General features: G+C 45.1%; 1 long non-coding RNA gene across 1 annotated transcript; it reads right to left on the reverse strand.

The window, feature by feature from the left end:
* Nucleotides 1–643: 643 nt before the first annotated feature.
* On the reverse strand, nucleotides 644–96,290 carry LOC141742116 (uncharacterized). Its single transcript, XR_012586594.1, has 3 exons — nucleotides 96,238–96,290; nucleotides 29,653–29,812; nucleotides 644–769 (listed from the first exon to the last, which is right to left on the reverse strand). It is a non-coding gene; the product is annotated as an uncharacterized LOC141742116 (long non-coding RNA).
* Between the last annotated feature and the right edge of the window lie 22,071 nt (nucleotides 96,291–118,361).

Below are 118,361 nucleotides of genomic sequence, written 5' to 3' on the forward strand. Positions count from 1 at the left end.
TCACCAATTTTTTTTTTTTTTCAGAGAGTTGAGGCTTTCCAGGAGCATCGCTTTTTGTCTTTATTACTGTCTGGCAACATGCGTAGTTGCAACGATCCCAAAGCTGCAGAAGGGATGAGCTCCAGACAACGTCACCAGCAGCATCTGTCATCTTTTAGTCACTCTGGCTGAACACACCGGGAGCCTTCCATGTAATCCAGACTGACAGTCCAAAACCATCTTTTGAAATGGGGTCTGTATTATTTGTTCATGCATTTTTGCTCTGGATTTTCTCAAATTCCCATTAGCAAACACTCGAGCCCTTAAGTTTGCTTGACTAAATAAACGTTTGGCTCTGCAAAGCCCCTGGCGCACATTACAAGGCTATTTTACCTTCCTATACACCCTGCTCATTAATACGTTTAGCCGCAAGGTTCCCAGGAAAGGGCTGGTACCTGGGTAGTTTCAGAAAGAACAGAGGCTGTAAAACCGTTCCCATTTCCCATTGTAGAGCTAGTTGCAAAAAGATGGATGTTTTCCTTTTTATTTAATTTCTTTTACCTCTTACAGCTGCAGCAGAGAAAAGTACCTAAGCTGGCTTAATAGACGGCTTTCTAAATGCTAACTCGATAACAAATTTGACCTCACCTCTGAATGCAGGAAACAACGGGGTCCTTGGCATCAGGCGGTTTTTCCGTTATTATTGAGAGGATCTGGCTGTGAGCGGGTACACACGGTAAGCGCCGCGAATACACCGGGTCAGGAGATGGTCTTTGCTGCACGAAAATCCCTGTTTAAATAAAACAGAGAAGTAGTGGGTGCAAAGACCACCAGCCAAGCACGGGGGAGACTGGGCATGGTGTTCAAGGTACAGCCTGGTGCTCAGTCACTTGGGCCACCAACTTCCCTGAGAATAAGCCCAGGGACAGTCAAATTGCGCTGGCTTTAACTCTCCTGCCAGCTGATGTGGATGGCGGGGATCATTTTGCGCTATTTCTCATGCTTGAGCTTCAGGGACCAAAGTCCTGCGTACAGAAGACTTGCAAAACTGCGGTCCCGGGAAAGTTTTCGTGATCCTAATTGGTTTTTCTAAGATCCCCAAGTACAGAGTATTAGGTATGTGCAAAATTAACAGAAACGTCACGCGCTTCAATTAATTCAAACTTACATGAGCAATAAATGCATCATTTGCATTATTACTAACACATACAATTTAGAGGCATGTTTGGATATGAATCTAACATGATAGCTTTAGTAAGTTAATTAGATAATTGCTAAACATACTAATTGATTTTTAATTACAGAGAGTGAAGCTCGCAGCGGAGCCAAGACTGGCAGACTTCTCTGTCATTAGAGAACAAAAGCAACACTTCAGCATCCCCAGACTCAGACGTGTCCTCTTTTCTGTACCTTCTTCTCCAAGCCTTTTACAAACCCACCGAGATTTCCCCATCCTCTGATGTGACCTCGCCTCAAGCCGGGAACCCAAGGTGTTGCCGCCATGGAGGGGGGGGCGACTCCTCTAGTCCCACCAAGGAGGGCTGACTTTGGGCGTTCGGCCGCACCAGGGGAGCAGGGCATTGCCTCACCTCCCACTGCCGCGGCCTCACCCCCCGAGGGAGGTGGGCACCCCCAGGGAGGATGCACAGCTCTCCTCGAACCTGCCTGCGGTGCCAAGGGTACCTGTTTAGAAAGGATCAAAATCACCATAGAAACAAAGCAGCTGCTGTCTGTTGGTAGTAGTCTATATTATTTATAAAGTCCTTTCTTTTATTTGCCACCAATGTCCTGAAGGTCTGCAAGCCCGTCTTTGCGCCACCTTTGCTTTGGCAGTCACCCCAATGAGATTTTTTCCAGGGACTGAGAGCAAGGCGCTCGATTTACGCTCCTCACGCATGAAATTCTCCCCCGGCTGCGCTGTTATCTATGCAAGAAACACACTTATTTAAAAACAGCTCAAAGGCTCTGCCTTTTGCATTGCTCTGTGTGCATTTGACTGTGAGATGTCACATTATTTTCACCTGTACTTGTTCAACAGAACCCTGAAATCACGGCACAAGAGCAGTTTTAGAAACAAAGGGAGCTTTTGATCTTGACAGGGTTTGTAGCAAGAGGGACCTGAAGAAGAACATCTGTTCCACCACCTTCCTCTGCAACCCCTGCCTGACCAAAACTCTGCAGCACATCAGAGTCAGCTTACTCGTTCCACAGCAGAAAGAAACAGTCACCCATTTCCTTCTTATGAACCGAAGAGCATGGTCTGAGGCCAAGACAGCCCAAGGGCTGGCCGAAGAGAAAGACCTCTTCAGTCCAAAGTGCCTGGGACTGGCCAGCGGGCAGGAGAGCTCCGGTAGCCAGGCTGTGTGGGCAGGATCATGGCTTGAAGGGCTTTCAAGCTTGACTCATCCCTGGTGAGCAGATGAGTCTGGCTCTGGTTCACCCATGAGAGGTGGAGTGCATCAGACAGAAGCTGATAACGGCATCCTGTATTTCTGGCTAACAAAAGCCAGTTGCTGATAGTCCCTATCTGCCACAGAGGCGACAGGAGATGCACACACAGGAAAAGCACGAGGCACAGAGAGAGTGTGGACAGAGGAAAGGGGAGAAAATTTGCTTGGGCTTGTGCAGTTTCAGGGCAAAAAATAACTAAGGAATCTAATGCTAAATATTGAGACTGCTGCAAAGTTCTCCAAAGCGCCAAGAATCTGTGTGGAGGAACATCTCTAAATAAAAATGTCATTCTCTTCAAGACATAAACCAAATCTCTGGCGGGAGCATCTCTGGACCAGCAGAGCGCCCTCCAGAGGGGGCAGAAGCCCCCACCCCAAATGGAGCCTAATTCCCAGTGTCCTTAACACTCCTTAAGATTGCTCCAGGCTATATCCTCCCTCCATCCTACTTAGCCTGTGAACGAGATTCAGGAGGCGAAACCAGGGCTCTTCTCCTTCCTCAGCTCCCCAACGCATAGCAGAAGTAGAGCTGTTGGCTGTCATGGTGTCCAAGCCAATGCAGGGAACGGGGCGTCTTGAGGTGTGTATTTGCTCCAAGCGAACAGGTGAGATTGGACGGTTCTGGAAAAGGAATCCTTCTGGCACGTACTGGGATGGCGTAAAGCCTTGGCGTCTGAATTTCACAGATGCGTTCAGGGCAGCTCTCGCACAGCACGGGAAACCACCTGAGAACACACCTACTTCTCCTTTACAAATGTGGCATTTCCGGGCTCGTTTGTGCTAGACCAAGAGAGATGATGAAACTACTGAGAAGCTACATAAAAGATTTGGGGAGGCCTGATTACTGCACACATCTGAGACTTGAAATACATCTTAAAACATATTACTCCAATACTGCAGCCACATCCAAGAAGGCAAATTTCTAACAGTATATTGGCAGGCTATTTCTTTTACTTCATACTTCAAAAAATTATGTTTCCAGAGAAAGCTCTCAAGTGCAAGAATCCAATATTCATGTCCCAGGAACATTTTTCTCAGTCTCATGTAAAAAGATTTCTTTCCAGTAAGATTTCTCCCAGCTAAGTGTCTTGGAGGAATATCCAGTGGAAATGCCAGGCATCGGTTCTCAAACTACACGTAGCCTTTCCTTTGGCTCCCAGTTCCCCCCATGACCACCCCAAATCCCCATCCGTGCATACTCCAGACCAGTCAGCACCAGTTCAGCCACACGGATGAGCTGGTGCGCGTGTCTTGAGGTTAGATCTTTCTGGTCAGCCACCAAAACTACCCTCCGATAAAACGATTCATCCCATGCACCATCTCGTCAAGTAAAAAGAGATGAATGTGACTTTGACAGGGAATTTAAAGGCTCGGTGCTGCCCTCATTTCGCCACCCCGGGCTGCAGGATCCCTCCTCTTGGAAAGCTTGCTTATGCTATAGCCTGCAAGGGTATGCCATGGCATAGCCTCAAGTAATTCATATCAACCCAGACTTCAGTGGCCGGAAAGGAAACTCAGCCAAGATGTTTGTCTGTAGCTAAAACGGTTACTGAAAGTGCAAAAAATAAAAGGTTCAGGTAACATCCCAGGCCCTACCGAGACTGGTGCTTTAATTCTTTTATTCTGTATCACTCCAGCATCCATCCACGTCAATATTTTCCCTGGCATTCACTACACCATACTGCCACTGTCCAGGCACTTCCCTCTTCCTGTTTCACCCTGCCTGGGTCGTGACTGAACATTTGTATTTACGTAAATATAACACCCTTATGAAAACAAATCCTTACTTGTGAACAAAGCAAACTAAATCAGCCGAGGCTCAAATGCTGCGTTTTACCTCGAGCTATGGGATCGATCAACAGAAAGCAGGATGGAAAATGATGCTCCAGACTGTTCCTCGGTGCTGTTTGAACCCTTGAGACTCATTGCACAGCTGTGTAGCAAAAACACACACCCATATTTCATCCTCCCCCTTCCACCTCTGTAGTAAACACCATTTACCAAAAGCTTGTTTTTAGCTCCCTTTCTTCCAAACCCTGCGTGCAGCATGTATGATAACTTGCTCTCTTCTTCATCTTTTTGGCCACACGTCTTTCCCGAGCCTCTCTAAGCTCAGCCCGCTAGAGCTCGACACCGAGGTCCGATCACATCCACATTTCACACTACAGCATCCTGCGACGCGTGGGTGCAGTGGCTGGTGACAGGGTGTCCTGCCCAGCCACCACACGAGGGATGCTCTGCGTTGGGGGAGTGGGTTTGCAGACAATCACATGTAAAAACAGCAAAGCAGTTAGGAACAGAGAAAGCAGATTCCTGTGATTCGACATGAAAACGACTGATTTATGCTAGTTGAGGGGTAATAGTTTTTAACTGGAAGAGGGGAGATTGAGATGAGATCTGAGGAAGAAATTCTTGGCTGTAAGGGCAGTGAGCCTCTGGCCCAGGTTGCCCAGAGTAGCTGTGGCTGCCCCATCCCTGGAGGTGTTCAAGGCCAGGTTGGATGGGGCTTGGAGCAACCTGGTCTGGTGGGAGGTGTCCCTTCCCAGGGCAGGGGATGAGACTAAATATCCTTTTAATATCCCTTCCAATCCAAACTATTCTATGATTTGCTGGCACTATGTGCAAGCAACACATTTCCTGACAATTCCCCCTTCCACGGGAAAACGCCGGGTCTGGCACAGCAGAAACCCCAGCCACACAGGGTGGCTTGGCACGGCTCTTTGTCACTCTGCGAGCAGGGGCGAGTGCAGCTGGATAGAGTTTTTTTAAAGCTATAGTTGAATACAAATAAGCATTCATACCTCGGGAAGCCCAGGGACATGGGGGCTGATGGAAGGACGAGGCGCAGCAGCGAGTTAACGCAGCGGGATCTGCTGCAGCTCTGCTGCGGGAAACGAGAGGAACATCCACAGCAAAAGCACACGGTCACTGTCCCCAGCCCATGCACTGCCACAGTGAGGGGACGCAGAGCCCCTCCTACCCCTTTAATTCCCTTTCTGGTCTTAAAAAAGACAAGTTAAAGTGACAATCAAATGGACCGCCTGTGGTTTACCTATTCCCTAAGCACTTTTAGATGAGGTGGCCACACGAGTGATGCTCTGCCGGTGGGAGGGGGGATGAGATGGAAAATTAAGACTTGGGTGGGGGTAAGGGGGGCAATGCCAAAAGGGCTCCACCATGCCGCTGAAATCACAAGACAGTCAAAGCTTATTACAGCAAAAATAAGGGCTGTTTCAGAAGTCTTCAGCAAAAATATTATTTCCACCTCAAGGGAAATCCTTTTGCTTTCTTTTACAGAAGACAGTTCCCTAAGACCTGGCTTTATATATAGGAATGATGTCTTAGCAGTCTTTCTTCTCTGTTTTAGTTTTGTTTGCCTTGTTCACATTTTTTATTCTTTCTTTTCCTTCAGAACAACCCACTGCTTTTTGGAGCTTTTGCAGTGAGAGGACTGTTTGGGCAGAGACCCAGCACATACCATGCCAGAGGAGCAGTGCCCCAGGAAATGGCTGGCAACACAGAACCAAAAAATGCAGAAAAGAACAGTTTTATGTATCTTATTTGAAATTCTGTCCCACTATGGCAATGGGAGCTTTGAGCATTGGCTTCAATGAGAATGGGATTTCAACTTCAGTCTGTAAAAGCCAGCATTTGGATTATTAAAACCCTTGTGCCACTCACAGGGCTGTTATAAATTGCAAGCAAGGCTGCCTTTACTGATGAATGAACTGCAGAAGGATTTATTGAGACAAGGTCTGAAACTCTGGCCGCTTGGCTGAACCGCCTGGATCACGCTCTGCTCGTGCTCAAAGCCCTCATCGTCCCCACCAGATCCCTACCAAATGCCAAAGGTACGGGATTCATTTGACCACCCAGACTGTGCCGAGAGTGCTGTTGGGAAAGGAGATCATTCAGCGCACCCTGGGACATGCCGAGGCGTTCACACGGAGGATCACACAGGTTTTGAAGGCAGGAAAGCCCTGAAGAAAGGAAACCCACCGTGTCCTGCGACACCAGAGGTAAGCCCACCAGGTAACGTGTATGCAGGATGCCTCAGAGAATTGCCTGAGTGCGAGGGACTTCCACCTGTTCTTTTAGAAAACTGAGCCAGAAAAAAGACCTCAATATTGTAATTTTGTTTCAGCAATATCAGATGAATGGCCTCAAGTTGCGCCAGGGGAGGTTTAGACTGGATATTCGGAAAAAATTTTCCACTGAAAGAGTTATTAAGCATTGGAACAAGCTGCTCAGGGAAGGGGTTGAGGCACCATCCCTGGAGGTATTTAAAAGATGGGTAGACACAGTGCTTAGAGATACGGTTTAGTGATGGTTTTTGTCAGAGTTAGGTTGATGGTTGGACTCGATGATGTGAAAGGTCCCCTCGAACCTAGGTGATTATATGGTTCTATGCAACTTCTAGAGAGTTTACTGATGCTTCTGGATAGATGCTGGCAGATGGAACTGTTGTTTCTTTAATATTTTCCTGCAGTGTTTGCTCTCAACTACTGGCATAGCAACGCGTTAAATATCATACGGGTAGAGGAGACGGGAAATATGTAAAGAGTTTGTAACTAGAGCAGAAAGTGCGAATTGCCAACGTGGGTCACAGGAGGTTCCCCCGGCCCAGCCTTGCTGCTAGCAGCGGCTGGCTGAGGGGGTTGAGGAAGGGATGGTGCCCCATGATGGCCCTCAGCACACCCTCCCAACCTCCAGCACTCCTGTCTAACACCCTCCTCGACCGGGGGTTGTACCTGAATCTTTACTTTTAGTTAATGACAGGTTCATTAACATACCTCAAGCAGGGCATGTTGTTACTACCATTGAATAGCTGTAGAAGACCGAGGCTCACACAACCTTTCTCTTTTCCCAAATAAGCCCTCTCAAGCCTTAGTGTTAGATCACATCAGTGAAAAACACCTGAAATGATTAAGCACTGCCTAGCTTTTGGATCTCAAAAAATGTTGGCAGCGAAGTACAGAAAAGCTTTCTGGCAGCCTCAGCTAGAGACCAGCGTACACTCTATATTCATTAATGAACCGCGAGTACAACAAAATAACAGATCCACTCTTTTCTCCTCTTAAATGCTGCCAGGAAGATTGATAAAACGGATGAGAGATTTATTTAGGGCAATATAGTTCATGTAGCGATCCACGCGCGGGGAAGCTGAGCGTCTAAATACAGCTGAGTACGTGGCCAGACGTGCCCGGGGAGACGACACAGGTCACCCCTACAAGACTGAAACCTGCCCCCTGAAATCACTGACTCTCAATAAAACACGTTCCTAGCCCGCAGGAAAAATAACACGAGTTCGCAGAGTGACACCGTGGCCAACAGGCCCAACGGGACTGGAGGCGGGGGAAGGAGAGAAGCGTTCGGTGCGTCGGGCGGAGAGGCGAGGACACGGCCCTTGGCTGGGACACCTCTGCCTCGCTTTCTGCCGAGCCTCCAGGATCCGCTTTGGGCTAAAGCCAAAGAACATTAAAGAGAAGAACTGTAACCGGCTTTGCAGCTCGCGCTCTTGGCATAGAGGACACTTCTTGACAAGGCTGAAAAATTTACACTCACTGGTATTTCTTAACACATTAGGATTGCAAAGGTCACTGCCTGGAGCTGGTAGGCCTTTTGGTTTACCTCTTTAATGCTTGTTTTTCACATGTTGGTGTTTTGTGGTTTTTTTTTTTTCTCTCCAGCTATAACGAACAGTATTTCAGAGGAAAGGGTCCCGCTGGTCACCAGTCCCCATTTGTCATGGACACCCAGGAGGATGCATAGCCAACGTGAGAGCCCAGTGCTCTGCAGGCCACCAAAGAGCTCCTATGACGGGTGTGTGTGACCCCAGCAAAGGAATGAGACAGATCCAGGATGCAAACATGGAGAGATGAAAGCTTAAGGCACGGTGAATGAAACAGAGGAGACCAGAAAGACGACCCAGGGAAGTCTGTCATTTGGGCCAAGGTCATCCCTGGATGTTGCTTACACAGGTGAGGAAAAATATTATTTTCTCTTTGTATACCCGAGACTGATGTAGCTGAGAATACTGAATACACATCTTGTGCCTTCATTTCTAAAAAGGAAGTTGAAAAATTGGTGTGGAAAAGAACTACAGAAATTACTCAAGGGCTGGGAAAAATGCCACAGGCTGAGAGCTCGATAGGAGAGGAAATGTGATTACACGGGATAAGTACCTCTATGGGGAGAAAAATGCCTGGTACAGGAGGACTCCTTCCATCCTAGGGAAGGCAGAACAGAAAAATTAAAATGAGAAACTAGCCTGAACATCTTAGAAGAGGCAGGAGCTGAGCAGAAGCTTTACCAGGACTGACGGACCTTCCACCTCCTCCATGCAGGACTAGATGCCTCCTGGGTGATAACCTTTAAAGCAGAGAGCCACGAGGTCCCAGCGACCCCTGGGTGAAGCTCTGATATCCAGGGCACTGAGAGGGTGCACCAGGCAGTCTGCTTCCTTCCCAAGTCCTCAACATTTTAAATTGTTATTTACACGGGGAAAACGGTGCACTACAGCAGCTGTAAAACCAGGTAGGGCTGGCGGCTGGGAACAGCCAAGGACCACAGCGAGGAGCTGAGCTTTGCCTGGGGTGATTTATCCTGGCAAGAAGAAACTGCAGCCGCTGGTAACTGAGCTCAGTTACCTCTGTAAGGAATTGCATTTTGATCTTCATCTTCTAACCCACACCCCCAGTAAATTCAGAGCCACAAGAACCAGAGGAGTAGGGTCGAGACTGTCAGTTGCACAATGGAGGTTGTGCAGTTTCTTAGGCTGGGGGCAAAGAAATCCTCTCAGTTTACAACGCTGACCCATCCAGCCCACCAATGAGCAAGAAAAAAGCATCAGTAATTAATGTAACAGCCCAAGGAATGAGCTGAGAAAACAACCCCAACAGTAACACTGGCTCCCTCTGTTACAGAGCTGCTCAGAGTTGGTAAGACACTCATTGATGAGAGAGGAGAGGAGAGTTAAGTTTTTCTTTCTCTGGCTTTTCCTCGTGCATTATCATCCCATTACACCTGAGTGGAAAACGTCACAGCCCTGCCTGCTGCTGTACCACTGCTATTAATGATAAAACCCATCACAAATTGTAGCGACAAGTTCTTTTTTCTGTTGACCAGTTGTTTTAAGCAGCTTTTCTACCTGGTTTTTCTTCTCCACTCACCGACATTTCGGCCCCTAAAATCCCTAAGGCAAGAGCTTGTAAAATGCCGACACTCCATGGATCTCCTGAACTCTCATCCCCAGAATGGCTTTTTCAGCTCAGAGGAGAAAACTGTCATGCTCAAGGTGACTTTTATGCTGAATTTTTGGTGGCACTCAACAGTTGACTGTGTGTGGGTGGGCAAAAGCCTTTCACAAATGCGAGTTGACTGTAAATTCAACATGCACATACCTACATGCGTTCACACAGCCACAATTTTCAACGGGTGAATAACCTTGCTAGGATTTTTCCTCCTCCTCTTCCTTTATTTTCTATGGATTTATTTGGGCAATACCCCCAAAACACACTAAATTATTCATCCTGAGGAAAGACATAATGAAATAATAATAATAGAAATAATAGAAATATGAAAATCCAGCTACTGGCACATGGTGTACAAATAGAAGGCTAGGTTATTTATAGGCGTTATCCTGAACTTTTCCTTTCCTGTTTTCAAGAGCCAAAGCTACAGCAGAGCTGCAATGTTCCGTCCAGTGCAGCGGTGGGGATCTGGCACTCTCACGCTCCCGAGGAGGCTCCCGTGGTGTAAGGTGTTCAAGGTGCAAACTTAAGATTTGCCAGGTGAAACAGCATAAGATGCTAGCGTTTATAATAAAATAAAAATAATGGCACCACCGATATAAAAGGTGCTTTATACAGTACAAACGCACCCTGTTCTTGCTGTTTGGTTGTGCTCCTTGAAACATGTCGCTGACTGCTGGGATAAGAAAACTGCTTGTGAGCACAGAGAGGTGCGAGCCCCTCTGCGGCGCAGCCCGCACGCCGTGGCTGTCCGTGCCGAGCCCCCCAGGGAATTATTGCTGTAAAAAAATGGGGCTGTTGTAGTGACTGATCGGCCGCTTAGAATGGTAGATTCATACTAAGGAGTAACGCCACTAACGTAAATAATTTATCACCGAAGGATTTTATTAGAGCTATAAAATAAGCTCCATTGCAAACGTTACAGATTTGTGGAGTTTGGCGGGGCCGTAGGGCAGGCGCGCTGCCGCAGCCTGCGCACAGCCCTCCTACCTCACCAGCGAGGGGAGCGGTCCCGAGCTTGCTCCAGAGCTGGAGCGGGACCGTCGGCACAGGCTGATTTACACCAGCAAGGCTGGAAACGTCCCCTGTGTCCTCAAGGTTATTGTCACCGACAGTGATAAACACTGGACAACTAAATGCAAATTGGTGTAAGAACTCAAGAAGAACAGAGTGCTGAAACTCCTAATATTTAAGGTGTTTTGACCAAACGACCATACCCCGCTTTTGCTATGTAGAATCACAGAATCGTTTTGGTTGGAAAAGACCCTTAAGATTTTGTCCAACCGTTACCACTGCCAAAACCACCACTAAACCATGTCCCCTCAGCACAATATCTACATGTTTTTTAAATACCCCCAGGGATGGCGACTCCACCACTGCCCTGGGCAGCCTGTTCCAATGCGTGACAACCCTTTCAGTGAAGAAATTTTTCCTGATATCATTGAATCATAGAATGTGTTGGGTTGGAAGGGACCTTTAAAGGTCATCTAGTCCAACCCCCCTGCAGGAAGCAGGGACATCTTTAACTAGATCAGAGTGCTCTAATTGCTCATCCATCCTAAACCTCCTCTGGTGCACCGTGAGGCCGTTTCCGCTTGTCCCATTGCCTGTTCCTTGGGAGAAGAGCCCGACCCCCCCGGCTACCCCCTCCTTTCAGGGAGCTGTAGAGAGCGAGAAGGTCTCCCCTCAGCCTCCTCTTCTCCAGGCTGAACACCCCCAGCTCCCTCAGCCGCTCCTCACAAGACTTGTGCTCTACACTACAAGTGCAAGGCTCTTTCTCTTCCAGTTAAACATTTGGTTTCATTAACCTTAGAATTCTCTTGCTCAATTGCCTCTACAATCATCTCTCACAATAACACTAGTGTCATACTGTAAATTAGGCAATTTTTCATCCATCTGGTTCCTCTAACGCCAAATTTTTGCTACTATCTGGAATACCCTTCCGAGGGGACGCCTCTCCTATTCTTCTTTATAAAACGGATTCATTGGAAATAATTCTGGTTTGACAACTGAGTTCTGATGTCTGAGCCTTAGGGCTCATTTTTAATTGCTGCAATTTTTCCATTTGTTAGCGATACCTACTCTAAATGTTTGTAAAATCCATTAATTTGTCAAAGGAAAAATAATACCCTAATACGTCTTTCCCCACTAAATTCCTATCATGTGACTTGTGATTCTCCAGTACGGACTAAACTTTTAATAGAGAAATTGGATATAGTAGCTTCCTATATTTTGTATTTAAAAAAAAAAAATAATAAAAAATGTAATGGAAGTATTTGAATTCCCACACTAGAGTTCTGCATAATTGTCTGATTTTGGCATGAGACCTTTGGGTAAAGCTCTTAAACACAGAATCATACTCAAAATCTGTCCATCCAAACAAATTAAAAATCAGGGCTGCTGAGAAAGAAATTCTTCAGTCAACCTCAATAAAATATTTTACCATTCAGGAACAGGTTCCTTCCAATCCCAATGTTTAACAGCTATCTTATTCAATGGCACTTAGGGTTAATAAACCTTCAGAAACTAGGTTTAAATATCAACACTTCTTTTAACCCTGCTAAATTCTTAACCTCCTACATCAGCTACTCATATAATCCAAACTGGTACTCCGTGCAGTGTTGAGCAAACACCTCTGTTTCTTCATTTTTTAACCAGGTCTAATATATTTAACAGCAGGTGCTTGGGTGGGTTTTTTTCCCCTTCCACGCAAGGTTTGCGGTTCCAAGATCACTAATCTTGGATCCATAAACGACTGCTTTATGCAGATATGGAACATTCAGATGGCACCCATGACAGAGAGTATTTGCCCATTTTCTGCTTTCCCGAGAGATTTATGAAGGCAGCAGGAAGAAGAGTGCACATGATGCAGGCACAAGGTCAAATATGCTTTAAGAAGTGATGAGAGCCAGTTTATACAAGATGAGCAGTTTTACATCCTGGGGCCACAATATTTTCATTTGGTACCGACGGTCCTTAAGTCAAATATAACCATGGTCTCATTCCCTCTCTAGATTATACCAAACTTCCGTCTTGAATTACCATCTTATACCGCATGGAGCTGTGAACGCATGCCCATGCTATTGGCATTTATTTGTCTGGTCTTTTTGTCCTGGTGTACACAAGCAGGGGAAGCCAGGAATAGGAATACCTATTTATCAAAGAAAGGAACAGGAAAATAGTAAAAACAAGGGGGAATAAAAAAAAAAAAAAAAAGAGGCTATTATCTAAAGCAGAGAATTTCTGATATTCTTCCATTTTGCTTGGTCAAACTGAAACCTGCAGAATGGAGGAGGTAGCTGCATTTACATAAACTATTCCAGTAACAGAAATAATCTGGGATTAACGCAACACTGGAAGCTGCCCTGGCATCACCAGCACACTGTCCTGCGCAGGAAACTCTGTACCGTCCTCTACAGCATGAATGCTACTGCACAATAATGTCTCGTCATCAGAAAAACCATTTCAAAGAGTAGCCGGAAAAATTTTCTGCCTCATCAACAGGTTTATTAAAAAAATAATAAAATAAATCATTTCTGGAGATTTAACAAGTTCCTAAATCCATTGCTACCCCAAGGCTCTCTCAAGCGGTACCCCAAATTCCAGCACTTCATTTGTCACTGTGAAAATAATAAACTAAAAAATAGATACCTTATACATCTCTTATATCAATACTTCTTAACTTAAGCTTTGATTATTGCAGTCTGTTTAGGTGAAAAAGCACACAGGAAATCTAACAGAGGGGAGTATTTTAACTCCTGGCATTGTAGTATTTTCTTAATTATGCTGGGATTTATCATGATTTTTCAATATATTTATAGACTCTGATTAAAGAAAAATACACAGAATATCATCTGTAATTTCATTTCAGCTGAACAGTGAGAATTAATTCTGAAGGTCTATAGCAATACCTGCCTTCTAAGTAGAAGATGAGCCAGAATCCTGGTGTAAATCAGGAGCCATCCAGCTCTGGAACACACTGGGGTGCAAAGTCAGAGTTCAGTGGTTTCAAACAATGGTTGCTTTTCTTCCAATGCCGTTGCCATTTTCAATCCCTAATAGCTAAAATGGCAGTTTAGGACAGGGAAAATTTTTCATAGAATGGAAAATTACACACAGACTGCAGAATAATAATAATGGTATTTAGGGCTTACAGCACGTAATGCTTCACATTTTCAAAGCACCGTGTTTACGAGTGTCAACTCAAGACAGAAATATGATGCCTTAGGTCTGTTAAGCTCTATTTAACTCCTCCAGATACTACTAACATGTCCCATAGCTCCTGTCCAGCTCTGGCCTGGTCTGGCCCAAGCCAGCACAGAGGTGCAGAGAGAAGGTGAGTTTTGCAGCACTGGGGTCTCACCATGCCATTTCAAACGGCATCGGTATTCAGAAACGAAGAAAGGAAAGATTAATTCATGCAGAAGGAAGAGCTGCGATACCTAAAACAGTCCTTTCAACGGGAATTGTGGCACATGAACCCTCGTTCTTGATGAACTACAGAATTCATATTATCCATGGTCATCAACATGGCCCAGGAACACCAGCTCACAAACAGTTCCCCAACATGTGCTGGTTTTACAACCTGATGGAGCTGCTGATCGTGTGTAGAAAAAAATATTTGAATTATTTAATGTATTATTTGCATTATTTAATACAAGTTGCCATCTCCACTCAGGGAACAGTCAGTGACTCAAGTCACAGAAGACCGCGTGGCAGAACCAAGTCAAGTCACCGCAGAAAATCCCTTGGCCACGTGAAAATACCTACGGAGCCTCCTAACGCAGAGGAGAACCTCTCCATCTGCCCTCACACCAGGGGATCTGAGATTGGCAGGATTTACTCGTTTCTGCACTCTGTACTGGATACACAAACACCACTTTGTCCTTCAAGCTCCTTCCCCTGCCGCACACGTTGGTCTGTACGCAGCCATCATTACATACCGCCCATGGATTCAAGACAGGGCGCAACACCGGATTCCCACAGATATGTTTCTGTTAAATACTGATGAGGAGGGGCCAGCAGCCAGGTCGGGTCTGAAGGTCCTACTAATACAGATGGGCTGGAAACTGAGTGTAACTGAAGGGGTCCCAGCCCTTCACACCAACAGTCCAGCAAACTCAAAACTCTTCTCAAGCATGAACTGAATATCCAAATGCCTCCTTTCACACTGCCAGACGCAGACTACCTCGGAGGAGGAAATCCATTAATGCAATTGAGACAAGCTAGGAAGAAAAGTTTTAGAAAAAAACCACCACTGCCTACTGAAGAGTTGTTTTGCTGTTACATTAAGAGTATGCCCATAGCCCGTCTGAGCAGAACATCTCCTGAACACCATCGCATCTTTCCCCGTTGCTTCACATGATCAGAAATTGCAGTGTGGCCATGTTTACCCCACTCACACGCTGGATGAGGACGTGCCCAGGACACTAGACAGTCCCAGCAGTGCACAGCTTTCCAGGCATGCTGCCTGATGTACCAATCGTCTAAGGCTGGAATAAGTTTTTGGATGTCAAGATGTGGTGTCCCACCTAAGCCAGCATCTCTCCTGACCACGTCATCATCTATAGAAGCAGTGAACCTGGTCTTGGGTGGCTAGGGAGATGAGACGGGAGAGGCTTCGAGAGCTTTAGAAGGCTGAAAAGGAAGATGTGTACTACAAATATCAGTTTCTTCATCCTTAGAAATACAGAAGTCAGTCTGTACTCCCCTTTGATTGCAGCAGGAGAGGCCGAGGGCTGCAAACATTGCACTTCATCCTGACAGCAGCAGCCAGACAACGTTTGCACATCCGACTCCTGATGGAGGAGGGCAGGGAGCGGGCACGGGGAAGGAGTAATCACACTGCCAGCGTTTAATATTGCTTCTGCAGAGAAAGGGGAGAGGTCACTACAAGTTTAATCCCAGCACAGAGGAAGGATATTCACGTTCACGTATCAGAAAAAGCACATTAATGCTATTTACAGACCCTTGCCACTGTAAAACCGCAGATGCGACTCAGTGGACTCATGTCTTCTAATGCGCGGGCTAAATCTATGTTCACCAAAGTAATGACGGTTTCTTTCCCAGCGTGCAGCGGACTGTACGAGATCCACTATGTCTCCTTTTCTCTGCAGTGTAATATTTAAAAATGGGAACCAAGGCCTAAGCAACAAGCATCATCCTTACTCCTGGCTGCTCATTAGAAAAGGCCATTTTTATTTTTTTTTAAGTATCAGGTACTTACATAATTACATCACACAGAGCAGAAAATGAAAAATAATTCGAAATACTCTATCTACCAGGCCTACATACTTTAAGCCATCTCCATGCTTTTCCTATTTTAGTTCTCTAAAGAAGAAAAAGGAAAAGCTCAACCCAACCATCTCGCAGAAGCCATATAACACCCTTTGCATTGCATGAAGATTTGGGGGATCATTTAAGTTGATTTTGATATATAACCTCATTGCTGGGATCTGATTTATTTTGCACTGCAGAGTGGAACGAAAGTTCTTGAAGGCTGTGAATGTTCAGATAGAAAAAAACCCAAATAAATAAAAAAATGAAGCTCCAACCCCAATCTGTATCTCGAACCACTTCACTGGTGTCTGCAAATACAACAGTCGCGTAGCAGAAATATGTATAACACGAAGGCAAAATTCCCTCCTAACTTCTTCATGCTGGAAGTCAACCTCTATTAGTCAAGGTCAGCAGGCCAGATCCAGCCTTCAGGTCCTCTAAAAAAAAAAAAAAAAAAAAAAAAAAGTCTTTAATTCTGGCAAATTGGAATTAGGGCTGGAGTGTAGCAAGACCCATCAGAGCACTTTTTCCAAGCACGGATCTGCTTCCGCAGACTGTTGCCTGTGGCCTTATTTCTGTGCCCTGCTGAACTCGTGCTAAAGTACATGATTTCCAGTTAATGCGTTTTCCTTCGTGGATCCTGATGCAAAGGGTACCTGTACCTTGTAATATATGGTGGCTTGTACATGTCTGCATACGATGATATGACACTATTTTACAAGCTTTTAAAAATACCTCCAAGACTTTCACAGTTTTAACACATAGTATTTTAATATTAGATATTCACTAAAGAATTTCCGATGCCCAGGCGCTACTTCTCCCAAAAAATAAAAAGTATTTCTACTCTTCTATGAAATAACTTTTTCAAGTAAAGTAAATTTTTGATTTGTTCAAATCATTGCCCGGAAGGGGAGCTGTTTCTTCCCAGCCCAGCTCCTTTTGGCCGGATTCAGTGCACGAGCCCTTGTCCTTGATGCTCTCCTGAAAAGGACTGATCCCTTGGAAAAGCCCTCTTCTCCCGCCAGCTCGGCGGGCAGAATGCTTAACTGCCGTGCCATAGCGTGGGGCAAGGGCTAGGACGCGGCTGGAACACCGACGTAAATCTTACACCGCTTTCTAATTAAAAGCCCATAACTATTCACAAGGGTATCTAGGACCTGCCACGGTTCTGTCACACAGCAGGCAAGTTTAAGATGAATGACCTGATAACTCTTTTTCCAAGTGAGATTCATAGCGGGTCCTGCAGGCTGTCGTGTAACTTCGCCACAGTGACTGGCCAAAGAATTACTGACCAATTTTAAGCTTAGAAAAGACCATTACATCAGTCTGATCTCTTCTGCTGCACAATCCATTAAATTTCATCCCGCTACTCCCGTACAGAGCCCGTGCTTGTCTCTGCCTACGGCATACATTCATGGCATCTTTGACAAGAACTTTGTTCCTTTTGCCATACTTTATCATTATTTTTGCAGATGACCCACACTCGACCCTTTTGTTCACTAGCACATTAGACCTTGATCAGTCTTTTCAAATATATGCACTAACGTGAGCTCTACTTTACTTACTTGTTTTACTCTTTAATAAACTGTTACATCAAAAATCCCCTCAGTCTATTATTTTAGGTCACTGGGGAGCAAGCTATCCAGTCCTGTTGCTTTAAAATTATTTTTTATTTATAGGTACTATGTAGTATCCATTGCACTGCAAAGCAAAATAACTTCACGCTAAATGAGCGCATCTGCTTCTTTCCGAGCAAAACCCAGAAGCAGTTCATAAATATCAGTATTAATAACCTTTCCATTTCCATCTGGTAACAAGACAACGCCACTCTCGGGATTACTTTTTGTTTTGGTAAAGAGGAAGCAAAAAGCAGCTGGTCAAAGCCAGCAGCAGAGATGGCATTTCGCTGAAGATACTAACAGAGCTGTACCGGGGAAGATGAAAGAGCTTGAAAAGCCTAAAAGCTGTGAAAACTCATTCAGTGTTTGTATACGGACATTAGAAGATGCACTCTGGAAAGATGGCCCAGTTCACAAAAGCTGGCGATCCGAGAGTGCTACAACCATAACGTGCTGGCAAAGGGCAGCCTTTCAAACGCTGACGTGCCACCGCCTGCACCGCGCGCCCTCGCAGGGGACCGCGGTCATTCCAAGAAGGGACGAGCTGGATAGGCGTTATTGAGATAATGACAATACCCAATTAACGTTTTTCTCCCTTAGCAGCTCCAAAAATAATAAATATCTGAAATAATTCACAATAGATATCTCTCTTATAGGGACTTTATACATTTACGAAATTTAGATACAGGTTTTGTTGGGCACATTTTACTCGTGTTTTTTGTAATAAACCTTAATTTCTCAAAATTCCAGTTTCAGTAAGTATTTCTTTTTCTTCTCTCTTTACGAAATAAAAAGTTAAAAGGATTTAATAGCAAAGATTCTAATCATCAAAACCCACCCATAACTACATGTAAGACTACATATTACACTAAGCTATTTAACACGAGAATTATCAGCAAACACCCCCCCCGGCTTTGTATAAAATCCTCCTCAGTTCCTCTCTGCTCAGTGTACAGAGACATTAAAAGCGGCAAGAAGGTTTCTAAAAATCCCTCTAGCCCCACGGTGCTCTTTCCCATCTATTCCCATCCATTTGCTCAAATGGCCTCAGGGACGCAAAATTCTCTCTGTAACTCAAGAAAGCAAATGTTGATTTACTGTGAAATACCTCCTGCGGCTCACTACCCTATAGCAAAGGCACCATATTATTTATGCTGTTAAGTAAAATAAAGTTATTGTAAGGTAGCAATGGAAAATTTGCACTATTTTCTTGAGCATTGTTTTGTTATCCCTCAATGGTCTGCAGCACCTGCACTTTCTTGCTGTTTAATGCAAACGGGCATTTGCCCCTTATACTCTAACGGGCTCCACACTGGGGCCCTTCTGCCTCATTCTTTGTTGAAATTGTTACTCAGACAGTGATTTTTCACTGCCTGCAAGCATTCCTCTGAAGAAGTTATGCACAAAACTGCAACAACACCTTTTTTTTTTAAAAAAAAATACTTTCATAAGGAGTCGTGAAAATGAAAGGTAGTTCAAAATCATTAATTTTCTGAACCTTCAAAAACAGTCTGCACTATTTGCCAGACCAAGAGCATCACAGCGAATATAATACCATGCATGTGGAAACAGAGAAGGGAGGAAGGAAGAGTGCACAAGCAAGCTTAATAACCGTTAGCATCAATGCAAGGGAAGTGCAAAGTGAAATTATGCTATCAAACACGATCGCTGGAAGGTATGAACGCAAAGAGTGTTATGCTGTGGAGGCGAACAAAACAGGAGGATGCTGCCTCCGAGAGCAATAGCACAGAGAAGGGCCTGGGAGCAATGGGCGGATACATCAGCCTCAGCTCCTTCTGTGATGTTACAGAAAAACAGATGCCCTAATGTTGATGGCAGGTACCAGGCTCAGCGGTTTGAGCTCTGAAATTCTCCTGCAGCCTGCTCACTGGGCTCATAAAACACGACTGTCACACCACCGGATTATTTGAATGAATACAGCAGGAGTTGTATCTCCTCCTGTGACCTTTCTACAGCCTGTTATTGATCACCGTTAATGTTATCAAAGACAACATTTTTAATAAAGATGTATAAAATAAACTCAACGTATAAAAATAATAATGATAGCGATACTAGCTCTAGCACGGACATAAATTCATTTTTTTGAAAGGATTGTGACCCTGAAACAGGTTATTCCTTCCAAGAGGATTTGGGTAATATATTTAACCTGCTGTATTTGGAACTCTCTTTTTGCAAAGCGGATATCACAAAATCATGGAACAATCTCATTTGGAAGGGATCTCTGGGGGTCTCTAGCCCATCTGCTCAAAGAGACAGACCCATTTGTGCCAGCAGTATCTTTGTCCTATTATTTTATTTTATATCTTATTCTTGATCTCTGGTGCTAAATTGATCTCCACTGAAAATCTGCAAAGTTTCCAAAGCGCTAATTTGGAGGAACCCCTGACTTGCAAGAAATGTTCGATCTCCATCCCTGACCCTCAAGCACCCATCGCTCTGCTGGGCTTTGAGCAGGAAACTCAGCAGGCTGCATTTCTCCTTGCCATGGATAAATTGATCCCTTCTTCTTAATTGCCATTCCTTCCTGAACTTTGGTTGGCAGCGCTGACAAAGGCTTAGAAGCAGAACATGGCAAGCTGTTTGAATTACAAGGGGTTTTCTAATACTTTTTTTAACCATTTTCCTAGTAATCTTTGTAACCCCCCACTCAAATGTTGTGGCATTGCAGGTATGAGACAGCCTGACCTTTACAACTACCCATTACTGGCCAAAATCTAACATTAACATGAAACTCTGCTCTTTCATGGAGGGGAAACCTGCATAGTTAATTGTGAAGAAATTATTCTATTGGAATAACTGGCTGCAGGTGCTTGTTACAGGAAAGATATTAGAAAATACTAGTTCTTTTTCCAAAGAGTTACAGAATTATAATTTATGAAGGTAGCATTCTTTTAACTAGTTGTAATGATGAAGTATTGCGTTCACAGATCGAATGATAAGATGCCTGAAGGAGCTCTTCCAATTACGAGCAGATTATCTGTGCAGTGTTAGGGCAATGCCACTTTATCTGGAGTGATGGAAGATCAAACAAAGGCTATCACTGCCTTACAAATACAAAACACGGAGGCTTGCGGTGTCGAGGGCTGACGATTAATAAGAGGTCTAAGTTAGAATTTGTAATTACAAGTCTCTACTACAACAGTAAGAAAAATCATAAACATGGAAAGAAAACCGGGGCAACTGTCATGCTTTAGGAGTGTTAAATTGTGGCTCAAACTTTGCTGCTTTAGGAGTATTAAATCGCATCCTGCTTTGCTGCTCTCACCTCCCTGCTGACAGCCAGGGACCTTCACTCGGGGACCCAGGAGCAGAGAGAAACGTCCCCCTCGCATTCCTATGTACCTTGTCACTGTGAGGGTGACCAAGCACTGGCACAGGTTGACCAGGAAGGCTGTGAAGTCTCCATCCCTGGAGCTCCTCAAAAGCTGTCCGGACATGGTCCTGAGCAACTGGTTGCCCTGCTTGAGCAGGGGGGTTGGAGCTGATGACCTCCAGTTCCCTTACAACCTGAACCATCCTGTGATATATCATTGGATAGCTTCCATCCACCCTACTCCATCAGAGAGAACAGGATGAAAGGCATTTCTTGTGACAGCTTCTCCTCCTAAAGAACCACAGACTCGTATTTGATCATAAAGGAAAATCAATTCACTTGTGCCTTTCTGCTTCCAGCAGTACGGAAGGTCTAGAGTCCAACTTTGGATCAGTTGCTTTCCAGGAAGGTAATTTTCTTAGCATACTTGTATTTGCAAGATTGAAGTAATTTAGGAAAGGACCATATCTTTCTTAAAAGCCATAGCGTGTTTGCTATCATGACATTACATCCCAAAGGATGCAAGTTTCAGCCTGAACGTTACTATTAGCGAATAATATGGCTATGGCAGGAATGAAGAGACAGCCCCCTTACACGCAGTCTTGCCATGCTTTATCAAACAAATGCAAACTTTGAATTTTGAGACAACTTCTGGTTTGCTTGCTTCCTTCTGTAGCTTCCTTGGTGGTTGCAACTCATGGTGGGAGCTGGCGCAGGAAAACTGGCTCTCTCATCACGTTTCTTTAACCAGAGCCTATACCCCAAAGCCTGGCAGCCACCGGGGATGCAGGGGTCTGTAAGAGGGGGCTGCCCGCATGCTGATTACATGCCAATCACGGCTACCTCTGCTGCAGCACTGCTGTACGCAGGGCAACAAAACAGACGACTCCAGGGGCTTCCTAATCTGACACGGCCAGTCTCTTACCAACACCATCAGTTTGCAAAACCTAGATACAAGCTGGGAAAGAAGCAAAAACTTCAAACTCTAAACTTAATCTGTGGTCATACGGGGTCAAGCTGGTCTGGCATCGCTAAGCCTCTAAACGTGCAAATAAATCTGGGTCAGCGACAGCAGGTGAGAACTGCTGCTCCTTCCCATATAGACGGTCTCCAAGAACAGAAGTAGACGTTTCAGACCTTACAATCCCTATAATGCGGACTGTACTTTCAAACCTTGAAACTCTCTCAATAAATCCACTAAAATCCCTTTTATTCCCTTCCCCCCCTCGCCCCAGCAGCTAATAAACCAGCAAATTTTAGATGGGGGTCCTTTGAGCCCATCCCAGGTTACCCATGGAGGAGCGCTAAAATGGATAAGCCACAGGCACTTTTAACCCCCCAGTTATTTGGAATACCAAATACATCAAAGGGAATTTCTATCAATGTGTACAATTAAATACTCACAGGTGGCATACAAAACAGGTCTAGGTGCTTTGTTCAGAAAATTGAGCTGATAGAGTTTACGAGTCCCATGTAGCAACCTGCACATACTATGCGATTCATAAGCCGGGTGGGTAATTACTGGCAGTCATGGTCTGCAGTTCCTACACACACACAGCTCGCAAACCCTTCCTGTCTAAATCTGCCCTGTCCTCGTGTGCTAATTCCCTTAGGAGGTCTTGATATTTGAGCTTTGTGAATATGAAATTGGGTTCTGCACGGCGCTGTAGGAGCTCTGCACTCTGCGTGCCCTCAGCGAGGGGAGCTGCACCGCACTGCAGGTTATGAGCTCGCCTGGGTGTGAGTCCATGTATGCACGCTCAGCTGTTCCCCTGTGCTTAATGAAGGTCATAAAAGCCAGTGAGAGCTGTAATGTGTTCTTATTTGCATACCCAGGTTGAATAATCCTGTTCACTTGTGTGCCTTACCAGCTTGTTGTACCACAATTCAGGAGTACTAGAAAAGAGAGTTATTTTATATTGGTCCAAAACTTGTACAATTAGAACAAAAAAATGATCCCTCAAGGCTTGTTTGTCTGATAATTAATCTTGCTAGAAGACTACGCTGGTAAATAAATAAATAAGTCTCGCAAAACTGCTGTTCAAGGTCTTCTCTGCCAGTCATCCACTACCCAAGTCCTACTACTTCCTGAAGGTGAATACTCAAGAATATGCATAATTCACACGCTATCTTTGTTTATCAGGCTCACCGTCACCCAGCACGTTCCCTTCCTCCCCTTGAAAATCTTTTCAGACTCAAGCCTCCAAGAGCAGACGCAAAGAAAAAAGAAAAAAAAACCAGACTTACCAACACCATAAAAAACCTCAATGTCTCTGCGCCAGGTGTGAAGCGTCCATATAGAATGCTAACAGAAACAGAATAGATAGAAAATAGCAGGAGACGGAATTTGCACGTGTTTTGTTGTTCGTTGGCTTAAAGTATCTCCCCAGCACAAGCTCAGGGTTTAGCCTCAATTATAGGAGGTAGGGCAGAAACCACCTACGCTGCGCGGAGGGAAGAACACAAAATGGCCAATACCTAGAGCAGGAAGGTCAAACGCTATAGAAGGCATCCCCAAAGCATCTCTTATCACTGCAAAGAAGGTAAGGTACCGTGCTCTATTAAACTGTAAAGCTCTAAACCTGTCTTTGCAGAATCCCTTTGTCCACGTAATTATAAAACAGTCGGTGAAGACTTAAAATTTCCCATTATTTCTACAAAGCCTTACCTTAGTTGATATCAATGCGGTGAGCGCAGGCTTGGTTCTTCCCTGCCCTGCACTTCACAACCCAGATCGCTTTTTCAAACTTGCTCAGGTCAAAACCTTGCAGCCGTTTGCACTATAATTACAGACTTCACGCAATGCACAGCAGAGACTACAGCACAGCCTGCACAGGGCCTCTGGACAGGAGCATGCAGACCACCTACAGCTGAAAACAAAACCAAACAAACTCTAGATCTCTTACCGCAAGGACAACCGGACGCCAAGGGCTACACAGAGAGACTCAGCACAGGCTCTGGTCCTTACCTAAATGCATCTTAGCATCGCATAAATCACGCAAAAGGGAGTCATTTTAAATTAGTTCAGACAGTACAAAGCTCAAGGGGAACAGGATGAAGCCCAGTCTAAAAGCCCGTCTGTGCCACAGCTTCATCGCTTGGGCCAGTATCAAAAGTGAACTGAGTGTAAGGGCCAGGAAGATCCCAAACAGGTTGAAGTGAGATGAGCCATAGCTACAGCCAGAAATCCAGCCAGCAGCTGTGAGCTGGGCATTAAACCTCCTCAGACAGATAGTGGTCAGATTTATCTTGTAAACCGTAAGAAAATACTAGAGAACCTGCACTTCAACCATAAAGGAGAATTTCATGCTTGTTAAATGCTTTGTAGATCGCTTCCCATAGTAAAATGAGCAAATCGGAGAGAGACCAATTTAAAAGTCTTTCCATAAGGCATCAATATTTACTAACAACAGAAACCTGTGACTACATCCACATCTCATTTAAATTAACACGCTTCCACTGGTGAAAGGACATCACTCGAGATGAGCTCAAGACAGAAACGGCTGTGACCAATGCAGAATTAGCATCGCCTCACACAGAGAGAGCCCTGTCTTGTCCCTCCCTCCTTGTGAACCCAGTACGCCTACTGAAGTGAAGCTGATCTGGGGCCAGTGGAAGGACATTTCCCATTGACCAGGACTGAAGTTGAACCAGACCAAACAACGCACCAGTTGCCGAGTGGAGGAGGAGGATACAGCAGCGCCGCTGATACGGGCAGCTTTCCCTCTCCTGCTATGACTGACGGTGAAAAGAACGACGCTGGAGAGCAACCAGCAAAAGTCCTGGTGATGTCAGTGTGTCTCAACTACAGGACACTAAATAAATAAATTCTTTACTGAATCCTTCTTGTTTCAATATAGCTGTGGTGCTACATGACCTTATGTGTCATGGTGAGCAAGTAACATCAGCTCCCAGAATAACACAATGTCCAAGAAATGTGTGGATATACGAATAAAGGAGGGTAGAGTAGGATTAAATGGAAACGTATAACCTCTGAATACTGCACTGGAGAAATTCATGCTGAAAGATGTGTAGGGAGTTGCGTGCCGATTTATTTTTATTTTTTTTTTATGGGAGAAAATACCTTATTTGATGATATTCAAAGAATTCATTAGCTTTGTTCATCAAAAAGGAAAAACGAGAGGGAATGTTATAAACATGTAAGCACTTTCATGGGGAGAAGTGAAAACTGCTTTAATCTCATGAAGAAAGGCACGGTAAGAAGCAATGGTTGGAAATTGAAACTAAAACCAGGGAAATTAAAACTGGAAAAAAGGAATTTATTTTTTTTTTCTTTTTCAAACAAAGGATAATAATCACAGGAAGAGACTGTTAATCACTGGAACTTTGCTTTTACACACAAAGCAAGAAAGTCTAATGTCACATAGCTCGCCTCAGGGTAGGGCTCAGTCAAACAGATCTGGGGGCAGCTCGCCTCTAACAAAAATGTACAGGAAGTCTTTTCCAAGTTTGGTTCTCTTTTTAGCAAGGTGTCACCATAATTGGCTGGTCTGGATGAGTTCCACCACCAGCAGGATGGGATGTTTTATATTGAGAAGTTCAGAAGCAAGCGTGAGATGGACTCCAGAGGAGTTTGAGAGTGGCCTTTAACCAGCACTAAGGCACTGGTACAACCAGGTGGTGACTCCTGGTGGGGACGCGGGATGGGAAGGTGGCTCCTCTGCCCTGAGGCTGCTGTCTCATGGGGACCTTGCCTGCGGTGGGGCTCTGCAGCGCTTGACAAGCTGAGGCAAATCTTCCTGAAGGTGAGTGTGAACCCCCAGCGCCCTGCGATTCAAATGCTGTGCAGTCTCTCCGAAACTTCACACAAATTTATCTGAGGACTTCGTGCCAAGTTGAAAGAATCAAGTGAAAAATGGTTATGGTTTGGTCCGTGGCTGGGAATATTCATTTCCACATCAGCATTCTAGTCTCACCCCTATTTTAGGGCAAAATCATGAGATGGAAAAACAAGTGCTCAAAGGTTAAAGAACAGGCAGGTAATCCGATCGCTAAAAATAAAAAGGTTTGGAAGCACATTCATAAGAAAGCATTAGCAGTTACCATAAATGCTGTAAATTTGAAGCAGATATAGATAAGGGACAAAAAGCAAAAATAGCAAGTTTTCAAAGATAAACTGAGGTTTATCCATGTTATTTCACATAAATAAACCCCTTACTCCCTGATAAATCCACAGGGGGAAGGGATTCATTTCCAAAGCCCTGCTTGGGGATGTAGCTATGTGATTCCCATTAACACCACAGCTAAATCTCTGCGCACCACTCCAAAAGTCTCGCGCCAGGAGCATGCGGGGAGTGGCAACGCAGTTCCAAGATACAGCCAAGGGGCAGTGAAAGACGCAAGTTACCAAATGCTATCTGTAATTAAGGACTGAAAACACCTTTTCATGGAAGTGAATGGCAAAAATACAAGCAGCAAATAGGAACGGATTGTTAAATATGTTTTGATAATATCAGACTTTGTGGAAATGGTGCATTAAGGTCAGTGACAGCTCACCAGGAACACTAGGGGAAGATAATTTAGGACAGAGAATTAATTGTTTATACTGGATTTACAAAGTGTTTTTCTGTTCGTTCCTGAGAATATCAGGTAATTTTCAGCAAAGCAGAAAGAAGTCTCCTTTAAAAACAAAGAAAAATTGCTCCCCGTCTTCATTTTCTAAAATGCGTTCTCCCCTGAAACAAATGAGATTTTGTGATGTCATCTAGAATGTAATGTCACAAGGAGAACTAGCAAAGAGTGATACTGGAGGGGCGAATGTAAGAATGATGAGAGAAATTTAATTAGACTTGAAAAAGTTAATGAGAAGTTGTGTATAATACATGAAAAAAGCAGCAAAGATTTCAATAAGTAGAAGAGGCATTTCATCGAAGATTTTGCCGCTGACTAATTATAAAAGTAATTAAAACAGTGTTTGTATGAAGCCCCTATCTGGAGGGGAGAACAATAGGATATATAGAGGGATAAATGGATAAGAGTTTAAAGTAGAGGCATTAATCAGAAAGTGAGAGTAAAGGACTCCCCCCTTTCTAACGAATCTTAGTTAATTGCTGCACCATTTCAAACCAAGGTTTTGCGTTGGGAAGAAACGTTTAACTCTGCTTGCATCGTGGAGGTTAATCTCTTATAAGTTACTCTCTGAAACAGCTGCAGCTACAGGTAAAAAACAGGAAAAACAGATTGCATTAAACAGCTAAAATATATCCAGTCTCTGCCAGAAAAAAATGAAACTTTGAAGAAGAAAAAAGATAAATCTGGAAGAGTTAGTTAGACCACTGGGAGGATGTAGAGAAGGATTTCTACCTCAAATGTCTACAGGATACATGAAGGAGAAATGCTCGTGCAATGTGTTTGATAACGCCTTTATCAAACACACCATTGCCCTGTGGCCCCCCCAAAACAGGGTGAGAGCGTGGGGTCGGAGGGGAGCCAGCCTGAGCCCGGCTTTGCAAGGAGGCAGAGAGTCCCCAGGAGGGAGAGGGGCAGGAAAACTCAGGCGCATCCAGCATTTGCGGAGAGAACGTACTTCTCTCTGCCCTGCTAAGCTCCTTAAAGGTTTTCCAAAGATAAAAACACATTTAAGTGAACATAACACGTGTTTAGCATAATAGCCTTTACAGCAAGCCAAATATTCAATGTGTCACAAGAGGTGAAAACGCACATCTCTTAAAACTAAAAACTATTAATCTGATCAAAGGCACTCACTTCACAGCCCGAAGCCTGAAAAGAGAATGGTAATTAAAGTGACTTTCAATAGGTAAGACCGTTAGAAGTTCGAAATTGCTTCGGCAGAGGAAGGACAGTGAAGATGCCTCCTGCGAGGCTGCGAGCTCTGGTGTCTGCCAAGGGAGGGAATGGGGATGATCGGGTTGTGGGTGGGACGGAAAGCCCAGGACAGACCAGAGAAGACGGATCTCAAGCAATCCAACTGGTCAGGGCTGAATTCATCACGTGAACAGGCAGACCCATGTCATTTTCTAATAAAAAAAAAAAAAAAGAAAAAAAGTTTTGTGTTTATTTTAAGGAAAAAGTAATTCAAAAATCATAGAATCATTTAGGTTGGAAAAGACCCTTGGGATCATCGAGTCCAACCATCAACTCCACTCTACAAAGTTCTCCCTTACACCATATCCCTTAACACCACATCTAAACGAGTCTTAACCACATTCAGGGATGGTGACTCCACCACCTCCCTGGGCAGCCTATTCCAGTGTCTAACCACTCTTTCTGTGAAGAATTTTTTCCTAATGTCCAGCCTAAACCTACCCTGCTGCAGCTTGAACCCCTTCCCTCTTGTTCTATCACTAATTACCTGTGAGAAGAGACCAGCACCAACCTCTCTACAATGTCCTTTCAAGTAGCTGTAGAGAGTGAGGAGGTCTCTCATCACTCAAATATTATAAGTTAAAGGGAAGACCTACTGCCAGGAGACAGTAGCAGGAGAAATTAGCAGTAGATGGAACATTTATGTTGAGGTATGCTACAGAGAGCAACTTTCTGTAGCTGCGTTGTCGTATTTCAAATGTCTTAAAAACGAGCCTAGTGAATTGAGAGAAAATTGAGGACGTAAACATGGAGTTTCCCCAAGGCATTATGTGGTGTTTAAGCCTGACTCACCGGGGAGGTGAGTCACTACCCGCCCTGTGCCACAGCAAGCTGCTTATTCAGCCAAACCTGCTGCCAACACAAAATAACATGTCTTTATGGTGCCGCGATAATGTGGAGCAGTTAAAGGTTCAACCGGGACCCAGTTTTACCTGGAAAGGTTCATCTGTGCCTCCTACTTGTGAATATACTGCCATGTCGTTCTTACCAGAGCAGAAAGAGGGTAAACAACTCTCCAGCAAAAATATATGGAAGGGGAAACGAGCAAAAGAAATATCGCTTCCAGGAAAATGCTCAAAAGAATAAAAACATTTTTTCTCTGTCAAAAGCTGATAAACCTTCAGATGAAAGATTCTACTAAAACCATGTTATTTGCCTGATGATTCATTTAGGAGATCATTTAATTGACCTTCATTGCTTGTTTTGTCATTAAGAACTTGAAACACAGATTGACGAAACCCTTCAGCCTCGCCCTGCCCACCCAAACTCCATCCCTGACCCAGCCAGGTCCCTCCCCTGCCTCTCCCCACCGCCCCCACAGCAGGTACGGCTCCTCACTCGCTACCAAGCCAGGGAGGAAAACGCATTCTGCAAAGAGCCAGGCGGAAAGACGAGGGGACCACAAACCACAGATGATGCTTCCCTTGTGCTTTCTGGGCACCTTCCATGTCCCCCACAGGCACCCTCCTCCGGAGGTCCCATTAGAAGCAATGGGCTGGGTTCTCTTTGCTTTGAGCATATTAGCAGCAAACATGGGGCCAGTTAACGATGGTCTGGGAAGCGCAGGCTTTGCCTGCAAGGCTGACAACCGCAGGTCAACCCGCAGATGGAAATGTGGCTCCAAAACTCATTCCAGGTATAACAAGAGCAATCATTATCAGAATAACCCCTGGGGTTTAATTCCACCCAGCAGGTCCCTGGATCCACCTGCCTCCTCATACGCTTTTTCTGCATCCGTTGCTCTCAGCACCCACTTCTTAATGTTACCTCCTTTCACACCTCCTCCGACTGTACAGCACCTCACGCAACGGGACTCAGCCAGTCGCAAATCTATAGGCATTGCCATGATGTCATGATGAAGATACCACCAAAGATGCAAGGATGGCACATACTTGACTTGTTCCTCTGCTACCGAGCCACGCTGCCAGGAGCGCTTCCATCTTCCCAGTCTCTTCAGCATCTCCATTTTCCATCCTGTAGCTCTTCCCAGCTCGTGCTGGCGATAGATGTGCTCTCTCCGGTGTGGGATATCCAGGCCATGCTGACCTCCTTCTATATTGCAAGGGGAAAAAAAGAAAAAAAAAAAAGTATTTTTGAATCATAACTAAACTTTTTGTCTCAAACTTCTGAATTCCTGTGTGAAAACGTGGTTCTAGCTTTTATTTCCTAGCACTAGAGAATTCTGTAATACACTGCAGTCATACATAAAGTCATGAAAAAGGAAACAGCTTCCCACTGCAACTAAAATGCCTTGATGCGGCACACACTCTAAACACAGAAAAAACGACAGCGGGATTTTTTTATCTTCTAAACATCCCTGCCATCTTACAGGGATTTACTTATTAATGTCTATTATGAGTACAAAGATAATACATAAGCACAGCATTCTTCCATATTTTATAAAACAAGGAAAAAATAGTCACTGCAGATGAAGCTGCCATTAATTCTGCTTAAAGGGGAAACCAAAACGTCTGACAGCTTTAGTAAGTAAGAAAAGGACAATCTGCACGGTAGTAAAGGTATGTAGCACCTACTGCCAAATTGTCATCCTCTTTTTCAGACCAGGCATACTCTTTTTCCTGGTAAAACGATAACGAGAAAAACTTGGCTTCCTAATTTTGTTCTATCACTTTTAACACTTTTCCACTAGTTTCTAGAACTCCTCAGCTCCTGCTTTTTCCCACGTAAGCAGCCCCATTGCTTCACAGGACATGGATTTACACTGAAACCCAGCAGTCCAGCATATCGCTTTGGATCTTCTTACATTTCCACGGGCATGAAATTTGTGATGCTAAATTGAAAAAGTGGCTAGTGGTCCTTAGAGCAGAGACTGCCTCTCTCCTGTACCCCACTGGTCTCTTGCAGGAGAGAGCCCCAGCAGCCGTCCAGGCAGCGCTGCTGCCGTGGGCCTTTCCCCTCCAAGGTTTTTGCTCCAGGCAGCTCTGACCATCCAGGTGCTCCAGCTTGGATGAGGAGCAGGAGCTCTGAGCACCAGAAGAGAGGTGCTCATTCATTTCACCTACCTTCAGAAATTACGTGGTCCTTAAACATAAGTGGCCTGCTGCTGGTCTCTAAAGTATAGCTGCCTCGCAGCTACCTGAGCAGGTACACAGGTGAAGAAATCTCATGTGGAGATGCTGAAGAAGCGGATGAAAGAGAGGAAGTTGACACATATGGTGGTCTCTGTCAGAGGGGAACCTCATAGGATTTCCAAGACAGAGATGGGTAGAGGCAGCAGGCAGTGTTTGGTGCGGGAAAGATGAAGAACATGACAAGAAAACGTCAATGCTGTAACTGGGAGAGCGGTAGAAGAGGGGAGACAGAGACAATCGCTGGCAAGTGAGCTGGACTGTCTCAGGGATAAGGAGGAGCGCCCACAAGCAGAGAAATCAAGGAGCTTTATTAAAAGAGCAAGAGCAGACGATGGGCAGGAAAGAGGAAGATAGAGGGTGGCTGGAGCAGGGGAGCACAAAATGGGAAAGAAGATGCAGAGATGCTCAAAAGCAAAGGAGAAGCTGGAAGGGAAAGTGAAGAGAAACAGTACAAATAGAAGATAAGGTCACCACCACTATCACTACCCTCTAACCTGAACCAGTGAAGCCTGGAGAAACAGAAAGCTGCTGCAGATCAGCACCTGATAAAAGGCTCGTGGGACAGTTTGGACCTGCATTATTGCGCAACGTTGTGGCGGTGAGGGCAAGAGAAGAGAGGAAAGAGAGAGGGAAGAGCAGCAGGGAGAGGGGAACGATGGTAGACATGGTGGCGGGGATGAGTATGGTAGATGGAGAGAGGGCCACTAAGGTGTGTGGAGGGTGAAACCTGGATTTTCAGTGATTTGGGACAGTGGGAAAATTAGACTGAAGTAGGCAGAAGGGATGCGCAGAGCTGTTGGGCATCATGGGAAGGGAAGGACAACCATGCTGAGAAAATGCGCACCAAATGTGTGGAGAGAGGGAAGGAACCAGACAGGCTTTGGGTGAAGGAAAGAACGATGTTGACTTGGCCATACCACCCTAATGCAAAATACATCAATAACCCTACAAACATGTTCCCTTACTCTGGTTTCAGGAAGCACGTGTATCTTGGGATCAGGCAGCTGAGGTCCGTCTCTGTTGGGTTCAAGCTTGACTAGTTTATGAGACACATCTCTGATGTGGCTGCCTACAGCGGTGAGGCCGAACTTTAAGACTCAGCAAGTCTTTTTCTGATCCTATTCCCAATCCTGTTCCCTTATTTCTTTTGAACATTTCTCAGCTGTGTACTTGATTGTCACGTCGTCAGCAACACCCTTTGAACTTGCCAGGACTAGGCTGCTTCTGGGGTTTATTTTCTCGCCTTTCAGAATCATAAGCACCTTCAAACTAAATATGAAAAATTAACTGAGATGAGAAAATCATGCCAAACCTGACTTGAAAAGACCTTCATTTCATAAGAAAGCTAGAATTAAAGTTCTCTTACCATTTGTTTTTAGTAGATAGGCATTAGTACTGGGCAGAATGCCAGAATTACTGAGAAGTTTTGAAACACTAAAACCTTTCCCGTTTCATGTGAATCACATTTTTAACATCTAAATTTTATGTCTTAGAAATCACTGGCAGACGTTAAATCACTTTAGACACCATAATTAAAAACAGATTAATACTCACTCAAGATGAGTCTCCTATCAATAAGCAACAAACTAAGGGAACACCATAAGGACCAGAATAAAAATATAGTTGCAGGGCGCACACCAAAGCATTTAAATACATCTTCTTCCTAAGGGTTGGTATTTCTGTGTGCAGCCGCACAGCTCCTGGGATAGACTGGAGTATTGAAATGAGCGTATGTGGAAAACAAAATAAAGCCCAGTTGCTTAACCTTCACTCTAAGAGATTAATTTGATTAACAACCCCAATGTTCTGTTCATGCACTGCTTTTTGACTCTCATTCACAAGAATTCAAATCTTGGAATATAGAATTATCTTGTGCACTGGAGAAGGCTGGAAATAGACTTTTTTCCAAGTCAGGAAACAACATTTTACCCAGCAAAGATTTATCCCTACATATCACAAGATTTAAAAAAAAGGGGGGGGGGATATTTGTTATCCGATGTGGAAATTGCAAGATATCCCACTGAAAAAGAGTCAGCGTGTTACCGAAAGACAGGGTGAAGAACCATTGCACAGGCTGCAGGTTCTGCAGGACATCGTCTGCACGTTACTGAGAGTCACAAACTAAACGTGAATCAGAAACGTCACGTTACTGCAAAGACAAGAAACAGGCCCTGAAATGTCTCGGCTGCAGCAGAAACTTCAAAGCGGAAGAAGTAACCCCCCATGCCCCTCGGTACCGGAGTACTGCACGCAGTCTACATCCCTGTCCCTACTGACAATATGGGTATGGGGAGTGAGGCCAAAGAAAGGCAATGGGTACAATCCAAAAACAATCACAAATAAGAAAAAAACCCCACGTGTATGACCTACAAGGAAAGAACGAATAAGCTAGGACTTTTAAACAAAAAGACGACAGATGGGTATAGACAGTTTTCAAGGTCATAAAAGGCTGTTGTAGGCTCACACATAAGGGAGCCAGGGACAGAGAACTCAGACATGTATTCTGAATGCAATACTCCCCCTCTTCTTTTACTTCCTTCCCTAACGCCATCCATCTCCAGAGGTTTCCAGCAGCACTACTGTGCTGGATAACACAAAAGCGTATGACATTGCCTGCCCAGTCTGTTTAAGAGGCCTATTAATACCCCAGAGTAACAAAAGTTTCCTGTGGAGTTGGAGAAATGGTCTGATACCTAATAAAACTGTCTCAACTGGCACAGACTAAAAGAGAGCAGTCCACATTGCTTTTCCAAAGCTAAAGCACAAAATTCAAGACCGTAATTACACGAGTCGGGCAAAGATACCTGATAGTAGGGAGAGCTTTAACTCAACAATGACTTTATAGCGCAATCCAAGAGCTCGCAATTGAAATGGAAAAGGAAACACAAAACATTCAAGTGTGGAATGAGATATAAAATGACAGAAAAGGTAGTTAGCAACCTAAAGAAATGGATTTGCTCATTTTTCCAGTGCTTCAAGACCTGGAACTGAAACTGGAGGTCTGAGAGAGAGAAAGAGAGTGAAGTAGGTCTCAGCTCCAGCTGGCTCTGGGAGCTTGATGAGAGGCAGAAGGGATGACTGAGCCTCTTTGAGAAGGAGATTTTTTGGGTTGAAACTCTTCTGATGGTTCATCCCACAAGATGAAGGATAAGCCTGCTGGGAACTCATTCCCCATCTGACCTTACAGTGTTGCACACTCTGCTCTGACAGCAGATGTTGAGTGTTGGATGTTGCATTAGAAACCAGGAGGCTTAACTCCATTATCTCTTCTGCAGAAGCCCTGAGTGACCGCCAGACATCCATTTACTCACTTTGCACCTTTGTGATACACGATTAATAAAGTGAGGAATCTGGCCTGTGCTGTGACATACACGTATCAATAACAAACGCTGATAGACAACAGGCATTCTTGATTCAGTACCACAGGGGATACATAATCTTTACTACTTATAAACCACCAAAAAGCTTGCTGAAATCAACTAAGCCACATTCCTTAACACAAAATATACTTTGAATGACAGTTAGAGGTGCTCCTGCATCTGCGTTCAAGGGACAGTAACATAAAAAGGGTGTCCTAGCCATTCTCGCAGACAGCACTGGAGTTACTGCAGCATATAAATAATTTCGATCTTTCCTATGAGAATAACAACAGCAAGAGGAGTGTACAAAACAGTCTGACTTATTAATCTAATAGCTCATGCCCGCTTTTCACTTTATCAATCTTACAAATATTAGCAATTTATTCCAATAATCACCAAGAAAAGTATTTCTGCCTTCGTCCTGCTCCACCTGTAGGCTAAAGCTAATTAATGCAACATGGCAAGAAAACGTCAGGATGAATGATCAGGCTTTCACGACACCAACTATGCATTTTCCCGGCTCAGCCAGAGTTTCAAAGACTGCTTGCAAATGTCCACAGGCCAATCTGAGTCGGAGGAAAGGATGAAGCTGTCAGAGAGGTGAAAGACGAGCGATGCCTAATGCAACAGAAGTCAAAATGAGAAGAGCTGAGGAATATGCAGGCGATGGATGTCCGCAGGGAAATGGTGGCAGACTGTTCTCAGTCAAAGTACGCTGACGAGGTAAAAAAGACAATGAGCTCATTGAGTTTTTCCTGAACTGAGCCCCACCAAAAAAAAAAAGAACTCAAAAACCCCAAAAACCCCACAAACCAAAACCAAACCAAAACCAACCCAATCTGAACTTTTTGAGCCCAAGAAACCTATGATTTCTTTTGTAGATAATTCCGGGGGGGGGAAAATAAACCAAAAGCCCCAAGTATTAATGGAACAAGATGGAGCATTGAGGAACTGGTATAGGCAACTGCTCTCCTACCTGAAATACTTTCTTCCCTGTGCGTCTTTATGGATATTTCCCCACTGCAGAAACCCTACATCCATACAGACGGGGGGGTCTGTTACACTTCCAGCACATAAATCCCCATCACAGCACTGTTGCTTCCAACACCGAATGCCCTCCCTCCTTTCTAAACAGACCTTGCAAGATTCTCTGAAGGTACACCATCTGGTAAATCCCCCAAACATTATATTTGCCTTCTGTCATTTGCTTTCAAGAAAACTGCTTCAGATTTCACTTCTCCTAACCTTCCAGGTGTTCTGCAGAAGTCGTCACACCTTCCCTCCGGCTGAAGCAACACAGATCAGCCAGAACAGCATCTGCATTTTACTTTCTGTTCAAAACAAACAATTCTCAGCCAAATCAATGCAGACCTCTTACTCAGATGAACAAAATGTAATGTTTCATCTTTCGAAAGACAGCATGCTATGTAATTAATTTAATATTAATGAATTTTAATACATGCAGAGTTTTGCAGGGTTTTCTATTTGGTAACTGCATTAGGTTTATGGAACTTCCCTTAAAAATAAAACTTCCAAATTAAACAAAGCTTTAATAGAATTTACAACTGGAACTCAATTATGGCAAGCTATTTTTTATGCTTTGTAGACTAAGCTGATACTTCGCTGTCATTGGTTTATAAAAATAAATCATAAACTCTACAGAAATCATTAAAATATATGCAATTACAATCCTCAAGACAGCACTAAAGAAAAATAGAGCAGGAAACAGAATTGTAATTATGTTATTTTCTCTTCTGTCCCCAAGCCCCAGATATTGCATTGCTTCCACTTTTATCTCCAGTTTAATAGGCGATACTTGCTCATCACAGTGTAAATACACATTAGCCCTCCTAACAACCGGAAGCCTGATCCAGCAGACATTTAAGCACTAGAACAATTTAACCGTGAGCTCAGTAAATTCATCAACGCTCAGAGCTCTTAAATTCAGCTTAGACATCTTTCGTAAGAGATGCACAAAGAACAGCTTTCACGAACTGGCTGCGCTCAGGAATCAGCTCCAGTCCCCATGACACAAGAACGAGGGCCATCAGACAACCTTGGCCGACTACTTTAGCTTTCAACCCCAAGCACCACCAGGCTGGTTGGGGATGTCCCCTCTTCCCCACCCACACCTCTCCTCCAGCTACTGTGCCACTACCCATGTGTGTAAAGCTCCTCGTGCGTTTTATCACGTTTGAGAGATGGCCTAGATAACCACATACCAGTGGAGGAAATGAAAAGGAATTTTGCTGGGAATCAGCTACCCACCTTGAAAGTTTTTGGCTTTGCCTTTGCTTACAGCTACTTTCCCTGTAAGAAGGCACCATATACAGCAAACTGTCCTTCAAGGCCTATCTAAACACGCTTAGGTGGAAAAATCAACGACTGAAAAAGTCAGTTCCACTCAGGACAGCCTCATGTGAAATGAAGTTTTGGAAGAAATCTGTAGCGACCAGCTCCATCCATCTACAACCTTATCCTTGTCAAGCTACTTATACCTTCTTTCTTAATTTTAAGTTCTAAAATCCCCTAATAACTATGAGATTGTATGCGGTTCATAAAAGCTTCTTCACTTTCAGACAGATTCCATAAATCATGATACCTAATAAATATTTAATTTAATTTTATTTTTTGCCTGAGATCCTGGGGCTGTTCCTTATTTTCATATAGCTTACCGCTAATCACAATGATGGACAAATATGCATATGCACACACACAAATTCCATAGATGAATGAAGAAAATTACGTGTCTTATACTGTCCTGGTCATCCCAGCACGGTATCCAGTGATGAATTCCCAGCGTACCTGAGCCAATCTTAAAGAACACGCAAAGCATAAAAATAAATTAAAACAAAGACAATTCAAGACTTGTATTATTTGCAGTCAGACAATAGCAAGCCAAATACCCCGCTGGTTGAGCAACGTATTTAAAAGTAGCCTTTGCATCCATAAAATCCTCAAACTCCCTGCTTAATTAGACAACTGACCTGATGAGCCAGCTATGCTGCCTGCATAACCACCGTGTTTTCAGGGAGTCTGCTTTCGCTGTTGCTTTTAAACAGTGCTCAGCCAGGCTCTCAAAAACATAACTGCAAAAATAATCAGCTCCATAATTAAACAACCGTGCAGAAAGACTGCAGCAAAAGTAGAATGAGTGCCTCCAGCACACTCTGACAAAGACTGCAGGACAGCAGGAGCTTCAGCAGGAGGGACATGCTGGAGCCCAGGACTGACATACCCCCCCTCCCCAGATGCCTGCCCAAGAGTGGGAGCTCAGGTGTCCCTCCCCACATAAAAGGAGGGCACCTGCACCCACCTCCTGTGCCTAGATGATTTAGGAACCAGGTGAATCGCCTCAGTCCCCAAAGCGCGTCTACACCTACCCACGGCATGAAGGACCTGACGCCCATCAAACACGTCAATGGGTCCAACTGAGTCTTCCTCCGCAGCTGAAACCAACCCGGTGTCACAGTGTCCCTCCTCCCTGCCCCACTGTGGCCACAAAGACGGCCTGGGGACTGACAGCCCCTTCTGCTGTTAGGCACCCTTGGGAGGCTGAAGTGAGGGCAACCCCAGGTTCGGGTCTCAGGGCTATTTCCTTTTTTTTATTATTTTTTATTTTTTCCAAATCGTCTTAAAACCTCTTCCCTCAGCTCTGGCCCCACAAAGACAACTCCTCTAGCTGGGAACAGCAGATGGCTGTGACACACCAAGCTACAGCTCCTGCCAGCGCTGCTACATCTCCCTCCTCCACAGAAGCATGGTTTCCCACAGCCAGACACCAGGGGTTTTCATGTTTAAGTCAGACTGTAAATCCACAAGTAATCCCGTGGCCTTTGCATGCGGCTCTGCTGCAGCCTTAGGAGCACTGGAGATGCAAACCAAGGGCAAGGCTGCATCAGGAAAACCATGGCTCCTCACAGCTGACCGCCTTTACCCTCACTTATTGCTGTGTTGGCTCCACACCACCTCAGGCACCCGCAGCCCTTCACAATTGCCAAAAGAAAAGCTTCTGGCAGCAAAAAACCCCAAAAGCTTTCCCCTGGAGTTAATCTAATCAGAAAATCCCCCGGTATCGCTCTTTGGCAGTCTTTATAGCTTACGTCAGTACTTTTGCCTTCATGCATCGCTTATCACTAGGTTCAGTAAGGTGCTGCGGGGCAGCATCTTCCCTTCCCAGTTTTTCTCTTCCCAGAGAACTCATACACTCTTTACGGCCACCTTGCTGCTGTTCAGGTGACAGCAGAAAAGGCGCAGCAGCCAGCCTCGCCAGCTGTGCCAACAGACAAGCAAGCGCTGTGTCTGCAGGTCCGAGAGCACCCTCAACTCTGCTGCTCTTCTGTAAAGAACAGAGGCAAGAGCCTGTGAAAATTCAAGTATGGTGAACCCCTACAGATCATCACAAGCTTCTACACTGTGTCAACACTGAGAAACCAAACGTAATAGTCAACAGATCTCACAGCCAGAAAAAGATCTCCCTTAGATTACACATGCTAGCAACAGGGTAGGAGAAGATGAGAAGAGACGCTAAAGCACATACAATTGTATTATAGTCTCTGATATTTAGTAACAATGCCTTTTACTGTAAGGAAATACCCAACCATCTTACAGTGAAACTTAACCGACACACATATTCTAAGCCTCTAGCATGAGAAGGTTTTTTCTGTACATCCCACAGAATCATGAAATCCAGGTCAAAAAGGGACCTATAGAGGTCTCCGGTTCAACCCTCATCAAAGCAAGGCCGACTTTGAAGTTGGATCTAACTTGAAAATCAGGTCAGGTTGCTCAGGGCCTTGGTCCAGTTGAGTTTTGATCTCCGAGGCTGGAGATCAAACATCATCTCTGAGCCCTCGTTAAAGTCTGTCCACTGGCACGGTGGATTTTATTCTCCTGATATCTAACTTCCCTTCTTGAAACTTGTGTCCCCTGTATCCCATCCCATCACTGCAACTCCGAGAAGTTCTCCAGCAGGACCTGTAGGTCCTTCTCCGCAGAGCTGATTCCAGCCTGCATAGCACAGGGGGTTATCCCCGCCCAGGACAGGGCTTTGCATTTACCGTTATTGAAACCCCACAGCATTCCTGGCAGCCCATTTCTCCAGCACGTCCTGGCTCCTGAGAGGCAGCCCTTGATCCTCCTTTTAAGAAAGCCTTGACTTACGGTGTTTTCTACAATCATAGTCATATGAGCGTATCCTTTCTCCTTTCTTGTCATTCGCTCCATCCCTTTGTTAGTTCTTTCTCGAACTAGTTAGATGTTGTTAGTTCTGTCTAGAACTAGTTAGATATTATATCTAGAACTAGTTAGATATGAGGAAGAAATTCTTGGCTGTGAGGGCGGTGAGCCCCTGGCCCAGGTTGCCCAGAGAAGCTGTGGCTGCCCCATCCCTGGAGGTGTTCAAGGCCAGGCTGGACGGGGCTTGGAGCAACCTGGGCTGGTGGGAGGTGTCCCTGGCCAGGGCAGGGGGTGGAACTGGGTGGTATTTAAGATCCCTTCCAACTCTAACCATTTCTATGATTCTGTATTTGGATGAATAGTTCACTGTCAGAACGGCAAAACACCACCCAGCTGTCCCTGCAATGCAGAGACCCTTCCCTGAGGATCCTTCCCCATGTCCCCTTGCAGCAAGGCAGATGTTATTTCGTCAAGCTTTTGGGATGCAGCAAGTTCAAGACTGCAATCAGGTGCCTGCTGTTGGAAAGAAGTATCCACAAGCAGTGACTGTGAGGCAGCAGAGCCCTGACATCATCCCCACCCATCCCCATGAAAGGCCGTGCCATGGCGCTGGAGCACGCCCCGCCAACGGCATGGTCCATGCCTGGCACCGGAGCGAGCGTCATGGAGGGAAGCGCACCAGGAGTCCTGCGGATACACACCGCAGGAACTGCGGGCTGGCAACCGCTGCTTGTAATCACCAAACCTGCTGTTGCTAAAACATTTCTCCATCTCCCTGAAGGGTTCAAACCTAGATGATTCCCCGAGGTGTGAAAAAGCAGCAGTAACAGCTGTGTACATTAGCACACTTTTACCAGTTTTTTAATGTATTTTCTTTGGGGGGTGGGGAGGGGGTGGTGAGCAGACAGTAAGGGCAAGCAGAGGGCAGGATGGGAGGGAGGAAGGCATGGAATAATTTATGTGGCAGTGGTCAACTGCATGAGATTTGCATTCAGCTAAGCAATTACAGACAGACGATCCCTGGCAGAGAGCTTGGAGCTGAATTTCGTTTTCAAAAGCAGAGGTCACAGACAGCCGCACGCATCCTTCTGCAGTCTGGCCTTTCTCACAACAAACACCCATACGGTCCAAGCACGTGGGATCTCGGTCTACCACAACTGTGGGCGACGTGGCAGATGTCTCCCGAGTCTCTCAGTAAGGGAGCTGAAATGAGATGAGGAACAGAGAAACATGCTGAAGGGGTTTCTTCCAGCCATTTTCCCCTTTCCCCTCCTTTTCTACCATGTTGTAGGAAGGACCCACAAATTACAGTTTGCTCCTGCCAACTTGCTGTTCACATGGAAAGCTCCTCGGCCATGTTGTATGGCTGCTAATAAGGAGAAGGCCAGTCTAAACCTCATTCACTGGCTCATCAGAAATGGAATGCGTTACTTGAAATCAGCACGATGTGCACACCAGGTCTACGTCATCTGAACACGACTCCCACCTTGCAGCTATATGTGGCATACAGTGGATGAGATAAGCACGCACAGGCCAAGGAGGTAAGCCCCACACAAGCAGGAGTAAAATAAAGTAAGTTAATTTCTCCTTTCAGAAAGAGCACTGTACAAATTCCTCATTGCTCATGAAGGCGACCTGTGGGTGGTTCTCCAGACCAGCCATCAGTCTGCAACTCTGTAAAACACCCCTTATTCCTTATCAACTTCTTCCCTTAAACAGAACACGGAGTAAAATGGCTTCAGTTAAAAAGTTCCCTTTGCAGTTCTAGCAGCGTGCACTTTTCCTAAAGGCACATCATTAGATATGACTACTTCAGCCAGAGGCATTATATCCTTTGAAGAAAACTCTTCTTGGAGCAAAAATATTCATTACAGCTTTGCACAGTGTCTATCCCCATCACATCCCGGGCTTGCTGTGGAAACCTACACACTAGAGTAAAGCAAACAGGAGAGACAGAACAGCAAACACGTGACAATAATGATCCCTCCTGCAGTAAATGGCTTCCCAGAATTACTCTTGGAGGCAAAATTCATTAAATCTGAACAATCTCAGATCCTGATTCAGTTGCTCACATAAAGGCATTTAGTGCTGTCTGAGGCACCTTAGTCCACCAGAAACCACCGTGGGACATGGCCCACGACCTACAGGAGACATCTGTCCTTTCTGACATCTGCTCCTGCCACCGGGGCCGCAGGGTACCGGGGGGCAGCTCAAAGAGATGCTTGTGTTCAGGCACCCTTCCTCTCAGACGCGCTCGTTTCTTTTCAGTTCCTGAAGTGTATTCTTTTCTCAACTTTCTCTTTCTTGTGCAGCGCTGCTCTTTTTACAGTTGGACAAATGCTCAGCATGTATCTTGTTCTCATTTCATCCACATTTTTATAGTCTCCTTGTTAACTCTGTTCTGGTTTCGGTTTCCAAGGCAGAGGAGCAGCCACCCTCCCTCAGCTCCTGTCCCTGCCAGGTCACTGCCAACAGGGGTGAGAGTCAACACAGTTCTCGTACTAATCCCTACCCTTTTCTTCACTACTAAATTTTATTCCTGTAATATTTTGTTTACACTGCACCATAAACCAAATTTTAAAATGAAATCCAAATTACATGCCCAGAAGTACTTTTTTCTGTACTAAAAGGAAAAAAACGCCTCTTTATAATCTTCATGCTGTCATTCAAGTACACATTTCAGTGATGCTCAAAGGATGTTTTGAAACATCTTGTGGACCAGGAAGTCCCCTGTTTGTGATGAGTGTCTCCAAAGCCTTGCTGTGGCACAGAGGAGGGTGGAGCGACACGTCTGTGAGAGGAACGGTTGCTGGAAAGCACTAGAGCGAATCACTGAACAGGCAACAGCAATATCTAAGGGTTTAACGCGGTGATAGGACACAGGCAGCACACCTTTGCTAAAACCAGAGTCAGTCTAACTCATCTAATTCTCTTTGCTAACATTGCTCACGGCAATGGGCCTTGCGGCCAGAGCAGCAGTAGACAACACGTCGGGTTTTTTTGAGAGACTTTTGACAGTACCTCTCACGACAGCAACTACATCCTCATTCCCCAAAGTACTTTGGGAGAAAACTCCGTGAACGTTGTTAAGCTGACAGAGCAAGGGAAGAAGTATAATTTCCTGATTTTTGTGATTCCATTCACTGCTTTCCTAAATGAGCTAGAGGAAAGAATAAAAAAGGACATCTATGAAATCCATAGAAGACAAGAAAGCAGCACATCTCACAAGCGCCTTTGGAGACCGGGAACAAAAATCTCAATTGCATTGGCAGTTGAGAGAGATCACCCAAAAGGGAAAAAGCGATGGGGTGAAATTCAACAAGCACAAGTACAAAAGCTCTACCTTTGAGTAAAACTAAAATATACAGGAGAAAGAGGACTGAGAACCTTTAGCTGATCACACTGCCAGAAATTGCAGGGAGAGGATTTAAACTGAACACAAAGGAAAAGGAAATATCACGCCAAGCATTATTAATTGGACCGCTGGACAGCAAACATTGGAGGCAATTACCTGGTTCTGTGCAGCCCTGGTGAGGTCTGGAGCACACGGTCCAGCCATTAGCATTGCTCTTACAAAAAATCTATGCTAATTGGAAGGCGTCAAGTAGAGGAAAAGCGACAGATTTAGAGAATGTGACTTCTGAGGCAAGACTGGAAGAGTAACATAGGAGAACACTGAAGGGAAATAGGCTCCCAACATGTAAAACACCCTGGTTAAAAGAAGGGTCATCGGCTCTTCTCCATGCCCCCTGGCTTGCAGATTAGAAGTAACTGGAAAAAGATTCATACAAGATTTAGAGGCAACAAGAGCAAGAAGTTTCTAACTAAAAGGTAGTAAAATGCTGGAACAGCCACCTTGGGACAATGCGATTCCCCTTCGCTATGGGTTTTACAGTTATTTTAGTATCTCTCAGAAAGGTCTGAGTCACCAGCAGCTCCCTCGGAGGCCGGCGGCTCCCTGTGCTTCCTCCACCGGGAACTACCATGGGCAACGGCACTGCCCAGGCCTGAGCTCCAATGAAGTTACGGAGGCAGAAAAACTAAAGTTCAAAGTTATTCTTTGTCCTCAACTGGCAGTGAAGCTCTCCCCGCCTCGTGCTTTGATTGCCATCCTGCCTCTGAAATCTCCCTGCTAACCCTAGTGCAGGCCTTTCCGTCAACTGTATTTTTCTCATCATGTTAGTAATTTCAAGAGATAAACATCATAAGAAGGACAGCAGGGATACACTGCTTCTAAATACGTATCCACGTATTTGTAATCACGCATGTGGTGGTTACATATTTAAATAAAAATCAGGTTAACAGAAAAGCAGGAAGAGATATTTCTTTTACTTTAAAAATCCCAATATGCAAAACGTCAACAATTCTGAAAAAAAATTTCTAAGAAAGCTTTTGATAAATGAAGTTCTGAACTAAGCTTACAATAAGGGCATTCATTTGGTTTGGTTTTGCCTGTTCTAATTGTGAAAATTTGAGAAACATCTTTACTAAATTCAGGTATATGGAAAACCAATACTACAATGGAGCCTTTCCAATATGCATCCATTATTTATAAAATAACAGTGAAATACTAAACATGTATGAGGTTTTGTTTTCTTTGCTCTTCTGACAATAATATATTAAAATTATACTACATTTGTACTATTGATTTCACTTTTGCCTATACAGTAGATATAAAATAAATTAGTTGCACACTAAGTCAGCACAGGCTGAGAAGCTAATTGTTTGTATGGTTTGTGAAATAGAAGCTATGACTTTCTCCAAAACAGATTAAAAAAAACGACAAGAAAACCACAACACAAAAAGCAGCAAAATGTAAGGCTCCAGTGATCACGAAGCTTACATCCATTACTTAAAATACAATAGAAATAAAACAACATATGGTAGGGTTCCTCCATTATCTGCACTATTGGTTTATTACAGCAGGGCCAACGATGTTGCTCCTGTATCTGTAACAATAGCGTAAATACGTCCTTATCACGAGGCTTAATTCTGAGTGCTGCTAAGTGACAAGCTCCAAAGTTAATTTGGTCAGTTCATTTTACTGCCCAAATGACTTCCTATTCCAGGCATCCAGCTCCTGCTCAGACCTCGCATGCATAACAAGTTTTATTGGTTTAGGGAGATCATTTTTTAAATGGATTTTTTTTTTTTCCCAAACCAATCCAGCCCCTGTAATGGTTGAATCAATTCACAACTGGGTGGCTCATATCAATACAGTGGGCAAATTCAGCCAATATCAATAAGCCAGCACTAAATCCCTCCAAGAATGGCCATGCGAGTGCCGCAGCCGCCCAGCTAAATCTGTTCAACGTCTCTTACAGCAGAGCAATTTCAGATAGGGTAAGCAATGAGCCGGCCTGCCAATCTTCCCTCCTCTTGCACGGTAAATCCATGCCACTGTCACTCAGACAATTTTCACTGGTCCCCTTGAAAACACGTGGGCTGATCCAAACCGCAGCAGCTCCACAGGAGCCAAGCTGTTTTCTAACATGGGAGGATCGGCTCGTAGCCATCCACATTAACATTAGCCAAGTCCTACGTACCAGGACTAATATACCATTTAAATCTAGGAAAACTGCCTCACGTTTCTGGTCTAATGCTCTAAAATAGAGACACACTATCATTTTTGGGAAAAGGGACACAGTGACCTTTCAAAAACTAGAAAAAACCCCACCTCCTAATCTGAATAAGAAAGAAAGGTTGTACCTACAATCTTTTAAGTATGATAGAGACAAGCACATAAATTCAACTGACCAAGGAAAGGCAATTAGAGTGATGGATTACAGCAAATTCAATATAGATGTGAAATATTGAGACAACTCTCAAATACAAATTATTGCACAAAATTACCCTCGGCCCACTCAGACTTTTCAGAAAATTAGTCATTCACATCACCAGCACGTTTGGACCATATGCTAGAATGGCTTTTTCCACCCTAATGTTAGCTGAACATCACAGCATTGTTATGCAGCGAGCACCTCAACCAGACGAGGTACAAGGGCTTCTGCTCATTCTGCAGTAGACAACTTCTCCCCGTCTTCCAGCTGAAACTCACCTCTCTGAGGGGGTGGGAATTAGTTACATGGACTCATTTTACAAGTGCTGAGGACTTGGCAATATTTCCAAGTAGAATCATAGAATCTCCATGGTTGTAAAGGACCTTTGAGATCATCGAGTCCAACCATACGCACACCAAAAAAACTCCTGCAATCTCTGCCACTAGAGCATGTCCTGAAGCGCCAAATCTACATGTTTCTTAAATACCTCTAGGGATGGTGATTCAACCACCTCCCTGGGGCAGGCTGTTCCAGTGCCTGACCACTCTTTCAGTAAAGTCATTCTTCCTAATATCTAATCTAAACCTCCCCTGCCACAGCTTCAGACCATTTCCTCTGGTCCTGTCATTATTCACCTGGGAGAAGAGGCCAACACCCACCTCTCTCCAACCTCCTTTCAGGTAGTTGTAGAGGGCAATGAGGTCTCCCCTCAGCCTCCTCTTCCCCAAGCTAAACATGCCCAGCTCCCTCAGCCTCTCCTCATATGACCTGGTCTCCAGACCCCTCGCCAGCCTGGCAGCTCTCCTCTGGACACGCTCCAGCACTTCAATGTCCCAGAACTGAACACAGTACTCGAGGTGAGGCCTCACCAGTGCCGAGTACAGAGGCACCATCACTCCCCTGCTCCTGCTGGCCACACTATTCCTGATACGAGCCAGAATGCTGTTGGCCTTCTTGGCCACCTGGGCACACTGCTGCCTGATGTTAAGCTGGCCGTCCACCAGCACCCCCAGGTCCTTTTCTGCTGGGCAGCTTTCCAGCCACTCTTCCCCAAGCCTGTAGCATTACTTGGGGTTGTTGTGACCAAAATGCAGGACCTAGCACTTGGCCTCATTTAACCTCATACAGTTGGCCTTGGCCCATCGATCCAGCCTGTCTAGGTCCCTCTGTAAAGCCTTCCTACCCTCAAGCAGATCAACACTCCCACCTAGTTTGGTGTCATCTGCAAACTTACTGAGGGTGCGCTCAATCCCCTCATCCGGATCATTGATAAAGATATTAAACAAAACCAGCCCCAAAACCGAGCCCTGAGGGACACCACTGGTGACTGGCCTCCAAGAGAATTTCACCCCATTAGTCACAACTCTCTGGGCACGGCCATCCAGCCAGTTTTTAACCCAGCAAAGAGTACACTTGTCTATGCCATGATTCACCAGCTTCTCCAGGAGAAGGCTGTGAGGGACAGTGTCAAAGTAGAGGGGAAGGGACGGAAAGAGCACTTGTTTCTACAGGATTTCTGGGAACTATGCAGCACAGTGAAAGACAAAGTCCGGCTACATCTGGGAAATGTAGTCCTACAACCCAACCTTGAGAAAGTCTTCTCTTACGAACATCCCCTTTTCCGAGTGAGAGCATTGGGTGTTCTTTTCATGATACAGCAATATCTTACACTTATCTAAAGTTTTCCAACTGGATATCACAACAGTAAAGGTAATAACCGGTAAATTTCTGCAGAATAGCCAGGTTTTTCTCCAGAATATAAAAAAATACAGAAGGCAGCTCCTGCTTGCAGGGACTGGACAAAGTGCCTTCTCTTGCCCAGGGAATTTCCTCTGATCCTGTGCTAGGCAGCACATCCGCAGCACACCTGATGCTTTCGGAAAGCAGCAGCCCTGCTGTACATGCACAGCAACGGTGGCTGTGTGACAGGAGGAGAGCGGTTTGGAACCTAGAAGGCAGCACTGGCCAGCCTTGCCCCGAAGCGTAGGAGTGGTTGGTGTACCTTGGGATCACAAACGCTCTCTGTCAGTTGGCTTTCCATGCTTTATGGAGACAAGAGCGTTTGGTAATTAAAAGATGTATTTATTTGACAGCAGGAATGCAGGTAACTGGTATCTGGGATGGAAGATTCAAAGTGCCACCCAAATTGCCTCCAGATGCTGTCCTTCAGTGGAGGATAGGAAAGACTTTTATTTATTTCTTTATTAAGATGATGAAGAGCTGGAAGTACCAAGACAAACACCAGCAGGTCTTTGTACTCTCTTCTCCAGCCCAGGCAAGCGCTCTTCCCTCTTTACAGATCCAGTAAAAGCCACAGGAGGAGTAGTGAGTTTTGACAGGTGATCTGGTGTAAGACCAACACCCAGACTAATAAAGATGTGTGCCCTCAGTGGCACAGGGACCGAGGAGTAGCTCTTGTCCTTCAACAAGAGGATCCGCTCTTCTTAAGAAAGGCAGCTGTGTTGTTTCAGCTGAGGGGAGAGTCATTGCCAACGACTGATCGAGGTGGTGCAGCAGCTGAGAGTAAGCCACAAGCCCCCAGAAAAGATGCCAAGCTGTGCTCAAGGTAGCCCCAGCCCTAGCCCCTCCTTCCTCTTAGCTCTAAATCTGAGCTACATAACGTGGGACTGTCATCCTATGTCAGATCACAAGCCAGGACGTCCTTCCTGGCTGGAATCACAGTGGTAGACCTTCTTCAACATCCCTGTTCATAGCCATGTCCTCCCCAAGACCTTCTTCAAGGCCCCTGTTCATAGCCAAGTCCTCTCCCTCCTTTTCCCTTTCTTACATCTTTTTATTAGTGTGGTTTTTTTGTTTGTTTTTTTTTTTTCTCTCCACCGGAGCAGAGCACACATCCACAAGCTGCAGCCACGCAATTTCTACCCACACATCTCTATTGGTTTAATTTCGGTAAAGGAGGACCACTTTGCTAACACCATAATGAAAGAGATTTGAAAACAGATCCTGGTAATAACTCTAACAATCAATTTTCTGACATCGGATCAGAAGGCTTTCGATTTAAAGTGTTCCCAGACAATATTTGTCAGGGAACATAGAGTACTATTTTCTTAATACCAGTAGATAGTAAGTTTTTTCCTTTTAATATAGTTCCACCTACATTTTCGCCAAAAGGATGATACACTGCAGCCATACAGTTATTATGAATCGGATCCAAAGTGAAACAAAGCTAACAGAAATCCTCAGAAACTTCAAGAGGCTGCAGGTGAAGTGTTACATCTCAATCAGCTTCAGAGATTTGCTCTGCTCGCTTTCTCTTTCTAACCTGCTGCAGTCTCTGATATGTTCTATGGAATTGTAGGAGAGCAAGGACCATGATCTCTCTTAAATTGGCCTCAGCAGATTTACCTCATTTCCCCCCCTCAATTTACAGTGTTTTCAGCAGCAAATTTACAAGCTTTACTTTATACATCGCACAGCATTAAGCAAATGAGACTACAAACTCGCTCATATTTTTCTCACATTGAAATGTAAATAATTTTATGCCATTTAAATAATTCAACTAAATCTAAATTGCATGAGTCAGCACAGTGATTGCATGTTGAAGCATTTTGTCATTTTCCCAAATTCTTGCTCGTTTCATTACTTTAGACCCCCAAAACAGTCCTGTGGAACAGTTTTCTTAGATCAACATAATTCCAAGAGTCAGATCTCTAAGCTGAATACTGACGTCTCAAAATCCAAATTCCCAGAAGCTTCTGAACAAGCTTCTTTCCATCTCATTCCTAGAAGTAGGCACCCAACATTTTTTTTTAGACCCGAGGGCCCTTGAGACACAAGTGCAGGAGGTGAATCCTTGGAAGGCTTTGAGGGCAAGGCTCCTCTGGAGGTCTCCAGGCCACCTCTGCTCAAAGCTGGACCAGGCTGCTCAGGGTCTCACCCTGTCATTTTGAAAATCTTCAGGGATGGGGGTCACACAGCCTCTCCGGCAGCTTAAGGGGAAGAATTTTTTTCCTGGCATCCAGCTAGGATTTCCCATCCTGCAACTTGTCTTTTACCATTCAACTTTGAGGAGCGTCTTGCTCCATCTTCTCCGTCACTCAGCTTTAAGTTGGGTGATCCTTCCTCGACCTTCCTTCTCTCCTGGCTGAACAACTTGAACTAATTTGAACAGCTTGTCAAACTTGGCAGGGGTGCTCCCCACCCTCCAAATTACTGATGAGAATGTGCTGACATACCAGTAAGTTCCCATTGGTATTTCACCTTTCAGCAATGCCACTCGTAACTGGTTTCTGCTTACACTTTAGATCACCCATCATTAGACTTTGAGTCCAACAACAACTAGAAAATTTAAGTCAATGGGGAAGTGCTCACTCAGTGAGTCCTAGTCATCCCTAAGCAGCCTTCGCAACAGAATTCCAGATTGCTTTCTTGGTCTTCAGTGCATAAATTCTAACAAAGCAATGTTTCAGGAGGCTAAATAACTTCTCTAGTCCTCACAATCAGGCCTTAATCCTGCTGACACTTGAAGGTATTTACCTCCACACAAATGATTTCAATAAGGCAATGGGACTCCTACACCAAGGAGCACATAAATCAGTATAAGTCAACACACTTGCCAATTATGTCCTTATTGATAATCTCAAGTAAAGAAAATAGTTATAAAAAGCAAATTCTGCATGAAAAAAATCTTAGAGGAATACTTTAAAAAAATTTATTTCTGTAGGTCCTATAAATAGTCTATACAATATCAAAACAGATATAATTGTCTTGTCAGATTTGGGATAGTTTTTATTTGTTGATAACTCGTGTATGGGATAACAAAAGTTCCCACGTGACTCTGTTATTGTCAACTACAGAGACTAAATTAGGTGTTTATTCAAGCCAGTATCTCTGCAATGCTTGGTGTGCTGCTAAATAAGGGATTTAGACAGATCAATGTGTTGTTAAAAAAAAAAAAAAAGAGAATGAGCAGATTTTATTACGTGGGTAAATTCCGTCAAAGAAATTAAAAATCTTGGGTTCCAAAGGGTTCCACAATCCAGGACAGAAAGCTGAACATAAGGCAAGGCTTTAGGAGCACGAGAGCAAGGAAATTCATACATGCAAAGCATGCGTTGTTTGTGAGATTGCGACTGAAACTAGCCCAGTCTGAACCAAAATAAAAGAACAGAATTAAACTGTTGGAACCAGCAGCCAAGCGGTGGCTCCTTTGGGAAAAGCCAGCATTTCTCTCGGTGCACTCTGCCTTAGCCAAAACCAAGCTACTGGTGGTGTTACAGGGCTTCATACATGAAACGTCACGTGACATTTTTCAGGAGTCATTAGGTGAGCTAATTGGCCCTTCTGACTTCACACCTCATTTGTTTCACATCCCGTCACACTTACAACATAATAGCTGTTTATCAAAAATTCATGCAGCTCAGGAGAGAAAGTAAGGGATATCAATAAAACAAAATGCAAACAAACCATAGGAAAGAATTTTATGGTATCCAAATGAAACCCACAGCCCATCAACAGAGAAGGCCGGAATGTCTCAAGTCAAATTTGTATATGAAAGGTTTTGTAATGAATAGAAATATTCACTAGCTTTAAGTGGGCACCCACTGTAGAGACAAAGCACTGAAAACAAAAAAAACAATAATGAAAACAGTTACAGTAGTATTATTACTAACAGTTTTAGATAAAATGAAATGATTCATTATATTTAAGCTCAGAGTATCTTCAGACAAAATTGAAATGAACTTTGTAATGATGCATTATACACATTTGCAAAATAACAGAATGGCATTGTTTTGAAAGGCCTGAAATAGAGAACTACTTACGTCTTTCAAAGAAACACACTTCTTTCTTTTCATACCACAGCAATTTGATTAAATCTACCCGAAACATAAAAAAAAAGTGTGCACTAGACAGGAAAAAAAAAACAACAAAAAACAATTTAAATGCGGAACTTGAGCTGTCTCCAAATCTTAGAGATCATAAGCAGTCAGGCTTTCATTCAGGAGATTATAACGAGCCAGCAGTTAACCTACCGGGACCACCAGAGTGCAAACGGGCACAGGGAAAGCCATTTGCAGACTGCTTAATTACAGGGAGAATATTTGATAATGCACCTCCACAATTTCCCTCTCTCTAAGGGAGAATAATTTTCCCGTAATCTTTGCAGACACTGAGCAATAGGTGGCCTCGGAAAACCACCTGATATTTCAGTCTTATATTTTGCTGCAAATGACATAATAACCTAAATACAAGCTTCATCCGCAAGGAGCAGTTTTGAAGACTGCTATGACGGTACTAATACCAAGGAGAGACACAGTCTGCCAAGGAGAGTAATCTAAACGCTCTCGTAAAAGCCCGCGATAGACTGGGATGGAGCAGCAATAAAGCCGTGTACTGTCATGTGCTTCCAGATTAATGAGTCGCTGCAAGGCGGGATGCGCCCTTCCGGTTCTCCTATTGCTTTCCACGTCCTCTTTCAGTGTCTGCTTTTAACCCAGCAAAATATGCACTTAAACAAACATAAAATAAACATTAGAAATTGTTTGTACTCGGTGCTTCCAGAAGGAGCAACAGATTCGGTTGTTTAAAAGGACTTGCCTCTGCCCCACACAAACCCACCCTATAACAAAAGTCACGTAATTCATATCCTCACTCATCAAAGCATCCTTCCCCCATGGTTACATTTCATTTGTTTTCACCACTAACTTCTACCAGCAAGAAACTTCGTTTCTGAGCTAATCAACTAGTTTGGGTTTATTTCCCCCTTTTATCACAGCCTTGCCCCACGCGCAGTCCCAGGTGGAATTTCAGTAACTGGGAACAGTCAGTTCCACTGGGATTTTTGGCAAGTGGTAGCACGCTCTTGGAGATGCGGGAGCTCAACTTCAACACTGGCTTTCCCCCAGGAAAGACGCTATCCAGCCTACTATAAACTAACAGATCAATTACTAAAAAACCAGAAGCCTAATTCAAACATTAAGTATCTCCTCAACTACCTTTTTAACGCTACGGCGCTTGAAATGGCTCGTTAGTGCAAAGGCCAAATTTGCTGTTAACCCAGCGAGAAGTGTCTGGCGAGCAAGTTAATTTTGAAGGAATGTGTAACGACCTTCGGCCCTGCCTTTGGGTCACTGAAAGGATGGGTGAGCAGGGGGGAATCAGCGATCACCCATCACGCTCTGCCACAGCCTATTTGCATGTGTGAAACGCTTCGGATTTATTTCTGGCACTCCCAGAAAAATAGAGTTTCTGGCAGTCCTGCGCTTTGCCCCGTGTACACAAAGCACCATGGGAAGCGTCTGATATAACTCAAAAAGCTTTATATTCCCACCCGGATGCAGCCCTCTGGCAGCCAGTCGCTCCTCTCTCCCCCCAACACTTGGAGAAGGTTTCAGGGTACATCTGCGCCACGAACACTGCAGGACGCATCCTCAAGGGTGATAAAGTGCTTGATGAAGTTCTCATCGTGTATTACAGCTTAATAACAAGAATACAATACATCAGCGATTTATTTTGAGCTGGGGACTGGTGGATGCGCTCTTTTATCAAGTTCGTTACCATAATAGCTGCTCACCTTCCACCAAGTACACGAAAAAAAATACGATTGATTATTTTCATATTCCTTCCCCAAAGACGCAAGTAGTGGCAGTGTTTTATTTCAGCAGGATATTTCAATGATCTGGGCCAAGAGGCCTTTGCAATCGAGAAGCAAATCTCTACATCAGGCTTTACGTTCTGCAGGAAGTCGGCATTTTAATGCGAAGGCAGCGGCGGGGGCTGGCGGGAGCTCTGCTGGCAGACAGGACTGTCTACCTCATTTCCTAACTTAATGTAGACCAACAGCTTTGCCTCTAGAAGCATATAATGTTTTACAGTCCAGATCCAGGAAGAAAATTAGTACTACAGAAAATTACCTGATTTTATAGATTATGCCATGTACTCCCAGCTTTTGGTGAATTTTACCCCTTTTTTTATTTTTTTTTCATATAGCGTTATGAAAACATCTCTGTAACTTCTACTATTAGCATGAAATCAAATTCAATATGTTCGGAGCAGGATTTCCTCATTCTTACATTTTTACAATCAAGGCCACATGCTAAAACCTGAAGGCACCAGGCTTCCTTGGCAGAAACAGTGCATTGGCTCCATACCTTTAAAACAGGCTAAACAGATTTTAACGTACTAAACAGGTTCTGATTATAGACGTTTTCCTGGCCAGGTTGATGACACCTCATGAAACTGATTTTATTACACATGATAATCTTTCTTCTACTTAACAACACTAGCATTCTCTGCCTTTTGAGTTTAAAGTTAAACAGGAGGAAGGCTCCCAGATGCTTGCAAAGAGCTTCTGAATGCTCTCCTCTTTTCTCAAGTCCATTTCCTTGTGCAAAACAATAAAGCAGACAACGTTTTGGTGGCCATCTCATTTTCCTGAAACCTAGCATCTATGGCTCCCTTCTTTCAGCACTTTGTCCTATTTCAAACACACCAGGATATTGGATTTCCTTGATGACCCCAAGGTACAGCTGTAGTTTTCAATGTGGCATTTTCCCCACCTTAAAATCCACAGTCCACCTCCTGCATCGGCAGGGGAGGCGTCTGCGGAAGACAAAGCTATGCTGAGCCACCGAATAGAGAGAGTTGTCAGCAGTTGCCTTATGCAATTTTTAAGTAAAATTGACCATGTCAATGGTTACAAACTTCAAGCAATTTTTTTTTTTTTTTTTTTTTAATTCTCTCTCTCCATTCTGGTATTCTACTAGATGCACTCGCTAATCTCAGCTCATTATCTATTTATGCTTAGCTTTTAGCATTTTTTTTCTCCATCATTACCAGTATTAATAATTTCACCCTTTTTCTACACCGTTATGGTCTCAAATTTCCGAGTTACTCTAAGTTATTACATTATATATTTAGGCAGTCATACCTCTTCTGTTTAAATAAGCTTTTGTTTATCTAATACAACCCTTCTCTCTCCTTGAAATTCATCAGCTGTTTTTCTTAGCCTCCACACATCTTCCATGGTTTTCTTTGTGGGGTTTTGTTGTTATTGTTGAGGTGGTTTGTGTTTTCTTTTGCTAAGGTCTTTATTTTGTACACTCCAAACATGATGAGCACATATGACTATAAAGGGCGGGGGGGGGCGGGGGGAATGGGGGGAGAAAAGGAAAAAAAGGAAGACATGCTATTTGTACCATACGCAGAAAAAAGACAGCGCCCATATTTCCATTTGAATTTCCAGCAAGTGGAGCACGGCATATTGGCATGTACTAACCCATTAAATGAGGTACCGCAAACGACATTAGATCTCATCAGACAAGATCTGGAAGAAGAGGCAGACAGTGAGCTGATAAGGTTGCAGGGAATTAATTCAAGATAATCAAATTACTCCTGCTTGTGAAGATTTGAAGGGCAATAAAATGGTGGATGAAACTCAGAATCTGTCATTACAAAATAGCGCACATAAGAAATAAAAGTCCGTACCTTTTGTACACAGGAATAGCTATTACATTAGCCATTTCTCCAGGAAAGAGACTGCGGAGGCGCTTTAGAAAGGTTCAAAAACCATCAGCTCAAAACTCAGCAGCAGACAAAAAGACAGCTAGAATATCCAAAAAAGGACCAAAGAACAAACAATAAAAAATAAATTAAAAAAAAAATACGTGCCCACATCCTGAGCACTTCCTTCAGTGGGGGCCAACCCCTTTGTTGCGGGACAATACACCTACACCAGATGAAGGATGCTGAAAGAGCTACAGGATGAGAGACTATATAGATTCCTCAGCTCAAGAAAAGGCCAATGGAGATGATGATTCAGCAAAGGCCATTCCAACCTTGATAGGTGTGCAGAGATTGATTACAAGGTTGATTGATTGAATAAGGAATGATTATTCCTCGGGTCTTCCGAACACAGCAACCGAGTACACACACTGAAGTTAACAGTTAGTTTTAAAACTACCTGGAAGTAGCAGCCCCTGGAAGACTAAACACGTAAGATACAAAAGCTCACAGTATGAACTACCATTCCAAATGTACTTTATCAGAAGTGCGCTCCCATTCCCACAGAAAGCTGTAATTCAGCTGTTGCTGCAAAACATCCTACAGCAGCAAACGCACCCCTTTTCAACCCAAGCTTGAAAGATGACAGTCCTCATTGAGTAAAAAGGTAGCGCCACGCAGTAGTAGAGATGGTAATGAACATGCAATCCTGTGCAATGCAGAAGGTCCACGGTCATCTCCTACAGGAATTTGATGCGAGCAATGGACAGGTGCTTTCAAAGTCAGCGGCCACTGGTCACCTAAACGCACCCCAGCCTCTAGTGCACCGGAGGCTTTACCAACCCCGTGCTGTTCTCTGACCCCCTTTATTCAGAATTTGTTGAGCCCCGAGTCTCACAGCTACAGCCATCATTCAGATCAGCTCTGTCCTACCTGACCATCACGACTGCAAAACCTCCTGTGCAGACAGAGCGAGTCTCGAGCATCTACAGACTATAAACATTATTCTTAGCTTTCATTTCCATTAAGACAGCAATTGATCTGCATTTCCAAGAGATCATCAAGCCGCAGCTTAAATACCCTCTTTATTTCGCTCTTCTTTCCTTCTTGCTTTCACCCTCTGCAGCATTTTTTCATCTCTTCATTGTGCCCTGTACCACATGAAGAATGAATCAGCTACACCACTGCCTGCTACCCAGACACTAACTTCGAGTGCCGTGGCAGCCCATAGACGTTCGCCAATGGGTATAGTTGATTTTAACCCGCTGTAAATACTTCTAAAGGAAAATATTTGAGCATGCCATGCCAAACCAGCTTTGATCTTAATCACTTAGTGCCCAAGCATGGCGTGCAGCAGGAACAGCCACACGTCAAAGTGGCAATAAAAATAATTTTATATTCCTAACAGAATTTTTTCCAGCGGTATAATATTTAATAGAGATTTTTAATTTATTGTAAATAAATGACGCATGAAATACTTTTTATGCCTGAAACACTAGATGTAAAATTGCATGGGCAAAAATAATCTGATTTTACTGTAACCGAACAGATTCTAAGTACTTTAAGCCCCACATGCATCATTAAGCAACATCAGTGATACCTCCCACATTTTCCAATTAATGGCTCCTAGATGAAGAATCCCTCCCCCACCCCGTGCCGTACCGTACCCCATTATCCAATACATAAACAGCCTGGGTTTGTTGCTGTATGTGGCTTCGTATTGAAACTCTGGATGTTAAAATAACCCAACACAGACTGCTTCCCACAGCAGGTCCCTACTAACATCTTTACACAACAAAGCCTGAAGACATCTACCGTCCCTCCTGCTTTGGGTTTCATCTAAAAGCAGTTTGGCTTGGCTGCAGCCTCCAAGGGCCATAGTTTACAGCACAGACCTAAAAAGTGTGATCACAGTCCAGGAGAGAGGCACCTCTGCCTTTTTTTTGTTGTTTAAATTTCAACACTTAGTGCAAGATAACAGCAACAACACAGGGTTTTTTAGCAACCACCTTCTCAGCTGTTAGCAGGCACAGGACCAGCTCAGAGGAGCTTTAGATGAGATCTCAAGAAGAAATCTTTCACTCTGAGGGTGGTGAGCCCCTGGCAGGGGTTGCCCAGAGAAGCTGTGGCTGCCCCATCCCTGGAGGTGTTCAAGGCCAGGCTGGACGGGGCTTGGAGCAACCTGGTCTGGTGGGAGGTGTCCCTGCCCATGGGTCCCTGTCCCTTGATCCTACCCACCACTGTAACTTTTTCACTGTGTGAAGCTTCTGGTACCTGGTAAGAGACCTTATACATGAGCAGGATTCGCTGCTGAGGCATCTCTCCTCCCTTCAGCCAGCCATTTTCACAGCACTTGTGGGAACTCACACACCTTTGTGACCCCTCCTGCATCCTTCAGATGAGACTGAAAGAAGTGATGAGCTCCAAAACTGCAAACGGAGGCTGGAGAAGCTGAACAAACAGGCACCCCTTATGTGCTTGGGTCTCACATACCATCCCATCAGGAACGTTCAAAGAAAAATCAGCAAGTGATCAAGGCAGATGCTGTTTTGTAAGAGTCTCCACAGTTAGAAGTCACAGTCTCCAAACAGGCCCTCAGACACACCGAGGTCGTAAACACACACAAACGCTCTTCAAACTGAAATACAGCAAACAGCTCTGGAACCAGAAATTCCCAACTTGAAACGCATCTTCTCCGCTACTCAAGTAAACATCTCCCAGCGGAGCTGTGAGCATCTGCGTATCCAACAACACCGCTTCTAGATACGCTTCAGCCCGTGTGCCAAAAGCTCTGCATACACCGAAGTAAATCACTACCAACCACCTGAATAAAGTCATCCCACCTGAGTAGCGGAGAAATAAGCCTGGATGGCAGCAGATGAGCACGTCTCACAAAGCAATTGCTATTGCAGAGGTATCGGTCCTGATTCTTACGGAAAATGGACAAAACAAGAGAAAGATGGTTTTGAGAGATGAAATTTGTAATTCTGCTTGCTACCAAAACCCACAACACCGTATAACCCTTTTGACCCAGCGTCTCTGGGTTTCGTAGGCCATACACCAGTCTGTCTCTCTGTTCCTCTATTCCAGGTCTGAGGATCTGCCTTGCCTGATTTTTTTCCTCACTGCACAGTTGGTCTATCTATAAACCCAATCTCCTCGAAGTGATCTGATTTCTGGCTTTCTTTCCACTAGAGACCACACTAAGAGGAAGCCTTTACCAGTTTTTGGCATTTTCCCTTACCAGCTGTTACTGACTCTGATCACAAACCATCTTCTCACATCATGCGAGGGTGGGAAAGGAGGATAAAGCCTGTCCCTAAGAGGTGGCCCCGGGCCAGCTGCATGAGTCGTCTGCAGATGTAGAGTGTTGTTACAGAACGTGCTGTTCCTCCATGCCCACACCCATAAGATGAGACTACTCCTTTCCAAGAAGGTGGTCACCCTGGTTAACCCCAGCCACCAACCACCACAGCACACAGCAATAAGCGATAGTACCACCAAACAGGCTTTCCTATCCAGGTTTTCACCTCCAATATGTGAAGGAGCACCAGACTTCATTGCGGCTGTTTACACAAAAAGCCCCGTGCGTCTTAGGTTGCCTCCTGCCATCCCCAGGAACTCTTCTTCCAGACTGAAGCACTTTGAGCAGAGCTCTTCGCTCCTCCAAGGAGCAAGATCTTCACGCTAATGCCTCCCCCTTGGCAAGAACTAACTGGGTCAGAGTTCTGTGAAAAGCATCTAAAAGCACAAGATGCAGCACAGGCACCGGGGACAGGATTTTAGGTCAGTCCAAACAGCAGCAGCGCTGCAGCCAGCCATCCTTCCGTGCCTCTTGATAGTAAAGCCTGAATGAAAACAGGGAGTGCTGGAAAGGAAAACCAGGAGGAAATAGCAGCATATAGACTAGGGGAAAGAAAAAAAAAAAAAAAGGAGGAAAAAAGCACAAACACACAACCCCCCCCAAGGACTCACTTTACAAGAAAGTCTTTGACAAGAAATCCATTTTTACAGGAATCAGGCAGAGTTTAGAAAAATAGGCATTGAACATTAACCAAAGATAAAAAGTGACCGCTGACCTGGCACAGCAGGCAAGGGAAAAAACACTGCGTCTTCCACATAAACATCCTTGCTTTTGACCATCGGACACGGTGTGAGTGGAAGGAAGGATGGACAGTGATGAAAAAAGAAGTTGTCCGAATAGTGAAACACCTTCCAACGCAGGGGAGCACCCCAGGCGCGAGAGCCCCCGGAGGCAGGGACATGAGATTCTGCAAGTGCCCACTGCAACATTACGGAGAGACCGGGGAAGCACCGAGAGCAGATGGTGGGAATTCCAGGCTGCAGTTTAGCCAAAGGGGTACATAAAAGGGATGCAGAAAAGGCTCGTACACCTCTTTGTGGGCTTTGCTGTACAGTAGGGTTTGAGAAGCTCATCCAGAGAGACCACAAGATGCCAGGAACATATAGTGCCTCCAGAATTCGCTTACAAATGCAGAGATTTCATTCCTAACACGAGTCAAAGAGCAAGGCTGGTGGCTTTGCCCTTTGTGACCAGCTGCATCAGCCAGAGCCACTGGAAAGTCTTCAAATTGGTTTTTAAAATCAGTGTTTCTTCTCCATTAACTTTTAAAACATACGCAGATTGTGGGATAATTGCTGCATGCTGTAAATCGTGACTAAAATGAGTAATTCACCTTCACAGCAGACAGAATACAGACTAAACGTTGGGCTCAGCTCCAGGGGGCTTTTCCAGGAACAAACCCTCAAGATTCAGCCAAGGAGCAAAGGGTCAGCACAGCACCAGTGCTCGGTCAGCACAACTTACCCTCTTTTTCTCCAGAGGGAGAGAAATGCTCCACAAGACTGAAAACACCAAAAATAGTCAAAGCCAGCGTCCGTGCAGCTCAGTCTGGTCTCCAACGATAGCGGCGGGAGATACCGCCGGACACAGCTTGTTCTCAAATTCTTTTACATTAATTTGTCTAATCCCTTTTCATACCTGTCTGTGGGTTTTGTCATTCCCAAGTGCTTCGTGCTCACTTCTGTCAAACGGTCCCACCGATTCCCTCGATGGCTTCCCACTTCTACGACCAGCTTGAGCATCCCTTAAAGGGTGCTCTTTGAATCCTTTTTTTCTAGCCATCTTAATTTCCTCTCTAGGTCTGCCATGATTTATGGCTGGACTCAATCTGAAAGGTCCCTTCCAACCTAGACAGTTCTATGCTTCTGTAATTTACAGACTCTTCAGTTCTCTGCAATTTTGAAGCAAGACAAAATTCATAACCTTTCAAGATCAAAACTCATTTCTCTGTCGTTTCCCAAAACTTTGCAATAGCGTAAATACATCGGTAAAAGGGGAGAGGTATCAACACAATAATTGCCTTAAATAGCGTTTCTGTCTCCTTGGGCTTGGGATGGTGGTCCTGTGCAATTCCCTCCAGGTTAGCCCACGCTGATGAAGGCAGTACAGAAGTCCAGCTCTGCTCTTTGAGAGAGCTGCGCTCACTATTTCCAACGAGAAATCACCTCGTGAACAGAGAGGGTCCAGCTTTTTGTTCTTACGATTACAGCAGATGCTGCCTATTGTTACGATTTCGATACGAGCCAACGACTTCAATGCGTTTATAGCTTGACTCAAGCAAATGTATCCATGTGACCGCAAAAAAAATTTCCGGGTGGTGTCCATGCAAAAGCAGCAGCTTAGATAAGGGAGAATCAATGCCGCTTTGAAGGTGTTAGAATGAAGTATTGATATTTTAAGTCTACATTAACACTAATGGCAAAACTATAAATCATGGGCAGGCTTAATAAAAAGGATCCTGTCTTGTGACTGCTCAGAAGTAGTCTTTGATTGATTTTTGGCATCAGTCAGGTAATTCTGAGATCAATAGGACACAAAATCTACCTATTTGCTTGTTAGCAGCAGAATTAGATTTTGTAACACAGACAGACTCGCTGCTTATAAAGCCTGTTTCGTGTGTAAAGAACGGGCATCTGCTAGCTATGGAATTGAGCTTATTTTATACAAATTGTGCATCATAAAATTAAGTTTAAATTAGAGCCCCCTTAAATTTCTATATGCCTATACTTCAACTCAACCCAATGAATAAGCCAACTGGTTAAAAAAATAAACAGAAAACCACAAACATTTAAAAAAAAATAATGCATAACCATAATAATCCATACTGTGGATGTACTACCCCAAATACAGCTGCAGACTGACACAAGACAAGGTGTTTCTGCCAGGTAAGACTGCTCTGAAATTGGCTGCTGACAATTACAAGAAAGGCCACGTGTATTTGTAAAGCACCTAAGCGCTGGAGCAATACCTCAAGGGATTTTTAAGTTGACCCGGGAAAGATGCATGGCAATAAAAATGAAAACCAATTCAGAAAACTGCCTTTGGGACGTCACCCACGCGACATTGACCAACGTGGTCTGCATGTGTTGCAGAACTCACGTTCAGCTGTGCAGGATCCAGTGCTGTACCCATCTCTCTTGGATCAAGGAGGCTCGAAACATGGGAAGACCAGAATATTTTGTGCCAGAGCCCCTGGAGGATACTTATACACATCAAGAGACAGAAAGCTATGAATACCTCCAATTTTCTTGAAGATAAGATGTGTTGAGTCTCTACTGAGACCTCCAAATCAAGATGTCATGAAAGCATCCCTTAGATAAGCACCAAACCCAACGGGTATTACTTCTGATCAGCAACGGCGTTCTCCATCCATGAGAATTTGGGACAGGCTACCACTGCAGGCTTCAGCTGGGTAAAACTTCGCCATTCTCACAGTTACTGTCAGCACATTTCTGTCAGAGGAGCACAACAAGGCAGCATGCACTCATCACATCAAAACTCTTCTCACTCGTCTCAGAGAGATTCTACAGAGATGAGGGTTTTGCCGAACATTTGGTATTCAAAAACCTCTGTCTTTTCAGCAGGTTTAAGACACTTTATTTCCCCCCCCCCATGCAACTTGATTAATAGCTCTCATTCATATACAGGAGGGACAGCCCCAAATTAAAAAAATAAAGCAGCACACTAGGAAATCACTATGATACCACAAAGTTATCAAAATTTCCAACACTTTCCCCATCAATATGACCTGACTACGACTGAGATACGAACATTGTTCTCAATGCTGCTGGGAAGCAGAGAGGAGCAGGAAACTTCTGAAAAGGAAGAGGGATTTGCAGTGCTAGGGAGCAACTATTTAGTGACGGGAGTTTCATAGATAATTCCACACGCTGCTGAGGTGAGCCCCATCTAGTGATCCCAGCCACCACTTTTACTCTGAAAGCGTAGGAAAATGGACAATTTCCAAGCTACAATAAATTCTTTATCACGCAAACCCTGGTCTCCTCTGCTGCATGCCACACACACAAATCCCTCTTGCCCTCATTTTTGCCAGATTTATGCAACCCATCTGTTCTGCTAAACTGTTTCTAGCTTTTAAAGCCCAAGTAATTGCCTTTTTTTTTCCATGTGCTTTATACATATTTATGATAATTTTACTTTTTCTAGACAAATATCCTGTTTTCTGCAGAACCAGCCATATTAATCAGGATGTCTGAACTGCACGAAGCAGCCAGAAGACCTCCAATGGGCAGAACATCTCTGCTTCCAAGCAAGCTGCCACACAGAGGTCAAAAGGATAAATCAAATCCTAGGCATTTGGTGTCCCTTATGGAGGAGGTGTAACTGTGCACGAGCAGAGCTGGTGAAGAATTCATCACAAGTGTTCAGCCCAGTCTAATTACTCTCCTGCCCAATGCAGAAGGAGAACTGGAGAAGCTGGAAAGAACACAGCAGCAGAATATGCAGCACGCGTGACAAGGTGGTGGCTCCAGGGTACAAGTGGATGAAGAGAAAGGTGATGCCTATTATCTGCAGATACCTAGTGAGTCCCTGTGAAGGGCTGAAGAAGGAGAGGGAGTTCCTTCACCCTGGGAAACCCAACCTCACACTTTCATATTTCCAGTGATGCTCTTTCTGGCTTGGGGTAGGCGATAGAATCTGTTCCTTATCAGCAACGCCAACGTACAACTTTTAAAATGCCAGTGAGGAGAAACTGCTTTGTTTCCTCTCTTGACAACAGAAGCCACCCTCTGGAAGGAGTGGGATTTTATATCACCGACCTTTCAGTTTATGGGAAGACTGATCGGATTATAGCCCATAGTTCAAACACGTTTCGGGATAATTGTGACTGGTGAGTTGAGAGCACACAGAAGGAAACCAGAAATTATGACTCTGAGGTAGTCAAACAAGGAAGACAAGACGAGACAAGGTCCAGGAGAAATTGTAGCTATGTTGCCACCTAATAATGCAAGATTTGGGGCCATCTTTTGCAATAATACATACTTTAGAAAACATCTATGTTTTCCTCAGTATCCAAGCTATTTCTATCCTGCTTACAACAAGCTCCGTTAAATATGTGAGAAAGCTCAGGAGAGCATTTTGGGAGAGTCAAGAAATCTATTAACCATATCCAAAGTTTACCGACATTTCCAACCGCACAAGTATTTCAGCAAATATCAAGACACAACTTCAGGGATTGCACTGCGGTAACAAGGCAATAAAGAGAGGCACTTTGTGTCAGATTCTCACCCCCGGAGGAAGATAATAAGTGCTCAAATTCCCAGAAGTTTCTTAGTACTTTGATGTTTCAATAATTACCTCCCATTAGCGCCACGCCTAAACGATCAACATCTAGACAAGGTACCACCTGGAGGCGTAGACTGTTATCAAAACCCAAACCCAGTTGGAGAATTTACATCAGGAAAGAGGAGCAGAACCCCAGGCTTTTCTAGAGACTCAGATTAATGCAGAAGAAAAGCATCTGTGCTGGTCTCGCTGCTGGGCTGGTCACAGTGGAAAAATACACTGGATTAAAGTAGCAACTGCTGCAAATCACCTTCAAGTTTATCAGGAGCGCCTGGCCCTGTGGTTTGCCAGCCTTTAGCTGTTCAACCGAGAGGCAGATGGTTACCTAAGGCTGCCCTCTAGTCCCTGATGGATACCACCTTCCAGAGCAGCCGAGTCCATTTCTCCGTCATGTGCTTTTAGAGGAAAAAAAAAAAAAAAAGTTGGTGACTATGCAGTGTCATGGCTAATCCAATAAATCCATATCCCAATAATCCATACATTAAAATACCTTGCCCGTGAATGTTTACATAGCAGCTGCTGAAAGTGCATGCCTATTTACTAGCACATTGAGCATTTTTAAAATCTCTGACTGCAGAAAAGTGATAAATAGGTGCTTAAACATCGGTTGCTGAAATGCTACAGGTCACACCTTATGGCAAACAGAAGAAAAGGATGAAAACTTTTTTTTACAAAATTGACTATTACAGGGAACGGGTTCCTAGATTTTAAACATTACAGCTCAAATTGGAAAGATCTTTGGAAAACATTATCTGGTGCGTGAGTTACAGGAAGAGTGACTTATAGCTGTCATTTAATTAAAAGACTGTCCTCCACAGCCACAATGATTTATAGTTGTACAACCCTGCCACATAGATTAGGAAGAAAAATTGCAGAGTTTTTCCTGCTTGAGCCGCTAATGAGCGCCAAGCTTCTGTTACGCGTGTGGGCATCAGTGGCCATTGGAATACTAGGATGAGTTTCCAGCCTATGAAAATGGAAAATAATCAGATTAGGAACGAAGAATATGTATATTTTTGAATTTTCAGATGGCTGAGCACTGAATGCAGGAACAGTCTCTCACCCAGTGAGAGCGTGGGTCCCCCAAAGCCACATGGGACTTGGGGCATAATTCTGAAAGATCTCACACTGAAAGTTACCTCTTTTCTCTCCCACTTCTAAAATTCTTAAGGCACTGTGGGAGGGAAATAGAGTGATGTACCCTGGCTTAAGTGATGAGATATAAATAAAGAGAACTACATCAAACTTCAGAAAAAAAAGAAAACTGGCAGTGTCAGGTCTAGTTCTTACTTTATCCCCTTAACTTCTAGCATTCCTATCATTGTGTTGACTGTGCTGCATGTTTCCATCAACCCGGGAAGAGCCAAGTGCTACACTTCAGGTTCACACAGAATGGTTCGGGTTGGAAGGGACCTTTAAAGACCACCCAGTCCCATCCCCTGCCCTGGGGGCACCTCCCACCAGACCAGGCTGCTCCGAGCCCCGTCCAACCTGGCCTTGAACACCTCCAGGGATGGGGCAGCCACAGCTTCTCTGGGCAGCCTGGGCCAGGGGCTCACCACAGTCAAAGCTGTTCTAGCTGTACGCATATGGAAGATGAAGCTGTACAAATATCTTGCTGCCTAGGCTTGTTCCACATACGGGAATGCGCAGATTGTGAACACATTCCCTCCTAAAAATCTTTGCTTTAAAAAAAAAAAATCATTTCAGCTGTGGACTCTCTTTAACACAAAGTGGGGCTTAAAATTCTTTATTAAAAATTTTCAGTAATTTCTGTGGCTCTTTTATTGGCTTTCTTTGGGTTATTCTTAACTTGTGTACTAGAGCAAGTAGATCATGCTAGGAACCTTCATTTCATTGCTACCTGTACTGCAGTTGAAAAGAACGGGTTGAGAATACCCAGCAAACCTCCTCCGTGTTATCAGCGAAGAGAAGGACATAGAAAAGACCTGGATCAGAATTTCAAAGTATCTTTAAATTAAATTAAGGAAAGGAAGTATTCAAACTTACCATATGATGTGGAATTAATGACACAATTGCATGAAGGCTTAATCGAGCTATTAGGAAAATTTGCTCATTGAAGAGAAAGAAAAGAAGAGTGGAGAGAATGGGAGAGCGGTAGAAGCATCATTTGTTAATGGTAGGAGGTGCATCATATTATTAATATTCTGATACAGAGGGCTACCAGGACTAGAAGAACCAGGCTTAGAAATAAAAATATATGAAATATTCTTTTATATCCAGATGTACATTCAGAAAGAAGAGAATAAGGACTTCCCAGAAGCTGACTGAAGAATTTCTCGCCCATAATTGTTCATGTTCTGGAGGCAGATCTTCACCTGCTAGAAGTGTACATCAGCAGATCATGTGCTTATTATCAGTGCAGATGAATGAGACTCACTCTCGGTGACAAGCCTTCAATGACATCCCACGACAGCTTAATTCCTGTATTTTTTGATACAAGATACTGTATCCCCTCTACTCCAGAGGAAAGGCTTCAGAAGAGCCATTGAATATGAACAGGCTTACACAACTAACGTCTGGAATATACCAGACAAGTGTCATGATAGGTTAACAACTTTCTTTTCTCCAACTGGAACTATCTCATCAAATTATTCATCCACAAAATGTGGCTAATTATACTGATACCAACTAATGGCAAGTAACCAATCTCCAATGAAGTAAGCAAAGTATAAATAAGGACAATCAGCACTAATCTGAAGCCGATGAAAGCAGAGTTCATAAGTTTGGGTTAGAAAACCAGAACTGTACAGCATTCTTCCTGGAGTACCTTACTGAGAGGCAAGAAACTTTGGGTACCCAACAGCAGGGATGGATCAGAGTCATCAGAAGTCCCTGGCAAACATTTAACAGAGCAGTCTGGCTTTTGTTCCTAAACAAAGGCCAAGAGCAAAGTCCTCCACATATGACAAATACAGCCTTATTCTCTTTCTTTGACTTTTAGTAGGTATTGGTACTAGACCAGAGGCCTCCGCTCTTTAAGCCATCCAGATCTGGAACTGCTGGTAAACCTCTGCAAGAGGAGTACACGTCCACCACCTCCAAGGAAAAAGGCAAACATGCCAACAGCCAACGTCACGCATTTAACGGCACGGACTACCACACAGCGTGCACAAGAATCAGAAAAGCTCAAGCGAGAATGAAAGAAAAGCCTTGTAAAGAGATTTGTACATGTTTCTACGGGATAGTCCACCTCAATCCGCATGACGTGAGCAAGAGTGGAAAAACCATACTGAGAATTAAATATGTTGTTAGTGTCATCCAGCCTGAAAACCAGCCATTAGGAACAGAATACTGGAGAACAGGTATAGCACAGCTGCTACTATTTGCAACACAGAGTATAACGAGAAGATGTGTTTGCTTCCTGGGAATTTTCACACTTTCACCTAAAGTGCTTTTTACCAGAAGTCACAATTAGCTGCAAATCAATCACAATGCAGAAGTGCTCTCAGAAAGAGCCCTGGGAGCGCTCTACTCGCTGCAGCATCCTGGTGGTAGCAGTAAATGCCACCGAAAATGAAAAGCCAGGGGCTCGCAGGGCAGACTCAGCAATGCTGCATGGCTTCACTGCTCCGGCCAGGTGGCAGCTGGGACTTTGCACCAATTGTGCCAGAGATTTTTATTTTTTTTTAGCATATGTCTGTTAAATTAACAATACCTGTGCTTGTCCTCAGCTTCTATCTATAATAAATCTAGATATCAGGTTGACAACAGTGTCCAGTGATACTTGTGACAGCTTTAAATGAAGTACCTGGAACACTAACAGAGCATGGAAGAAGTCACGTACCTTTGAGAGCTCAACATGAACACACACTGCAAACTGGAATGAGTTTGGAAAATCTTGTTTGGGCATTACTAAGCACCTATTCAGGACAGTACACAGTTTGGTTGGGCTCATCCACCTTGTCAAGCCTGGCATAGCTGAAGGCTGTCTGCTCCCGTTAGCCCAAGTGGCTCAGGGCAGTTCAGGTGTCTCCAAGTCACACCGCAGCCCAGAGAAGGGGCACCCAGCTGTGTGCCATTGCACGAGCTGGGATTAAACTGTTCAGTTATTGTACTCCCCATGTGGTCCTCCCAAGGATGCTTTGAGACAACATCGCTCTACACATTTGCAGAACATGAAGCCTTCTCCACACTTGAGCTATCAAAATCAATACATTTGCAATTGCCACCTTATGTCTATCACACTTCACTAGAAATCCCTTAATTAGTTTCTTCTAGGAGTACATGGGTCATTTAGGTAATTAAATCAAATCCTCTCTCATCAAAGGACACTACGCCACTAAATCCCATTGACAAGCTCATTGTACTCCATCTTACAACCACTACAGGCTTCATCTTCTTACCCCTCTGCTCTCACTGAGAAGTTGTTCCGAGACTTCACATTGAATTGCTCATGCTCAGATCTCCATCAAAGGCCTAAGACTGTTCAGAGACATAATTTTTTGAGTCTTCCATTCCCAAGGCTGTTAGAATATAAAATTACTCTAACAGCACCTCAAATCAAAATGAATACAAGTGAAAGACACACAGATATCCTCTCATAAGACTTTGAGGTCTACAACACACCTCAGATCTTCACAATGACCAGAGTACTACCCTAAGTCATCAGCAAGGTGATGTCCTGATGCTGATGTCCTTGCCATCAGCAAGGACATTTTTCAGTATTACCACTGGAAGCACGTCACGAAGGTCATAAAATATTTCCAGGTATGACCCAGCACGGATGGTGCCACCAGAGGCACATACCCGCGCAGCACAACCAAGCTGGGACAAGGGAAGCCACAGCCTCAGCCCGTTCCAAGGGACTCCTACACAATTAGGACACCCTGACCCAAGGACACAAGCCACACACCAGCAGCGTGGCCTTTCCATTTCTGCAGGATATAAAAGCAGAGCTAACGGCACGCCGGGAGGACAGGCCAGCTCAGAGCCGGAGCAGAGGAGCTCAGTGGTGCCTCTACCCACCTCAGCACCACTCCACACAGCTTAGAACCACCAACCAAGGAGAGCCAGGAGGCTTGCAACCCAGAAAGCAAATAAAACCAGAACTTAAAGTTATTAGCATTTCACAATTTAAGGCAGTTTCACAGATTTTTAGATTTGACTCAGGATTTTTTTTTTTTTTTATTAAGTGCCTGGAGTTGGCTCTACCATAGCTGTGGAGAAATCAATATTAAAGCAGCCCAGCTCCTCCGAATTCTTTTGAGCATCAATAGATGCTTACTTTGCCCTGTAATTTATCCAAACTAATAGGCTGGTCGTCAGTAGTTGCACATTTGCTCTGTGCTAGTACCTGTGGGGAGGGGAGGCAGCTGCCATCCCTGCTGCCATACCCGCTGCACTGCCGGGGAACGGGGCAGCAGAGTTTCCAGCCGGCTACTTGTACTCTGTTCTACCAGCAGCGTCAGCATTGCCCAAAACACTCCTCTGAGTACACCCGACAGGACAGGGATGTTGCTGCTATCCCGAGTAGTTTTATGAGCTTTCTTCGTTTAATGAAACATGGTTTATACCCCATTTTGCTGCAAACAGCTCAGCAATTAAAAAAAAAAAACCAATAAATAAATTAGCATTTAGAGTCATACAACTATATCCAGGATGACATTACAGTTCAGCATTCATCACGTCTCTCACATAAGGGACTCTGTCCCTTCCACCCTGCGAAATGTTAATTAACATCGACAGGCTTTGCACCAGACTCAAAGTAAACCAGGAGTTCGGATCTAGGAGAGAAGAGCTGGGCAGTTACACCTTTTCATGGATCCAAACGTGAACACTGGAAACGTAATTAAGGAAGAGGAGATGCACACTCCCGCAGGCACTTTGCCAGGGATGCTCCTTGAGACCAAGGCTTGGTACCAAACTCCTTGCCAAGCCCTGCTCATAACCTGCAGAACCCACCGGCCACCGCGGGAAGCAAAAGCACAACCATTTGGGTTTTGAGACACAAACCTGCGCCATTCCAGGCCCAGCAGGGCCCTAAGCACCAACACAAAACATCCTCAGATCCATCCACTTCCACCTTCTGCCCAGGGATGCGTCAGCCACCGCAGCAGGCTGTCAGATAGACTCTAGTCTTGGACACGTGGGATATTTTGTCCACTCAGAGAAAAAAAAAAATAAACTAAATGTTTCTAAGATTAGCAGCAAAATGCCCCTGGTCACCAACGTCACACTCATGCAAAGGACTCCCTTGGCAGTCGGTTGTTTCCGACTCTGCCCAGAGCAGCTCTGGTTTGTTCCTGTCCTTAAATAACCCCACGTCACCAGCGAGGTCCCTGTTCTCCCCAGGCATCGGGCCACAGGCCAAGCTGCATGTGGATGGAGCCAGAGCAGACGGACCCAGTCTTTGTCAGGCTCTGACGCACTGACCTCTCAGCAGCTTTTCAGAGAAGCCTAAGAAACAGTCAGCACTTGCAAAACACCGCCGAGAAATCCTTTGACATTTTATACTCACTTTAATTTGCTGCAAGTTTTCCCATTTTATTTACATTGCACATCTACAGGAAAATCCAGATAGTGATACGTGCAAAAGACTAACTTTTGCAGCTTCCTCTGCGTGTAATTTCAGCTAACCCCTGGTATCGCTGGGAACAGAATATCTAAATAAATTGGCAGTTGTTGGTTTGAGGTTTTCCCCCCCCCCCGCTTTTTTCCAAATGTGCATTGAAGCATTTACTTCACAGGTGTGCTAACTTCCAAAGAAGGTATTTTTTTATATATACATTAACGATGAGATTTTCATGGGAGATCTTTGTACCACAAATTGAATGAAGCTGAATTTTAGTAGAGACCCCGAACCAAAAAATTTGCTAATACGATTTTATTTTTTTCCCCAAGTCAGTGTCCTGGTTCCGGTGGGGATAGGGTTAACTTTTCCTGGTATTCCATGCCATGTGAGCCACGCCCACCCTGAGCTGCCGGGGGAGGGGGCAGGAAGTTGCTGCTTAAAAGCGGGCTGGGGCGTCCCGGGTCCGGCCGGTCGGCGAGCGGCGGGGAGCGGCGGTCCCGTAATCGCGTTTGTATATTCCCCTGTCCGTGTTGTTGTTGTTTGCCTGTTCCCTTTGCTGTTCTGTTAAACTGCCTGTGTCCCAACCCAAGAGTCTTGCCTTTTCTTACGATCCTTCCTGTGTTAGGAAGGCACGTGCGAGCGGCACGTGGTTCTTTGTTGCCATCTGAGGCTAAACCACGACAGTCAGTTTTAAGTAAATAAACCCCCTCTCCAAGAAACCTGACTCACAGGAAACACACCCTATAGTCAAGCTTGGCTGTTAGTATATACAATTTCCTTGAGCAGACACCAAACAATATTTTGTGTTTCTGTTTAGTGCTTTTATTTACCAGGAAAGCCAATTTGCTGTTCCTCCAGTACTGGGGGAAAGCAAAATATTTTAGAAATAGTTCTTGGCAGAAGTTTTAATGCATTTCTTCCAGTGAAAGACTGCCATTGCCGTATAGCAGAGACTTATCCGCCGACCGTGCCTTTCTTCTGTGAGTAATGAAATAAAACAGCAGACAGGATCCATCCAGCAGTATTTTTGGCCCCAGATGCTTTTTTTTTTTTTTTTTAAAAGTGATATTTTCCTAGAATAGTTTCTATCCCCCCACCCCAGCCTCCTCCTCCCCGCTGACCTTTGGGATGACTCCCCCCGCAGCCAGCTCCCCCTTTCCCGATAAGGGTGCATTGAACAGATCCGCTCCCAGCGTATGGCGCCTTATCATCGCCACTGCCGAAATGTCAGGAAGTTAAAAGCATACGCAGCCATTACGCAGGCCTTCAGAGCTCAGCTTTTTGTAGGAATTCAGAGGTTGGGTGGTGTGTTTTTTTTTTTTTTTCCCTCTTTAAAATCTAATTGAAAGAAAAATGAAAAAACCCTCTCTCCAGTCTCTGCTTCAATTCCCATAAGAATTTGTTGAGCAGAAATGTGCGTTCTTGGGGGTTTCTAGACACAGCGTGTTGGGAGGGGCTATTTTCTGCCCAGCATTGGGCACAGCCCCACCTGCGGGTCCCCCACCAGCCTCGTGCAAAAGGGGCTCCTCAGACTTCACACATCCCCTGAGCACTTCTTAAAAAAAAAAAAAACCTAAACCAAAACAAACAAAAAAAAACACAAAGAGAAGAGAGGCATATTTTCCCCTATAGACATTATAATAATATCGATACCAGAATCCTCCCAGTTCCCATCACCTCCTGCCCAGGGTGGGAGGGATCCTGGTGTCCAAGGAGGGCTGAGGAGCAGAGCTGTGCTTGTGGGGGGGGACACGCTCTCGGCCACGGTGGGGGTCACGAGCTGGGGAGGTGGGGGGGGGCAGCATAGCCTGAGCCCCATTGCCTGCAGCAAGCGCATCTCGCCCAGCAAAGCACCACTGCTCAAGTGGCCGGTCTTGGCCTTTCTTCCACAACAAAAGCAATCCATCGACCATTTCCCCTGTTTTCTTGCAGGCACAAATCCTGCGATCAAGCCAAGTGAACGCTCTGCTTATAATTTTTAAACCTGGAATTATTTTATTTTTTTTTTTAAATTGCTATAATTATCAAAATGTAGTTTTAAGCCAAGATCTTGATAACGGTTTCAGACCAGAAGGACGCGGCACCGACATCCAGCCCAGGGAAGGCTGACGGCCCTTCAGACTCCCACTGGCTTTAAGAGAAGCCGAATCACACCTTTAGTTTATGGGTAACTCTCCAGGCTGGGCACGGCCCCGGGGATGCTGGTGCTGCAGGAGTGGCCGCGGCTGGTGGCCGCGCGGCGAGATGACTGTGCCATCTAGCTGCAGTCGCTGCCGAGCTTCAGCACGCCATGCCAACCCAGAACACTTTAAACAGCGCTGCTTTCCAGATAAAAATCATATAATTCATTTCATCCATGCCACGCTGGATATGAACGTATGCAGAGGAGGTTAGCCAAGAAGTGAATTATTACCGAGAAGAACCAATCAAGCATATACTTGATAGGAATATTTATTTTCCTTTTAGTTACAGCTTTCTTCTATTACAAGCTTAGTTAGCGTTAAGATTGCCATTTCGTGTCGCTTGTTTCTGCACTGTTTTATGTCTATTCATGCAAATCCTGCTCTCTCACCAAAATATATCAGCCCCCGCTACGTCTATCTGATGCCTCCCCTCTTCCTGGTCCCGCGTACCACATCCAGGCAGCTGCAGCATCCACGAGCGCACAGCAGTTGATTTTACGACTGTGGGGAAGGCGACGGGGCTCAGCTCACCGTTTCAGCAGCAAACACAGCCTTCAGAAGGAAAACGCAAAGGCACGGGGTTTGATTCATCTGCACCAAGCATCATTTTAATGATGCAGAAACAAACTAAATATGTTTTTAGTTTCATATTTTAATTTGTCAAGAGTATCTCCGTGGCTTTTACATGAGATTTAAAGTACATTTTATTCCGCCAGGAATAAATTCAGTCACTGGCTAAAATTATATTAGTGGCTCCAGTGCCTAATTAGCAATAGGTTTGGTGGATGCATTTTGGGACGTTCTGGGCCACATCTCATCAGCCCATCCTTAAGTAACTTTCTCTGTTGATAGACAATTTATCCATGAAGGGGAGGATTCAGGAACAAGACGCAAATACAGGAGATGTTTCCCTAGTTTATAACCCCTCCGCAGGAAGCTGGGAAAGGACAGAGTGATTCCATCAGGCATCCAAAGAAACGCCTGGTGCACTTGGGATCTGAGTGCTGCTCACAGCTCTCCTCCACCGCCCAGGGAGGCTGTAGGAGAGGTGACCACATCTGGAGGTGTCCCTGCCCATGGCAGGGGGGTTGGAACTACATGGTCTTTAAGGTTCCTTCCAACCCAAACCATTCTATAATGGCGAGCGGCACGCCACAGCCCCTGGCTAGGGAGAACCTAGTACGATTAGGGCTCTGCAGCCAGGGAAGAGGATGATATGAAGCCTACAAAAGCACAACTAGATAGCGCATGCTTCTAAATCCCAAACTAGCCAAGACCAGCCCTGCTTCCTGCGGTCTGGGGGGTTTCTCTGGGTACCTCCACTCTTCATGTCGCTCCAGCAAGCGACAGCTATGGTGTGAGCAGCACAGCTGCCCACACTGACTACAGGAGCAGTGTCACGGGCAAGAGGAGCCGGTGCACGTGGTCTCCAGCGCTGCACACAGCAGCACACGCTGCCCAGTCCCCGCTGGGGCAAGGCACAGGAACTGAGGGACAAGCAGCACTCTGCATTTCCCAGGTGGCCAGTTCAAAACAACCCAATCACATTTCATTTACAAGAAAACATAATGCTTGTAAAATATTATGAGAGTGATAGTTTCTACATTTGGAAGACATTAACTAATTACTTTCCTCCAATTTCCTGTTAAAATATAAAAGCAAGTTTAAGGTCCTGCCCCTAAATCTTGCCTGGGGTCCATATATGGGGATCCATATTTTGATCCATATGCCCAAGAACATACAACTCCTCCCAAGCCACTTGAGGAAAAGGTAACTGCTGTGTTAATGAAGACCTTCTCCTGAGGCCACCTCCACAGTCACAGCTCCAGCTCTGAACTCCTGGGATAGTATCTCCCACCACACGGACAAGGGTATCTGCCCACGCTTACACAACCACCCCCAGCCCTCTGGTGGCAGCAGCAGCAATGCCATCCCAAGTGGGATGTCCTGCTGGAAGTGTGGCATACAACAGGAACGGCGTCCTTCAAAAGCTTGGTTGAGGCAACTCCCATCAAATGTCACCAGGGTCCAAGGGCTGAAACAGCCTTCAGTGCACATCCTCAATAATCACAAACAGCTCGTTAGCAGCACAGTCAACACATCCTACCCTCCAAACCCCAACATGATAGTTCAGCCTCGACCACACATTTCTCATTAATGTTTGCCAATGAACAATTTCCTGCCTCTGGCAAAATGATTGTCAGAAATACCCAGGAATATGAAAAATTGACGACAGTTGCTGGGTGCTAAGTATTGTTCACGCTTGATTGCTGTAATGGCACATCATAGGCTTTGAAAGACAGTTAGGCATTTGTTGCCATCATTAATATGGAGTGAGTTTATCATCCGACCTCCGAGTTCCCTTATGTTCTCTTACTATACAGGCATTCATTTCTCATTTACATTTTTTTTTTCTTAACAGTGCAATGATTTGCAAAATTAAATTCATTCAAACTTTTTACTGTCCTCATTTCCACATATCTTCTATTCCTTTTATGACCATGACAGGGCTGGCTTTGGCTTATATTTCATCTTGAAACGTTTTACAGGATCTCAGGAGCACTCTTGTTTTTCATTTTCTTCCTCATTAATAGCTACATAATCACCACATGATAGTGTTCCAAACTCTTTGTTTTTTATAAGCCTATATTAAAAAAAGAATCTCTGGTTTTTGGCAAAAGATACCTAATCCTGTGTCTCCTGATGGCTGGGTGAACTTGGCAAAAAAAAGCATAAGACCATCTGTCTGGTGGTTCTTTATCCTCTTCAGTGTATCAGACTGAAAATTTGAGCTCAAAAATCTCACCCAATCCTAAGTGCTTTTTCTTCTCATGTTATTTTATGAGGTTTAAGATGCTGAGCTCAGCACAGAAGCAGCTTTACTGTAGTGCTTATGTAAGGTTAGAGAAATTAAATTACGACAATGATTTTGAGTATTTTAGTACTGCACGTTGTATTTCAATATCCTACCAAGGACAGTAGTAAAACTGAGTTAACTACACATATCCCAAACAACAAACTTTTTCTTTTCTGTAAAGACATAAAACTGTGGGCAAAAAAAACCTAAACCCCAAATCATGGCTAGGGAAAAAAGCAGCACCACTACGTAAGAACAAGTTTTTCAGGTCAAACCAAGTCCCATGAATGCAGGAGAATTTTGAATGTGATTTGAAAGAACAGACCAGCAAATCCAGGGAGAAAATGCTGAAACTTTTAAGAATCTTCCAGTACCCAGAGTATTAAAATAACCAAAGCTTGCAAAAAACACTTTAAATTACCCATAAGGAGGTTAAAAAAGAAAAAGATGCACACAAAACTGACATCCTACCTCATCCAAGGAGAATTTAGAACTAGATATTCAGGAGTATCCAAGACACTAACTTCTTTTGAAAGCCTGGATACACAATTTGGAAGTTTAAGTAGAGATTAAAAACTCACCTTAAAAAAAAAAAATCAGTCCCCAAAAATACTGCAACTTTTTCCCTCCATTTTCTGCATTCTTAGCAGCTGGCTTTTCACAAGAATTTGAAACTAGCTCAGAGTCAGACATATTTCAAGCACCAACATACATCTTAATGACACCCCAAACATGGGATGTTCTTCATCCCTGGTTGGCAGCAGCTCCCGTGACACAAAGGTGACTGACCGACACCACGGAGCGGATCATCCCTGGTTTCGCAAGTCTGGGATGTCACCGTTTTCCACGTGACTGGGGGTGAGCTGAGCAAAGCTCCTCTCCTTCCCATCTTCCAGAAGCTCCAGTGTTCTTTGCTCCCCACAGATACCTACATACGTGCCCTGAAACACACTTAGCTGAGCATGAGCTCCCTGCTGAGAACCTTAACCTACTGAAATACAGCTTAGGTAGGCATGCAGTGCCTGCCACCAACTCATATAGATGGCTCTGTAGCATAAACACCATCAACATGGCTGTACTATCTTGATCCAGCCTTCTTCCAGGCTTTCCCCTGAAGGTCTCCCTGTCCCTTGCGAGGTCCAGCGCAGCTAACTGCTTTCTCAAGAGATCTTCCCTCTAAGAGCTGCAGAGTTCTCGCCCATTCCTGGTGTCTCCCCTTTCCCTCCTGCAGAAAACAAGCCAACACATGGGCTTCCTTCACTCTTATTCCCTACGACAGCGCATGAGCAGCATTCGCCTGGGCAGCCCAGGCTTACTTCCCAGTGTACGGAGCCTGCCCCATTCACGTTTCCCAGACAGAAGTGCAGCCTCCACAACCAAGATGCTTTCTCCGGTTCAAACGAAGGGCAAGGACAGTCTCATTCTCCTTTGCACTGACACAAACGTTGCATTACACCAATGACAAACATGTCATGGAGCAATTTCCACCAACCCCCACCTCCGAACTAGCCAGGACACAGTGAGAGTTGGACTTTTTTTTCCCCTCTCTAACCTCATTACTGCTGATTAAAGAACACTTACAAGTTTAAATTGCTTTTTTAAGCCTGTTCTAATTATGATCATCTCCTTTCCTGTAGTAGCTACAGCAAAGAAATTAACCTTAACTTGCATTATGCCAGATAACTTTCACCTTGGTGTACATATAACATGCTCAGCTGGCTAGTAACAGTTTCTGCAGTGCCTGGATGAAAGTTATGACAGATATAAAAATAATCAGATGTTTCTTTAAATGGGCGTACATTATAGACCCTCAATTCAGCAATAAAACCACTGTGAAAGTTTTGGCTTCCTTGGTTTGATTGGGATGAGAGGATGGCAGGGATCGTACGAGGCTGGTCTGTCCTCTGGCAGAAGCACGGTAGGGAGCTCCGTACCCATCCTGACCATGGCAAACAGAAAAATTAATGAGTGAGGGACCTCCTACAGTAATGGTAAAATGTGTTTGCATTATCATAACTATGAAAACCTACAGAAAAGCCCAAATTTATAAATAAAAATAATACATCTTTTTAGACCAACCAGATGAGTTCCAAAATGTAAACAGTTTCAGACAGTCCCTTTGTCAGGTCACTAATTTGTTTTCCAGCTAGGCAACCAATTCATTTTGCACATGCTCATGGCCTGGACAGGTGTACTCTTCGCTGGGTAAAAAACTGGCTGGATGGCCGTGCCCAGAGAGTGGTGGTAAATGGAGTTAAATCCAGTTGGTGTCCAGTCACAAGTGGTGTCCCCCAGGGTTCGGTGCTGGGGCCGGTTCTCTTTAATATCTTTATCAATGATCTGGATGAAGGGATTGAATGCACCCTCAGTAAGTTCGCAGATGACACTAAACTGGGCGGGCGTGTTGATCTGCTTGAGGGTAGGTTGGCTCTGCAGAGGGATCTGGACAGGCTGGACCGATGGGCTGAGACCAATGGTATGAGGTTCAACAAGGCCAAGTGCCGGTTCCTGCACTTGGGTCACAACAACCCCATGCAGCGCTACAGGATTGGGGCAGAATGGCTTGAAAGCAGCTCGACAGAAAAGGACCTGGGGGTGTTGGCTGACAGCCGGCTGAATATGAGCCAGCAGTGTGCCCAGGTGGCCAAGAAGGCCAACAGCATCCTGGCCTGTATCAGGAATAGTGTGGTGAGCCGGACTAGGGAAGTGATCATCCGCCTGTACTCGGCACTGGTGAGGCCCCACCTCGAGTACTGCATTCAGTTTTGGGCCCCTCGCTACAAGAGGGACATTGAGGTGTTGGAGCGTGTCCAGAGAAGGGCTACAAAGCTGGTGAGGGGCCTGGAGGACAAACCTTATGAAGAACGACTGAGGGAGCTGGGGTTGTTTAGCCTGGAAAAGAGGAGGCTGAGGGGAGACCTTATCACCCTCTACAACTACCTGAAAGGAGGTTGTAGAGAGATGGGGGCTGACCTCTTCTCCCTGGTGACAAGTGATAGGACGAGGGGAAACGGGTTCAAGTTATGTCAGGGGAGGTTTAGATTAGATATTAGGAGACATTTTTTCACTGAAAGGGTTATTAAACATTGGAATAGGCTGCCCAGGGAGGCGGTGGATTCACCATCTCTGGAGGTGTTTAAAAAAAAGGGTAGATGGGGCACTGAGGGACACGGTTTAGAAGTGGCTCTTGTCAGGGTAGGCTAAAGGTTGGACTCGATCTTAAAGGTCCCTTCCAACCTCAATAATTCTATGATTCTACGCTTACAAGAGGCAAAAACTTTAATTTGATCAACAAGCATAGCCAGAGAGGGCAGACAAGCCTTCAGATACACAAATACTCAGCCCCATGCAGCACCGAGGTTGGGATCAATTCCTCCAGGTATAACTTGAAGTTAATCCAACAGAATTGGAAGGGGCAATGACAGAAGAGAGGGAATACGGAGTTTTCTGTATTCATCATCAACAGCCTGATGCTCAGGTGGAGACCACTGATGAGTAGTGTCCTTCCGGGGTCTTCTTGACCCTTGAGGTGTTGAAGGACACCTCTCGCACAGGTCTCCAACACTACTAAAACTCTTGGATTACAAATGGAATCATGGAGGCTCAGCCCAGAGTCTAGCCACTAAATTAATGACTGTAAGGCTCCCCACTCAGAAAGCTTTTAAACCACCCAGAACCCAGCAGCCTTTAAATATACCTGTAAATTCCCATGGAAAGCTATTACGAGTGCCATTTCCTAATGGTTTTCTATCATTACAGCAATTTTCTTTCTAAAGCATTTTCCATAAACCAACTGTAGCAGCACCGTATGCAATTAGTTGAAAGAAAAAAACAAAACAAAAAACACAACAACTTTGCAAAACACAGCTTCCCTCTCTCTTCCCCAACATTGCTGTGCAAAAAGGTTGGCTACTGGCTGGGGTGAAATCAGGGGACAGTAAGTAACGCTGCTTATTGTGAAGAGTTGGTCTAGGCTCCAAACCAATCTGCATGTCTAGCACGGACATGAGACATGTCAGAACTCTCAGCTGCAGCAAGTGTAACCTTAATTTTGTCTAGTGCTATAGTTCATGTTCATTAACACGTCTCCTAAGCTCCCTTTGTTCAGCACGCTCCCATACTCGCACCACGCTGCATTCCCACCGCAGAGAAGGCGACTGCACTGTTTGCTGTAATCCCATCAAAGGCAGCGAAGTTACGCTACCCATCAGCTCGGCCCATGAGACATCATTAGCTACTATTCGGAAATCCTTCCTTCGGCTGTAATCAACTTTAGAAATAAAAATAAAATAATGTGTAAAATCAAGTTGTTTCTTATAAGTCTTGATGTCAGAAGACCCAAACTGGGAAGGACCCTGCTCCTAACCTGTTCACTAACATTGTTTTCTAATCTTTTTGCAGAATATCTCCAAGTTTTTGGTACTACTCTATCCAGACAGGTGAACAATTTATTCAACATAAAACTGTAGGATTCCTTCATTTCTTCTACCCACTTGAGGGCCTCCTCTGTGAGGAGGAGCACTTGTGTCGCTCCTTCGAGCTGGACCTGACCCTCCCCTGACAGGAGTTGCACATGCACAGCCCCACTGCAAGCATTTTTGGGAAGCAAGATAACAAGACTTTTCTCACCTAAACTCAACTGTAAAAGTGTCATGCATCTAACTCAAGTTTTTTTCTTTTTTTACTTGAGCTCCCTTCATGAGCCTTCATGCAGTACCCACATCCTCAGGGCCCACCCTCAGCCCCTCCAAAGGCTGACTCTGCCAGAGGAGGTGTTTTGGAAAGGCTGGAAGGATCACCCTGTTGGCCTGCACTAACAGGACCTCCCCCTTAGCCACGGAGGGAGTCTTACACCAGCCATTAGACAAGCTTAAACCAGAGATCAGCGACAGGGATGCACATGGACAGCTGTGTGAAAGGCTGTGCCTCAAGTCCTAGCCCTGCCGATGGTTTGTGTTCACCGTAAGGGAATGGAGCCACGTAAGCTGCCTGCCCTCCTCCATGTGTCTGAACAGAGCTTCCAGGGGTTTAAGCCATGCTTGTAATGACAGCCTTAGCACCACAGCGCATCTTTGGATGGTTTTGTCTCTCAGACACATCCAGAGCTCCTTCACATGAGAGCTAACAACCTATTGTATCTTTGAATGTTGTTGTGCTGTTCCTTCATAGCAGAAGCCCATGCTGGCATTAGCCACGTTGACACAGGGAAACTTGCAGTTTTAATTCAATAATATATAGAAATCGATGGAATTTAGGGAGTAATTTTTCTTCTCCTTGTTCCAAGGAAATAACAGTAGCATATTCCAATAAAAGTAAAGCAGTAACTGCTATTGCTAGCGCAAATCATTGCGAGTGCTCATGATACCACTAGCGTTATCATCTCTGGTGCATTGTTTTTTTTAGCAAAAGCATAGCACAAGTACACTTACGCCTCTGCATATTATATCTAAACATAAAGAGGGAAGCTGTCTGGTGTGTGCTCCCCTTCCTGAAATAGGTCACCTCCAAATGGACAGGAGTCAGTTCACTTTATAAAGCTACCAAGAAGAGGGGATAAGAGTCATTATGGCTCCACGTCTTCTGCAATGACACATCCCATGGAAGTGTAACAAGTTGCACCATTCTGCATTTAAAGGTGTAAGGAAGAGCTGTGAGAGTTTTGGCAGGCTGGGAGCAGGCAGGCTGCGGTGGAGAACCAGAGCCTCCACAAAGGGGAAAAACCCAACAACTCAGCTTTATCTAACAGAGGGACGCTTTTGAAAACAAGTCGCTCCCTTCTAAAAGGACGCTTTCTAGTGTCCATGGGTCAACCTGTTCGTACTCCGTGTGGTACAGCCATAGCTTTATGCAGCTAGCAGTAACAAGCTGTTATTCTACGTGCAATGAAATATTTCCAACTAAACCGAAGACGGGGTACAGAGAAACAGACGCTGTACAACGGTGAGAAGCGGGGACCTGGGGTGCAGCTGCAGAGGAGCGGGGAGATGAGAGATGGGCACAGGCAGGCACATGAGACCCCACAGTTGCAAACTGCCCACCCACGGTCAATTGAAGAAAGGCACAGCTAGGGCTGGACAAAGCTAGTTTTTGGGGTAAGGGAAACTGTTTCTTTGATCTCGTTAACTTTCCTAAACGCCACCGTATCTAGTAAATTGGGATGCAACACAGAGCTAGAGACCAGTGGAAAAAGAAAGAGGTACAAAGGTGTGTTAGCAGCCACATCAAAACGAGCAGGTGGGTCTGTAAAAAAAGACAGCTGAGGGGGGATCTTATCAACACTTATAAATACTTAAAGGATGGGTGTCAGGAGGATGGGGCCAGGCTCTTTTCAGTGGTGCCCGGGGACAGGACAAGGGGTAATGGGCACAAACTTGAGCATAGGAAGTTCCACCTAAACATGAGGAGGAACTTCTTTCCTTTGAGGGTGGCAGAGCCCTGGCACAGGCTGCCCAGAGAGGTGGTGGAGTCTCTGTCTCTGGAGACATTCAAAACCCGCCTGGACGTGTTCCTGTGCAGCCTGCTCTGGGTGACCCTGCTCTGGCAGGGGGTTGGACTAGATGATCTCCAGCCCCTTCCAACCCTATGATTCTACGGTGTGAGGAAGAAGCCACCAGCACAGGCATCACGCTCCTCCTGGCGAAGGACCCCTGATGTGACACCCCAGGGCCAGCTCCAAGGCAAAACCCTGACCAAAGCACTCAGGGCAGCTGGGACTAAAACACCACAAAGAGGGGTAGAAACTAAGCGTGCTTAACAATTTTAACCGCATTATTATGGAAACTGTTTCTGCACAGATATTTCTCTTTCTGTAATAAATATCTATCTGGACTCCTGCCAGTTCTTGCATTAAGCCGTTAAGATTTCAATTATACTAACAACCAAATTTTTCGCTTTATGTTTATATGATGCATTTCCTTGAGATTGAGTGTAACAGGTTTATAAAGGCAATTGAGAAGGGCCTTAGAAATACACGGCATTGTTCCAGTAAGTGGTCTAAGCAACATAAACCCCAAAGTTTTCATGCAATTATTTGTACATCCCATTTAGCCCATTTTAAAAGAAAAAGACACAGCGAGGGACTAGATGATGAGAGCCTTAGAGGCTGATCAGCTAATGATCAGGGCAACCAGGGTCCATACTTGGCTTTCTGCTTCCTAACATGAAGTTACAAAATGAAAAATATTTCACCATACTATTGCGCTTTTCCAGAAATTGAGGATTTGGAAGATCGCAAATAATTTTTGAAGGTCAGAAATGGCCCAATTGACTTGAGTGTCCTCGGTAAGAAAATATCAGCGACAGCTTGAGACCTGGCTGTGGCAGCTGCAGGCTGCGTCCTTCCCTCTGCTTTTAGCCCTTTCCTTCCTTTGCTATTTTAGCACATATCGGATAGATTTGGTCCATTAGTTTAAAAAGACTTGGGATACATACAACCAGGATAAAAAAACCTCACAAGTACAAGATGATGTAACTTTCAAAGATATGTGGCGATATTACTTTGAATTCCAGCAAAACTGTGTCCTTTTTTCATGGACTACATTTAAGATGTCCATGAAAGCTAACCAAGAATAGCAAAAGCTATTTTTTATGAAGTTTTTTTCTTTTTTTATGACATCTGCAGCGAGGTTGCAGAAGAAAGGTAGGGCTTGAACACCAACAAATGCCTGTGCTAATGGCATTACCCTGAGAAAACTCCACTACATACTGCTCCAAAAAGCATCTGGTCCTTCACAAGTGCATTTAAAAAAAATAAAAAACAAACCAACACACAAAACCGAACAACAAAAGCTATTCCCACTAATGCACATCCACTCTACTTCTACCAAAATAGTCCCCGCTAGCAAGAATTTGCACCAACGCTAGAGAACACTGAACCGAGCAACGCAGCACTACGCTTCTCTGTCATTTTCAACATCTAATTCAGATCTTTAAACTATAAAATGCTGCACAATCAGCTACACCACCACATTTCCTAACCTGCCAGAGGTCTTTCTACATTAAGGACCTTAAATATCAAAGCTTAATAATGTAACATGCTTTTAAAATTTCAGTTCTCCCTTAAATTACATAATAATATAAGAAACAGTAATAAAAGACAGCCTTAAGAAGTACATATCAAGTTCTAAGCAAAGAAAACCCACCTCCAAATGTGAATTAACAAATCAATGTTTACTATTTATACTGAATTTCCAGCTTCATTAGTAATTGAGCTTTTGGAGATTAAAGGAAAGTACTTTTAAAGGGTATAGTAGTCTGTTTTGTTACTTTCCCTCTCACACTGTGAAGGAAATAATTGCCAAAAAAATCCTTTCAAGACAAAAAAAAAATATAATTACAGATTGTAATTCACAATGAAATTAAAGGCATTTGGAGACTCAGTTCACTTCAGAGGGAAGATTCACTCGGTCCCATGAAAATGACACTATAGAAACAGGTGGGGGTAAAGATCCGGGCAGATGCCACTTGCTGCAAAAACCCCCTAGAATGAGCCAAGGGAGCGTCCCAGCCACACCAGCTGCCTCCGAGCTGTGCTCTACAGACCAGCAGCCAGCCAAGGGCTCTTCAGGGAAAAGTTGGATGAATTTCATGGGACCAGGGTGCCCGTTAAAGCACGACGTTTGACAGCGGTCCAAGCACCCCAGATCCTGTGGTTTCAGGCAACAGAAATTAAGTACTCTCTATTTAGCAAATAAGGGGCTGGTCTCTGAGGATGAGTTTACACCCGTGCAGCGATAACAGCCCTTCAGCATGTCAAAACAGTATCTTTAAGACTTCAGCGAGATGCAAGTATAACAGGCAACAGTCTTCAGAGGACACAAAGAGTTACCTATGCCACAGCTGAAGGGCATAATCTAACACACGGACCATGGGACCTTATTCTGCAGCACGCCCATCCGACTGGGAAAGGTAGGGTGATACACAATTTCCCAGAGAGCACAATTAATGCCCCTATCAGCAACTACCTTCGTGAAATTAACACCTGGACACTGGTGTGAGACCCTGTCGCTAGTCAACCTGGAACACTTCTCTAGTGTAAAAAAAGAATGGCCGGTAAATAACAACTCTCCTATTCAGAGCCTTGATTTTGTTACATTACCAGTGATTGTCGTGATTCAGTGAAGCAGCTCAACACATACTTAAAAATCTTATTGACTGAAGTATATACTTCAATTTCCCTGAAGCGCTCTGCTGGGTCTGTGCGCTGCCTGCTCAATAGTCATCTCTCTTCTTGGAAGAGTTACGCACCCCAGATCGGCACAAAACCTGCACGTCACAAGCTTAATTAACAGAGTTGAACCAACATTCCTTTGCAAGGACACAGAAGTGAAAGAGGGGGGAGCCCACAACCTGCCTCCGTTTCCCCACATAAGGTCTTGTAATTGTTGGTTGGCCCGTTGGTGCTTGTAGATGACTTTGAATCAATGAAAGACCCAATCAGGAAAAAAAAAAAGACGACAAACAGGTGCCAAGGTCTCGATTACCAGGACAAACTCCAGCAGCAGCTCCCTCCTATGCATAAGAGCATGGTGAAGAGACCAACTATGACCTTGGTACCTCAGGCCCATGTCTGCCATACCAGCAAAAAACTGGTGGATGAAGAACTGGAACCAAGTGACCTCCAACACCAGGAGGTTTTGGAGGGGCAGTTATGACCCCCGTGCTCTGCTTACCTCTGGACACAGGACTCCCTTCTGCCCCAGAGTCACTCTTACTCTAATAAATTGTCACAGGGAAGCAGAACCTGAATATGGCACATGATCAAATAACACATTGCTGGGACATGTTGCTACACAAGTTATCGTTAAGTCAAGTTTACAAAGTGACTGATGCAAATTCAATTAGTGTAGGTGATCATCCTGTATTCTCCTGAGAACAGGCAGCATACAGATTCTGGAAAGGCAATACCTAAATTTTTTCATCTTTTAATTTTAGCTACGAAAAAACACACAAACTCTTTGATGCAACATAACTTTCAGAGCAAACTTCATTCATTTGTAAAGACAGAGCACCCCTATGGCTTACATGATAGCTCTCCTGTTTTGCACTGGTAACAATCTATAGCACCTAGCTGATCCGATAGTATTGTACTGAATACTTTAAGTTTTTCTTCTTTGTGGATCTGCTTCTCTTTTAACCCGGCAGCTCTTGTGAACCCTATTGATTATTAATTACCTATGCAACCTATATAGCTAGATATAAACCTGAGGAGGGGAAACAAAAGATTAACTCCAAGTGCTCTTTCACTTATAGATGAATTTGAAGATAAGGGAGAATAAAGCTTGGATCTTAAAAGGTCAAGCCTGGAGAGACTGTTGATTTTTGGACATCCACTACAACCTCCTGCTCAGCCAGGCTGGGGAAGAAGGCTACCTCGGCACTTTTTGAAGAAGTTGAATAAAGTTCACTACCTTTTCTAAAGAGCAAAAGGAGGCAGGAGTTTGCTGAAGCTTCCTGCTCTTTATACTTTATTATTGACTTCCTGACATAAAATGGAAGGTTCTTAGCTAATGTCAACACTGATTTTCTCCCCTTCAACGTTCCTCTGCCTTTTTTTATCTCGCCAAATTACAACTAACTTATTTTCTCCCCTCCCAAAAATGCTTCCCAGAAGCGCCCTGATCCAAGTTCCCATTGTAAACTTTGGATTTGTCTCAGCCTGGGGAAGGTAGTTTTAGAAAGAAAAAAAGGATTGTTTTGCATGAAGTCAAATCCCCGGCTTCTCCTTTCTCATGCAGCAGCAGGGGAGGAACAACACAGCAAAGTCAGAAAAAACAAACCAGGCTTTATATTCGGAACGTTTTTATAGTTTCAGTGGGAGCCACAGAAAGGTCCTTCTCCAATCCTCACCCGTTTTAACTGTCCCAACAACCACACTGCAATGCTTCTGCCTTCTCTAGATACAAACTAGAAACAGCCTCTCTTTCAAGATATTTAAGTTTCAAGAGGTGGATTTTCAGAGGGTTTTATGGAGACTCAATCAAGTAACTACCTCTCTGCTTAAAGGGAGTTAAACAACCAACTCTCTCCTGAACCCTGCCGAGGAGATTATTGCACTCCTCAGGAACTCTCCTCAGTTTGAAGAAGTTGTCCTTTCCCAAGTGCATTTCATTAAAGGTCTTACTTCCCAAATGGTTGTATCTTGCAAGCTTTCTGCCTCACCACTCTGGAAGGTGCTCACAACCGCCTGGCGGCCCCATTGAACAAGACCAGCCCATGCAAGGCCATTTCAGCTTTACCTATTGACGGCAGAGTCCAGAACTGCTCCCCAGCAGAGTGACACGGTATGACATGCGGGCGACGAGGAGCCACAGCAGCTTCTCACACCCACAAGGTCCTGAAGAGCTGCAGCTCTCACCAGCCCTTGCAACTTAATCCTGGTACAGACCCATAGACAATGGGTGCTACTGCTGCGTCTCACCTGCCTGCCCAGCTAAACATCCTGCGTTTAGGAGCATCCCTTTACCTGAGAGCAAATGAAGGCGTAATCCCCTCCATGCAGGTGGACAGATCTACCTAAAGTCAAGGAGGAACCAGGCAGCAGAGTCAGAACTCGCAGAGGCCCCTCCACATCTTCTAATGGGTTATGTCCACCATTTTCCTTCATCGAAAAAGTACCCGCTTTCAAACTACTGGAGTTTCACGTGTACAAATGCCAGTGCAAGAGCCTGGCTCTGCATCATAACACACGGCAGCAGAGGTGATCCCACTCAGCGGTTACCAAAGCAGAGAGGTACATTTAATTGTCAAGTTTCATAGCCTGTCTGCTGGTTGCATGCCTCGTTATCTCTTATTTCACACTTACAGAGCCATTTAGGGCAGGAGCTGCCCTCCTCACAGCACAACAAAGCTCTAATTGGGATATTTTTGGACTGTCCCCTCGAGGAAAGGAAAGAATGCTGGAAGCCCTCAGTCATTCCTCTCATCCTCAGGCAGGAGCAATGGGACCACACTGGAGCCATGACAATTAGTCTTGAGGAAGCGTTTACAGACACAATTCAATCCCAAGCCCCTGCTGCATGACAATGTGACACTGCAGGGCTGAGGCTGGCAACACTACACCATAATAAAGAGCAAACTCAGGCAGAGGTTTTACATCTTTGAGACAGGAAGATTGAGCTCCGATCCAAAGGAGACTCCTCAGGTCAGAAGATCAGATGCAATCCTGTCAGTGATCTCCTGGTGGAGAACCCCAGCATCTCCCCAGAGAACCTCCGCTCTTGCTGCCCTTCAGCTCTCCTTCACTGCCCTCCATTCCCCCATGTACACCAGAACACTGCAATTATTCCAACACAATTTCTACCAATATTTCTTTCTATTGCTCAGTCACGAAATCAGGAAGGCTGGAAGAGGTGGGTTTTTTTTCTAGTACCCATTGCGGTTTACCCAGCACGGTCATGCAGCCTCTTGCAGCAAGGGAAGGCAGCAATGTGACACCAGCTGGGGGAGACCCAGAGCTGCTCCAGCTCCCTCAAACCCCTCTTCTTGATACCTGGTACACCAACTGGGACTCAACCACTCGCCCTCAAACCCTGCAGAATAGTATAAAACAAGATTTCTTCTGCACAAAAAAAGGACAGTAAAGCTGTTTCCCTTCATACCCCTTTCTGCTCCCACCTTCTCAGAAGCACCCTCCATCTGATCTTGCAGCTACTTTTTGAAGTTACTGGGCCTGGATTGTCCCTGGATTCAGTGTAGAGCTATACTGAATCTCTTCACTACAACGGCATACAAACTAGAGTTTCCATGCAATTTTCCAATCAAAGCAGTACTGCAAGATAACCTACCAACATCTCTTACCGATGCTTAGAAATTCCTGAGGCGCAGTGTTGAGAAAAGTCAATAAAACAGCCAGGAAACCCAATCAAAACTGGAAAGGGCATTAAAATACTCAGTCCCAGCTGTGCAGTCTGCGGTCACACAAACCAACCCAGCCAATGCGGCTGTAGTGGGCTGGGGGGTGCCAGGTCTGACCAACAAAACCCTGATTACAGTGGAACTAAAAATACACTTTCAGTTCTCAAAACACAGACCAAGTTTGTAGAACTTACTCATTGATGATGTTTTCTCTTGTCATTAATTAATATCAGATTGAATTCCCTAATATTACATTATTGTTAACATATTAAAAGAGGTAGAATTTTGTAGGCTCCTTCCCATCAGGCAAGAATGTAATTATCCCTTATCTTTCAACACAGCCAAGCCCAGTAAATACAATTACAAAAATTTATGTTCACTGGAGTGTGAAAAAATAAGTCATAAAATTAATATTGTATTTATCCTCTTCCTTTTAGTAGTTATTAAAATGCCCCAGTGATTCCTTGACTCTTCGTTTTTACGGCAGCTTTTGGCTGGAATTAATTTTGACTTTAGTTTTCTGCTTGTTTACAAAGTTTTTCACATTTCTCAGAATTAGACAGGCTTCCAGCCATAACCGAGTGCTTTCTCTTTTCTTTGACAACAAAATAAGGTTGCAGCAGTTGTTCAAGAACTGTTTGCTGCTAAAGAAGGTGGGAAAAGCTATAATTTCCCTTCAGTTGTTGTAGATTATGCTCATTCCATCCCCCAAATAAACAATTTTGACAGTCTTATACCAGTGAGACAATTGACAATTGCTACCCTATAGATCCCTGCCCTATAGGTCTCTCTCATACCCCTCTTGTGTCTTTTATCAGGCTGAACATTTTTACCAAGTCTTTGCATGCAGAGACATCTCCATGGCTCGGGCCATCCTTGTCAACAGTCTGTAAATGTGCCCACCTGTTCCTCTGCAGAGCCCTAACGAGACTCCTCGGCCACCCAAAGCAATGGGATCTATACCTAGTGGAGAACCCAAGGGAGATGCGTCCTGCTGGGGCAAAGCACAAGCAGCCAGGGACACGTTGCATCGGAGGAGGGCGTTTGCTACACCCGGTCCTCTGTCATCTAATAAGCTGCAGTCCAACGCTTGGCCACTAAGTACACCAAGCAAGACATTTCTTCACTAAAACACCTCTAAATGCATCTCACTTCTATGCTTGGCTTCAGTATTTGGAAACAGCGGAAGGTATGTTCTCAGAGGAAACGGAGGAGTTAAAGTTGATAACGCACCTTTACGAAGTTTTTAAGTGTTACCCAGTTAGTCAAGTATTAAACGAATGCCTCCATTTCATCTCTGCGTTTACAGAACATAAACTCCAGCAGAATGGCATTTTTCAAGCTGTCAGGTTCAATGCCGGTAAGGAAAAGCATAATGCAACGACAAAGCAGCAAAGTCTTCATTGTAATTCCCTACTCTCTCCTCCAGATTCCCAGTGCAAAAGGGGAAAAAAAAAAAAAAAAATTGCTTTGTTACACACAGACTAGTAACACTGCTGCTGCTGAGTTTACCCACATGATTATAGCTCTTTGACCATCTTGAACTGTTGCACTTCAAACATTGCTGTCTTGTGATCGCACTTCTTTGCAAATGCTGCAAACAAAACATCAGGACTACTCAAAATGACAAGGCTCCCTTTGAGAAGCAGAGGCGTCACCAACAAGTCATTACCATTACTGTTATCGAGGAAAAAAATAACTCTTAATGTATTTATCTATAAATCTATCTTTTTTCCTCCTGCTCCCTGCAGTCCAAGGATATACTTTAGTCATGACTTCTACTTCGGCCGCGATAACCAGGCTTCCTTTTTTTTTATTCTTGCCTTTAAACCTCATCCCAGTTTCACTATTATTTTATTATTCTTATTTTTGGTTAAATTCACGAGGAAGACATTTCGCATAAGGGAAGACGACAAAGCTAATGGTCCTCACTTTGAAGCAAACAGGAGAAGTAGCAGCTGTACAGGAGTGACTGATGTACTTTTCTTAAATTAAATCAGCTGTCAGAGCACTGGAAGAGAAACTCACGCCTTACGGAAACACGTACACTATGCAGAAAGAGAATCTCAGAGAGCACACATGTTGCGAGCTCTGCAGGTAGGGATTCCTCCCATAGTACTTTAGGGGAACAGGCAAATAGCGGATGCCAGGACGTCGTCTGGGGTAGCAGCACGTTTCCATGTGGGCACGACTCAGGCAGGAGCTGTTGCCAGAGGATCCAAGAAGGCGCATCAGTGAGCATCTGGGCAGGGATGGAAATCTGACACAGGCTGGTTTTGGGAAGCCCATGAAAAATTGTGTTTTTTCTCCTCTCTGTCTATAATTACACTTTCCTGAAAGACCAGTATGAAGTCCTGCTTGATAATGCCAGCTGAAAAGCCTGTAGCTGCAACGATGCCTTTTCTTACCCTTTCTTAAATGAAGATACCATATTTACAGCCCTCCAGTCTCACAGCTCCATCCCTATATTCCTGTGAAAATACCCAGAGGAATCTGGAGAAAAAAAAAAAGCCTATTGAGCTTATTACTGAAGTGCATGCTCCTTCAGAAGTCTGGAGAGGAGATGACCAGACTCTCCAGGAACAAACACAGTAAGTTCCTTGATATTTACTTTCACCCCATTATCCCTAGAAGACCAGCAATTCCCCTCTCAGTTTATAACCGACTGCTAAACCTGCCAAGAACTTTGTTTTATTAATCCTGTCTGGTTTGCCATAAGCATACTGCACAGCGTCTGGATGGGTAGACTAAAAGTGATCTTAACCAATAAAGTTGAAGTACCTCTGGTAAATATTGCTTTTAAAGAAGTCATTTACAAGCTTGACACTACCCAGCAATGCCTTAAATAAAACAAAGCACCTCATTGTACGGAATGGTCTTGAAGGAGGGAAAATACGTAAATATACTACGCCTCTGAAATTCAAAGCAAGTCCTTTCATTTATCAAAGTTTAGCCTGGGCACGTCTGGGTCCCAGCCAGCCCTGCCGAGTGGTGGGCAGCGAGCAAGCAGCAGGCACTTGGCACCTCCAGCATGAAGAGCATTTCTATACCCTCACCAGTGCTGGGGACCGGGGGGGTCGCTGGGGTGGGAAGTGCGCCCTCCTCACGCCGCACCGAGCCCCACGCTGCAGGTGTGGATGTATCAGACACCAACGTGCAAGGAAACATTCCAAAGGCAGTGCCAAACCAATCATTTGGAAAGATACGTGTAGTTTTCTTGTGTCCTCTCCCTAAATGTAGCAAAGAAACCTATATTTAAGGGTTCCTAAGAGCAGGATGGTAGCTGCTGTCACCTCCCATAGCCCTGGTGACATTATCAGCCTGCAGAGAATGTCGTTTGCACACTCACAGCACGAACAGAGAAGTTACGATTCCGCAGCTTTGCTTTTGTTCTGTGTTGCAGGATGTCCCCAGAGAAGCTCTGCAATTAGGACTCAAACATTCCTAACGCACTTTATTCTTCTGAAGTTTTCCTCAAGTTTCATGAGGTTTTAACAGCAGCTGAATTTCTGTTCAAACCTTCCTATTCCCTGCATAAAAGGCTTTATGCGCTACAACAGCTTTGGTTTTTTTCTTGAATAGAGCCTTTAAACTTAAGCAAACCTTAAAGACGTTGTGGTCTCTTCATTTTAGTAGTCCTTAGAGAGGTCGTTCTCATCTTTGAGATTCATGAAACGGTTATTTTAGCATTGCTAGATAAGCAATTAATTCCCCAATTAATATAAATATTTTATATGCAACTGGGTTCTTATTTGAATAAGCAATTATGTTAAGGTCCTTTGATCCCAAATTAGTACAAAAAACATCCTGGCATAAGGAAATTATTCTAGAAGTTTTTGTTTAGACATAAACTATCTGCGTGTGCAGAAGAGGAACACATATTCACGCTACAGAATTTATAAGAGTAATTAGAGTGCTTCAGGAAATCCCTGCACAGGTTTTCAATGGAGATGCCTCCCCTGTTCCCTTGAAGGTGCTGGAAAACATCCACCTTGATGAGATCGCCTGCTAGACCAGGGGAGAGCAAGAGTCCAGCACCTTGGGAAGACAGTCGTATTGACCCTGTTGCTTTGAAACAATCAAAAGCCATAATAAAAAAATATCCACTGTCATCTTCTAAGAGAATTTGGATGAGAAAACCCACAGGTGAACTGTAGGCCACCAATCCGTGTTACCAGTCCAGAGAAAGGGTTCCCAGGCCGTTCTGCATCATTTATGGGGAAGAAACTGTTAGGATCACACTTCTTTTCAGATGCGATCCACTGGCCTCAAAGCGACAGGTGTAAATAACAGTACTTCTCTGCAAACTTGCTAAAAATTACTGTAATCTATGTTACAGTTTCACTAATCCCCTCCAGTGTGATCCCACTGTGGTCCATTCTGCCCCCGCCGGGCCAGGATGTGTATCTCCAATCCATCAGTGTGGCAGTCTCAGCAGTGAGGACAGGGATGCTGGTCACACGAGCCTACACCCCAGACTTCCACAGAAGAACACTCCTTGCCCTGGTGGGCACTGCCATCTCTTGTACATCGAGGGACCCCACTGGAGCACCTGTGCCAAGAGCTCGGGCTCAGCCTGTTCTCCCCACAGCTGTGGAGGAACCAGCCTCTGCATGGCTGACCCCAAAAAATGCTTCCCCCCTTTCCCTTGTGTTGGGAGCTCTGACTCTCCACAAGCCAACTGAGCCACAGGAGGGGAAAACCTGCCACGAAACCTTCTGGGGCCTCTTTATAACTCCCTATTGAATTTACGGTCTCCCCACCCTGCACCCAGGAACACACTGATCTCCATCACCCATTGATTTTCCTAAACAGTACTGGCTGATGGAAAATTACACATCTCTTTAAACAAAAAAGCAATTTTAAAGTCTCATTCTTTATTGACTCCTCTTCATTCTGCTACACTTCATTCATTTCTCACTTTCACAAGATGCTGATGCACCTTCAGCAAAGTCACCTGGGCAGCAGCTAAAGCACCACATCAGGGATTTCCACCAAATCAAGAGTAACCAGCACCAACCAGGTGATGGAGACACCTGGACCACAGCAGTGAAGGACACTAGCTTTTAGACCTAGAGGAGCACATAGCTACAGTAGTAAACTCATCTGACCAGCAACAGTGACTGATGGAAGAGGGGCTGAGGGCTCTCCTGAGCTGGCTCCTGCTGCACAGCACCAGCACCGCTCTGCTCGCAGCCACAGACGTGGTCTCTTTGGATTTACTCCTTTAGATTCCTTTGCTCTCATTGACCCCTCACTGATTAAACTCAAGTTTAATCAGACCTAAGAAACCAAGATCAAAACTCAGGCAATGCAAGAATTTTAAACAAGAACAGAAAAAAATAGAATACCTGGTTTCAAACAGTACCTTATGCTGTAATTATGCTTGAGGAAAAAGGAAAAAATGGGATTTCAGCACCTTCCTCTGCAGATCAGAGGATGCTTCTTAACTTGCTGGAAATATTTTTTTTAAACCGTGCAAAGTACTAATGATATACAGAGATCTGTATTGCAACCCACATACCCAGCTGTCCCAACCGGGCATTTCCCTCAGTAAATAATGCTTTTTATTCTGGCCAAACAAAAACTCGGAGAATAGAGTTCTTTCAATTTCAGTCCTTGCCCGTACATGTAACTTTTTTAAAAGCACATCCCCTTTCACTTAACTTGGGACTGTACGCGCCTCCTCTGCCAGGAGAGCTGCCTACCATGCCAATAAGCTCTTTTGGAGAGCCAGACGGCTGAGGCCAGGTACCAGACTTTTTGTTAGACATCGGGTCAAGAAAAGAGGAGAGAACAGTAAATAAACATCACTGACACACCGTAACTGCTCAGCAAATAGATCGCACTTCATCGTTTCTGCTTTCTGAATCATAAGCAGAGATTAGCTACAAAGACTGAGAAACTATTATTGTTTTCAATCATTAAACCACTAGGAAAGGTCACAAAGATAATTGCTGCAAGAACAGATCACAAGGTCGAAAGAAATATTATTGTTTTTTGCTTGACATAGGGGAAAAAAGTTGGCAATGGTATGAGTTAAAGAGTGTACATTTAATTTTGTCCCAAATTCACACAAAGTATTACATATATATGAAAGGTATAGTTGTGAAAATCACCTTCCAACCCTTACAGTTCTCATTCCATTTTTAGGAGCAGATGCTGTTGGGGTGGGGGGTGGCAGGGTTTCCTGTGCTGTGAAAAGCGATACTGTCAGAGGTGCACAGGCAGAGCTCAGTCTCATTTTCTACACTGGTTTTGGATGTTGTCGTACATACCTGGCATCAGCCATGCACAAGAGGTAAAGCCAGCGTACAGGAAAACAAACCATGTCTGCAGTGTGAGGATTTCCAACTTAAAAGTACCTGATATTCATCAGCGAAACTTGATTGTTAAACAGTTTTTGACTAAATGGAAAGTACCGAAGGAAGCCCTGGATATACTGACAGGCCAAAACCCAAGGTTACAATAAATGAAAACTTTTGCCAAAAATGAATGTTCAGGTTCTGGGTACTGACTGAAATAAGACATTGTTTTTAATGTCAACGGTTTTCATTTTCACTTATCCTTTTCATGAGATGTAATTTAGTTTCATGACAATCTAATATTCTCCTCAGTAAGTTGGAGAATAAAGGAAATTAATAGTGGCTGATATTATAAGACAAAAATCCTATCAAGAGTAGACTACCTGCATTTTGGCAAAGATATTTTTGCTACTGGGTTACATTTCCAAGTAGTGGCAAGATAAAGATATACCTAGATAATCTCATAGCTGCTCTCTTTCCCATGAAAGGTTGGAACAGATGATCTTTTGAGGTCTCTTCCAATTCTACAATTTTACTCTTCTACAATTCTTTAGTTTTCAAGTCCACTGTGAATCTGGAGCTAAAGAAGAAGTCACATTCACCATTTAGAACAAGAAGTTTGGTCAGTTTGTCCTTACTCATTTTCCACCCAACATCAAATACAGAAATCACCAGCCAGATGTCACCTAAGTACCACCAAACAGCCACATGGGAGAACCAAGGAAAGCACACTTGCCTTTGTATTTTTTTTGAAAACTACTAACATTTTGAAACCATAAAAGCAAAAACTTACTGAAAGTTTACAGTTCACAGTAATTTGTTGAAAGCATTGTCGGCGATGACCACAAGCTGTTTTACAAAAGGCACCAGGTGGAGCACGACTCGAGGAAGGCATTAACAACATTGCAGTTGAACACAACACAGAGGGCTACGACAGAGTTTGGCACCCAACTGAGAGCCGGTTGTCCAGGCTCCTTCTGATTTTTAGAGACAGGCGGGCACCTGAAGGGCAGGGAGGCTGGGGAGCGGATATGTTTGATTTTCTTTCTTCCCTGGGCTGGCACCACGTAGGTGGCTGCTGAAGATCAAGCCCCAAGCTCACGCAGTGACTGCCTCCTCCTCGCTCGCAGCTCCCAGGGGGATGGGATCAGGTCAGAGCAATACACAGTCCCCAGGTGAGCAGGGGACACAAGAACGTGGCCATGCTGAGAGCAGCCAGCTGCTCTGCAAGGGGCTGGTAACCCCCACCCCACGCCACCGCAGCCCAGCTGCATCTGTTGGGAAACAAGTTGGGTCTTGTGCTTGCAGCACCCACCACATTGCCTGCAAGGCCACCAAGAACCAGGCACATGAACTCCTACCTGCAAGAGGAGGATTTTACATCGGAGTTCCTAACTGATTGGGTTATAGAACTGCTCTCTGTCACACCGCTGGCACCACAAAGGGGGTTTTTGTGGAGCTGCTGTGGCAAACTACTCCCTAAAGGAAAAGTAAACAACTGCTGCCTTCATTTGAGTCAAAATGCACCTCGCCTGCTGCAACTTGATCTGCAGTAAGAACAGACTCTCTGAAGTTACATATATAAATACCAAACCCACCATTTCAGTCCAAGCTCATCGCCTTCTCCTCAGCCCCACCAAAGAGCAAACCCACAACGCCCAGCTGGAGCCGGTTAACCACAGCAAGGTGACGGCGCCATTCTTTTGAAACAGTCATTTCTTCTAGTAGCCTGGAAAAAGAAGCCTTTCGCCCATCTTAGTGTTGTATTTCCCCCCTGAATTACCAAATGAAAACACATTTTCACTCTGCAGAAGTTATTATTAGTAAGAGACTTATCTCGTGAAGCAAGCAGCCAGTCCCAGGGCTGCTCTATGCTACAGGCTCATCTGATTAACATTTTGAGATCCTACATTAAAAAAAGAAAGCACTAAGTATAATGTTCCTAGGTACCTCTCTGTAATTCCAGAGAAAGAGCGCTGTAATACCCAAATGGCATTTAATCCGGCACTAAAAACATCAACACATAATACCCACAACAGCAAGAAGCAAGTTCTGGGGGAGCTCAGCCTCCCCTCATTAAAACCAAGCATTCATTCTTCCCTAGCACATAAACACACGGAGAAAGCTGAAATGCCAGAGAAAAAGCAATAGAAACCTTAACCAGAAGAAAATAAATAAATGCATAAAGCACAACACTCACCAGGTCTAAGAGACAGCAGGACAGTGCTGTCCTCAGGGCACCCACAACTCTCCCTCTGCTCCAGGACTTCAGCCCAGCCCCACACCCTGATTATACGGTTTCCTTGATGAAAACTGAAAACACCTGGGTTTAATTTTCAAGGAGAGTGTTGCTGCCATCATGGGGCACCTGCTCCAGACCTTGCTGCTGCTGGGCAGCCCAGGCTGAGCACCCCTGGGCTCCCACCGTGTGTCCTGCTGGGTGCTATGGGGTGCTCAGCACCCCTTGGGACCTCACAGGGGATGTCCAACACATCCAGTCTGCTGGGAAATAGCTCAAAATATTCTACTGGTCTTTAATACACCCACTTTAAAGGTGGTTTTGTTCTATATGTACTCTTGCTATACATTCCCCTTTTCAGGGTGAAAATCCTTGTCAGTCACCAGGATTCCCAGCAAGAGGCATGGCCTGATTGATACTCAAAATCACCAACAACACCAGGCTATAGCAGCGTAACAGTTGGGGAAATAAAGCTACGAGGAAGATAATCCACACTCGTAGTGCCTCCCGTTTGTCAGGAGGGGTTGGAATAAGACTCCCATGTGTATCCCGGCCAGTGGGGAGAAGCCACTGATCTCCTTGGGCCAGGGCTGAGACAACAACCTGTGCTGGCATTTGCTCTCGGGTGCCAGGCACGGGCCCGCGGCTGCCGTCACACCCCCAACGCACATTCTTATTTTTTAAGAATAGAAGGCCTACCGATGTGAGAAAAGTTTAGTGCTCCTTAGCCATCTCCCAAGCCACAGCTAAATCTCTGCTTCTGTTCCTTAAATGTCCCAATTTGCATAAAATTGTCTGCAAACAATTAAAGTTAATTAAGATAATTTATCACTTGAAAGTAAAGCATCTTATCAGCAGGTATCAGCCTGTAAAGCAAACAAAGAATTAGTTCTAGGAAAATAGTTGGGGCCTTATTACCCTGTTAGACATGAAGTGACAAAAAATAATTTCTTTATGATACTTTCTGTTTGGTCTGGGTGCTCTGTGTTCCAAACTAATTAACTGCAATTAGCTAATCATCCTCTATAGTAACTTCATTTCTGACTCTACACTGTAGTATCGACTCATTTACACTTTGGCAGCCTTCCCGCATATAAACTGTGATAAAAAAGTTTTGATAACAGCCCTAAGTTCTTCCCTGGGAGCAGAAATGGGATGTTGGAAAGAGCTTTGATTGCACATATAGTGGTACCTGTTCTGCCCCAAAAGATGGAAAAGAAAAAGGAAAATATTCTGCTCCATACAAGGAGTCGGGCTGGGCCGTGTCCTGCGGTCACAGGGATGCTCCTCTCCCCTGCTGTAGCCCCACCTTTGTGCCAATGCGTTGCCTCTTCTTTTGTTCCGCTGCTTCCAAAGAGTTTCCATTGCATCCCGATACATGGAGTCTTTGCGACGTTGCCCAGAGCTTCATGTGCAAAATGTGTTCCCCGTGTCCGAAGTGACTGTGAAAATAATGCATTTGTGTGAAAAAACAGCCTCGTAATCAATCCCAGTTCCACTCGCGGAGACGACACCACGCACAAGCAAACACAATGCAAACAGTCACCCATTTCTCTGGACAGAACAGTGAGAACTTTTTAAATCAAATTACGATCATAATAATAACAGAGACCGTATTTAACTTTGCATTTGTGAGATTAGTTACATATCAGCATTCCCAAGGGCACCAACCCGTCAGGCAAAACCAACTTAATGCTGCGCAAAAACTGCTAAAAGCAACCAGGAAGAGTAATTTTTAAAATTAATTTAAAACAATTCCTGGAAGCGCCATGGGAAAAGGCAAATCATGGAACGACCACGTTATTAGTCACAGCAGCCGCGCTGCAGTCAGGCGCCACACGCCCTGGTTCAGAACAGCCACGCAACGGACTTCCCCGGAGGGCTCTCCTGGCCCAGGTCCAGCGGATGGCAATAGATCATCCCCCGAAAAAGGCCCGTTCCTCCCCTCCGGCTCTACACCTTATGCATTTCAACGTGGCACTGAGGGACATGGTTTTGTGGTGGGCTTGGCAGTGTGAGGCTAACACTTGGACTCGATGATCTTAAGCCTCTTTTCGCACCTAAACGATTCTGTGATTCTATCATTTCTCCTCCGCTGCCTTCTTTCTTCCCTTTGCCTCTGACCCCAGGCTGCAGCGTCTCTCCGCAAGGGCCAGACAGGCACAGCCTGGACCCTACCCCAGCTCTGCCTGCACCTCTGCCCGCTGCCCTGCCCTCACCCACCTCTCACCGGCTCCTGCCCATCCATGCCCAAAACCAGGAGGATGCTCCCTCTCCTGTTCACCTCCGGACTCTCACGTCCCAGCCATCCTCCTCGCATGCTCTGCCGCTTCAGAGCAGGGACCGACGATAGCATTTCACAGGAGAAAGATGTGCCGGCGAGATATGCGAGGGGGAGATTTCCCGAGCACCAGATGAGGAGAGGCAGCCAGCCAAAATATGGTCAGGCTGCTGCGAGTCATGTTGCTGCGGTGACACCGTGTGTCCCTCGGTCTTCTTGGTGGGATTGAACTGTCCCCGCAGAGTGGCTGGGGGAAAAACAAGAGAAGAAGGATGAGCCGGTCAGAAATACATCCTGGCCCTGAGAACAACGTGCACTGAATTTATATCACTCCTTCTGCATCCACAGCTCCTCCTGGCTGTCTTCTTCCTGCTTTTATTGCTCAGGAGGGAAAGGAACGTTCTGAGAGAAAGAAACGGTGCTGAGACTTCTCACCTTGCCACAAGGGTGTAAAGGGTCAAGATTTCCAGTTGCTGGAGCAGCAGGTATTTCAGTGCAGGGACCATCCTGTACTGGTGGGACACCAGCCATCTCCCTGCTGTGCACATCGCTGCTGGGGGCAGCTGTGCCGGGACACGCTCCGAGTCAGCCCTGCTCCTGTCCCCTGGCAGCTTTGTCGTCGGCCGTGCAGACCAAAACCTGCTCCAGAAGCATGGGGAGCCCCACCAGCACCACGTGTGTCCTCTGGAGCCGCCCTCCCACCCCAGCCCCTACCTGCCCCATCCTCCTGGCCAGGATCACCTCCAGAGTGCCCATATGAGGGGACCACCATCCCCCGGGGAGGTCACAGACAGTGAATGCTGAGCCCCCAGGAGAACAACCTGGTTTTCTCCCCGCAGGGCTGTTGGCAGCAGCAGTACGGCCAGGGCTGCAGTAGCTCCTCGTGGCACTGCAGGGTTCAGCAGTTCTTCCCAACCTGTTCACACAACAGCAAAGCGCTTGATTATCTCTTCTTTGGGTATGGCCCCTCATGGCAAGAAAGACACTGAGGTGCTGGAGCGTGTCCAGAGAAGGGCAACGGAGCTGGTGAGGGGTCTGGAGCACATGTCTTGTGAGGAGCAGCTGAGGGAGCTGGGGGTGTTCAGCCTGGAGAAGAGAAGGCTGAGGGGAGACCTTCTCGCTCCCTACAGCTCCCTGAAAGGAGGGGGTAGCCAGGGGGCGGCTGTTAGTGACGGTTTTGGCAGTGTTAGGTTGATGGTTGGACAAAATCTGATCAAGCCATTCTCTTTCAGCTGAACACAAAGGAACGGCTTTTGCAAAATAATACTGGAATAGGCTGCCCGGGGAGGTGGTGGAGTCACCATCCCTGAATGTGTTTAAGAGTCGTTTAGATGTGGTGTTAGGGGATATGGTGTAGGGCAGAACTTTGTAGAGTGGGGTTGATGGTTGGACTCGATGATCCCAAGGGCCTTTTCCAACTTAAATGATTCTATGATTCTCTGAAAGCTAGGAATGACCCTCTCATTGGGCCCAGCCATCTAAAGGAGTGGTTTAATTAAGCATTGCCCTGATGATGGAGGGCCACTACATTGCCATGGCAACTGGACTCCCCTCGCCACCTGGACCAGCCCTGGGAAGCTGAGCTGTGGATTAGAGCTGCGTGACACCAGGGGAAGGGGCTTTCCAGGCAGCAAAGCAAGGTCCTGACAGCAACTCACAGGTACAGATAAAAAGATATGAACATGTGTCACTGAAATACCTACAGCTTCTTGGAGATAAAGTGCAGCATCACAGTGCCGAGAGACAGATTCGGTTGCGGCTCTGATCTGTTTTTGCAATATTAGCTTGGGAAAACAGACAAATTTCCAGAATCTGGTAATTAGGCATGACTCAGTCTTTCAGTGGTCACCTAGAGACAACGAGACCAAGTCTGGGAGTAACTGGCCATTGGCTTCCACTCCGAGAGGTGCTTCTCCAGCCCCTGGCACGGCAGGCACGAGCCCAGGGCTGCACACACTAACAGCAAAGGGCTTTCCGCGGCTTTCAGAGGAATAAGGAGATACTCAGATTTGTGAGTGGCTTTCAGCAAAGACCCTTCAGATTGTAAACGGGTAAAAAAAATCTTTGTACTTTTCCTTCCAAAAAAGCCCTTCCTCACACTATTTTAGCTTCCTGGCTTATCTGTCTTTCCCAGTTCCCAGCAGTTTAACACAGGTTACTAATGCAACTTACCTTCAAGTCTGTGCTGTGTCTTATGGTTTCCCATCCAGCTGTTTTGAATCGCAATTGTGAAATGCACACACCACCCCCATTTCCCATTTAATTTAAAAGCAGACAACATTAAAGTCGCAGATTTTATTTTTAAAGACAGCTTGCAGTTCAATCTATTGAGAAACACGGTTGTTTTGTTTACTTTTTAACTGGGGTCACCACCTTTTCTGCTGTTGTTTCAAGGTTGACAGTGATTTAAACTTGGTGTATTTTTACAACCTGCACCTAATCCAGGGTATAAATCATTCTGAAGGACATTTATTTCTGCCTGTCATTTCAGAGGAAGATGCTATTAAAGCTGCACTCAGTACAATGTGCAATTCAAAAATTTGTTGCTGATGACTTCAACATGCATTACATTTTCATTAGCTACAGAGAGAGGCAGCGGCAGGGAGGAACGCCAGCCGATTCATCCGAGTAAATGATAATTGCTTTCCCCTCATTTAAGAGCATGTCACTGGTTTTTCTTCATTAATAAAAGGACATCTGCATTTTAACCGCACCCCATTTTTTTTAATAGAGACCAAGTAGATTGGGCTCATTGGACACGTATGTAGGAAACGCAGAGATATCGCTCTGCTTTCCATGATCACCTTCGCCTGCAGGACAGACATTTTGGAGATGGTCTGACCAGGCTTAGGCAACAGTGAGAAAGGTTTGAGCCATACCTCATCACCTCCCATCTGTGCCAAGAGCGAAGAGCACAACGTGTCTTACAGCCATGCACAGCACACAGCATTGCTGGTGGACACGTGTCCCCAGAGAGCAACCTGGCCATGTCTATCCCCAAACACGAGCTGTCTGTCTGTTTTTAAATGTGTCTTGAGAAACACTGAGGCTACTCTTCTTAGAGTCATAGAATCATTTTGGCTGGAAGAGACCATTAAGATCACCAAGTCCAACCGTTACCCTAGCACTGACAAGTTACCACTAAACCATGTCCCTCAGCACCACATCTACATGTCTTTTAAATACCTCCAAGGATGGCGACTCAACCAGTTCTTCTCCAAAGGAAATTCCACCAGGGACCTTTTGCTGGGACCCTAGTGATGCAGAACAGCAGCGCTCTGGGATGTGTGCAGACCCCCAAAGTTAGGGTCTCCGTTAGAAACGGCTTCTTAAGTTTTCCCATCACATGCTGATGTGGGTCTCTGACCCATTGCCCCCACACCGCAGGTGCCCAAGGGGCAGCAGGCCTGGCTGTGACTCGCAGGTCCTGGTGAGGGACTGCTGTCCCACCTCCTTCACCGGTTCTCCTTTTAAGCACAGCCACGGGCTGGAGACACAGCGGTGGGAGCCAGCACCACCCAAACCCCATCCAAGCTGTTGGCTTTTAGGGAGTGCACAGAGAGAAAGCATTGCCTCCTGCAAGGAACGGAAATGTGTAGCTGCTGCAGATTATAGTCGCAGTATTTTCCGATCTGGTTAATTAAAGAGCCTGTTACGGCACTTGCTGTGAAGCATTGAGCACTGAGGATGAGTGGTGAAGGGGTCTGGAAGGGGCTCAAAGGTCTCCCTGGAGCCTTCCCTTCTCCAGGCTGAACCCCCCCAGCTCTCTCAGCCTGTCCTCACAGCAGAGGGGCTCCAGCCCTCCCAGCATCTCCGGGGCCTCCTCTGGCCCCGCTCCAACAGCTCCGTGTCCTTCTACTGTTGGTGGCCCCAGAGCTGGAGGCAGCACTGCAGGGGGGTCTCCCCAGAGCAGAGCAGAGGGTACCTTAACAGTACCTTAACAGCCTTTAGCATAAGCACTTGTGGCACAATCGCCAGCGGTGGTGTTATCAGGACGGGTAGCTGACCAGAAGGCTTTAATCCACATTTCTATCCCACCGGAGGATGCTGCAGCGCGGTGCTCCAGGGGCCCCTCCATCACCTCGTCTCAAACAGGATTTGTAATCCCACCCCAGAGATCTGGAGCGTATTGGTGGAATGTGAATCTTCCAATCCTTGAGACATCTTTGACAGGAAGGGTAAGGCCATGGCAGATTGGAAAGCGTATTGCCACCAGAGCATCACCGTCACACAGCGGGTACCAGTTTGACCCGGCTGCCAGTCTTGTCATCACCTTTCATGTCTTAGTGGAGCTTTGCAGGGGAGACATTCTCTGGGGAGTAATAACAATAATAATAGTTAAAGAAAGCAGAAGCCAGTAATTTTAGTTAATTACCAGGCTGCTGTTGAGCTTTCCAGATGTAGTGCAGCCCTCACTTTGCAGACCCATCATATACACACCAAGTCCTAATGTGACGCCCAACAGATACCTCTTGACGTATCTGAATCAGTGCAGTTAAATGCCGATGGGAGGATTTCTTATATTACTTTTAAGAGCACAAAGCAAAAGTTACAGGTACAAATCCCATTAATAACCAATTTGAAACTATAGCCTGCAAAGCCCATTAAATCCAGAAAGATATATTTAAGGCAAAAACTAAAACTATTTGAACTTTGCAGTGTCTGAGAGGCCAATTTAATTGAACAGCAAACAGAGCATTTCTAATCCAGCCCAGATGAGAAAAGAGAGAGCAAAAAGGACACGCATTTAAAAGAGAAGGAAAATAAATAGCAGAAAGGCGCAGAGAGTAATGGACCCAAGAGAGCGGTGCTGCACGGGGTTTGCAGAAGAGACTCCAGCACAAGACCAGCGTCAGATCACTGCCACTTCAGCAGACTTCAGAGGCGGCTTTGAAATGGTCAACTTGACTTTCAAAGGTCTCGGTGGGTTCATGGCCTGGAAAGCAGCCTTCCTACGCAGACAGGGCAGTGCACACCCACACACTGTCTCCACCAACTGATCAAAAACCAACCTGGCCACCAAAGAGCCCCAACCAAGGCCCAACCTGTGGCAGCAGCAGATGACCTGCACCAACTGTCCCCAGCACTGTGGCTGTGGTGGGGCATCATTTGGGTGCCCAGAGAGGTGGGAGATGCCCCATCCCTGGAAACATCCAATGCCAGGTTGGACGGGGCTTTGAGCAACCTGATCTAGTTGAAGATGTCCCTGATCACGGAAGGGGGTCTGGACTAGGTGACCTTTAAAGGTCCCTTCCAACCCAAACCATTCCATGATCCTGTGATTCTGTGATCCCCTCCTGACCTCCCTGGGGGGCAGCTCCTTGGCACAGCTTCGCTCCCACGCAGCTTGGGGGTGACCCCGAGCTTGGACATGGCCCTGGGAGCGCAAGCACTGGCTGCCTCCTACATACAGCAGCCCTCGGTGCTCTGGGGAACCACAGGCTTCCTTCCATGGAGAAGCCACCACAAAATAAATGGCCAGGCCTCCAGGGGGCTGGGGACTGGACGTGTTACAAGGATCCATTTCAGTAAAAGCCCTGTTCACTTCTCAGCCACTGTCTCCCACCGCCAAAGAGATTTTTGGCTTTTCTTTTTTATTGAAAAATCTTTGGTTATCCCTATTGACTGTGACAGGTTTTGAAAGAGATCACTAAAAATCCAGAACCAACTGTTGCCAAACCCACAGTTATTCTCCCTTCATTGTTTTTCTCCTGGCCATTTCAAACAATGTAATATTTTGTAAAAAAAAAGACTATTCTTTTTCCTGCTTGCAATTCTGCAAATACTGAGTGGCGCCACTTAATAAAATCACGGCAGGTTAAAACCTGAATGAGAGGAGAAACAGAGCATGATAACTGTTCCCTCCGCAAAGGAAAAGCACATACATTCAGGCAGGGCTGCAGAGCACGGACGAATAACAATACTTTGACTCTGATGCGTATCTGTTACACGCCGGCTCAGAATTGTTATGTTTTACAAGCAGAATGCATTAGCTCCTCGGCACTAATGCTATAATGAATACATCCATGCCGATAATGTATATATGAATCCAGAAGTTGCCTCTTCAGATAGGTAGTGTCATCAAAACAGCACTTCACGGAAAATTCCTAATATCCTCCTTGATTGTAACACGCCGCTGACTAAATGAGGCAAGAAGAGAGCTCGTGCCAGCGCTCCTGCCCGAAGCGCAGCCTCTCCCCAGCAAGTCCTGGCTGCATGCAGGTGAGTCTGAGATGAAGGAGATCAGCCTTCCCTGCTTCAGTTATTCACACTGGCAATCCCAAAGCATTTTGGGATCAGGGACGCACTTGCAGCACGACTCCATTCTCGCCGTGCCCCAGTCCATGCAATTAGGAAAGGCTGAGCCATGGAATAGCACCGCTCCTTGCATGCAACTTGGGATGCCCAGGCACACAGCGAGAGCAGGGCTCCCCAAAACACTGCTTTGGGCAGTTTCCTTCGGAAAACACCCATGATGGTGCCGTGACCCACGGCCAGCACCCTCGCCAGCATCACACCTCCCATCCCCGAAGGAGCCTGAGGGTGGGAGGAGGCACCTGCTGAGGCTGGGGGCTTCCTGGGGGATCCCCAGCAAGGCCTTCAGCCTGGCAGCCAGGAGCGAAACGTCCCCCACAAACCCCAGTATTTGGAAACAAACCCCAATTCAGGCCATTTACTAAAGTCTTCTAGAAGTGGACGGATAAGTCCGAGCCCTGGCAGCCCTCTTTCCAAATCCGTGTCTGCTGCCTGCAGGCACTCCACTGCAAAGGAGCTGTGCCAATGCCACCCCCTGACCCCCAGAGGCCTGGGACCTCGGTGACCAGGGCATGGCACCGACCAGCACCGTCCCCTGCGGCCGCTGCTGGAGTCCTCCAGCGAACAGATCCTGGACTTCGCTAAATGGAGTGTCACAAGGAACAGCCTTTTCTGCTAGAATAGCAAGATAAAAACAAACAAATAGGCAAGGCAATGCTCAAGCACTAATTAAGGAGTGTGTTTGTGCTGTCGTGCCAGTGATTTCAGTGAGAAGATGGATAACGTGCTTCCACCACAGCTCTGTGCAAATTTAGCATCTTCCCGGCCCGCCATCAGAATTATGCTAGCAAAACCCTTGATTTCCCTCCTTTCAGGTGATATGGCTGAGCTGAATTTATTTATGTTATTTATTTATATTTTCCAGGTGAGAGGAAAAAAAGCGGGAAAACTCTTCTCAAACTCCCCCGCTCCGCGGCAGGAGCTCAGGCACACGCGGCCTGGCGACGGTGGGAGATGTTCCGTGGCAGCAGCGCTGTGTGTCGCACGCACCATGGCTCCTCGGGAGCCGCCCAGAGAGCCAACCTCCGCTGCCAGCCCGCTTTTAGAAACCTGCCTTTGGTATGAAATTGCTGGGCTCCATAGAAATCCCCCTGTACCATAAATTTCCTCTTTCAATGGGAAACTGTGGCTCTGAAATGCAAATTCCGAGGTCCTGGGAGAGCAGACCCAAAAGGCCCGTCCCGTGTCTAGCCCTGGCATGAGCAGCTTCGCTGCAGAGCACGAGCCGTGCCATTGCGATTCGCAGTGAAAAAAAAAGAACTTTGCCATTCAGCGGCTCGACGGCGTGCGCTCGGCTTCACGCATTACCATAGCCCGGCATCGCTGATGAGTTCTTTATCCATTCCATTTAGAAAACATAATTATTTCAAGAGCTGATAGTGAAGCTATCCATCAAACCATTAATGCTGCTCCGCTCCCTAATGAATGCTTGAAATCCACATGCTCCACTCTGTATGTAATTTTAAGTAAGGACTATACTGAACTTTCACAGTATTAAATGTGCTATGGAGACAGCTGTGGTAAATGATCCTCTGGATAGTCCTGGAAGTACTTGCTCGATATTCCCCATTGTAAACTTTTTCTGAAACATTGAAGACTTTGGGGAAAATCATTAAAAAACACATTTCGTTCACGATTTCCAAAGTGGATGTATTTCCAATTCCCCAAACAAGAAAAAGGCTCTTGGGTCTACTGAATAATGACAGATGATGTGCTCTATGCAGTATTTATAATTAAATGCAAATGTCAGTGCATAAGAGAAAATAAAAATGGACAAAGGAGATGAGAATTTCTTAGCGTGTGACCGCACTGCATCGCTGCACCCGAGAGCACGTTAGATGGAAAGATTCGGGGTGAGAGAGACACAGATCTTCTGCTAACGTTCTGGAATGCCATTCTGGGTGCAAAGTAGAAATAATATGTACATGTTGTACATATATAAAAGAGAGAGGGGGAATGTAACTATTATAATCATTTGTTTCAGTAATACTAATTACTTTGCTGCGATTAAACATACACCTGAAATGCTGCACCGCGGCAGATTTGCCAAGGATTAAACATCATTAAAGCTAAAATAAAGCCTTTAAAAGATGCACAGACAAGGTGATAAGCAGCTGCCCTGTCCCCTCGGGTGGGAGACCGCATCCCGCCGGCAGCAGGAGCGAGGTGGGACAAAGACGGGGCCGGGAGGAGAGCGGGTGGTCCAGGGCTGGGCGCGATGCAGCATCGCACCCCGTCGGCCGCAGGGCGACAGCAGACCTGAGAGATGGCAGAAGAGGGTTTCTGGAGAAGTAACACACTCAGAAACTGGTATCTTTGTCATAGTTCCCGTTCCTCCATCTGGCAAAATGCCACTTATGTTTGAAGGACTCGGAGACAACCAGCGCAGTGCCAATCCGTCAGCAGCAAGTGCCCGATCCGCGTGGGAGAGGACAGGCGCCTGTCAGCCAACATGAAACGTGAGGGATGGAAATCAAACAGGAGCCGGCTTGCATTTCCTCTTCATGTGTTTCGTCCCCGCCCTGCACAGACGGGAAGCCAGGGGCAGGCGGGGACCAGCCAACCCCACCGGGGCAAAGCGCATCACCGAGCGTGGGGGACACAAGGTCACAGGCAACCAGAGCTGAGATCAAATTGTTGCAATGGGAAAGGCAGGAGGAAAGCGCCGATTCTGAGAAATACAGGAAAGCCTTTCAGACATCACCTCTGAAAAACACAGATGCCTCTGTTTCACTTTCCATCGTCTGGAAGCACAAGAAGGACACGGAGCTGTTGGAGTGGGGCCAGAGGAGGTCCTGGAGATGCTGGGAGGGCTGGAGCCCCTCTGCTGTGAGGACAGGCTGAGAGAGCTGGGGGGGTTCAGCCTGGAAAAGAGAAGGCTCCGGGGAGACCTTCCAGCCCCTTCCAGTCCCTAAAGGGGCTCCAGGAAAGCTGGGGAGGGACTCTGGATCAGGGAGGGGAGCCATAGGATGAGGGGGAACGGTTTTACACTGACAGAGGGGAGATTTAGATGAGATATTAGGGAGAAATTCTTGGCTGTGAGGGTGGTGAGCCCCTGGCCCAGGTTGCCCAGAGAAGCTGTGGCTGCCCCATCCCTGGAGGTGTTCAAGGCCAGGCTGGACGGGGCTTGGAGCAACCTGGTCTGGTGGGAGGTGTCCCTGCCCAGGGCAGGGGGTGGCACTGGGTGGTCTTTAATCTCCCTTCCAACCCAAACCATTCTATGAATCTATGAAGCTCAACCACCACCCTCTGCTCATCCCTCTCCTGCCCCGCAGACACCACGGCTTCTCCCACCAGCAGCAGCCTGAAGGCAGAGGATGCGCACACAAAGCATCCCTGGCCTTACAAGAAAGGAGGGGGATGTGAGATTAATGACTCCTGGTTAATGTCAGCTGAAAGACTTACACTCAGAGCAGAGGGATATAAATTAGAGGAGTTATGTACCAAATGTCAACACAGTATAAAGGAAATCAAATAATTAGCAGCAAGAATCTGACCTAAAGCACGAGTATCAATTTTAGTCTACAAGTCTCATTTTGCTCATTTAGCTGACCAACGCAATTAATAACTTTTACAAGAGGACATGATTCGGGGGGGCGTTAGCAGGTATTTCCCCCACACCCCTACAACTGCTCTGTGCTGTGCTGCAGGTCAGCACTGCGGGGGCTGAACATTTACTAACTAAACCCCATACATTTACCCAGACTCAAAGAAAAAAAGATCCAAATGGCTGGGAGGGAACAGGATTTCAGATGAAAACTCCAGCTGCAAAGAACCGGAGCTGGAGAGGGAGGAGAGATGAAAGCTTCTATTCAACCCCATGCTCCCCACGAGGAATTCACTACAATTTATCGAAGCAGCCGTGGATATCTTCAGTGCAGCCCATTTAAAACCAAACTACCTCAAAGCTTGTATGTGAACCTCTAGGTTCTGAATAAGGGGGCGAGGGGCGGGGGGGAGCGGGGAAAGCAAAAGAACAACAAAATAAAGGCTTCTTCATGGAAAATTGGTGATACACTTTCAAGCATCCCTGTGTATTTCTCACTATGCTGGAAAACATAAAAAGGGGCTACTTAGAGACGAGGCTTTAGTACAATTCAGAAGCGATGTATTATTTGTTTTTCTTCTCATTCTTCTCTTTCCCGTCTCCTCTCCTGTGGCTGTAACAGATGCAGAGGGTCCGTCCGACACAGACAGCACCAGATGGCATTATCTTATTGCAAAACTGTTTTCTTTTCTAGAAAGACTTTGTTGATGTCCCTCACAACTTCACTCAAGTTCACTTCATTAAATCAGCTCTGTGTATTAAAATCCGGTCTCTGGACATAACGGCCCACCACAAGGAACTCTCAGATTCAGAGACTTCATTTGAACAAATCACCAGAGTCATGGGGCTGGATCTGCACCACAAGCTTGAGCGGCGTTAAGCAGCACTGCGGTTGCTGCCAATCTGTCTCAGGTTCTACAGAAAACTTCTTTTCCTTGGCCAGAGGGAGATTCTCCATCACCCAAAGCGGGGAAAAAAGTGCATTTGCCCACTGCCGTTTCCTGGGCAGCATCCCCTGGTTTGTTTAAAGGTTCAACACTGAGCCAGGGAAGGTCTCCACCAGCTGAGCGGGGCTGTCACCCTCATACAGCCATATTTATGAGAAGATGAGGGTCTGCACGTCTTCAAACAACACAAACAGCAAACTTCAAACACGTGATAGTCAAATGAAAAGAGCAAATCGGCTGAGAGTGTCCGAGACGAACCAGTGAGAAGGTACCTGAGCCCGGGAGATGGTCCTGACGTGGCCCGCGCTGACAACACGGGGATGCGCTACCGTGGGAGAGTTTTGCAGCTGAGGTTTCAGCTTCAGAAGATATTTTGGGGCTGCAGATTTAACAGGAGAACACAGTGAGGATACCAACAACGAGAAAAGAAATGAATGGTCACATTGAACTGAACTGGAAATACCAACAGAGATTAGTGAAGAGATGTATAGCATTGAGGTGAAAAATTACAAGAAAAATGATCTGAAGTTTTGGCAGTAGAAAACTGTCCATTAACTCTTTTTTCACCGTATTTAATCTCAGATAAATTTAATTCAGAAGAGGTTGCATTATAACTGAGGTGAGGAAAGGGTACACTGCAATTTCTCATCAGCAAATGTCTCCCCCCGGTATCTTCTTGGGACCTTTCCACCAGGTGGGGCAGGAACTGGCTGAGGGTTTCCTCACTGTGGCTTGTAAAGGACTCAGTCCAAACTCTGATTCAGGTTCTCAAGGAGTCAAGTTTCCTCTTATTCTGTGCTTAAGTGTGTAATGCAAACAAGCACGCCAACTACTGCAAGTGTCATTGTCCTCTTACGGACCACATGAGTTTCTGAAAGATGATCAATCAAGGAAAATTAAATAAAAAAATGCAGATAAGAGTTTTTGCTTATGAAACTCCTCAGCTGCAGATCTCCATCAGCAAGCCAGGTTAGTGGAAATATCGCTCTACATTTGTCTGCATCTCTTCTTCACTAAGTCACTGTGGGAATGAGGGTACTGGGAGAGATGGAGTTGGGATCCGATGCAAACACAAGTGATCTCAGGCTCTGATAACCGCCACGCACACAGTTCTAGCAGGTACGCTATTGGATCATTGCCAAGCGACCATTCTGTAGTTATTCATTTCTAAATAGGCCTTAAAAATCCGGTGTAATTTGCTCTACAGCAATATCCAAACTGTACGTTTGACTCGAGAAGAGAACCCCCCGTGACTCGAGAGCGCAGCACCGCAGCCAGCCCAAAGCAATTATCAGCTTCCCAAAATAGAAGCCGGAAAGGATTGTGCCAGCTGAGATACCAGAAACTCTGAGCTGAGTCCTACCAGCTCCAAATTACTCGCGTAGCATGTTGCAAACACTTTGAAGCCAAATGGAAGATTCCCTCTGGCTTATAAAAATTCACTGAAATATACCCCTTGTTAATTTGTTGGCAAAACATTGCAAACTTGACAAGTACCACGGGGCAAAAGTCAACCATTGCATACCATGTGATTTTTGTTAAGATATTAAATTTGCAAGAGAACAGCCTTTCTCATAACCTTAGAGATTAAAAAGATGGTGAATATTTTGCTATAATTGGTCTTATTCCTATTTGTACTGCATCTATGAATAATATTAATTCACACACAATTTAAGCCATATGGTGGAAAGAAAATTAAAAAGTTACAAAAAGAAAATTAGCTGTTGATATGTTTTGCATGTCTGGGAAATTTCCCTGTTAGGTTTCAAGTTATAAATCTTTTTTAGCTTTAAATAAAAGAAAATACAATTTATTTTTTTTTAAGATGGAAAACAAATTCTTCATTGTCTCTGCAGAAGAATAGCCGCTAATATCACCACCAAGTTCAACTGGAGAGAGCGATGTGCTTGCCAAGATGCACCAATCCAGCCCTTCACAGGCTGGCCGAGGTCAGCAGGGACCTCTGGAGATGATCTGGTCTGTCCACGCAGCTCCAGCAGGGTCACCCAGAGCCAGTTGCTCAAAATCGTGTCTGGTCGGGTTTTGAGCATCTCCAAGGATGGAGAAGCCACAACCTCTCTGGGCAACCTGCGCTAGTGTTCAACGCAGGAAAAAAGTGTTTTCTTGCGTTCAGAGGGAATGTCATGGTTTTTAATACGTGCCCATTGCCTCTTGCCCTGTCAGTGGGCATCACAGAGGGAAGCCTGGCTCCATCTTCATCATTCCCTACCACCTGGTGTTTATCCATGGGGATGAGACCTCCTTGGCCCTCCTCCAGGTGGAGCAGTCTCAGCTCTTGCAACCTCTCCATGTAAGCAAGACGCTCCAGTCCACAATACTTATGACTCTTCCAACAAAAAAAAAAACCAAAGCCTGTCCAAAAAAGAGATACTTATGGGCAAAATAGGTATTTATAATTAATATATTTTGAAATCATTCTCTCGTCTCTCAGCAAAGATCTTTCAAAGAAAGACAACATCTGAATACAGTTCTGAGCATCCTACGCACCCATGGCCTGACTACTTCTTGACTGCATCTCTAGCAAGGGGTCCCCGCAGGGGTTATATGTGGTTATACACACTCCCCTGCTATCTGACTGGAGGTTTTATTGTCCTTTTGCAGCAGAACCACAACAGCCCATATAAAGGGTACGGGAAAATGGCAGCAGAAGTTCAGCTGCCGTTGGGGGACCTGGAGCACGTCAGATGGTTAAACCTCCCGGTAAATGCCCAGGAAGGTTACAAACGGAGTTTAACTGTATTCTGCTAAACTCCTCAAGAGAGGAGTCACCCCGTCAGTCCAGATGAACATCAACAGAAATCTTGGCTGGGTTTGTCTGCTTCCTACATCTACTTAAGGGAAATTTCCTCTTGCTGTTGTCATCTACTGTGGAACGTGAATTGTACTCAAAAGGGCATTTTGGAAAATAGACCCAACCACATTTAGAGAACTCAATTCTCTTTGTGTTCCTTTAAGCTGAATTAAATGAGACTAATGTGGTTTAAAAGTTCTTTAGCAATACAATTAATGCCATTACAACTCAGTAGTTTGCAGTATTGTCTTCACAACTGAAATGGAGTTGGTTTTCCCAGGACTAATGGGAATTCCTGCATTTCTAACGGGAGACATTTAGCAGAGACATATGCTTTCTAGAGGTTCTCTCTCACTTGTAAATATTGTAAGGTACTTATTCCATGGATGCAATGCAGTTTTCACCATAGCACAGCTGGTTTTTCTGGTATTTGCCCAGCAACGCTTCCCATGGACCCATTTGTGACTTTGCCAAGCTTTCTCTCTGCCTGCTGCTTAAAAGCTCTAGGAGGTTTAATAATAGATAACAACTCATGTAGCATTAGTGTGATTAAATGCTCAAGCAAAAGATTACCCCAGTTAAAATGACCAGATATCTAAATTCAGCGGGGACAATTCTAATTTTTTTAGCTCATCAGACTGACTTTTCCAAGTAGCCACTTTGTCTCACTTTTACCCTAGGGCTTGTCTTTGTCTTAGCAGCCGTTCTGTTTTTCTAACCGCCCTGCCATCAAACATAACAGGCTCCTCAATTCCAGCTGTATTCCGGCTTCCTCACCTTAGCAGTGGTTATTGTACAGAACGGTGCAGAAGTCTCAGGTGAGACCCAGGCACCTGCTCCCGGTGACTTCTCACACGTCCCTATGCTGTCACAGTGCTGGTCTGATTTGCCACTTTCTCACCTAAAACAAACAGAGGGTTTGTTCCCAAGGCATGATGCAGCAGGGTGCAGGAATCATCAGCACAGCCCTATGTCCCTCTTGCTGGGACGTACAGGAACGCAGCATCTTCAGCCAGGTCGCTTCTGTTCCGCAGGTGTCAGATGCTGCTAGATGCCAGATATTGCATGGTCCTCAACAACTGCTGTATCTACACATACAGCTGCATGCATAATGGTGGCACTCATCTATGGGTCTATGCACAGACAGCCACATCCAGCTGGTCACGTGAGGCCCCTTAAAGGCACAAAATTCAGATGACCCATATGACAGTCACTGCAGGAGGAGGAGAACTGCGTCCCTAAAATGCCCACTCCTCTCCAGTGATTAGGAAGGACCATGGGGTCCTATGGGATAAAGTCTCTTTATGGCCAGGAGAAATCTCGCTGATGGTGACACTGAGCCCCAGGGTGTGCTGAACGCCATCCTCAAGCAGGCGTCTCCACCTGCTCAGATGAATCGTGCTCGAAAGGCACCTGCTTCCTTCCCAGGGAAGGGGGCTGAGCATGGCCAGCTCGGCTGCGGTTGGGCTACCGAAGCTCAGCAGAGCAGCCCCTGCACAGCCAGCCTGGCTGCAGCTGCGGTGCTGGTGGTTTCCACCATGACCATCCATCCTCGCTCCACACCATGAGCTGCCTGATGCCTACAGGGCACTTTATCTTCAGCAGTATCTTCCAACCTCATCCTCAGTTTTTTGCAATGACAGTGGTTTCACTGAGTTACTTCGTTGTAAACGAAGGCAGAACCATGATTGCAGTGGAGTACTCCATTGAAAGTGCTCAGGTGGGGACTCTGGATGGGTTTCACCAGAAGAAATGTCGTCTCAAGGGAATGGGATTCACAGGCAAGCGGGAGCAAGGGCAGCTGCACACGAATGGGGCCATAGTCTTGTGAGTCCCTCACTCTGGGTGTCATTACTGAACATGTTGCAGCAAGGGTGAGCAGAGATGATGAACAGGAAAGGAGCTGACCTCTCCTCGGAGGCTCAGGATCCAGAAAATTAGGGAACTCATTACCCCTTTCCTGAACACAGACATGTCTCCTTTTAATCCTGTACTTTGGTACAAAAACAGAGGACCTTTTGGTAAAACGAAATGTCAGTAAATTCACAGGATATGTAACGGGAAAAGTTGTTTCACACACCACATGAAATTGCTGCCACCCCTGGGCATCGCAGCATAGCTGCTCTTTTGTTTTATTTTTTAAGGGATAGGTAATTTCCATCCCACTCATACATAATTTCCAGTTCTCCGACCACCACCGGTCACATTTCAGGGCAACACTGATCACCAGCTGCCACGAAGAGAGACTTTCCCCATAAAACATGTAATTCTGGTCCTGGTGACTGCAGGGGGGTCTCTGGCAGAACTCACAGGCTCTTGATGAAGGGGGTGTTGAACAAAACAATAGGAAGCCAAAATCACAATGCTAAATCCCTGGAAATTATCATGGTTATAAAGTAACTGTCAGACTGTATTTGCTAGGAGCTTTCTTAATCCAAATAAACCTTTCAAGGCAACGTGGGCTAATCAGATACTACTCTTAACGGGTGGCTGCAGAGCAGCCTAAACACGCATGATCTCGAGTTTTGCATAAAAGACACAAGAAAAACCTGTTGCTTTCCACCATGTCGGAATGAACCAAGGGAGTGCTCAGAAGTTGAGGGTGGCTTTTACTTTGCATTTTTTGATTCATTAAAAGCACCAGCTGCAAATCTTGGGACTCAGTTCAAGCCCCCGGGGAGAAATTCCGCAAGACTACAGCGTGCTACATGCCTTGGCTATATCCTTTCAATTCAGAACCACCGTGCCCGCCGCTGAAATCCCGGTGAAAAGAAGGTCAGCAAAAGTAGCCCTTCTCCCTGGAAAATGAGACGGAGAGCAGGAATGTAATAACGAGCTGCAGGGCATTTTTCTCATCAGCAGTGACATGGACCAGAAGAAAATCTTATATAGAGTATTAGAAAGTTATTAAACACATAACGTCACTGCCCAATTTTGGGGTGATTTTTTCAATGGCTCGCAGCGTACATTGGCAATTTTCCTGCTCTGAACACACTGGGCACATGCTTCAATGGAAGCAGAGCGCTACCAACCATTATTTTTACATTTGAAATACGACGTGCTTCAACACCTTTACAAACCTGACTACTGTAGTCCCTGCAGGCATTGTCTACACAAGGAAAACTGAAGAACGCCAAAACACACGTGCAAGAACCGGTCCACGTGTGCCGGGGTGGGCACTGCCGGGTCAGCGTGAATGCAATTTCTGTACGGGCACGAACAAGCTCTTCATGAACAAATCAGATAAAGCACATCCTGGGCTGCTTTCTCCCGACCTGCTGGTTTCGCACTGGCACCGTGTGAGCTGACGACTTTCATCTAAACATGTTGGAAACCAAAGCCAAAAATCACAAACGTACTGAGGTTCCCAAAGCCCCTTTAGGAGCTCACCTTTCCAACGCCTTCACCTGCAACTGAGCTGCTTTTCACTGGGGTTTTTTCAACCTATATAGAATCATAGAATGGTCTAGGTTGGAAGGGACCTAGGACTAGACTTAGAAATGGAGTATCTTATTTTGGAGTCTCTGTATCACTACTCCAGTGAGAGATTTTGTGTCTTTCCGCCACAGCTCCTATAAAGGATGGAGATTCAGCAAGCCTTTTTTATTAATTTCAAAAAAATCACCACACCGAGATACTAGCGAAGCAATTCCCTGCGTTTCTGCTGCAACGCCAGGATCTATATGAAGCTGTTGGTCTCTGTGTTTCAAATATTCATAGTTAAATATGGACCCAAAAGGTAAATGCTTGTCCCATGAGCCTAATGATTCTCCTGGAGAGGTGGAGACTTCCTTGAAGAGCTTCTGCACAGAGCTGTCGACACAGGATAACTGCATTTCACTGACTGCAATTAGGATGGAAGTAGAAAAAAGTGTCAAGAAAAGTAATGAATAGGGCAATTTATTTCTCCTTTTTCTATCCCCACCTTCCATGCTCCTCTTTAGGCTCACATTTCTTCACAAGCAATTCGTTCTTGTGATATGTCATTTTAACAACTGCTCACACTTTTAAAGAACGTTTTCAGTGAAAAGAAACCCATGAAAAAATGCTGCTTCTTTTAAAAAAGTTGCAGTGGAAAATGGAAAATATTTTACTTTTCTCATGAACTTTTTAACTGATTTTTTTTCTGGTTTTTTTTTTTTAATGTTTCATGGGCTGTGAGAGTTGTTTTCCCTTTATCAGTGACAGAATCATTCCCTGCCAACCAAATAATCTCTTTGTTATTAGATAAATCATTAAGGATTCAGACAATTCGTGACTTGCAGGGTTTCTTCAGAGGGAGCTGAATTTGGTCGCCCATTCATTCATGTCACTGGGATGCAGAATTTGACAAGGGCGAATGAAGCTTTGAGGCCTCAGGAGGAGAATTCTGTTGTCTATCATGAACCGCGCATTAAAGTTTAAGCAACCGCCATCAGATTGCTCTATTTGTTGGAGAAACACGTACATATATTTCAGACTTTGCCGTTGAATAACACAAGGGCACTCGTCCCACAGCACACTACAAGAGACTGAAGAAACATACACTCAATACTTGGAGATGAGAACTTTCAGATATTGAAGTTCTCCATCAACTTAATATCTCAACGGGCTTTATCAAGTATTCAGCTGAAAATCCCATATTGGGAAAAAGGAACATTATCATACCAAACTTAAGTATGCAATACCACACCACCAGCCTGAAACATTACTGATTACTTAATTTTTTGCTCAGTAAAACTACATAAAGCTGCACAACGGTAGGTCAGATGATTCAAATTAGATGTTAAAAAATGCTGTTCTCTTAGGCAATTGAAGGCACTGGAGTGTAAAACAAGATCGTATTTGTTTGAACCGGCTGAGAGGGAATTCTGTGATTTTCCATTATGGTGCGTCCCTTCCGACAGAGCTGCTGCCTGCCCCAGCCCGCGCACACACTCCGTCTGCCACGTGCGCCGGCTCCTGACAGCTCACAATGACTCTCACCCATCAGTTTCTTAAATTTTCATGCATGAAGGAACATAGGTCTGAAGCATTTATTCCTCACCTGCCAGTTAGGCTACATCACATACCACTACAATTACAATTTGGAATTGAGATACCGACACGTTAACGTTTGTTCTTTTCCATTACAGGGGGAAGCACTTGCACCCTGCTACGCCACAGCCCAGGCCGTGACTCTGCTCATATTCTTTAGGGCTCTGACAAATTAAACAGCCTTGAAGTTTCCTCCTATTGACCATGAATGTCATATATCTTTTATTATACTCTTAAAAATAAAAGACAAATACTGTGATGCCTTGTTTCTTTCATATTCCGTACATCACCTCTGATACGGGGATTGAAAATTGTCTTATGGACCCTAGTTATTTGGAGTAAACTCACTGGAGGCTATTTTCTGAACACAGAGGCAGTTTCTTCTATGTGAATTTTTCCTAACTCTTGCAGATCAAGCGAAGCAAGGTCTCCTACTAAACACCGTAATTTCCCATTTGTCTGTTTTGCTGTCACTCATTCAAAAACTTCAGGTAATTTTCCAAGTCTTCAGGGGCCCAAGATTACAGAATTCAATGGAAAGCAGAAAAACAGAAAAGCTGAATTCGCTGGAAATGGTGCCAGGTGCTGCAAGCCAGTCTCAGCTCCACCTTCCTCCTGCTCCGCAGATCCAGGGGCTGGAGGCTCATGCACAGTCAGGAGTATAATGGAAAGAAGAGGTTTGGGAGAAATATACATCTGAAAGCGAAAGAATAACTAAAGGTCCTTAATAACAATTAAGAAAACCAGGAACTCCCAAAGAAGAGAGAAACTGAGGAATGATTCTACAAAGTGCATCAGAGAGCTGGGAAGAAGAAACGGGGTAAGTTCGCGAGTAAGTGAGGATTAAACAAGGACATGAGAGATGGTCCAAGAGTCAGTGAGCTGTAAGAGGCAAGTGAGAAGGGAAGAGGCAAGCGGGGAAGGGACGGCAGACATGGGATTCACAGAGACCCTGGGGCTGCACGAAAGGAGGATGACAGTTCCCTGGAGTTCGGGAAGCAGAAGGAGATGGGAGGACAACTGGTGGGGAACAAGCCATGCCAGAAGCTCCTTGAGGCTGCTATGTAGCTGCCCTAACAGAGCTAAGATGCGTTCTGCTCCTAAGATAAATGTCTCATTTTTGTCATTACCCTGGCGATGCAGCTCTCAAACTGTCAGCGTTTTAGC

This window comes from Larus michahellis, chromosome 4, assembly GCF_964199755.1.
Source record: "Larus michahellis chromosome 4, bLarMic1.1, whole genome shotgun sequence".
In the NCBI taxonomy this organism is placed as follows: Eukaryota; Metazoa; Chordata; class Aves; order Charadriiformes; family Laridae; genus Larus; species Larus michahellis.